The 127,126-nt window shown below is 36.6% G+C and overlaps 1 protein-coding gene across 4 annotated transcripts; it reads left to right on the top strand.

Moving 5' to 3' along the window:
- The first annotated feature begins 6,429 nt into the window (after positions 1-6,429).
- lrch2 (leucine-rich repeats and calponin homology (CH) domain containing 2) lies at positions 6,430-118,186 on the top strand. 4 transcript variants are annotated; one of them, XM_015351074.2, is made up of 22 exons: positions 6,430-6,713; positions 49,608-49,752; positions 53,077-53,203; positions 55,405-55,510; positions 55,895-56,031; positions 56,984-57,117; positions 58,861-58,948; positions 61,873-61,981; positions 64,496-64,599; positions 71,217-71,284; positions 71,859-71,963; positions 73,481-73,558; positions 76,494-76,559; positions 77,873-77,921; positions 79,473-79,511; positions 79,927-80,061; positions 93,576-93,632; positions 96,894-96,957; positions 104,179-104,291; positions 104,842-104,979; positions 110,180-110,257; positions 110,548-118,186. In XM_015351074.2, the coding sequence occupies exons 1-22, from the start codon at positions 6,461-6,463 to the stop codon at positions 110,665-110,667; spliced, it is 2,313 nt and encodes a 770-aa protein (XP_015206560.1). In that variant the 5' UTR covers positions 6,430-6,460; the 3' UTR covers positions 110,668-118,186. The 4 variants fall into 4 exon arrangements, with proteins under 4 accessions (XP_015206560.1, XP_006632703.2, XP_015206562.1 ...); XM_006632640.3 differs by lacking the exon at positions 79,473-79,511 and having other exon boundaries at positions 6,431-6,713; XM_015351076.2 differs by lacking the exon at positions 73,481-73,558 and having other exon boundaries at positions 6,432-6,713.
- The last annotated feature ends 8,940 nt before the right edge of the window (positions 118,187-127,126 follow it).

Genomic DNA, 127,126 nt, shown 5'->3' with positions numbered 1-127,126 from the left:
TTAATATTTTTTCAGACCATTATTTGACTGCTTAACAGGAGTTTAATCAATCAGGATAAACATGGGGCATTTGTTTTTCTTAGGGGTAATTATATAGTTGACAATGATATAAAATAAAAAGAAGCAAGTGTGAAAGAAAAAAAATAATTTACATTTGATCATTTCAGAATTAACCCATGACACAGGTTTCCATTAACTAAAGATATCTGAATTATCTTCCAATTCTTCTCAAAGATATATTTGTTCCTAGTAAATACAACTATTTACTGTTTATTCTGAGCATTGTTGCAACACAACTAGAAATTTGCAGAATGTTCATGCTATGACTGGACTTTCTTAATACATCTGGCCCTTCATGTTTCTATCAAGCTCAGCTTCTAAGTATCCTAAGATGCATTTTGGTCATATATTCCATGCATCTGTTTCTGGATTTTTTTTAAAAAGTGTGTTTTCCAGTTTAAGAGCAGAATTTATTTTTGTCAATTTTTAAAATGATCTCATATCTTTCAAGAATCATGCTCAGGGCGGGAAAAACTGAAGTAGCCACAGGGGAGGTATGCATGTCATATTTAAGAAAAAAAGAAAATCCATCTGTTCTTCTTTTCCTTAGATGTTTAAAACCTGCCAATCCTTCGGGCTATATTTGCTGTAAGCAAATAGCAAGAATCCAACCAAAGAAAGGCGATATTCCAGTTTGACGTCAGAAGTAAGCAATCCCATCCCCATTGTCGTTAATGCATAGAAGGATCTTGAAGTCACCACATGTGAGACTAAAAAGCAAAATGAGCTATCACACAGGCAACAAAAACATTACATACTGTAGCCCAGAGGGTTGACGATGCTCCAGATGCTAAGATTATTAACCATTCTCTAATACTAATTCCTTTTTCTCCTCTCAAGAGTAAAAAAAAGAAATATAGTTAAGCACACGGGGATACATTGCCTTTTGAAATAATTCAGACTTCAATGCTCCTAGACACATTTGCTTATTCACAGGCTGTGAAAATGTCTCTGATTTGTCTCCATTAAGAGAAGAGCTTGAATCATTAAATCTGAGTGAATTAAAACTTAAAAAGTATGAGATCAGAAAAAGAGCTCAAGGCAGAAACACTAGAAACATTGTAGTGTTCACAGTTTATAGGCTGTCTGTAAATGAAACTAATAAAGCAAATTGATTGGAATGGTGCACCTGGGACTATCAGCTCAGCACATTGTACTGTACAGAATATTATAGTGAAATGTAGGTTTCCTAGTACAAACAATTATTTTGGTCTCAGATATCAACTAACATTCTCAGAATTATTTTAAAACAGGGGTTCCAAATTGAAATTGGTCTGTGGTCCATTTCCCATTTTTAGCAGGTGCCTGTGGGTCATAGCCATAATTCCTCACTATAAAGTACTTGAATGGCTGTTCTGGATTCCTGGAGCTGTATAAGTACTACTTTATTCTTCCCCATCAATCCATCAATTTTCAGTCCATTTTCCAGGGGTGTTTAGATTTTGATTAGAATTAAAAGTTTCTCAGCTTCCTTTCTTTTGTACTTTGCTTTAGATCTTCATTGTTTTATTATTTATCATCTACGATGTACAGTATCTCTTGGGCTGCCAGTAATACATAAGAAATAATAGAGCTCATTTGGAGTAAATAAAGACTACTTAAATGATAATTAATTAAATAATGACTACTTGCTAATGAATTAATAATAAGTTATCATATCATAATAAGTTATGTAATAATAACCACTTTTATTAGTACAATATCAAAACGTTTTACAATTTAATCAAAAAAGCCACTACAACAGTATCCTTCAATTATTTCAGTCTCCTCAAATGTAGGCATGGCTAACCTAAGCTTCAATGTATAACTTTGTATTATAGTACATGTTATGTTTAGGGAGAAATGTTTAAACATACTTTAAGAAAAGGAAGTTCTGAAACTCAGTGATAGATCATTCTACAGTTATGAGCAGCACAGTTGTACACCTTTTCATTTTTTTCTATATGATATGAAAACATACAAGACCAGAAGACTCTTGCTAGTGAACAGAAATGTATGTTAATAAATATAGAAAATGAAGATAAATTGTTAATGAAAGTTAGCATTCTAAGAACATATCTGAAGGCATGGTTTTCCAAGAGATGGATCATTGTATATTGCGAGGATGAAAGCCATAGAAAAATTGTACTTTACAGACATCTTGCGGTATGTATTCCCTCCATCTGTTATCTAGTTTTTCCTGGTTAGGGTCATAGCAAACTAGAGCATATCCCAAAATGGGGCGCTCCCCCTGCAGTCCATGTGGGTCCTAATGCCTCAGTATAGTGACGGGGAGACTATACTGTAAACAGGCGCCATCCATTGGATGAGATGTAAAACCAAAGTCCTGACTCTCTGTGATCATTAAAAATCCCAGGCTGCTTCTCGAAAAGAGTAAGAGTGTAACCCCGGTGTCCTGGCCAAATTTCTCATTGGCCCCTACCAATCATGGCCTCCTAATAGTCCCCCTCTATGAATTGGCTACATTACTCTGCTCTCCTCCCCACTGATATCTGATGTGTGGTGAGCATTCTGGCGCACTATGGCTGCCGTCGCATCATCCAGGTGGATGCTGCACATTGGTGGTGGTGAAGGGGAGTCCCCAATACCTGTAAAGAGCTTTGAGTGGAGTGTCCAGAAAAGCGCTATATAAGTGTAAGCAATTATTATTATTATTATTAAAAGCACAGGATCTAAGACTATACCCTGGACAGGACACAAGTCCAGTGCACAGAAAACACACACATAAGCACACAGAGGCTGTTTAGAGACACCAACTAATCTAGCCTTTATGTCTCTGAAAGGTGAGAGTAAACCAGAGTACCCAGCAAAATCTCACACGAACACTGGGAAACACACAAACTCTACAGTACAGAATCAAGCAGAAGACTGAAAGTCAGTCACACTAACATTTTGCCTTGCTGCCCAACTCAGAATGATAAATATTAAATGATAAATACATAACATATTATATACATAATTCAATTTTATAATAGGAATCAACAATCTTCTAAGCAGAAGGTCAGAAGAACCCTTAATCAAAGCAGAACAAGCTGGAGGTCATTTAAGACCACGCTCTAATGTCCCCTGGTGGCAAAGAGGAATATTGCATGCAGTCAAGAATTAGATCCATCCATTTTCTAACGGCTCTATCCAGTACAGGGCTGCGGGAAGCCAGAGCATATCCTGGCAAACAGCAAGTGCAATGTGAGATACACCCTGAATGGAATGGAAGTCCATCACACGGCACACACAGATACAAACACAGATACAGACACACTCACACCAGGGCCAGTTTTCCATGAAATTAATTAACCTTCCAGTATGTCTCTGGACTGTGAGAGAAAACTAGAACCTGGCCTAACCCATGCAAACACAGGCAGAACATACAAACTCCATGCAGAGAAATTAGATCCTAAAGGAGCTAATCAACATTTATTACTATTTAAAAATAATTTTGGAATGCTGAGGCACTTTTTATTTATTAAAGCTATTCAGGTTTAGGAAATTTATATTTTGAATGTTACTTTTTCCTTTCTGTCATTTCCTCAGTTTTGCTTCAGATCAAGCCCAAACACACACACACACACACACACACACAACAGTATTCTAAGATAACAATGCTGCTTTTTCTTCCATGCACAGAAGATTCTTTGAACAGTTTCACACACGTCCTCATTAGAGCATTGCTGATTGATAGCATGCTTGTTTGGCACAACAGAAGCTGGTCTTAGAAATGATTAAGCTTGTCTGTCTGCTCAAGCAGACGTATGCGAACTCAGATGTATGTATTCTACCCTGTAAACCACAAGCAAGACCACAAGCCAGGGTGCAGATACTTTCATGTTGAATATATTACAAACATTATTCAGCCCTGCCCTAGTATTTCAGCAATGTCTACAGAATATAGCTACAAACTCAGTGCTACACCTCTGCCTCACAAAACTATCAGCATTTAAATCTCACCTATTTAGAAAAATGCCTATAGCACCGTGCCTTTAATAAGATCATTAATAATATTTGAATGTGAATTTATATAGCAGAATTCTTAAGGATGTTTCAATGGTAAGGTTGTAATGGATAAATATCTGTAAAAAATATTTCACTTTTATAACAGGTTTCACTTTCATGCATCTATTTTCTAACTGCTTTATCCAGTTCAGTGTCATGGGGGAACCAGAGCCTATCCCGGCAAGCAAAGGGTGCAAGACAGGATACAGCTTGGATAGGATGCCAGTCCAGAACAGGGTACACGTGCACACACCCACACCAGGACCAATTTTCCAAGATGCTAATTAACCTACCAGTATATCTTTGGACTGTAGGAGGAAACTGGAATACCTGCAAGGAACCCCACACAAACCAAGGGGAACATGCAAACTCCACACATATCGCACCAAAGATCTGGACTTGAACCCAGGCCCAGAGTGCTGCAAGGCAGCACTATAATTATAACCCCACATTGCCTCCCATTTTCCTTAGAAGTTATTATTTTTAATACAGATATCATAATAATCATAACATGCCATAGGGTCTATCTTTCTGTGGCAAATCTAATTGTTCAACTCACTGCAACATTTAATTATAACTTCTGACTAACTAATTTCTGTCTGAATTAGGTAAGAATGACCCATGTGAGTCATGGCCATGTGATGATGACATAATAAAAAACGTTAAAAACTGGAAACATGGTTCTTGTACGGTTATTGTGGAATTACTACATTGCACAGTATTGGAGTATTAGTTTTACTCCAGTAAAACTATTTCTACAACCAAAGGGGTTACACATGTGCACACACAAAAAAAACGTTTTTGCTTTTATGGGTGTTCACCAAATTCAGTGGTGCTGCAATAAACTATTTCCTAACAACATTTTAATTGAAAAATGAATCATTTACATGTTCAGTGAAACTGAAATAAGAAGCCAACATGTCTTACTGGCAAATCTCTCAATCTGATATGCTAGCAACGGACAGTACATACCATCCCCAGATTTGAAACGATAAGTGTTTTAACTTAAAAAAAATAAAGTATTTTTATGACTGTGTCATCGTCTGTATAATGGGGGCTCTCTATGTGCTCTGTTTTTTATGCTGTGAATTTTAAGATTTCTGTAAGATTTTCAGTTTACCTGCTAACCTGCTTGAACATCATTCTTGATCACTTGTACTTGACACATGACAAAAAACTGTAGAGCTGATTTTATATTTTTTAATTATATTTATAGCAGAGAGAGTTTGTATGTCTGTCACATGGAGAAATTCCTTTATTTTGCTGTCACTTTAAACTAGATTCAACTAGATCTTGGTTTTACTGAGCACCATGACAAACAACAACAAAAAAAAAACAGGAATGAGATAGGTAAGTACAGTAACCCTAAATAAAAGCCTTTGTTTATCCATTGCTGAGGAGAAACCTAGCACATTTGGAAAAGTACTGCTTCAAAAACTACCATGAGAGAATGTAGTACATATTGGGGGGGTTATTTCAGAGTGTATGATGGCTATTGTTTTGTTCAGTGGTAATTACAGTATCTTACCTTTGTAGCTTTGTAACCTCTTTACCATGGCATAGTCCTGTGATAATCACCACAATAAACCAGAAAACTATTGTACTATTAGTAAAAATTGCAGGATTTGTTTGGTACTGATGGCATACATTATTTTAACATGGTTTATTGTGTGATTGTGGTAACACCACTGCCTTCTTTGTCACGACAACATGAGGCTGTCCCAATGCCACTAAGTACTACACAAAGTCACTAAGCCTGGGCTGCTGTGTCAAAAGATCGTTATATTTCATATAACACCAGGCCTCACAATGCCAGTCGCTCTCATGAGTGTTTATGGTCCTATGGGTGCAAACGGACCACCCATAGCACATGCATGCTCGGGTGCCCAGTCCAGCATTTTGATCAGATACGGAATCGCACACTGTATGTCGCATACGTTTTGCCCCTGGGAGTTATAAACATACTGTAGTTCCAAGATTTTGAAACGGAGTTGTTCTACTCCATAGCATTACATACTTTTGTGTCACGACAGGACACGTGTCAGCAGGTGCAACGTGTGGCAAAATGATGTGTGTCACCGATTTACATTTTATTGGTTAGACCTGTGGGAATACATGCATGGTGATTCTTAAACTTCTTCGCCTGAGTTTAACATTTTGCCACAATGATAGATTTAGAATGGTTCATGAAAAGTAAAGACGTATTTCAAGGTAGTGCACGTAACATTTTAATAGTTAGGTTTAGAGGCACAAGCTCAACTAGGCGTGTTCCCGAATCCGCTAGTACTCAGGCTGAACCTCCCTCATTCAGTTCTTTAATCTCGAGGTCCATCCCCTTTTGCATGCTGCGAGTCCTGCGCATGGGCGTCGAGGCGGAGAGGCTCCCTGCCTGAATGTTATTATTGTCCGTATGATTTCTCATATGAAAATGGCGGCGAGTCAGGGAGGCGGAGGAGCAGTAACAGCTCTGCAAAGCCATCACTACCCGAATGGACCTCACTGGAATCCGGGACTACTGCATCATCAGCACCACCTGCACACGGCCAGGAGCTTGGACCGGGCTCTGGAGGATGCGGTGTGCTCGGGGATGTTAAATCTTAGCGGGAGGAAACTGAGAGATTTTCCCGGTATGAGCTATGACCTGACCGATACAACACAAGCAGGTGGGTTTCAGAAACACTGGACGTGTGGAGCTCAGGCTGCATTGTATCTACTCCTTAATCGCCAGTCATCATTATAGAAATTGTGCCTTTCATTTTCCAAGCTTCAGTCAAAATAATTCACCATGCATTGTTTTCGCTGGTGTCATTTATTTGTATCCAATGTATTAACCCAATACAATGGTCTAACACAAGAGGCATATCGTTGTGTACGTTAAACCCCTTGTGTTAGTCACCTGTTATTTTTGTAACGCGTGCTTTAACATCTGCACGTACGTGATGCAAAAACAACAGAAATGAAAAACAAACTTTGTGTACATAAGCAGGGAAAAACTAGGCGAGCTGCTGTGTTTTGAGGATTTTTCAGGTTATTATTTCTTCTCTCTTCGTTGAAAAAATCATGACTGAAAATTTAAATGTATTTGCATTTAAATGGCAGTAGATTTTGCTTAAGTTAAAACTAATGTGCTGCAAAGCTGTGTACAATACATGAATATAAGGCATATTAAAGTATTAATAAGACCTGATTAATAAGATGGAAACGTCTTGATTTCTGGTTACCGTTCATCACCATCACCACCTTTGTACGTTTCTTGACAACGTGAAAGACTGCCTGTCTCTATAACGGATTTGTTTCTCAGATATTTTTGTTTTTTTTCATTCAAGAGAAAAGGCATACACTGCTGTTAATTTGTATCCACGAATTGCTCTATGTGCGCATTTTTCTCATTTTGTGAGCAGTTTCTATTCACAAAAAAGCAGACGATTTCATTCATAGTTCCGTATTTGTCTTGTGCTCTGCAGACTACATTGCACATAACCCATTCGGAATCACAGTTTCATTGTGGACTGATCTGAATTGTGTTTTATCGGTGTGGTAAATAGATTTCCCGATTTTCATGAATTTGTCTATAGTACGTGTTACCAAAAGATTCGGTAAAAAATGTGGAGATTGTTGAGTTTATGTCTAGGGGTTGTTGCGGTATTTATCTGGACAGTTCCCTTAAATACAACAACAGTGACAAGGAGACATCATTTTATTCTCGACTGCGGGATATAATCACTGACGATTTTATACAGGCTGATTAGAAAGCGGTTGATCATTTCAGTGGGTGTTAAACCACGTCAGAAACGCAGCCCCACAATGCTCGAGTTCAAAAACAAAAAGAAAATGTTTTGACCCAATTTTTCACTGTCGTTCGAACCTATGCTAAAATACAGCAGGGCACAGCAATTCAATAATAGGTTTCATCCATGAATATTGGCTTGCGAATGTCTCAGTATCTCATGGCTGTAGGTAAGGATCCTGTTGTATAAATTCAGTCTTAAGGGTCGTTGTGGAACAGCGCCTTTAAAAAACAAAACAACAAAATGCTTCCAATTTTAAGTCATCCTGGACAATCACAATGATGAATGAATGATACATCACTTTTCATGACCTCGATTACACATGATACTGTAAGTAACTTTGTTGATTAAGAAGTGCCTTGTGACCTGCTCACGGGCGTTTTGAAGGATTCACCTCCAGCTGCTGAGTGCAACATAAAATGAAGTGGTGCATTAGGCTTAGAATAACCAATTAATAAGCTGTGTAAAACTGGTAGTATTATAAAACAGTTTTAACATAGTCATCTGAAGGTTGTCTTAAGATATGAACAATGCATTTATTCATCTACAGTGTCCTGAACTATAATTAATAACGCCTTGTATTTGTAGCTCCCACTTGGCTCATGGGCTGAAGCGTTTCTGCACATGCAGACCCCCTAAATGGCAGATCAGGTTGAGAAGTGATTTAAGAGGGAAACTAAGGTTGGCCACTTTGTGCAAGCCCAAAGTGGAATTGAGCCAGGACCACTGGGGTTTCCAACTCTTCTGAACAGCACTGGGAATACTAATGACCAATTAGTCAGTACCTTGGTTACAGCAAAGAGTTCCTTGTCACCATGCTGGAGGTTTGGTTTGGAAATTCCCTTCCAGAGGGAAGAGTGCCACCTACTGGTCTACCAGCACCACTTACAGTAGCAATCTGGTTTTCCTTAGAGGTCTCTCATCCCAATATACTGTAGATGAGGCAGATGCAACTTTGTTTACTTTCTGAGGCTTCTAGGAACAATTCAAAGATCTGATTATCATGAGTCACCTTGAATTTGGAGTATCTTAATGAGCCTCACAAAATAGTTTTGCAGGGTTTGTGAATAGAGCAGTACTCAATTTGTTTTCAATATAAGCTACAAAGAAGTATTACAATATTTCTAAAACCCTCATATTCCTGATGGCATGAAAACTGAACAACACAAGAGTCACTGGGGACATGTGATGGGAGTAGGACTAAAAGGCAAGTTGCACAATTTGTAAAATACCCCTTTTTGAGATGGTTCAAACTAATGTGCGGAATACAGCATCTGTTAGTGTTTTTTCTGTTTGTGATAGAGCCTGAGTTTAGAATGTACCCATTGCAGAGTGAACAAGAGAACAAAGGTGGTTATAGTTAAAACCACTTATATTGTTATGCATATTACTGTAGCTCTTTCATGTCAAAGGCTATTTGGGATTATTATCAGGTCCCAGGAGTAAAATCAGCCAGAGTCCTGTGACCAAGCATGGACTTATTATTAGCGAAGGGCAGATTGTGTCTGATCTGTAACAAAAAAAGGCAAATGCTGTGTGCTGCCTGGTCTGCAAGGGTTTCACGCATTGTCAGTGGTTGCATGTCTGACATAAAATTAGACTTCTGTTGTTCGCAAGGAAATGAGACATTTTTCTGTTTTATAGCAGCCAATGTAAAACAGCAGACCACATGGGGAAGTGTTTGCATGCGAATCTCACAAGGAGCTGAATCAGCTTGAGGAGCTGGGGTGGAAGAAGCCAGCCATTGAGCTAAGGGTGTCCTGTACATGAGAGAGAGAGCATTAGGCTGTCTTTGTGGGCCGAAGCTCATTGTGCTTTGTAGGTTTTTTTAGGTTTGTCTTAAGAACGGAAGAAGGCGTTTCATTCATACAGTTAGTCATTTAATTAATTAAAACACTAAACAGATCTAAAAAAATAAGAAATAAGTGTTCAACTATAAAAAAAAAACTAAATTTGGAAGCTGTGACTGTATAATCACTGTCTTTCATTACCATTTTCTTGAATGAGGTACAAGAAATTACCATATTAGAGCAGTGATAGTTGCTCCTAGTCCTGGTAGGCCCCATTCTACCATGTTTAATCAGTAATTTAGAATCAGTTTATACAAGGAAATGGTGGTAATACAGCCCAAATCTTTACTTATAATTAGTTCAAATCAAGGCAGTTAGACTGATTTGAAAACAAAGACACTACAGGCCTCCGGGACCAGAAGTAAGTATCAGTGTAATTAAATTTTATATATACTGTATACTCATGTTGGATCAAGCCTGGATGGGATACATTGTATTTTAAGTTGCAACCTGCGACATTTGGTGAGGAATGTTGGTTTACAGAGCTAAATGTAACAAGTCCACCCATAAGCATATGAAACCTGTTTAGGTTTTTCAGGTTTCTTTATTAAAGGAAAATCTTACAGTCTTAGGCACACACAATAGTTGTAGTTAAACTCTTTATAGGCTTTCTATTTGACTGGTTGGCTTCATGATAACACAAATAATTAAAGGGCTTGTGTTACCAACAGTGCAGTGAATGAGAGGTTATAAGTTTCAGTTGTAAATAATTTTAACTCTTTAATTTTCTTTGGATAATTCAGAATAGAGTAGCAGAAATTCTCTTTTTTATGGTTGTGCAGTGCCCTGTGATTTCACTGGCACTAGAATGATAACGCATTCTTTAATAACAGGTGTCGTACAGAGTCTGGATTTGGAATCTTTCCCTTTTGTTTTTTCTAGTATTCTTCTTATTTTTCTTATCTGTTTTATGGCCATCTATACACCAATGTCTATATGAGGAACATCAATGAAACTTGGTTAATGTCATTAAATTAGTATCATTTTTATATGTCCTTTACAAGCTCCCCGTGTGTTGCATTGTAGTTGCAGTTTTTCTTGTACATACTCATGAGAGAGAGCATGCCATGACAGGAAGTGTCTGTCCTATTTATAAAGTGTAGGCCCTGTTATAGTAATCAAAGCAGCGATTGTTGGGCTTTTCAGACTATTGGTTTCTCTGCACTGCCAGCAACAGCACATGATGTCATGTACTTTTAAGTGAAAATAAAATACAGCATTTATACAGGTATGTATTTCCAAACACACATCTTTTTCATTTGGAACACATCTAGAGTGCATCTAGAGAGGTTTGAAAACACTTGATAGTTGGGTTTCATACAGTCAACTTCAACTACTTTGCCAGTTAAGATTGTAGAATATTTTTTATGTTCATTGGGGACTTAATAGAATAATGAAGTGTTTGCTTTTGTCCTGTTGGTTACACTTGTCTGTAAACACTCATGTGAACTGAGACTTTTCTGAATTGTAATGGCAACCAATTACTGAATTTAAATAAGACTTAGATTCTTTTAGGGGTGAAAGTGGTGGATGGTATACTATTTGTTTGCTTACATCTCCAGTTTAATGTCTAATCTTGGCAAGACTGTTCTCCAAGAGAAATTTAAGTAGTTTGGTCAGATCCTAATGAATGCAATAGAGGGACAAATGTATTACAGGTTGTTTGGTGTAACTGATTGTAAGGATGCAGCTAAATGAACCTTTTATTTTTGCAAGAACTGAGCTAGGGAGATGCTTCAAGGGAGTAGACCGGGTGTGAGAGAAATGCTAAAAGCGAAGTCTAGAAGATGAGATACAGTATACATATATAGAAAAGTGGAAGTAGGTGAGATTAGGATCTGAACTTCTGTTATAAACCCCACAACATGTTAAGATCAATTCACATTAAGGTCTTATGTTTAAAACATGATGCATTTTACAGCACTACCTAAAAAAGGTGAAAAACCATTTTCAGACACAGACAATTGTGCACTGAAGTTATTGTGTGGCCTAAAAATAAATCCTTTAGAACGGGGGTTTCCAGCTGAGGTTACATAACTGATCCCATCATCAGTTTAAGAAAATGATTAGTTTGAGCTCTTAAATTGTTAAGCATGTTTGAGATGACCTCTTTAAATTTCTTAAGGAATTTAAAAATTACAACTTTTGAGTAGAAATTGAACTTGCAGAGGTTCCTGTAAAAAAAAACTGTTAGTTCAGTTTGGGATACAGATATGGAAAGAGCTTGACTGCAGTGATCACTGGAAGATATGTGAGTCCACAGGACCAAGGTTAGGAACCCCTACATCCTCAGATTGAATTATCCAGAATAACAGAAGTAAAAGATGTGAGCTACTTCACTAAGTGCTGCAGAGTGAATTACTGCAGTTAGACCCTTGTATTTGTGTCTAATCAATAGAGAAGCAAGCAACTTCATTCTGTTTTTCAGCTTAACTCTTTAGGCCAATAGGCAAAGCCAGGGTTCGAACCATGAACCTCCTGTCATGTCTTGTAAGAAACCTTAATTGTGTAACTACTGGATTGCATGGGCTCAATGTGGTCTTTACATTTGTTCTAGTCATGTGAACTCCTAGTTAAGTACTTGAAAAGCAAACCTGCTCTATCGTTTATTTTAGGATAACATTCAGTGCCATATCATTTTCCTGATTAATTTCCAGGTGTATGAATATAGTTTAAAGCCATTGCTTCATAGCATTGTTAAATATGTTGTGAGGCAGTGACATATTTCAGTCATTTACATGTACCTTCCCTGTTGAATTCCCTATTGATAAGTGCCCACAATTTAAACATATGAAGATATAAAGCCGTTATTTTATCATTTTAAGTTACACAATATTAATCTGAACTGTAGCTCAATAACATATGCTTTGTCAATGTAGAGTCATTAATTAAGCAAAACTGACCACAGCTAAGAGCTTTAAGAGCTTTGATTTTATACCCTCCTAGGGTTAGGAATCCTTATGGAAGGGCGTGGAAGCAATCAAAAATGAGAAATTCTACAGAACCTGTAGTTTTTAAAATGTGCAGAAAGTACCTCGTCATCTCAGAAAAAGAGTGTTTTTTGGGGGAAATTCCTCATGCTGATACTGTTGACATTCCTCAGTAAAAGGCCTTCTATAAAATGTAATTCATTGGTTCAGATTGAAGTGCAGTTTTCTCAGTTGAAATTAATTTAATGTTTGCTTTAAAAAAAAGCTTTACTGCTCTTTGTGTGGCTTTTGCCTGAAGTTTCAAGAATGTATTACACTACCTGGTTACTGTAACCATGTGCACACTTTTTTTTCTCTTTAAATAATGAAAGCAGACAGCTCTTTTCAGTATGCTTCTCACATTCAGCAATTTGCATTCTCCTGATAAGTTTTTTTTTGTTCCAGAATACCAGCAGATTGTGTACATTACTTGTTTTAGGAATAAAAACTAAAACCCCAGTCTTCAACACATTTTATTTAGTATTAAAACTGCAGTATACCTTTACCTCATGTTAAATTTCATGTGGAGGATCTTGTTGGAAGAAGCAGATCAATTATTTCTTTATTTTATTATTCAAGTTCTGTATCTGTACGGTGCTACATAGAACAGACTTTCTAAGTGGTACAGGGACAATAATGGAATGTTCATATCCTGATTAGGTTAAACACAACTCAGACAGCCCAGAATACTACATTTTCCTGTAATTCTTTTTAATGTTGTTTAAACTGTAAAAACTTTATTTTAAATAAATCTATTTTTGTCCTTCTGAAGGTATAAATGATTTTACTTTTTTCCCTCAGTGGTGACCTGGCACACCCTATTACCCTGCCAAAAAAGGAGGCCCGGACTTTCCTTTTGGGGATACTGTGGGAGAAATTGCTACTTAATTCACTTACAAAGGAGAATGGAGGTAGTTCACAGAAAAATAATATTTATGAATATGAATATTTCTGCAGTGGCTATATAAAAGCTGAACTTCATCATAAGGCAGCTGTAGGAAGCATATTGTAACGCTTACGGCCGACAAGCACTGTGTAAGAGCCGGCGTACCAGAGCAGGTGATGTCACCGCCCTTCCCTGTGATAGCAGGACTACAGCTACTGGGCTGTAGAGAGATCTCTCTTTAGCTCACGGGGCTAGGTCGCTGCAGAGAGACGCGGAAGTCCCGGGTTCGAGCCTCAGTCAGGATGGGGCCGACCAGATGCGGCAAGGGCGCCTGCCTGAGCCCCCGTTGCGTTACAATATAATAAGAGCATTTGAGTACCCCATTATTTTTGTGGACTGTTGTTTTTAAGATAAGATTTTGTATTAGGAATTCATTTTTTTCACATACCCCCACGCTCTCCATGAAACACACAGACAGCAAGAAAAGCTTGGGGTTAGAGCACAGGGTCAGCCATTGTACAGTGTTCCTGGAGCAGCTGGGGTTAAGAGCTTTGCTTAGTAGCCCAACGAATAGGATTCCTCTACCAGCCATGGGATTTGAACCAGCAACCTTCCAGCCACAGGTGCAGATCCTTAGCCACCTCTCCACCTCCCTTTTTTACATTGTGGGTTTGACTTGTGTTAGGTCTATGCAGCTTCTTTGCTTGGAGCTGTGCTTGTCTGACTGCATTGCTTCACACCTGATTGCAAACGTGCATTCCAAGGTCAGTTTATATCCCTGGGCACTGGATTCCTTAATCCAGGCAACAGGAGATTTGTGTCCTTAGGATGGCAGGCTCCAGTTGATAAAATGTTGTCTGATTTGGAACCTTCTTTCATCCATGGTCGTTTTTGTTTAGATTCATAACACTTCCAAAAATTGCAGCTCAAGTAACACATTTTTTAAAAGCGCTGAAACTTCTTAATGTTTGTTCTACGTACCTGTTTGCAATGTAGAAGTGGCTTTTTATATAGTTTGCACATTAAATGAAACAAACATTAGAAATATCATATTATTAACACAGCATCACCTGAAGTAAATCTGATGTGTAGTCTGTGGTCAATGTGGTATAAGCTATATTTCCCCAAAACCCAGTTTTGAACATGCAAAGAATTCCAACACTCAAGAGTTGTGAAGTTTCACAACAATCTGTGTTTTTTACTTATTCTTATTCTTTGTTAAATTACATGGAAATAATATACAGTATGTCCAAGTGTCTGTGGTGGAATAAAGATAAAAGTTAAAGAATAATTTATGTGCTGTCACACTTTATATAAAGGACACCTAAGACACAAATCTTGGAATGGACAAAAAACATTTTAGTTTATTGATTGTTATTTCAGATTGTGTATTTCTATCTAAGCTTGTAGTACTGCAATATGGGATTGTATTTCAATGTTGTGCACTTGTCATATTTCTAATTGTTGAGATGAGGAGATGGCTAGCAAGTTGTGAAGAGTGTGACAATCACTGTACTTCATCATTCACCATTCACCATTTATGAATAGATGAATCCTGTGAAGATTAAACAGTAGGTGCGAATGACATTCTATATCAGTACCCACAGTACCTTACAGTGCATGTGCAAACACTAGGCAGGGAGCCACAAGGAGCCAGACACAGGCACTAGCTGCACACAAGCTGCTAGTGCCAGTACAGAGGATGAGTTCTGAATGACTACTGGAGACTGTTTCTCTTTTACATTGCTTTCTCTCCCATTAATGGTGTTCCAACATCGTTCTCATGTATAAGCAAGTTATGTAAAGCATAATCATACCATTGTGAAATTCAGCAGAAAAAGCCAACTTAAAATAGGGACATTAGTAATTGTATCCCATTTATACAGCTGAGCAACTAATCAGGGTGATGTACCTTAGCTCAAGGGTACAGTAGGAGTGCTATGTCTGTGATTTGAACCCCAAACCTTTCACTTTCAAGATCAGAGCCTAAACCACCACTGCCCAGACTGTCAGTAGATGCATCTGTCATAGATCTAGGCAATGCACAGGAGCAAAAAAGAAAGAAAATAGAACAGTACTACTTTGTCTATGTCTGTAATATTGTTCAAGCTTATAGTTATGGTCTTCACATTACAAAAGAAGCCTTAAAGAAAGTCAACTTTGCCAAAGGAAATGCATTATTACGTCAGATAAGAGGAACTCCTTTATCGGGTAAAGCTTTTACGAACAAATTGACCTGCAGATCTATTTACTGTATTACTGGATATTCACTGGAGTTTGTTAAGCGTAGTCGCTTGCTCACAGCACCCATTCGGAGCCCTGGCCAAGGTTCTACCTTAATATTTTCCGTAATATTTACATGGAACAAGAAGACAATTCTTGGCAATTTTCAGAGTTTAGGAGAGGAGAAAAGCTTGACCCCAGCAGTCTCTCAGATGAGGTTCCAGTGAAAAACAAGAAAACATGACTGGAAAGTTGTTCAAACCTGTATCTTTTTCCCCAGAACTAGAAAACACATTTGTGTATATTGAATTATCAAAGCATAGAAGTTGGAAATGTTGCCAAGGCAGAAATGCTGGTCTTCTGCACAATTAGGCATCAGATCTTCAGATCTGACTCTTGAACTGCCGAAAACAAGATCAAACCTGGAAGTGTTGAGTTTGAAACAGTATACCCTAATAAGCGATGGCCCATTCTTTTACAGTTTGACCTCAAAAGCTCCAAATAGACTCATATTTCAGTTGAATCTCCCCATTTCCTAGCAAGAACTTGTGTGAAGGTTCTAAAACTCTTTCTATATGTATACTGAATGTAAGTGTATATCCAATTCTACAACCATTTTGACTGAAACAAATGGTTGTTTTTTATAGGCCATTTTTGCCAGTAAAAAAGATACTGGTTTTTCATAAGAATGGTTACACAGGAAATACCACTGAGTATGGGTTGATACCAGAGGGTCTGGTGCATTTTATAATGGCTGTTATTTCTAGTTTAAAGTGCTGTAGAACGGTTTGAAGTTTTCCGATGTGCTGATCATCAGGCTTACAATAGGTTTCCTAACTAAGTTGCTATTTGTTTGGGTTCTGCATACTATGTGGTCATGTGATGTTTCTTTGTGTTTTTTGTTTTTTTTTAATCTAGAATTTAGTTTTTTTTCAGTCCATTCTCTTCAATGACATAGCTGTGTTTAGTTTATTCTTTTTAGCCACAATACACTAATCAGGTTTTCTTCATGCATTTCTTCTTGCTTTAATAGAGTGGCTTACTCACAAATTCCAGTCATACTGTGTTACAAGAGGTATGACAGTTTGTAAGAGTTTTTTGTAGCATTTCAGCAGTTTTTTAAGCTGTTCTCCATATTACGGGGATGCACACTCTTTTAAGCCTTGGGTAAACAGAATGGGAATAATAATAATAGTATATAACACAGAATCTCCCCTCTAGGCATTTGGTCCAATGAGCACCTGTTTTTGTGTTTTAATATCTACACTGCAGTATGGTACCAAAGCAAAGATGCAACCTCAAACTACATAGCATGTTTTTTTATGTTTGTTTCTCATTGTATCTAATATGTATATACACAATAATATAGACAGATTTAACATATTTAAGCATTTTTATGCTTTATATTTCTTTAGGGTATTTGCAGTGTAGCAATTTGCAGCTCTTCCTGGGCTATCACTCGTTTCTGTAATCTGCATGAGACAAAGGCAAAGGACACCAGATAAGGTGTCAGTCACTGGAACTATGCTAGCAGTTCAAATTCAGGACCTATGCATTTACTGTATTTGTGTTGGAGGAGCAAATAGGGATTTAAACAGCCCCGAAGTTATATGTAAATCACTGAAAGTGTATTTTTACAGATTGATATTGAATGAGAATCTCAGCCCTATATAATGGTGTCACATGCCATTTTATTTTCTCCTCTTTGTTTCTTAGTTTAGATTTGCCAGTTGAATAATCTGCTCGGTTCTCAAAACAGCATTCATATCCTCCAACACCTTAATCAGCATACCCACACTACAAATGGCATGGCAGAGCTGTCTTATAGAGAAACTGGTACAGCTCTCTTATGACCACTGCAAACTGTCATGACATCTGGTTGGCAGGGGTAACTTTAAGCAAAGCCCAGCATGAGAGTGCTCATCTAGAAGTAAACTACACTTTAGCACCACACTGTGTGCTAATGATAATTTTGCGCCTTTGGTCTCTGAACTGTTATCTGTCACTTTCTGAGGCATTTGTTGGTGGAACCCCAACTACTTAATTACTTAAGTGAGTCTCTCAACAGCCCCAGTTACTTACAGTACCTTTGTAAGACATTGTTTTGACCTTGATGAGGGTTTATGAAAACGAGAAATGCAAGAAGAGATAAAGATCTGTGTGTTCCAAGTTTTTATGTTTTGACATAAACAGGGAAACATGCTGCAGGCTCCTCTGTTCAACGGTAATGAAGCAAAACTGTCTTGAGATTGTGTACTATTCTGAATTCCTCTCATTCCTTTCAGGAAAGCAATCTTGGAAAAAAAAGCATTGAAAAAGCAGTCATTTAGTGTCCATTAAAAAAACAACAACAATATATTAAAAAAGCAGTGGACAAAATATTTATGGTTGAGATTTCAGTTCTGAGGACAGTGATAAATGATTCTGAGAAATTTAATTTTTCTGTTGTTTCCGCCAGAGTTGTTTCAGAAATGTCAGTTTAAACATAGCACTGTCAATGTGCAAAATAGGGTTGATTATGAATCAACAAAGGACACTTCGTGGTGCAATGGTTCCTGCCCTGTAGCGTTGGGGGCCCCAGTTTCAATTCTGGACCTGGTTTGCTGTCTGTTTGGCGTTTGTATGTTCTCCCTGTGTTTACGTAGGCTTCCTCTGTGTGCTCCAGTTTCCTGTGTGTGTGTGTCTGTGTCTGTATGGCTGCTCCGTGATAGACTAGCATCCCCTCCAGGGTGTATCCTCCCTTCCACCCGTGCAGTGTGCCTGCAACTGTGGGGATGTAAGTGGTGATGTCACTTAGATGCACTGTCACAGGCTAGAGTGAGGGGTATGTTAAATGTGTTACTACTTTAGTAACTATCCAGTGTGTTTTACTGTTCTTTAACTATATCAGATGTTAGCTGCAAAGCAGAAATAGAACAAATAAAATAAATAGCAATATTTATCAGCTAGCATTTTCTGAAAAGGGTGAAAACAACTTTTTTAAAGTGGTACAACAACTATCCTGTCTCAGAATGAACTGGAATTATGTGGCTAGCAACCTTGTTTATCCTGCATTTGTGAAATAAAATCTAAGAACAAAGAACCATATATTTGATTGTTTTTTTCAATGGGACTCTACTCTCTGAACAAAAATGAATGCTTGTACTGTAAACAATTTCCTTCACTTCCCTGTTTCAGTGGGCTTCATTCCTTCCAAGAGCTCTCAGACTTCTTCAGTTTCAGGCAGCACACAGCTGTGATTTCAGTAAAAGTGGCAATAATTTGAGGTAAACCATACAGTTCAAGATTTGAGGAAGTTCACATACAGTACAGTCTTGATCAATAGGTCTCTTTCTTGCCTATTAAAAGTCAACAGAGTCTTAATATTGACTGTCTCACATTTTCATTCAGTTTGGCATTGTAAAGTATGCATCTCCAGTGTTTTTAATTGCTCCTTATTGCCTGTATAAGGCATCATGAAAGCTTTGGTCCTGTTGTATGTTGCCAAACTCTTAATATTTTATTGACTTAACTGCTGTGTATCAAATGTCTTTTGGGATTTGTTAATGTAAATGTCATGAATGATTAATAACACACCAGCATTATTGTTTGCTGTTTGGCTTTTTATTAGCAGATATCTGTAAAATGAATCAGTAAATAATCACCTAGTGCCCATCAGTTCCTACGTTACATAAACTGCTTTTATTTTTATGCTAAGATGAAGAATTAAAATGTTACACTTACCTCTTTTTAGAAATATTGAAGTTAAGCTAATACCTCCTGTATTCTGTGTACTGTTGGCGCACTGTAGCTGAAGTGTTGTTAAAATTGGTTATTCTTGTATTGCTGTACTGTATGTCTAGTTACCAAAGCAGAATAGATTATAGTACTGTGTGTAAAGTGCTGTTAGGCCATTTAGCTTTTGGATATTAAGCACAAGTGCTTCCAATAACAGCAAATGCTGTGCTCTGTTATCTGTTGTTCAGTCTCTACTTGATAGCCATGACAGCCCTACCATGCCATCTTAACAGTCACATATCAGTTCTCTCCAAATTTAGTCTTTGTACTGTATTTACAGCAATTTACAAGATAATGTTTCTAGACTTTTTTCAGTTTCTTTTGGTTCCTTTACAAAGAGGAGCTTATGTCATGAGAGCTGAAACTTTACCATAAAAGGCAGGGAGTCTTCCTTTTTCCAAAAACAGCACTCCTTTGTGGCGGTGAGCTGTGATAAGTTTAGATTGCCTGTGTTCTAAGCTTAAGACAAACATAGCAAGAGACCTTTAGGTTTGCTAACACTAAACATATTTCTGCACTAGCAACATTATTCTTTCTAGGCTACAAACTAAACTCTTGGCATTTAACAAAACACAATTTCCTTGTGTGCCATTTCACATTTGTTTTGCTGTGATCTGCTCTAAGCTAGTTTAGTGAAGTCAACTTCTTTTTTGTTGTGCTATTGTATTTACGTACCTAGAATGAATTTTCTCTGGCCTTTTTTGAACTGGGTGGAGCTCATACCTGCATTTTAAAAATATTTTAAAACTCCACTTTTTGAACGATACCTTTTAAAAAAGATTGGCATTGGCCTGGAGCTTTGGTTTTGAAAAAAAAAACAATTGCAATGATTGACTTCTGTAACGCTACGTCTACTTTTTGGATAGTTAAAAAGCTTAATCCTACAACTAAATTGCCAGCTTTCTGGTTAAATAGTGTCATAAAGACAATTTCATTCTCATTGAGTGCTGTTTGAAATTGCAGTATTTTGTGAGCATTATCCAACGAAAGAGGAAATTCTGAGAGTTACAGAAATTCATTTACAAATCAAGTGGTGAACAGTACACTTTCATATTCCATTATCTAATTTAATTAATTATATAATTTGAGCATGTAATTTGTGTATCATCCAGATGAGCTGGCTGCACATGTAAGATTTCAGTGTTTGTTTTTAACCATAAAGTTAGAAATGCCCTGATGTTTTATCCCACCATATTTTGACGTTTGCCAGTGACAGTACATTGCCAAAACATTAATGCTTTCCTAACTAGATTCCCAGAGCCTTTTCATGTGCAATCATATAATGTTGTTATAAAAGTCGTCCTTGACCAGTTCATGGCTTGATTGATTTATTTGTCTTTCTCTTATATACAACAACCTTAAATGCCCAAATATTACACTTCTGTCAGTGATGGACTTCTCAGATTCTCAGTGTATATCCTGTCCTCCTGCCTTATGGCATTCTTTACTCTGTATGTTACTTCCCTTCAACCAGCCTTCGAATCTCAAGTAGCACATTAGGTTCCCTGTCTGGCAGGTGTGCGTTAAAGGAGAACATCAAATATGAGGAAAAACAAAGTTCAGAGATGTATTTGCAACATATTGGCAATTTTGCCAGTTGAAATTTTGTACCAACCTTTTCATGTGATTGTCCCAAAAATGAATGCTTGTACTGTCCACGTTCTTTAAAAATAATATAAAACTGCTTCTTCCAATTCCGGGTCGCTTGTTGCCGGGGGCCTATCCTGGCAGACATACAGACATGCACACACTCGCAACTAAGTCAAGCAAGCAGCCGGCAGCCATATCACCCTGCAACTCACAACTGGCAACCCACTGAAGCTAAGCAGGTGTGAGCCTGGTCAGTACCTGGATGGGAGACCTCCTGGGGAAAAACTAAGGTTGCTGCTTGAAGAGGTGTGAGTGGGGTCAACAGAGGGTGCTTGCCCTGTGGTCTATGTGGGTCGTAATGCATAGTAGAGTGTACTGGTGCACTATGGCTGCTGTCTCATCATCCAGGTGGGTGCTGCATATTGGTGGTGGAGGGGAGTCCCCATTTCCTGTTAAGCGCTTTGAGTGGATTGTCCAGAAAAGCACTGTATGTAATAGCCAGTTAACTTACCAGTGTGTTTTTGGACTGTGGTACGAAACCAGAGCCCCCAAACAGCTGTTCTATCAACATTTGCCAAAAATAAAATACTAATAATTGCTCGAGTTTTTATTCCAATAACAAGAATTTTTTTATGTGTAGGTTGTATAATTTAATTGCTGCCTCCGAACGAGCTTTTGTGTTGGAAATGCATTTTATTCTGTTCCGGATGACATTAGTCTCAGCATTTAAGGACATTCAGACACTAAGGGCTGGTAGTGCCGGGAAAGACATTGTGAATTTTAACTTGCCTGAGAAACAATGTTATCTCAAATGTATACAGACTTTTCATTTAGAAATCCGCTAAAGCTCATTTTTCACTGATTTTATTAGAACCTACGGCCATTCTGTGGAAAAATCTTAAATATAAGAAGTGAGAGACACTCCAGGAGGCCTGTGACAATGCACAGTGGAAGTGATGTTGAGTGTTTTACTGTCAACTCGGATTTCTTCTCCATCAGCACATTCAGTCGGAGATGAACAACAGGACTCCTTTGGGAATTCCTATGGGAGCTTCCTGCAGGACTACTTCGGGAATCCCTTATTTTCGATCTTGCACAACTCCTTGAGGAATTTTGTTGGGAATATTCTCCAGGACTAATTAAAAAAAACTCATATCGACAAGAAAGTAAACAAAAACGCTTACAAAAAAAGTCTATCAATCCCTGGTGCACAGATGAATAAATTCATAGTCCCAGTAGGAGATGCTGCCTTGTAAGCGATGGTTAAATTCAAACTAGTATCTTTCTGGATTCAATCTCTTTTTCAAACATGTTATCACTGCAGTTTATAAGATAGCTGTAAGCATTAGATAGCATTTTTCCATTGTGAATGTAATTTTGTGCATAGAATTGTTCAATCTCTAAATCTCTATTTTATGTGTGAGTGCAGATATGCCAGCCTGATATGCTAATAGGTACAATAAGTTGAATACTGTCATTGTTTACTCCGGGACATACTGTAATGGATTTTGTTATTTTGCTTGTTACTGCTTGTTATATTAAACTTGGAATATTGTGATTAAAAAAAAATCCTGAATAGCACCGGTAGCAGACTGCAAGGAAGGGTCTTTTGAACTGGCGTGTTAGAGAGCTGAAATGGACTTTGGTACTGATTGTTATTTGCTGGATTGTCATTTGAAATAGTGGAACATCGCAGTCGTGAGAACGCGCCTCAATTTATGTGTTCAGTCTCTGTAGTAATGTAAATTACTTCATGCCAACTAACTACTAGCTCTTTGAAGGGAAAAAACTGGAACAGATGTTGAGAAAGTGGCAAAATTCCTAGTGATCTGTTCCAGTAATTGCTGTTTTAGAGGCTTAGGGTAACTCAGCATTTTAAAGCTGTAGACTAAGGAAGGAAAACACTTTTTAAATAAGGGTCATCTGCAAATTTTACAGAGAACTTTTGTCTGGTTTCCTTTGGTGAACCACATGGTATAGGGGGCCGATAAGTCTGTTAGTAGCCCTTTTTGGAACAGAAGGTTCGCTTGTGGAAGGCATGCAGAATTGGTGTAGTGGTTTTCGCTGGTGTCTGATGGCTTCCTCCATCCCTTTTCCAACAGTGGGACTAGCAGTTTTCTGCACAACCTGGTAGGAGGTTTTTCAATACAGGGATGGTAGCCATCTTAGCAATTTCAGGGTCCAATATGAGCCACATATGTCACATGTCCGAGCAGTGACTCAAAGGTATTGTGGACATTCATTACTAATGCATTTCTAGTCATGAATAGGGACTTAAAACGTATGCTTTTTTATTTTAAATGCACACATTTGTTGTGTGCAGTTATCATTTGTTTCTTGCATTTGCTTTTGGTGAAGGCAATAAATGTGAAAATGGATGATTGGTACTGTGAACACTATGCTCTGATTTGAAATGGCTGCTATATTTATTCTAAATGCTTAAAATGACAGCAGGGTCACAACCGCACACTGCAAGCATCCTTCTTTATAGCTTAGATTGGTAATTGACTTGTAAATTGGGGCATTTGGTGGCACAGTCTGATTAATATGTCTTTGCTTTTTTATTAAAAAAAAACAGACATAATCTAGTGCACTTAGTAAGATAGATAATCCGTTCAGTAACATCAGGAGAAATATTGAAATATTCATCTCTATATTGGCAAAATGGTACAGACACCCATTTCATTGTAGTGTGTTCTGAATTGGTTCACTGTGTGTCAGATCTCATATGTCCGCAATCTGATTATTGTCTATAAAATGAACACACATGCAAACACTCTGCCACATATTTTGAGAACATTCAAATTTGAATTAAAGATTTAAATGCAAGATTAAGGGCCAAGTAAAAATAAATGACTATACTATAAGAACAGCCAGTTTTAACATAATGGGTTAATCATATTGTAGCTCCGTTTTGCGGAAGACACATTTTACATTTACTCTTACCTATGCTTGTGGCCATGAAAGATGCATGCTGTGCACATGGTAATGTTCTAAAGTATTGTTCCTTATTGACCTCAATGATTTCTAGTGCTTTAGAAACCCCCCCTTCAATCACAGCAGGGAACTGGGATGGGGGAGGGTTGGAGATGGAGTCTTTTGTCATCAAGCAGAATGTTATTAAAGGGAACAGACTTCTTTACAAGGTGCAATGCAGGGGGCAGTAGTTATTGACTTGGTGGATTTGCAGATAGTGATTTGATATTAACCTGTCACAGTATGTAAACTGCTGTTTGACAGCAATTATTTCTGGTGGTTAAAGAATTGGTTGCAAAGAATGCATCAAACTGTTAAGCTGAGAGGAGTTTGAAGGTGCAAGTAGGACTACCTTATTGCATTTTGTTTAATACTAATGAGCTTACCTGGTTTTATCAATACTAAGTTATATTTTTTCAGTTCATGCATGTATGCATTAAAGCTGTTGCAATTCTGTCTAAACCTTTACACATTTTACATATATTTAACTGTTTATTATACCATGATAAGGACATGCACGGTTGACTTTATGGAATATGGCAAAGTCCATGAACAGTTTTACGAAACCTTGTTTACATGTAGAGGGGGTCTCACTTTGTTTACCATTCAATGTATCTTCCACCTGGTTGACACAAGGCAGCTGTTATGTGCCAACAGCCCTATTACACAGCAGTTCAGGTGGAGAAGTGATTAATTGCTTTCTTTGCCAAGAAATTGGTAAATTTCTGGGAGAAATTAAGGTAAAACAGATTGTGCAAGACCAGAGTGGGATTTATCCAAGACAGCAAGGTTAACAATCGTATTCTCCTGAATGGTACTATGGGATCTTTAATGACAGTCAGGTCCTAGGTTTAATGTCTCACCTAAAGAACAACACCTCTAAGAGCACACTATCATCATACTGTGACATCGATTTTGAAAATTGTGGTCCACAGGGAAACGTACTTCCTGCTGGTCCATGAACACAACTTATAGAAGCAGTCTTATAAAAGCAGAAAAAGGTTTTTGAAAAAACTGAACAAGTACTGTAGTGAATCACGAAACATTATCTTTACAAAGCAGGAAGGCTGCAATAGGCATAGGCATAGCGTTTGCTGTATGGACATTTTTCATCCTGTGTTTCCAGTCCCTGTCACACCAGAATAATCACGCTCCTTGCTGGCTTTGTATCTCAGCCACTCGCAGCTTTAGTTCCCAGTGGCCCAATTACAGCAAGTGTGAATGCCAAACAACAGGATGACACACTGTCATCAGAGTGGCAGTGTTAATCCAGATGGCTTTTACAGATTTGACCCCTGCTTCAAGGCTCATAGTGCAAGGGTTTGGTTGATCTACCTTGAGCATAAGTTAGAAATGAATTGACTGTGGGCAGTATAGGAGAATACCATGCTTTGTTTACTGTGAGCAACATACTGTAGCAAGAAAGATCCTATCTAGTGTTAAACAAGCCATTAGAAGAGATTCACAATCTTTTCTGTTGTGATTCACATTATGCATAATATGGTATAATACAGTATGGACCATGTTGTATAGTAGATTAGAAAATTATGCTCCGATGAAAAAGAACTATCAAAATACTGAAGAAATGCCAATTTGTTTTATTTCTAGTGGAATAGAATGTGCTTTTATTTAAGAGGATTCTTAGAACCATAATGTATTTAAGGGCTATGTATTTAAAATGTATTGGCAAGCAAGTGTGACGAACTGGCCATTGACAAAACTCACTCCTGCTGCTACTTGCTACTATATACTGTATATACAGTATGCTGGTTTATGAAGACTCCTGACTTGACTCTTAAGTACCCATATATGGCGACATTTAGAGGCTTTGTTTTTTGGCATAGTGTAGCTTACTTTATTTCTACACTTTTAATACAATTTGGCTTTCCATTTGATTGGCCACCCAGTCACTTCACCTGGCTTTTGAAAACTATGAGGACATTCTGACAAGGCAGCAGTTGTAAAGTGCAGAAAAACTTGATTATACAACATTGCAAAAATCTTAAATAGCAGAAAACCTATTAAGACTCTTCACTTTGCAGTTTGAGCTCTGAGGTTGCTTCTGTTGGTGCACATACAATTGATAGAATTCTCTCCTTGAGAGAAACATTCTGTTTTAATGTATTATGTTGAAGCTCTACAAAAGAGTACATTTACATAGCCTGCACATTCATACAGTATATCCTGCTCATAACATCCGTCTTACGCCTAGATTTTTAACATTCTGGGGGGAAGAATTGTCTAATTTTGGTTTTACATTTTAAAAGTTTATGTTTATATATTAGTATATATTAGAAATATAGCCAATATGATGGAAGATACAGAAATTTTCTATAATAAAGTACAGTCAGACACTGGGTTTCTCAAGTGAAATTCCCAGCTGTATGCTTGTTAGTTTGGATAAAATCTTTAACCGAATAGATCATCACAGGGAATCTCACTGCGAGGAAGAGTTGTCTCTATGTTAGCAAAAGGGCTGTGACCCACTTGATTTTGTTCCCTGATTTGCTCTATTCCAACACACTCCATTTGTACCCATCCTGTTCTTCAAGCTTTTAAATGCATACTTGCCAGGGTGCATTACAACTGAAATAGTGCGCTACTGAAGGAAAATACAATTCGGAAAGAGTATTTCCTCACAAAATTCATCTTGTTCCTGGTTGAGACACTACACTTGAAATCTGTGGAGAACCTTGTGAATCCACATTCCTTTTTGTGGTATTTTGAACCGTATATCTTTTTGCAGATCTAGACTGATAAAAAGGGATGGCTAGCTTTTAGATGCTTAAAATAGTAACACCAAGATAGATTATCTTTGTTTTTTTTCCAGAAAATATTAAGATTTGTTCACTCCCAGTGAATCATAATACAGGGTTTAATCATTTTTGCGGCTTTGGAATTGTACAGTTTGTATGATATGTAGATTGCCTTTTATTTTGTTCAGTAGTTTTATGGATTATTTATTACTTCAACACTGTTTGAAAGGGAGAGGCTGAGCCTGGTGGAACGAGTGTTGTAAAAGGCTAAGGCATGCTGGAAAAATTGGAGTACACATTATTTTGCAGAAGTTGTTTGTCAGGCTTTGATTGAGAGATCGACATTTGCCGAAGCCTTCTCTCAAGCAGATACACTTTAAAAATCTCTGTTTCTGTGCGTCATCTTGCAAAGCAACATTTTGAACATGGTTACAACAGAGCAGAGCTGAGCTCTGAATTCAGTAGTCTCTAGGACCAATCTTTCAAAAATGTGTTTACAATTTTATACCCTAGATTAGGAGATGTCCCGAAGTTATGTTTAGGTATTTACATTTTTCTTCCTTTGTAGATTAAAGGGGAACTGCAACACTATTTTATATTTTGGGGTTAGAAAGAATCGGCATTGATAAGTGCATCCCAAACTACAATGAAAGCAAAATGTGCACAGCAACATGTACAACCTCCCATTTACATAACAAAATAGATGGGATTTCCAGGTATGTGCAGTGCCATATTCTGTGATTTAGAATGAGGCAACCAACCTTCAGTGAGGTGAAGCAGACCTATAACATTGTAAACAGGCAGCCTTGTGAATACATCTCTTTTAATCTGATCTCAAGATGGTTTTGCCAAAAAATATTACTTACTTGTTAACTCTGTATGCAGATCATGTTGGAACATTTCTGCTGTGAAATGTCTGCTGCACAAGCTGTACATATTTGTTGGTACATTGCAGCACATTAGTTATTAGGGTGACTTGTGAGCAGGAAGGGCTGCTTCACATCGCAATTCTTGCAAACTCTCGCTCTCGCCCGTGGTGAGACCAGTGGTTTGCGACAAAATGCAGGCCATAATGTATTTCCACAATTCACAATTTTGTGCTTAATTTAGATTTGGTCAAATTTTGTGATACTATAAATTAATTTATTATGTTAAGGAGCTTTAATAACCGGTCTAAGAAATTGGGACAGCAGTTTCCCATTAACTGAATTGGAAGTCAGCTGTTTGTTGGCAAAATGAAAATTTTGGGGCCCCATTTTAATGAACATGTTTACCAAGGCACTCAAATGGTATCTGATTTTACTTTGTTGTGGAAAACAAGAATGCTCAGGTGGAATTGGACTTAAATTTACTATATTTAAAAAAAATATTACTGACCAGAATTATAATATCATATTATAATATAATAATTATAACATTATTGCAGTTGTTAAGGCCATGAAGTTACTGTTCCTTACATTTAAAAACCTGCCTTTCACATTATGTATGCCCATAATTATTTTATTTGTGACAATGATTCTGTTGAAGTGGATTGTTTTTTTGTTGTATTTATTTGCTATTGAGCTGGTAAAGGTCTGTTTGGTTTGTTCGCTGACCTCTTGGGTATGGGATATTAAAAAACGATGATGACATAATGGACTAACCACCCAAGTCCTCACAGGGACACTCATTGTAGGTATCTATATGTTCTCTCATTGCGCCCAAGAAGGTGTCCAGCTGTTTTCAATCTAAATTAGTGAACTAGTAGTTCTGTGTTTGGTATTTCCCAGGATCAGAGGATGTTTCAGAGCAGTGGGCCTGCCAGTTTGATGGACATGGCATTGCGACTGTGAGATGTTGTGCTTGATAAAGTATCCTCAGGCTCTCTTCTCCAAGCACTTTGAAGACAAGAAGACAAGCCTTCACAGTAGAGGGATAATAGGCACCCAGGGGACAGAGATTGAATTAATTATTGTCTCTTTGCCTCTTTAATACCTTGCTCTAGAAACAGAGATAACATTAATACATGCTCTGTACACTGTCAACCTTTGACATTAATGCATGCTCTGTACACTGTAAACCCAAACAAGCTGAGCTTACTCTCAATGTAAATGTGTAAAACTATTGCCATCCTTCCATTTTATAAACTGTTTTATCCAATACAGGTCACAGGAGAGGTAGAGTCTATCCCAGGAAGCAATGAGCACAGGGTGGATACACAGTGGTTGAGATGCCAGTCCATCGAAGGCTCACACAGACACAGTCACAGACAATCCAGGGCCGGTTTTCCCAGTAGCCGATTTACCTACCAGTATGTCTTTGTGCTGTGGAGGAGACCAGAACACTTGGAGGAAACCCATGTAGTACATACAAACAGCACCACCAAAGCACTGCACAATGCTAACCATTGTGCCTCCCATTATTTCAAAACCTAAGTGGTATTATTCCACTGTGTTTAGGATTTTTTAACAAGATTATTGTTCCATTATCTTCACATGCAGTTGTGGTGAGCTAAAACAAATAAATATAATTTAGCCTCCTGAAGTTAGATGAACTGTTTGAAATATTAACTTTTCTGTAATATGCTTTGACAGCCTTTTCTCCCTTAGAATGCCAGGATGGTACTCCTGCCGATTCATGATTCTACCAATTTCATTAAGCTGATCATCACAAAATTGCCAAAATCTCCCACACATTTTGTCACTTTTGGATATGTTCCGTTTTTCTGGCATGTCAAAAATCAATTAAAATGTGCCTTTAATAGTATTTTCTTTGATGGTTCTCCAGGAATTTCAATTACACTTTATTGTGATTTCATATGCACATAAAATCTACCTGTTTAAGCAAGTGGAGATAAATTGCTACAGTACACCTGTTTTCTTCCCAGGCTTACACTGTCTGAGCTAACCTTTGTACGTTTTGCAGTTCAATTACAGCTCAATTTGTTTTATTTTACCTTTTACTTACTTTACTTTACTTACTGTGGCATTCTTACACCACGGTCACAGACAGGAAAATTGGCATCTTTAGCTCCCTGGTGCTCACATATTCCTGAAGGTGTTTTACCTCACCGTGCCACAAATTTGCCTATCAGTTGTCAGCCTCTCGCTTTTCTTGATCCATAAAGGTTTAAGCAAATTATATTGTCTCACTTTTGCTTTCTGAGAAGCATTGCCATGGTAAGGAAATAGGCTTAAAATAACAATGATCCAAATTCCTGTTTTCCCCTGTGAGTTTTAAAGATGCATTTTTTGTATTGTTCATATAATGAGGTGGTTTCCCTGTTTGACTTGTTTGTAATGCAGGGAGTCTTTGGGGATCACAATCTCACAGGTGTTTATATCTCCTTGTTATAAACAGTACTTTATGTGGGAGAAAGGTTAAATGAATCCGATTTAAGCTTTAAAAGAATCAGTTCATCCGTTTTCCAGAGCCTTAGGCTGCTGTTGATTTAAAGGAATGTTCTCAGACTCAGTTCCTGAAGGGCTCAGTGTCTAAATAAATGTATCAAAGTAAAAAGCCCTGCACTATAAAATAAGGATACAATGAGTGAGATGCATTGATGCAGAAATGCTACATACCGTACCGTACCGTAAAGGCACATCAAAGCCGTTTCAATTACACAATGTTGAAGTAGAATAAAAAGTGAAGGAGTGTCAAAGTCTCCATCTACCTTGGATGTAATCTGTATAGCTCTTGTAACATTAGGTATCTTGTATCAGGTTTTTTGAGGCCTTTGATTAGTGGTGTCTGAGGCATATTGTGTGTATTTACTGCACTCAACACTTCTGAAAATATGTGCAGCAGAACCTCTCAGGTGCTAGTCACAGAGCTGATCATAACCTGAAGTCTTGTGTAACTTTGGTCATATTGTTGGAGTTGTGATCCATTCTGGTCATACTAGAACAGTGTGCACAGGTGTTGATGGTTCACCAAGGCCTAAAGGCTGTCCTGGACACACCCGTGCAAGAATGTTGGAAGATGTGCTTGTATGGGGTTTCATATTGTGGGAAAGTATGCAGTGGACATTCACGTCTTGCAGCATTTTTGGCAAAGAGCTGTGCCCTGAGGGGTATTACAAGTGAATAAATGAGTAAAATATAAAAACAATATAGAACAAACATGCTAGACAGGTAGATTCCTAAAAAGGGCAAATGCTTAACTTGGGATTTGCTTGAAAAAACATTTTCCCTGTGTTATTATCCATTTAAATCGAATTGCTTTTTAATTTGCTTGTTATGTATTTAAATCAAGCGAATGAAATAGCTGCAATGTTTAATACATACTGTAGTCTAATGTGGGATATTGTTATAAAAAATCCTGAATAGTTAAACACTAAATGTATAGAATTGTGTGCAAAAGGAGAGACTATGAGAAAAAAAAAAGTTATTTCCAATTCATTCAGTTTCAGGGCTTGATTATTACAAGATATTCAGCTGCTTAATTAATATTTGTAAGTAATTAAAGACAAAGAGCCAAGTCCTGATAATTAAGAGCATGAAAGAAGAATTGTATCCTAAAATAGAACAGCCTCACAGAACCACACGAAACACTTGAATGTTTTCATTCAGGTTCTTGTTTGTTCCAGACATCACTGTTAGTCTGTGCACTAGCGTCAGTCCCTGAGAGCAGTAAATTCCCACTGTTGAAGTGCAGTAAATGTTTCAGAAGAATGTTGCAGTAAGCTGTTCTTTTTTCACTTTCATTTACTAGTTTTCCATGCCCCTGTGCTTTACTATGACTTTGCTGTGACTTTGGCATGCAGCTACACTTTGTAGTCTTTTATACTTTCCCTTACTATTTCCATATGTTTAGCAGATTTAATACAGAGGATCCAGCAATTTTTACATTATGATGTTGATGCCCAGCTTGAATAACCTAGCTCAGGGGTAATTTGAAAGAATTAGAAATGTTATAAAACATGTTCCAAAATGTTAGAAATATTATGTTCTTAAGAACGAGGAAGTGTCTTCAACAAGATCATTTAGGTACTGTAATGTGTCCAATACTGAGAGGCACCCAGTTTCTTCTTATCCACTGGGGCTTGAGTGGTCTGTGCCTCATGTTGGGAAGAAAGTGGCAGCAAAGTTTGGTGTCTCTTCTGATTTGTGAATTGCAAATCTGAGCGTCTTTTCAGAATGCTCTGGTGGTTTTTGGCATTATTGAAGTGGGATTTCTTGACAAAAGCTTTTAAATAGAGAAGACTGTATATGCAACATATACGCGTATAGACGTATACACAAGAAACTAACCAAGTTGGAATTACACACAAACTGCAAAGCCATTATTTTGAAACTGATATCCTGGCTTCTTTTAAGAAACGGCTGGATGAGATCCTTGAATCAATTGGCTGCTACTATACTAAATGGGCTACATGAACTGAATGGCCTCTTGTCATTTGTGATTTTTTGTTCTTTTGACAAAACACATTTTTTTGTAATGTTTAGCAGGATATAAAATGTGGAGTTTGTATGGTCACGGTGTTTGTGTGGGTTTCCTCCAGGTGCACCGATTTCCTCTCATAATGCAAAGACATACTGGCATGTTAAATGGCTTCTGGGAAAATTGGCCCTAGTGTGACTGTGGGTGTATGTGTGTCTTGTAATGGAGAGGCATCCTGTCCAGGGTGTACCTTTCCTTGCGCCCATTGCTTGCCGGGATAGGCTTTGGCTCACCCATGAGCCTGTATTGGATGAAGTAGTCAGAAGATGGATGGATGTAATGTTGGAAAATAGGATGCAGAATCATAATAAAGCAGCATTGTAAGATGGGGAGTTTTTTTACTTAAGTTATCTAAATCTAAAATGAATAATTGGTTTAACCGAGTCATTAGAAACTTGAGTTCACAGTGTGTGTGGATACCTTAGGTATCTAATAATTTAGAGTGCTTTGGATATTGTCCCACCTCCTTTTGATTATTTAACAAATTGCCAACTTCGTAGCAGCAGTAAGTAGTGGTTAGGACGCTCAGCTCTGGCCTGGAGTGTTGTGGGTTCAAATCCCAGGTGGGATGCTGCTGTTGTACCCTGAAACATGGTAGTTTACTGAGATTTACTGCGCCAAATGTCGTGCTCTATAAATGGATAGTCTCAAGGTTGTCAGTGCAAATGAGAATTTGTTCTCCATTAACTTAGCCATCCATCCATTTTCTAACTGCTTCTTCTAATTCAGGGTAGCGGGGGAGCCGGAGTCAATCCCCCCAAGCTGGGAATGCAAGGGATGCAGTGTAGGTCAAACACAGACTCATACAGACACACACACTTGCAGCTTGGGTCAATTTTCCTAGAAGCCAATTATCCCAACAGAATGTCTTTGAACTGTGGGAGGAAACGGGAGCACCCGGAGGAGGCCCACGTGAACACGTGTAGAACATTCAAACATATGCTTTTGATGCAGAAATGTGTCTATATATAAATAAAAGTTCAACAGTTCCTAGTTATTTCCAGAGTATGTTTATTCATAGAACTGTTGAGTCACTGGGGACCAGCTCTTACTGTAAACAATGTTTAACATACTATAATGTCTTTATTGTAGCTCTACACCCTCAAACTCAGACAGCCATCAGTAATGTACAACATAGACTAGTACTATACTATTGTTTCAGGGTCACACTGTCATTTTTGTTTTCCTTAGTACAATCCATAGTTCTGCCTTTCATTCATAAACTTGTGTTTTTTCTCAGCCAGAGAGAAGCAGTTCCCAAATTTGTGCAATCAGCTCTGAGGACGTATTATTCATCCTTGTGTAATGTACTGCTGTTGTTAGATCTTCAGTTATGTGACCCTAGGGACTTTTTTCAAAGTAAAATTCAAATCCATTTAAAGAGGATTTTACCTTTTGCGTTTTTTAAACTCTTTATATGCCTACAATAGAAAATCTTTTAAGTTCACTGAAAGTTTCAGAATGTAGAATTACCCCAAAGCAGACAAGCATAGCAGAACTTTACGGGAGTATTTATTTTATGCACTCTCCTTTTCAGCATTATTTAAGCATATTAAGCACTAAACCCCCATATAATATAATTTATTACTTCCTGTTTGTCTTCATGATCACAATGTTTTCGTCTCGGGTTTAACCTTTGTTTCAGAGAAGGAGTGGATTTACAATATCTGAATGTTGCTTTTCCAGATCTCAGGTAACACATATTTGTTGCATTCTGTAAATACCTCAGCACACAAAGTGTTTGCTTTTCTGCATGATCTACAGTAGTTTGGATCCCCATCCTACTTGGAAGTGGGATATTATTTTTCATTCACCAAAAGTGTGCACATGGCTGAAAAATGTGCAGACTGTCACCTAGCATTTCGTTCCACCCAGGCTATTTTTAATTAATCCCCTTAATTGTCTTGACTAAACTGCCAAGTTTAAAGATGCCCCAACCATGTTTTGACTATATTTGAAGACCTAACAATCTCTTAGTTAATAAGCTAATTACACTATTGGACTATGTAGGTGTTTTCTTCAGTGAGTCTGTGGTTTCAGGAATAGCCCGTGCTAGTTGGGTTTTTTTTGTCAACAAATAGTAGTCTATTACAGTCTGTTCTCCATCCATCCATTTTGTACCACTGCATTCAATTCAGATTTGTGGGGGATTCAGAGCCTATGCCAGGAAGCAATGAGCACAAGGCAGGACACATGCTGGACAGGACACCATTCCATTGCAGGGCACACACAGACATGCACACTCACACCTGGGCCAATTTAACCCTTCACCTATTAACTACCAATATGTCTTTGCACTGTTGGAGGAAAGTGGAGCACCTGAAGGAAACCCATGCCAAAATGGGGAGAACATAGAAACTCCATGCAGATAGCACCCCAGGTCTGGAATTGAACCCAGGGCCCCAGCGCTGTATCCAGTGATAACCTAGTGCTATCTGATTTATTTCCCTAAAGCTAAGTAGCTTGTAATATTTTAACAACTAACGGTCCAGAGGAACAGGTGAAAATTGCACTGTATAATATAATCTTAACTATTCTTGGTTTTGCAAGCAATACTTAATTTACAAATGCTCTGATATTAAATGATATATCCAAGACTACAGTTTTCTGCCACCCAGCACCTAATACTGGATAAGAGTACTAAGGTCTTGCCTCATCCCACTTTTCAGGACCAGAGAATTGGTTGTGAATCCAGTGGCAGGCAAAACATGGTTGCCTTTACATAACATGAACATACTCAGATTGCAATCCTTCTGAGATCTGGTTGAATGTGCATAGTGTGTGTAGAATATATAAGTGAAAGGGATTATGGGACAGTAAATATTTCAGTACTATGACATTTTCAGTGAGGAGTTCCTAATATTTTTATCTGTGATTGTCAGGGCCTGAGTAAATAAGAGCACATTGTAATGAAACCCAAGGGGCAGTGAATTCATAGTTGTTGTGTGGCTGTCTCCATCACATTACCAAGTAATACCCTTATTTGGGATATTTGTTTGCCAAAATACACCAGGGGTGGATTAAGTAATGAATTATGTGACAGTGACAAAGTGCAACGTTTAGTATCTGATACCAGGTCTCCTTTAGTAATATCTTCTAAACAGCGGAAAGTCATCAAATATTGGGCTTGTGATTTGCCTACAGATTGATGGGTGGATCCTTAAACCTTTGATTTAATTCAGGCCTTGGACAACTTAAGATACAACAACCTCCTGTATTGGGATACCATGATCATCAGTGCTAGATGGTAATCAGGTTTTCCATGATAAAAACAAAGCAGGTGTATTTCCTCATTGCGTCATATCCTGGTTTCCATGGTGTTAAGCAGACTAGAGAGCATGTGACTGCCTCTACCTTCGATGAGATGCCAGTCCATTACAGAGATCGCCCCTCAGCAATGCTGGTCCCCATTAACACAACTGGGTGGACTAGGGCAACAGAGGTATAGTACCAGAAAGAAGTTACGTTGACAGGTTTTGACATGAGACTTCATCAATTATGAGTCCAGAGACATAACACCTGTTATGCTCTGCTGCCTAACACTGCCTTACTAAAGATCTTTTATTCCATGATGTGTGCTAAAAACATGCCAAGTCTCCCAGTATCTCCCGTACAGAGCAAAGTTACAATAGACAGAAAATGGAGTCCATGTTCTACATCTACAAAGCAGCCACACAAATGTGCCTTGTAGTCCATATTTGATGCAACACTAGCTGGATATCTGAGGTTGAGTAGTTGCACTGCTCCCTGTTTTCGCTACCACAGTTGTGCAGGGATCCTGTCTCTTCCCATCAGGATCATCCACTTCACGGCCTTTTATTTATTTTTCCAAAACTGCTGTATAATCGGCTTATTTGGAGAAGTCTTCTCATCTCTTTCCAAAACAAATCTTTTTTCCTCTTTTTCTGTAGTCGTCAGCTAACAGGATTGTCAGTGTTTGTTGAAATTTTGTGGAATTAAGTAGGTTACTTAGTGTGGGCAGAGAACGCTTAAGAATGTCAGGATTTTTTTGTAAGATGCGTCCCTACACAGCCTATTTTGGAACTTTATGATTTCTTCTTGGTGTTTCCAGCTCCTTTTTCGAGTGAATAGAAAGTAAAGCTAAAAAGGGTTTTTTATAAAACCTGGTCAGAAAAAAATGCAGATATTGGATTTATTGTAAACATAGAAAACATAGAACACTGCAAGGGTCAGCTAATCAAGTAGTTTATCTTCTGGTGGAAGGGCTTTCAAATGCATTACATGCTGTGAAACCTAGACCTGTTATATGATGGTATCTAATCACTGCTGAAGCCGATTGTGTAATTATTGGCTTATTGTTCACCATTTTTGTGCTTTTCTCTGCCATCTTAATTTTGGAAAAGGTGTGTTAGTGGATTAAACAGTTTTTCATTAATAAAGTGGAGCAGAATCTCTTCTTCCAGCAGTCCAAAAACATTGGCTCTGTTTTTAAAGATTTAACAGCATTGTCAATGAGGATATATTGATTATGAGGTTTAGAGTGAAAAAATTGGAATGGTCCTTAATTTAGCCTAGTGCTGTCCACTTTAATTAAACAAAGGAATCTATTTTGGCAACAAAGCTGTCATTTCAGAATACTACTGATTATGTTTGTGAATGGTCCCTTGTGCTGAGCTCCAATAAATATTATGCTATGGTTTATAAATGTATATGTTGAGGTATTGGATAGCACTTTTTTTTAGATTGTTAATGTATTTCCCCTGTTTTGACTCTGTAATGGTCTTATATTTAGGAGGGGTCTGAAAAATATTAAGTACACTTGTAAAACACAGACCCTGTTGCACATTTAAATTTGCTCTCCGGAATCCTTCTGACATGACTGACATGCCATTTAATGTGTGTTTACACTTGCAAAAAAAGCAGACTCTGTTCCTCCCCAGAGAAGAGTGAGCATGTGCATTTGTTAATGAAAAAAACTTGCACTACAAATTTGTATACATTGAAGTATATGATGACATCACTGTGTGTAATACTATCATACATCTGAAAGTGGAATAACATTAAGCAGTATTTCTTTAAGAGTTTACTTAAACCATTACAACTTTATTTATCTCTGTGCTACACCATAAAATGGAAAGTGTGTCCCCTCTTTGACATCAGGTTTTTGAATTAACTTTGGGAAGACAAGCAGTGTAATAACAATGCTTCTTGGCACGCAGTGCTTCCTGGGAAATTCATGTCCTACTAGACTATGTCTTGAGTAAGTTAAAACTAGCTAATCTTCTAACCATGCTATTATACACCCTGAAAATGAAACCATATTAAGATATTAACTGAATGACCTGAGAGTTTTAGGTGTGTAATTACATAAGTCATAAAGGTTTGGACAAGGCACCCAAGGCATTGAAAACTGAAACTGAGATCTTAGGAATCAATCTGAAACCTAACTAGATACCAGGATGAGGAGTCTAGTACAGGAGTGAAATGAACATAATATCAAGACATAGTGAAGGCCCTGGCTACTGTATTTTAAAGCCAAAGTGAAATTGGTAGTCATGTCATGTTAGCATGGGAGTGTGTCTTATTATTTTTTGGAAACACTCCTACTTAGTCTTAACTGTATAGCATGAAGTATATATCCATGGTTCAGACAGGCATCCTTTAGGTTTTCTTTCAAGGGCCATGTTAAAAAATAATACAAAGTTTGACAGAGATTCTTTAATCATCAAAATTTGGAAGACTTAGTACTGTAATTGTCTTGCTATCCGACACAGTATAGACAAAATCGTCTAACATTTTGATTAAAGTACAGTATGTGAATCATTGATAGACACAGTAGAACTAGATAAATAAAACTAGATAGACAGGAATGATATGTTCTTTATGGACAAAAAAAGCCATTTGGTGTTATTGACACTAGCAGTAAACTGCAAAGAGTTCTGGATAGCTTTCACATTATTGTTTCTTATTTTGTTTACATAAGAACTTGGGAAGCTACCATACTTAACAAAAGAGTGTTAATTAAATGGATAATGAACAAAGAATCTAACAGCTATACTGTTACATGCATTCTAATTGTCAGCTGTGAACCCCTGTCTTTTATACCAGACCTAATATTTGCTCATAGTTAAGATGTTAGTTTCACCATGTGGACTAATTAGAGGCTTTGCAGTTCCTGAAATGATTTAAATGAACTTATTAGAATGTTTTAAAGATCAGAAAATAAACATCAGAAAAGCATGGAATTTAAGAATGCAAAGACTTATTTAGGAATGGAGTTTGTATAACTAATGTAACTGTTATTATAGTAGTATTGAAATATGTACTGTTCAGTAACCTTTGTCTTGCCATATGAAGAAGCATTCATAACAGTTGTTTGTAGATAGATAGATTCTTTATTGATCCCCTGAGGGAAATTGCAGAAAGGAGGTTACTTAAATTCCTGTATTCCCTTTGTGGATTTGAGTTTTCCATGGGTCCATGTCACAGTCTGCAGAGTTCAATGAGTTCTGAAGAAATTGAAGTTTTTCTGAAACATTGCTGTTTTGGAGCTCAACTCAACTTTCAACTCTTATGGTTTTAAAGCATTTGTGGTGCCTCTACAGTTTTATTGATAAAATGCACTGGCAGCTTTAGAACAAAAAGCCTTTCTCTCAGCCACATATACAGACAGAGAGTTTCATTTGTTAACTTAAAGTCACAATGCCTAGTCAAAAAAAGCTAGAACATGAATGCAAAATTTAATGGCAGTTTTATATCAGCGGATGCTTTTGTGAATTATTCTTTTCTAGGTTCATATTTTTACATTTGGAAATTAAACCAACACAAATACAACAGCAGGGCTGCTCTTGACTTATCCAATTTCCAGGCACCGCTGTGGAGGGAAATCTCAGTTTTGAGTCCCCTCACGATTTATTGTCAATGATGGGCAAACTAAGCTGGAACTCAAAGCAAACAAATTGCAAATTACATTCTTAATGCATTTGCTTTAGGTCATTCTGGATGCAGTTGAGTGATACAGTATCCATTTACAACAACAATGAGGATTACATGGATTTTGATAGTGATAGTGTTTGTGAGACTGCTTTTTTTAAACACTTGGTTTCAAAGCTTCTGAAAGAGAAAATACTCTTGTAGTTTCCAATATTTTCTGTTTGCAGCTGGTACTCTGACTTTATTTCAAGAATTGGCTGGATACGATCCTTGGATCAATTAAGCAACTACCTAACAGGTCAGCTGGGCTGAATGCCCTCTTGTTTAGGAACAAGTAAAGGTTTATTCCATGCTAAAAAGAGAAGAAAGGAAACAATGTTTTGGCTGCGAAGCCATCTTTGCTTAAAGGCTCCACAGCCAAAATGTTGTGTTTCTTTTCTTTACTTTTCAGCATGAAGTAAACCTTTATTTGTTCCTTTGCAGCCTATGCATGCTGACACAGCTACCTGCTTGAGCTACTCTTGTTGTTTATAACCATTTTATGTTCTTTTGGAATTGCATGTGTTTTGGAGAATTAGTCTCGTTTTGATTAAACAATTGTTTACTTCCTTCTCTGGACCCATATTTCACAGATATCTGTTCAGTCAATTCATTTTCCATGTAAAGGTTTAGCATCAATAATATGTCATACATCCTTCTGGGTTTTGTTGAAAAGCTGTCCTCCAATTCAACATTGCCATGGTTTTGTTCTGAGGCACAGCAAACAGCTGAGAGCTCTCTTGATTAAGAATTCTCTGAGTTAGAGAAGAGTGGTAATATTCTGTGATAGCTCTTGCCCTGCTGTGTATAACTACATTCACACGGTGGTTATAAAGCAATTTTAAATATGGAATATGGAAAAATATATAATTTCTATAAACACTTTTCATTGACAAAACCAGTGGAGTAGTAATTGTTTATTTGTCGAAGGGGCTGCTGTTTTCAGTATTTCATAGTAATTTAATAATATCTAAGTACTGAGTTCATATCTTTGGCTTCATTTTTGTTTCCTCTGTTTCACCTGAGTTTAGGTGCTTAATTTAAATAACTGTATTGTTTTTATATTTTGAAGCATATACAGTATTGTAACAGTCTGGGTCTCCAGATCTCAACAGCTCTGAAAAATGACTGGATTTTCAACCAGATTCATCTTGCTAGTAATCAGCCATACCAAGCATTAAAATGGTTTTACTAATAATGATTATAAGAAGATTATAAGAGCCAATTAAAAAAGTAATATTTTATACTGCAATAAAAACCTGAAGACCTAAAGAGGCTAAACCAGATATAATCTGCAGAACTGCCCTTCTCCTTTAGTTATTAAACCTCTTTCCTTAAAAATGTTTGAAGAAAATCAAAAACCGTCTGGTTTTATACCTGGTTTTAACATGTCACTTTTGCATATTGTATTTGTAAATAGATGTCTCTGACATTTTCACATTTCAGATATATCGGATTAACTGTGTAACTATAAATAACATTCTTAGACCATGTAATGACAACCCGTGTACTGAATTAGTCAGCTTGTTGAGTTTTCACAGCAAAATACACAAATGAATTGCAGGTAGCAAATAAACTGTAAAAAGGGAACTGCTGCGTTTGGATAATCTGCTTGTGAGTCAGATGTAGGTGTCCATGCCAAATAAAAACATCTCATTTAAATTAAGGAACGTTATGTAAAAACAAGACCATTTATTAGCAGAACCTTGTTTTTGAACCTCAATTTTGGGAACTACAGTATGTTATAACACATTTCTGCTATGGAATTCTGAGTACGGTAGCAAGATACATTCCTAGATCCAAAGGAATGTTCTCTAGACTAACAGGCTAAAAGAATTTAATCTTTTTAGTCTCACACTACAGTACTGTATATATAGACTATGACAGGACCTGATACAAGTATTCAGAATCACCAAAGCGAGCTCCATAGAAAATGCATAGGGATTTTCTATAGTGTTCTATGTGAAACAAATGGAAGCTAAGGGTAATTTAAAATGAGAATAAGAGGCAAAGAAAAAAGGGAGTTATAAAACGTATAGTTTTTATGATTGGCTCAAGAACTTACAGTACATTCCTCATACATTGTTCTTTACATTGTTTCAACATGGGTTGCTTGATGATGATGGCGATATGGAAATATTATGAGTTTGACATTGTTTTATAAATAGCTAAGAATTGTACAGTAGGTATATATCCATACCTTACCATTTATTTGTCTTGTCTGTGTTCACATCTTGACAAGCTTCTAAACTAATAACCTTGTATTGCATGTTCATTACCTAGTCTTCTGGCCAGGCAGCATTCCTGTTTTTAGCCAAATTCCTTGTGTACAAAGGTGCCCTATTGCAAAGTCTGCTGACCCAAGGCAGTGTCAGATTTATCTACTTAATTAGGCAACTTGACTAACAAATGTTCTTTTCTTTCTGAGACAAATCAAGTAAATTCTTCTTGCGGTGTTTATCATTTTCACATTGTCCTCAAATAAGAAATTATTCATTGTTTTGTAAAATTGCCATCAGTTTCCACATTTTTGGAATTCAGCTGCACTTGAGGTAGAAACAAAATAAGGAAGATGAATGTCATCTTTCACAAGGCACCAACCCTTAATGTAATGTGTAAATTGTGGCATTGTTCAATCTAAAAGTAAAATCATTAAAGAATTCTCTGGAAAAGCCTCCTAAGCACAACTGATTCATTTGTACATTGTGCAATATAGGGGTATTGTCACGGATGTCGGAAGGGACGAACCCTGGAATGGCAGGAGAGCGGAAAAAGACCCTATGTGAACCGGCGGAATGGGGGGTTAGCCCGGACTCAGCGGTACATGAGTTCAGGAATTGCCGCATAGAAAACATTGCCTTCAGGCCATGGACGGAGAGGCGGCCTGGTGCTAGGCAGGTCTCAGGACATCCAAACGTCAATGCTGAGTGAAGGTGAATGAGTGACCCGGAAATATATAGCCCCAGAGAGAGAGAGACACCCGAAGGACAGCAAAGCACAGGAAAAGCACTAGGGACAGGACAGAGTAGGAGCACCCTCTGCCTGCAGAGGGAGTGACAGGTATCTGGTAGTCCATTTTACTGGTTAACACATGCATCAGAAAGATAATTTCTTTTAACAATCGTGGTCGTTTAACTTTGTATTTAGATATGAGATTGTCAATAACAGTAGGTGTGTAGATATCCCCCCCAAATAATCAGTCTATTCTAAAATAATGAAGTTCTTATTTCAGCATTACAGATATGCAACTTTAATCATGCCATTGTCTTCATGGACATTTGTATCAGGGTGCTCATACCCTCATCAGAGGTGTACACATTTCTGAGGGGTAATGGTTGTGTCAGAGAGAGGCAGCTCCCAGGCAGCACAGCTGGTTAAGCGAAAGATGCCGTAGCTTCGACATGTCACATCAAATTAAGGTTAGTGTGTTGAGCCCACCTTAATATCTTTACTCTTCCCCAAACCCTATGAATGAGAGACAGTGTTCGGAAAGAAAGGGCTTCTAGTGATGCCGGCCACAGCTGTCTCTTTTGGTTAAGCACGTCAATTAAAATGGAAAAGTGGTGTTCCAAATGTCTCCCAACTGAAGACTCTGTGAACGACATGCATTGGTGTCCTGTTATATGTTTATGCAGTGCTGTCCACACTACACTATATTCTTAGTTCAGGGGATGTGCAGTTTTGGCGGTTTTGGCAACATCCTGCAATTTAATGTCATGATAATACAGTGGTCTTATTCATAACACAGATAAAGCTATAGCCATCTTACGATGGGCCTTTTCACTAGGGCTAAAGCCCTATTCATCTATGAATAGGAAAGATTCTCCTTAGACAGAACTGGCTATTACTTTATTCTAAGTGCAGAATGTACTGTAGGTGCCTGAGAGTGTACTGCAAAACAACAAGTGCATTTTATTTATTTTTTTGTTATTCTTAAACTAACCAAAGTATTATCTCTCCCATCAAATTATTTCAATATATAAATCATTCTGGAGCTGTGTGAAGTAACAGCTGGGCTGAGAGCCATCAACAACTGTGAGTTATTTGCTGTGGTGCAGAAGGAAGTTTCTGACACAGAATAAAAATAATGGAATGTGTTTTGCTGTGTCAGATTTTTGTGAATTAATAAAGGATCTGTCTTAAGGATTATGTAAATACACTGAATAGAATGGCCCAAATGCGTATTCCTCCAAATTCTTTGGACTCTGAAGCACTTAACATTATCCTTGACAATTAAACCTGATTCATCCAGTGCCCTCTGGAGGCTGTTTTATTCATCTTGCAGTCTAAATATCTGTACCTCCATTGGAGTAAAATGATTGGCAAATGGTTTCCTCTTAGTGATCCAATTAATGTCAACCTGCTCTTGCTTTGTATTCATTTTTATTTTTTTGGCTCAGCCATCTACATTGGAGAAACAGGAAGTAGACTTGGAGACCGCTTCAGAGAACACGTCAGGGCTGTGAAGATTAAAGATCTCTCCAAGCCCATTGTTTCTCATTTCACCTATGACGGCCATGACCACTCTAATCTTTCCGTCTGTGTTCTCAAAGATGGTTTTCCGAACTCATACATCAGAAAGACTATCAAAACCAAAATTATCCTGTAGCCTAACGACAGACAACTCTAAATTTTCTCCATTCATTTAGAAGTTTCATTTCACACCTCTCTACACCTATTCTGACTTCACACCTCTTGATTGGCCTCTCTTTCTGTCCCCTGCTCCCGCCTCTCACTCCTCCTCTCTCCCAGCCTTTGTTCTCCTGCTACATTACCTTTGCTTACTGCCTTGTCTTTCTGACACCTGAAGAAGGCCCCACGGCCGAAACATTGTGTTTTCTTTCTTCTTTTTTCAGTGTTTCAGTTGGTTTTTGTTAGAAGTCAGTCTGACTTTTTCTTCCCTCTTTGCCTTTTCTTTGTAAGAAAACATTAGTAAATTTCCTATCCATCCGTCAGTGTCTTTGAAAGCAGTTTTTATCGTGATATCTAGCATTTATTTCCTTTGAAGGACATAATGTTTTACTGTTCATACTATTATTAGTAACGTGTCAAGAAAATGTACAGATTTAATATAGCACTTTTGGAGGGTAGCTCAGTGGTGTAGTGGTGTTGCTGACTCGCAGCGTTGGGGCCCTGGGTTCAATTCCAGACCTGGGGAGCTGTCTGCATGGAGTTTGTATGTTCTCCTCGTGTTCACATGTGCTTTCTCTAGGTGCTTTGGTTTATTTCCACTCTCCAAAGATATACAGGTTAATTGGCATATGGGAAAATTGGCCCTGGTGTGAGTGTGTCTGTGTGTTTCCTGCAATAGACTGGAGTCCCATCTAGAGTGTACCCTGTATTGTGCCCATTGCTTGCCAGGCTCAGCTCCCCTGTGACTCTGAATTGGATGAAGCAGTTAGAAAATGGTTGGATGGATATGGCTTCTTGAACGGTTTTGCTTAGCCTGTTTGCCAGTAGTTTCTTCCAAGGCTTTTCTTCACCGATATCCAGAATTCCTAACAATTCATTGTGTGAAGAAGTTCCTCATATCCTGCATTCTAAATTGTTTTCCACTTAATTTCTGTTAATGCCTCCTCATCCTGGTTTCTGTGCTAAACCTAAAGTTTAAAAGACAAAATCTCCTTTATATTTCGAGTTGCCCAAATAGAAGAGTGATTGTGCGTGCTTTCTGGTTTGTCACAGAGTGCCAGAGTACCAGCTCATGTCCTGTCCAAATGCCAAAAAATGCCTTTTCCCTTCACTCTCTGACTATAGTAATTAAGAAGCAGAGGACAGGATATTGTTGAGCCAGATACCTCTTGATGTATCCTACATTCATTTTAAATAAAGCAACACAAACACTTTTTGAAAGATGTGGAGCACTGAACAGTCAAAGGTTTAATTAATCCTTGTTAATGAAGGATTCAGTGCTTTGAGCTTATTGATTAGTATTTTTATTTTTTTGTCCCTAGTTCACCACTGAGAAAAGGAAGAATTCTTTCTTTTCACATGGGAACACATGACAGTTTAAATCTTAATTAAGACCTTGGCTGTGTTAATTGAGAGTAAAAAATCAAAGGTCTGTTAAATGCCTATAGTAAATACATATCATAAAGTTATAATAATGGCACAAAAATGTCTCTTTATTTAGTACAGTATTTTCTTTGTTCACGATTAACATATTTCTTTCTTTTTCTGTCTATATACAGTATGTATCCAAATTTTGAAGATGAGCATGTGCTGTCATGGGTTTTCATTGCCTGGAAACTATCATTGTTTCTTTGTATAAAGATTCTCTGGTATCACTCAAACTGGTGAATTAAGTACATCTATTTCCTCAATCAGATGGAAATATTTTTAGCCTATTACTTCTGAACTTAATTTCCATCATTTGTAGCTGTTTCCTAATCTGAGCTATTAAAATAGTTTTGCTTCTAAATTAGCCTGTGGGTTTGTTTAAAGCTTAACAAAACAAAAAGAAAAATGAAAATGGCTTAAGGTCTGGAAGAGATTCAGTTTTGTTTTTGCTGGGACTGATTTTCTTTTTAGGTCCCTCATTTATTTTTACATTCCAAGAATGTGCAGTGCTCACCTGTATAAAAAGATACACATATAAAAAATGTAAAATCACACATACATTAACCAAACAAAACAAAATAAAAACAGTAGTTAAATATATAGGTTTTTAAATAATGTTTAAAAGTATTCACAATCACAGTCTCGTAATCGGGCAAAGAATGCCAAGGTTATGGTGAGGATACTATAATTTATTGTGTACTGCCTGGTCTTAGGTATGATAAGAGGTCTCTTCCTGGCATATCTTAAATTGCATATCAGACTATACTTTGCATTACATCGGGATGTTATCCTGAGGCTAGACAATTCAGAGCTTTAACATTACCTCTATATTTCATAAGGAGCCAATACAGTTTACACAAGACAGGATTTATATGCTAGGAGAGATTTTAGTATTTAGTACCTTAGTAAATAACCCAATAAGTAATTCATTATGGTAATCTAATCTTGATTGAATAAAGGTAGTTTTTTATCATTAGTTACAGACAGCAAAGTTTTTACCTGAGCGATGGTAAGTTCATGAATGATAAAATAATATACTGATGATGATTCTAACACGACATGATCTCCAAACTACAATTTAGGGTCTAAAATAATACTGAGATTTCTGACGTCGGTGAAAGGTTGAATTTTAGCATCAGCAGCATACCACTGATATCACCAACTCTGTTTATCTGTTGCTGAGAATATTAGCATGTCTTATTAGTTTAATGTAAGAAAACTCTGTTGTCTCTATATCTTAATACCTATCAGGAACATGTATAATGCAGAATTTGCCGCAATAGTATTTGATTTAGCTCAAATGTATGTCAGGGTTTCATTAGCATAACAATTAAACTGAAGTCCATGATGATGAATACTCTGGCTAAGAGGCAACATGCTAAATAATATAATAATAATAAAGACCCTAACACAGAGCCCTGCAAAACATCTGGAGCCACAGTGATAGGTTAAAAACAGCCAACATTTGCAAGATGGCTTCTGTTACCCAGTTGAGAACTAAATGGTCAAAGAGATGAACCAGCTGTCCCTAAATAACTTTCCGTATGATCTAGGGAAAACTTTACAGTATCATGATTTACATATCATGAACATGGTTTACAGTATCAAAAGCTGCTATATTAAAAGCTGAATATAAAATGACAGATTCAGCAACCATCAGGAAGTTATTATTTTAACAAAAGCAGTTTCACTTCTGCGTCTGAACTTAAAGGCATGGACAGCTCATTAGATGAAAGGTGGCATTGCAATTAGGCTGCAGCCATCCATTCTGGAATTTTTGCAAGAAAAATACAATTATTTAACACAAGTGACACAATTGCAGACTTTAAATCAGATTTCAAGGGCTTATTAGTTAGTAGCTAACTAGAGAGTAACAAATGAACAAAGTACAGAGAAACTACTTGTAGATTTGAGTAGGAACTTAGGAATAAGATACAAGACACATGTAGTGCATCTCATTTTAGCTACCAACTCAGCCACACAGGTGGAGTCTACAACAGTAAATGAGAGAAACTCAGGGTTACTCATGGTAACTTTCATGACATTTGTATTGTAGTGTATTTCAGCCTCTTAATGTGTATCCTAGCCCATAGTGTTGTGAACCTAGTGTTAAGATTAGTTGTAAGAGAACTGATTAATAACAGGAGCTAAAATGAAAGGTGAAGGGCTTGGTTATCATAAAGATTGTAGTTAAACAATGGCTTCAAAGAATATGTTGTATGGAAAAACAATCCATTTATTTGTACTTCTGTACTTACATGTAAACCTGGAATACTGGCCAAGTAGTATAGTGATATAATGGAGATTCATAGGTATATACAGTAGTTATATAGTATACTAAAGTGGTCTTATGCATAAAGTAAAAATGCAGATCAGAAATACAGTGTATTGAAGTGTACTGAAGTGAATAAAGAAGTTTAGCATATGATGCTTATGATCTGATCAGTGCTGGGTACAATAGTTTAAAAGCTTAAAAGACCATGCTGCAAAGATAGATTAAGGCAGTAGTTGGTGCAGTCTGAACAGGCATTTGAGGAGGTACTTCCAAGATGTGAGAAATTTTGCAGTCCTGATGTTTCCCTGCAGCTAGATTCACTTCAAATGAGCAAGGAGTCATGGAAGGACTTGGTCTGTTAAAGGAGTAGTTTTTTTTATCTAAACAAACACTGAGGATATTTTTACTTCCCGAACAGTTTTATAGTATCCTTCTACAATTCACTAAAACATAGTAGATGAGTGCATAATGAAGTATTGATCTATCTAAACACTTTCTTGCTTGGTTGCATTAGTTGAAATGGTTTAGCTGCAGAGTGACCTTGATAAATCCCTCATGATTTGCAGTTTTCTAGCTAAGGATGCAAGTGACATTACACATAGGCATTACACATACACATAAGATATACAGCCTTGCTGCTTAGATCGATACTTGAATGTTTTACTTTTCTGATCTATAAATTACACTTTAAAGCAGATTAACACAAGCTGCACAAACATGTGGTACATTAATTCAGGAGTCTGTTCAGGACCTTAAAATAATCTCTGCATGAAACTTCTGGTGCTAAAAAGTCTTTTTAGTTTAAGTGAATGAAATGAACTTCTAAAGAAACCTATTAATAATAAAAAAACACCAGCAGAAACATAAAGCTATAACAAGCTGTACCAATGTTACCTAATATGGGGGATCGATTTAGAAAATGATGAAAATTTCATTTTTTTTATGTTTAAATTAAAGAAAATGAATCTTATCTTCCATTTGAAAAATGTTTCTAACAGGTTCCCCTCCAGGGACAGCAATTCCATTGTGTAAGACAGTACAGCAAAAATAAAATTAGATCTCTTTAAAAGAGACACCATCTTGTTTAAAATAATGCAATTTAAGCCAACTGCACAGAAACTGGCAAAACAGAACAGTAACCTTACTGATAATGGTGTTCTGCTGCTTTTTTTGGCCAAACATTCTCTTTCATGGGAAAAAGGGGGTAAAGCTAAGGTATGTACAGTAAGTGCTGTACTAGTAGGACAAGCCTTGTCATTTTAATATTAAGCAAGTCGCCTTTCATGTCTTAATGTGATTTTCGGCGTACGTGATTGATTTGAAACATGCACATCAAACCATTTTTTTTCCACACTGTGAGCTCACAAAGCCTGAAGCTTAACCAGAGCCCCATCCACAGGCCAGATGTGGTGCTCACAGATAGGACTGGAGTTCACTCACTCCTAGCAAGCAACTGGGGCTGCTGTTGTTTGGTAAGCCAAGCAAGTTTGTCTGGCTTAAACCAACCGCATTGTATGCCACCCTTTTTCCAGTGATGCCAATCAGCTGGCTAATAGCATTGCCCAGATTTGAGCCAGGCTTGTGATCTACTGCATATTTATCAAAGTGTAACCCTTGTGGAAACTCTCTCAAGTGTCAGGATGTTTGCTTTGAAAATGTAGTAAGACAAGCAGCTGATTTATGGTAATAGTAACTTAAGTGATTGCTTCCTATATATTTATTTAGTAGAGCAATCTTAAACAGAACGGTTTGGCTAGAGAGAGTCAATGACTTGAAACTTATTCATTTTTCAAAACTTATGGACAGCAAAATATTTGTTTGTATGAATATTACCAAAATATTATACTGCTCAATTTAGCAGCATGATCTGAAGATCTAATTCAAATCAGTGACATCAGCACCTCTTTGGAAAATGGGTAAGTTTCTACTCTTCATCAAAGGCGTTTTGTCAGAACTTTAAGCAGGAGAGAGTAGGTTGGTGCTTGAAGGAACAAGAATTGTGTCTAACACTGTACTGTGGAAGTTTACAATTTGTCTCCTCTTTCTGTTGCAGATCTTTCAAAGAACAGGTTCATGGAAATCCCACCAGAAGTGTGCCTCTTTGCCCCACTGGAATCCTTAAATTTGTACCACAACTGTATTAAGTGCATTCCGGAAGCTATCATAAACCTCCAGATGCTAACATACTTGAACATAAGGTCAGTGGTATTTTTGCAATCATTTTCTTTTTCCCTACTATTTTAGAACAATTTGAGTGCTCTATTAAGAAATCAGAACAATATTGATTCAAATCACTGTACTCAACACAATGAATAACTAAAAGTTAACTCTGTGCTGAATAATATAAGAAAAAAACAGCATTTCCTCTGTGGAGCTTTCTGCAGGTTTTCAGGTTTTAAAGTTGGGGTACTTCTGTGGTTATTGTTTTTGTCTGATGGTATCAAATTTATTACTCTGCGTCACCACCTTGTAGCTTGATCTCATCTGCCTAGTCAGGTTGTGCCTGTTCTGTACTTTGGTGAGAGAACTCCTGAAAGAATTGAAAATTCTCTAACGTCATCCATTTTCAATTTGGTTGGCATTAAACTTGCTAGTTTTTTTTACTGAGTTACACATGTGTTAATATTATTTGTGCAATGGAATGAGTGACATCAGTATTCATGGATTTTCTGTGGTGTTGTGTAGCTTTGCTTTTCAGTGGCCCATGAGATTGACATTTGAAATTAACAAAAAACATTCTTGGTTGTCAGATTGTGCTGTATCTTTCTATGAGTAAAGAGTGAACAGTAAACAAGTGAACAGAAAGTGAAAGATTCATTCATTGATATGTTTCAGGAAGGAGGTGGATTTAAAGTTTTTGGCGAGTTGTATCTTCAGGTAGGTCAAAAACAAGTGTAAGCTGGAGTTCGTCCAGCTGACTGCTGCTCACTCTTCTGTGATTAACATTGAGAGACAAGACAAGGAGCAGACAAGAAGTAGAGTTACAGTTCCGATAAGTGGAACTGAGTTCTGCTGTAGCCCAAGAGGTGTGAATTTTTCAAGTGATACTGTATGTTTATGAATTGTTCTCTTCTGAGCTGTCCCAGATTAGAAGCTCTGATACTGTTCTTAAGGGAAATGAAACCATTTGCGCCCCATAATGTCCAAGATGTGAGTTTCCTGAAAAAATGAACAAAATTGTGTAGCCGAGAACATTCCTTATTCAGATAATGAGCTGAGACTGTGGTTATAATTATGGAAGCTTTTTTTTGCGTCCAGTGTGTCTGCTTTTGTTAAGAAGGAATTGCTCATTGTGAGGATGACTAGGTACTCCAGTGGTTGAAGTGAAGAGCTTTTTCTCAGGAGCTTCATGGTTCAAGCCCTGATTTGGCTAGTGTTTTACTGTACATGCTGTTATTGAGGTACTGAGCCTCCTTGTGCTCAAAACATGGCTCACCTCCTGTCCTCTGTCTTTATCTGTTGAATACAAGAACCAAGTAAATGATAACTTGTTATTGTTTTGAGGTTCTGAATAATATTTAAATAATATAATCGAGCATTGAGCAGGTTATTTTCTAATGGCAGTATATCTGGCCATTTTTTTAATCTGCTAAAAAATGTTTTCTTTGTTCAGTTGTGAACAATGATGAGGTGCCTGTCGGTTTTTACACAGTGGACCTTAAAATTATTGGTTATTTGCTTTTGTGTATTTGAAGTGGCACAGCAACACAACAAAGCAAATATGCTGCATCTGTAGTTTCATAAAAATGTTCACAAGGCAGATGGTGGTTGCTTTTTGTGAGAAGGAGAGTCTGTTAACGTCACTGGACCACGTCTGTGGCACATACTTCAGATTGTTTTTTAACTTTGTCTGACAGATTTCATCGGGCTCTCAACACTTCTTCATGCCTTTCTGCTTTCCTGCTTGCAGACCAAAGTTATGTCTGCTGTATCTCATACAAAGCTTTTCGTATTTTTCTTTTTTTGCCATCATCACATCCAGATATAATTAGATTATCAGTGATAACTATTTCTAAATGTGGAATTTCTTTCTTTTTTCCGTTATTCAGTAAATATTTGATGGTGTATTTTGGGCAACTGACAAAGAATAATGCAGATGGAAGAAAAGCAAAGCCACAGAGTAAACCGGCTGCAGTGACAGGGTACAGCGTGTAGGAGCTTGCAAAGTGTTTGTGCTTTGCAAAAACTTTGAAATAGTGTTCTTGCTCCATATAGAATAATCCCAAAGCACTTTTGGGAATTGATGTTCTTTATCTTTAATTATTATAGAAGGCCCTGAATATAACACTTTTTTTTTTAGTTTTATTTCCATACCTGATAAAGGATTTTTGTGGGTAGCAATTCCTTGTTCTATGTCTTATTGTCTAGGTGTCTTGAAATTGATAATTTGGTACAGTATGTGTTCTATTGATCCGTCAGTATGTGTATGTGAAGAATATGATACTCATCCTAGACTTCCTATGATTTGGGAAAGTTTAGGTGTGTAAGAAGAGGGAGGTCAGGCTGATGTCCTGGAGAGCTGAAAGCCTCAGATTTTCATTCCACCGAAAAATCTTAATTGCATAATTCAACTAATTGCTTTAATTATAGTTTTACAGTTTAAAAAAAATACAGTCCTTTCCAGCTCTTTTAGAAGTGATGAATTAAACCGACGTACAAAAAAAGATGCAGGAATTGGCCTTGCATGATACGACATTGGACATCTCTGTGTCATAGCTTTGAAGACAGGTTTATGCCTGCTTTCAAAATTTCACTCAGCTAGGTGTTCCAGTACCAACGACCAACCCCTGAGAGCCCATGTGTAGCCAATATAAGTCATGTTTGTAAATCTGTAATTTTGACATCTTGCTGTTAGCAATTGGGCAGTTTTTTTAATAATGAATCATGATTTCTTCTCTTGCATTAGTCTATGTGTTGCATTTCAGGGCTAAGGTATTTTAGTGTGTCATAAAGCATTACTTAGAGCATTTATGTGTTTGGGCAGCCTTAGTAATTGCTCACAAATGATATATCCTGTTTGTTGCATTAATATATGTCTTATACAGTACATCTAATCTAAGCTTCTTTAAAGAAAGCTATTTTGCTGTCAACAGCAAATTAATCTGTTTTTGTTAGAGACACATTTTAAAACCCATTGAAAACCAATTCCTTTGTGTACAGAAGCATCATTGATGTCTTCATGAGCAAATGTTTATATCTAGTCTTTGATTTTTCAATAAAACACTTTTTGAGTATTTATTGCAAATAAGATGCACAGTAAGTGATTTGGCTCTTCTTAAACTCTTTTAATGCAATTCTGTCATAGCATGGGTCATCCTGATAACATATAACATAATATTTCTAGTGAGATATTATTGTTGTTGGTGACATAATAACAATTATTGGATACAAAACGTAGAGATTCACTTTTCAATTTAGCAGAAGAACTGCTGCCCTGTCTAAAAATATATCCTGTGCTCTGCTTCTCTTTTTTGGACTCAGACCTACATTATCTACAGTACTGTTTTTTTTTTCTTTTGCAGTCGGAACCAACTATCAACGCTGCCAAAATACCTTTTTGACCTTCCACTAAAAGTGCTAGTAGTAAGTAATAACAAGCTGGTGTCCATACCGGAGGAAATTGGAAAAGCAAAAGATCTCATGGAGTTGGTGAGTCATGTGGTTGACTCCGTATCACTTTGGTATTGTTTTCCAGTCAGCTGTTAACTTTATTCACCCCCTTATTTCTTATTTTCTAGAAATTTGTCTTTTTGATAGACTTTTAAAATCTTTCATTCTGAAAAAAATAAGTGCAGGAAGTTCTGCAAATAGCTAAAAAGTGTGGCATTTCTTTGTTGAGTGACATAATACAATTTATTCTTTGTTATTCCTTGCTATGTGGTGGGATTTCAATAATGTTATGTAAACCATAAGAAATTACTCATTGTAGCTGTTCAGAAAGTAGCCCCACTTCATTTTCACACACACTCTACTGAACATGAAAGGGCCCACTCAGATGTATATAAGCACTTGTAGGTTGAGTGACTGTTAATGACCTCATATTAATGTTTCATTCTTGTTGCAAGATCTTAACCTGGAAATCTGCTGTTTGTTTTCTTAGGTTAATACATTTCCCCCAAAATGGCGTGTATAGCACATAAGGCATAATTGTGCTTTTTATAGAAAGTCTAAACCCTGGGAGCCAGTGTTCTTATGCGACGGTGACATGGGAACAGAAATTCTCTTTGCATGACAGGAATCTCCACTGGGAAATTTCATTTCTCCATATCAGTGCAGATGATGTTAAAGTATTGTGACTGAAGTTAAATGCAGGGTGTTTTACCTTTCTAATTGGAAAATTTCTAGGCAGTTTATCCATCCTGGCAGGCTCTTTGTATTTGGCTCAAAGGGCCATGCATGGTTCTTTTTTATCAATCAACACAGTTCTGAAGTGCTACAATAGTACAACGACACAGTTAGCATAACAACTTCATGATTGTAGTATGAATGTACATATTGATTTTTCTCCCAGCAGCTAAGATAGACATGCGTCAAAGTTTGATCTATTAGCAATCTCTCTTTATGATTATTTTGCCACAAACATTTGTGGTGTGGGCTTGACCAATAGTTTTTTTTTTTAAGTTTTAAAACCTGATATAATAGTGAATTGATGTTTAGCATTTGTAGACATTTCCACAGGATTTTAGGGTTTTGTTGTATATTTCAGTAGTAATAGTGCTTGTTCAGTCTAGCCTTAGTCTCAGGCATCTCTACTTTGAGCCTAGATTATATCTCTAGCTGACTATGAACAGAATTGTCTGAGTGTCTGCGCATTGTTGGCAAGAGGTTAGCTGGGTGAATGGGTGGCTATCAGTCAGCCAGTTTCCCTCAGTACAACAGCGACTCTTGTGACTTCCCAGGCTCCTGCAGGCTTGTAGTGAGGTCAGTGATGACACTGCTTCTTCCATCAGTACTAAGTCTTCTGTCAGGTGCTATGGAGCTTGTAACACATGACTGGCTTTAACAGATAGGTGTGGCAGAGTAGCAGGATTGCTGACTCAGAGCTGAATTTAAACAACTGACAATTTCAGATTGTGGCATTGTATGGCATTATAAGGTGGATATACTGTATAATACATAATCAGTGATTTCAATGAAAAAAATGTGTAGCAAACCAAATGTGTTGCTTTGTAGTTCTGACAATAAACAGTATAAGATAGCTAATTATTCCAGTAATTGAAATCTAGGTACAATAGAACTGTCCTAGATGCTGCTACATTGCATAAAATAAAAAAGGTGTAGACCAGAAAACCTTTACACATTCATATATCTTCAACTTCCTGATTCTTCCTTTTAAAAACTGTATCCTTCCATAATCATTCTATAGTACATTACTCCTGTATTGATTTGATAACCTAAATTCACTATTCAACCACAAGAGCAAAATCAAGGCCTTGTCACAATTTATAATTATACGATAGAAAATTACATTTACTGTATTTTCTATTGCAGTCTTCATGTCTAGTCTCTTCAATGCGCTGCATGGTACAAAATAAGAAACAAGCTGACAGAGCTCATATCATAGTTAGTAATCACTTCTTTAGAAAACATTCAGCATTCTGACACCTGGAATGGAGTTCCAGAAACAAGATATCTGAGAGCTGAAGTATTTAGCTCCTGGTTGTTGAACACTATTCTTAGGAATAACCACCAAATCTGCTGTTTGCCAGAAAGAAATATAAGGAAAGTGGTTTAGAGAATGCCGGCTGCTGGGAAGGTGCCCTCCCAAGACCATCCCGTGGTCCTGGCGCTGTGGAGTATCTCATGTTTTCTTTTTGTGTTCATTTTGGTGCCTTTTGTGTCCCTCGCAGGATATAAGCTGCAATGAGATTCAGGTTCTGCCCCCGCAGATGGGAAAACTCCAGTCCCTGCGAGAGCTCAACATCCGGAGGAACTGTCTGCAGGTGCTCCCGGCAGGTGAGCTGTGCAGTTGGCTGGTAGACAGCCTGGCCGATATGAGCTGTTGGCCAATCCGGGGCTCAGCAGGCGCCAGGCACCCTCTGCTCAGGGCAGAGCCCCGTTCTCCAGAGGTAACTGGTGTGAATCTGAGTTATGACCAAGCCAGGTGTGATGAGCTCGCAGTCCTCCGAACCAAGGCTGTGTGTTGTCCATCTAATCCCACAGCTACTCTTCCCACTACTGGCTTTTTGTTGAAAAGAAAAACAAAATGGCTGGACACTGTACATCAGGGTCCACCAGCATGTCACTCTCTCCCTTCCTTGTCCAGCAGGAGGCCAAGCTCATTAACAAGGGGTGTTTCTGAAACCTGTCTCAGACAATCTTTTCTCTGAATTATTCCAGAGCTTGCTGATCTTCCTCTCATCAGGCTAGACTTTTCCTGCAACAAAATCACTGAGATTCCAGTATGCTATAGGAAATTAAGGCATGTTCAACTTATCATACTGGACAACAACCCAATGCAGTCACCACCAGCACAGGTCAGTCTGTTTGCTTTTTATTTCCCGTAATTTTTTCCAAATAATTGTCCTTTGAAATAGATTTTCAGATGCTTTATGTATACATGACTTACAACCATGCAATATTACCACACTGTTCTCTACTGTATCATAAAAGTATGAAGCATTGTAGTGTGTATTGATTGTGACATAACTGTTTCTGAACTGTCAGGCTACTAAGCACTGTTAATAAATCAATAAATCATATAAATCATAACACCAAGTGGTAGTTTTTTAATGACAATTAAGGGTCGGAATGTTCCTTATGGACTGTTTGCCACAAAAAGGAAATTAAATATGGAAGCAGTGACCATTAATAAAAGATTTCTTTCAAATAACAGTGAAATGAGCTAAGATAAATTTTATAGCAGTCTCTTATATTTGTCACTCACAACTCTCAAAGTATAACACAACTACAGTACATTGTATTAGTCCAAGTCCCATTATCTACTTTAATGAATGTTTCCCAGTTATAAATTAAAACTGTAACTCTGTTGAGGTCTGTTATTATATTTTTAAATGTCTTAAAAAGCTGATTGTCTTTCTCAAAAACGTTTTTTCTCTCAAAAGTCCATCTCTCCTGCCATCTAGAGGACAGTTGCATTTCTACAGTTTTGTTTTACAGAATAGTTCACTGCTATCCCTGTGCATTGTGTGAAGTGCTAATTTTAGTACTGCCATTTTATCTTCCAGGTTTCTTCAGCCAGCACACTTAAATGCCTTCTCTGTAAAGACTAGTCTAACAGAAAGACAGTCAGATTTCACAGGTGCATTGGCTGTCAGTCTAAAACAAGTAAGGGGTGGTAGAGGAGAAAACTGGGCTCGGGTTTGTGCCTCTTTTGTGTCCTTTCACATTATGGGAGTCACCATTAGGGCATATTGTTGACATATGGTTAACATCTCATGTTTAATGTATTTGGTGGTTTCCTTTCAGATTTGCTTAAAGGGTAAAGTGCACATTTTTAAATACCTGAACATCCAGGCCTGCAGACAAATGGACAAAAAACCAGACTCCCTAGACCTTCCTTCATTAGGAAAACGGATCCTTCAACAACCCCTTACTGACAGGTGTGCTTTAAAAAATCTCTTTTCATTCTGTTCTACTAGATCACAGTGATAAGCGTTAAATCACATCTCTTTCATTACCACATATCCAATTCAGGGTCAAGGCCGCCCAGAGTCTATCCCGGGAAGAAGTGGGCACAAGGAGAGATACATCATAGGATCTGTTACATTCAGCAAATAAATAGTAACTGTGATTTAAAATTTGCAGAAATATGTCGAGTTTAAGTTTGTTTGCTGCAGAGGTTGTGTTCATTTCTTTTCACTTAGAAAATTAACAAAACATGGACAGTAATTTGCCCAGGGGGTGCCCAAAATTGTGCATACAATTGTATATTCTAACTATGTCAGTTATTGCTGCTGATCGTTTGGCCCCTTTCCCACGTCTGTCAGTTACGAGTTTTGCGTAAAGTGTTTTCCATCTATACAAACTCTTCACACCCCTTGTTTAATGAACTCCAGTTACTCCACTCAGAATGCAGATTTCCCATCTTAAAAACAAACAGCTATAAGTTCTCATTTATACCGGTGGCTATAAGCTTGCTTAACAAATTATTCTTTTGTGAATGTATATATGTATTGTTTGTTTATGGGTTCTCTTTATATTGTCTGCTGCTGTCTATAAAATTGCCCCCTTGGGGATAACTCTCTCTAAAGGTAAGCTCTTAGTTGTGCAGTATGTTATTGGGGGAAAACAGAACCTGCATGCTGATTGGGCCTCTATCTTAAATTTTAATCTTAAATCTTGAATCTTCTCTGTTGCCCTTCCCTGATGAATATTAGACCTTTAGCTGCAAGCATACAGGATCACAAGTTGTAAAGCTGGTTTGCAAACAGCAGATATTTTCACCAAATAACCACTGGAATCATTCAAGACAACGTTTACTTTTCAGTTTTGTATGAAGTAGCATAAAGTGGGGGAAAAAAAGCAATGGCCCCTGAGATGCTCTTGTCAGAAATTTGAGTATTTTTCCTTAAGATCATTTTGAACACCAGTAGTAAATCCACTATGATCTAAATGCAGAAAGACTTGTTTAAGTAACACACACACAGAAATTTAAATAACTGTTTTTTTTTTCTTTTCACACCTCTCCCAGTGTGAAAGGAAACCTCTTCTCCACAATCATTGATTTGCTGTATGATAAATTGAAAATAATGACACTTTAGCTGCTCATCCAGTAGTGGTAAGTGCATAGCACGAATTGAATCCCATAGTCCAGACATCGCTGATTAAAGTTTGTTCTCTCATTAGATGTCTGTGACTGGCTTTCATTAAGCAGCACAGCCTAACCCACCAGGCAGCTGCAGAGTTATCTGGGTTTCCTTGGCTCAAACACTCGTTGGGTACCTGTAATCTTTCTCAGCTGTTAGTGAGAGACAGATTACTTCTCAGCACTCCCCTTTTTAAAATTAGGCCCTGTATTCCAGTTTTATGTAATCTGGTGAACCTGGTTTTGTCGTTACCTGGGATTAACTGTGATTTGGCATTTGTGAGTTTGCATCATTTTCGGGTTGAGTTTTCATTAAGCCCTGTGTTCAACACCCTGTGAAGCTTGTACTATGACAAGAAGCAAATGGCCTAGAGGATGAGTGCAAAATTTCATTTTTTCATTCCACACGATGGTTTGAGGGCTGTAGTGATTTCAATTCAAGCAGTCAGGAGTTCAGCATTCAGTTTTCAGTATAAACTCCTGCGGATTGTTCTAGAATTGTCAGACTTATTAAGGTGTAATGATTTTTTTTTTTCAGTATGGAGGATTTTTATCCCAGTAAAAGTCATGGACCTGACTCTGGCATCGGCAGTGACAATGGTGACAAGAGATTATCGACAACAGAGGTAGAGTGCTCCCCCTTCCAGGATTCTTCTGTCTTGCTTTCTTTTCTGTTGGGGTCTACAGCTGTCATGCTTCTTTACAGTGACAGAAAGCTGGAGTTGTTTTAATAAGAATTTCTGATCATAAGAGAATAGTATGCATTCATCTTTTTATCGCCTGTTGCACAGAAAAGTTGTAAAACATGAATCCCAGCAATATTGGTACTCTGATCTCTCCTCACCTACAGTATGTAGTTGTTGAGGACCTTTACTACCTCAACAACCCTTTCTAAAATCACCTTTAAACATGGTTTATGTTCCTTACACAATAAATTTGCTTTTCTTAGCCCATTTACCCACAGTTAACTCAAAACACTTACACATTCACCTAACTGGTCATTTCCTGTAGGTTTTCCAGTATACAGTAAAACATGGGCAGACCTACACTTACATGTGGTAAAGCTGACAAGAAGCAGCAGTCACATTAAGAAGGTAGAAGTCACATTAAGGAGTAATTTGAGCAAGGCCACATTATAGAAACCCAGAGTCAAATTTAGGTAGGTAACTGAGATTAACTCTCCTACTTTTACCAACAGTGTAACAAGACCTTTGACTGCCAAGTAGTTAGGATCTTAGTTTAATGTTTCATCCTAAAGGATAAGTACTCCCATAGCATATTGTCATTCTTTCTGGTTATTTTTCAGGGGCCTTAGTTTGGAAAGTCTGGTTCTGAGTTAATATTGCCACATATTGGTCTATCAACACTGACTACAATCTAGTTTTCCATAGTACTCAGCAGGCCCAGTCTTGCTGAGCTTCAGAGATCTGATGAGAGCAGGCCAGAAGGTGGTACAGTAACTCCGCTGTAGAATTTAATACACTTCAGCAGGATAAACACTTAAACAATATATTGCAAAGGAACACGTAATAGGTGTATTCAAAACACTTACACCTGAAGAAGGCTTCACATGTTGTGTTTTCTCTTTTTTCTTTTCAGTATGGAATAAACCTATTACTTGTTCCTTTGCAGACTACGTATGCTGACGCAGCTACCCACCTGAACTAAACAATGTACTGTATGCTAAAGCATGGCAGACAGTATTTAGAAACTGTACGTTTTCAAATTGGAATTCTGCAGCAGTTGTTTAAAACCCCAGCAGAATTCCTGTATCTCAGTAATGCACTGTGATGCTGTGCGTTTTGACTGCTGACACCTTGTGTTTGTGCGGCTCTGAATGAAAATGCACTCTTACCAAGTGGGAAGAGAAGAGTATCCTGTGTACCCAGGTTTTCAAATATATATAAATCTAAATATATACCACATGTGATTGGGTTATATAAAGGCAGTGTAATTTACAGTGTAATAATACACCGTAAATAATGTTCTCAAAAGTTTCCCTTTTCAGACATAAGAAACTGGTATTTGAAGTGCTTGATAGCTATACCTTTAGGGAAGGAAAATAACTCTTGGTTAGGATACATTCTGAACTGGTAAAATATTTCTAGCCTTACAATTTATATTATTTTTAATAAATAATAATAATGAGTATATGATTCATAGTTCATTATATTTAAAATTTTACACTGCTGGTTGCTGCTAATTTAAATGACTAAAAACAAATTTTATAATATGTGGTTAATTAGTTATTTTAGCAACAAAAATATATATATATTTTCTTTCCAGTAAATTTAATGCATTATGTATTATTATATTTGAACAAACATAACCTATTACATATATTGGAGATTAATGCCATAGATTAAAACAATATATGTTAAAGCATGGTAGACAGTATTTGTGTTCTTTTCCATATTGTTTTCAAACTGGAATTCTGCAGCACATACCTGTATTTCAAATTTTATCAGAATTCCTGTGCTTCAGTCAGTGCACTGCAAAATATATTAAAATATGCCATGTATTGATGACATTTCTATAGCATGAATGACTTATTTTAAATATTTGATCAGTTTAGATTTGTTTTCAAGGTGTTAACATAAATGTTTCAGATAATATCTATAGGTTTTTAGATTTTATTCAGAAGAAGCATTTTAAATGTCCTGTGCCTGCTTTCCACAGAAGATGTGTGCATTTATTTATTGTTGAACTGTTTTTGGAAAATAAAAGTATCATATTTTTTTGCTATGCATTAAAAATATTTTGAAAAGGTGGGATGCTGCTTAAAATCCTGATTTTGGCAGTGAGTGCTCCCTGTGATTATCATTGGGAATTGTGGGAATCTGTGGTTTGAAGTGTTAGGCCAAAAAGAATGATACTCCTGCCTTCTACACCAAACAATATATAGATATGGATGCTACAGAATGAATGGGAACCTATCTTGCTATTCTAAAAATATATCCACTAACCAGGATAGACCATTTTTAACCTAGGGATTCTTCTTACAGGAAATCAGAGTTTCCTAAAAACAACACAATGGCAAACTCTCTTAACAAGGTTCAAATACTTAACTCTAGTCTTTAAGGCTGATAGGAAGAACCTTCCCCCGGCAGTGTCTCTTCCCCTCTTCCCCTTCCCTTCCTCCCCTGGTGTACCTGCCAAATGAGGAGTCGAGAGAGTACAGAAAAGAATGGTCAAACATTTTTGTCACTTTTTGTCAAAAGGATCTGACAATAGACAGGTATAGGTGTTTGATGTTAGTTTGTTAGTTGCAACAAAAAGGGGGCATTATAAGAAAAACGTTCCATGTTACACAATAGGAAACTGTGCCAAGTTTTATAACAAATGCGTACAGCCATTAAGGATGTTATGATGGGATCACATTTGAAATATTCCAGTTAAGTGGGATATTGTTTATACAAGGTCTGGGTATTTTTTGCTTGTCTGTATTGCTTTTTACATCATTGTAAATGTCAGCCCTGACTGTGACCCTGATTTCCCTGATGGCAAAATGAGAAAGAGTTCAACTGAGCTTCGATTTCCTTTTTTCCAGCCATCAGATGATGACACCATCAGTCTTCACTCTCAGGTATCAGAAACACCCCGAGAACTGGTGAAAACTGACAGTCACTCAGCAGGAACAAAGCTCGACTTGAGCAAAGGTATTTGAGGGTGTTTTTGTTCCTGTATTCCCACCTATCTGTCTGAGCCTGCATCTCTGTTAATTTGCCCTGCACGTCCTAATTTTACACCCCTGCTTCTCCACACAGAAAGCAACAGAAAGAAATCAGATTCTAAAGTCTAATGTCACCATGTTGACTAAAATTTGAATGTGAGTTGTCTCAACAAGTTGAAATTGCACTTGAACAAACTGCAGTGATATTTCAGATCAAAGGATAGACTGTAACAACACATAGTGTAAAAATCAAGAATGGAATTGTTGAGAACGATAGGACAAAAGGTCAGTTTCTCCTAATGGCTTATTGGATTGAGCAATTAAAAAGCTGTTTGTAAAGGATTCCAGTGCACACTACCTTATGTGCTGAATATTATCTCAAAAGGGGTATAGTCTCTATTTCATGGAATGGACAGCAATTTTTTAGTACTGTAACACATGTTTAGTTCATTGCAGTTTAATTTAATTCAGAATAAAATGAAAGCCCCTAAAAATAATGGAACTGTCCATTATTCATACTGTCCTGTGTTTATAGGATGTAAATGGGCTTTGTAAGAATGCACCATACAACTGGCGCCTATGATTGGTTTGCTCTTATTAGAGAATGTTAAATGGGCTGCTTTGATCGTAGCCAGAGTGTGCGAATCATTCCACAGTCCCATATTAGTCTTAATCTTATTATTTCTTAATAATAATAATAATAATAATAATAATAATAATAATAATAATAATACTTACACTTGAACAGTGCACTCAAAGTGATGTACAGGTAATGGGGACTCCCTCCACCACCAACATGTGGCATCAACCTAGAACAGAGCAATGAAGCCAATTTATACATGAGATTTATGGAGGATTATGAGGAGGCCATGATTAGTAAAGGCCTGGGGAGGATTTTAATGGCATGATATTGCAGCAGTCAAGCACCACACTATGTAGTAATGCACCGAAAGGAGCACTCATAGAGTGATTTTGAATCTTGTCAGAAGCTGAAGGTGCAGATTACAGTATTAAAGACACCATTCATCTTATTCTATGCAAGCTCAGCTACCAAAGATGAAATATTCTTCACATCCTTGTAATAATATGGATTGTCCCATTTACATTCAAGATAGAATTCCTTGGGACAACATGGTGACACAGTGGTTAGCATTGCTGCTTCACAGTGTTGGGGCCCTGAGTTAGATTTCTGGGTTACTCTATGGAGTACAGATGCAGCCATTCAAAGTGCGCGGTACAGACCTGTACCGCACTCAACTGCCTACGTTATACCGCAGTACGTGATTGGTTGGCCAAAATGACCGACGGGCAGTCGTGGTACATTGGTCGGTAGTGAAAAGATTTAATCATTTAATCTCTTTACTGTGCACGTTTTAATTCTCTTAGTATTGAATATTTATATGGAATTTTACAACTAAAGGGAAATTTAGTAGCTGAGCATAAAAAGAAGAGGAGCATAACACAACTGAAGGTCATAAACGATATTAATTTAGGAACATAAACATATTATGTAAACTGTACTGTAAACTACTGTTTGTGCTACAGTACATGGATATAATTATATAGTTATTAATTTCTTTAGATACATGATTCCATATTATATTCCCTATTAATCAAATTCTAAAAGTATGCTTTTGTTTACTCTGATAACGAGCATATTCACAGAAAAGCTTAAAACTGTCACTTTTCACAGAAAGTATATAAACGTACAGTAATGTGGTCAGAAGGAGCATGTAAAAACGTTTCCGAAATAACCACATGTAAGACTTAAATGCTTAAAATGCTTAGGGAGAAATGGAATACCAATATCAGCAATATACTGTTTATATAATATGTTTATGTTCCTAAATTGATATTGTTTAAGAGCATGTGAAAAGCATGGTGAATCTGAGATTCAGTGGACCAGAGTAATACTTTGAGTTTACAGCTTGTCCAAGGTCATTCATTATTAATACTATTAGTAATATCTTCGGTAAAGACTTTGATGCATAAAATATTTCTAAAATATTTATGATAAAGGTGGTAGGTTGTGTACCTTTGTCCAACTGAGCAATATTGCTTTCATAAAATAAACCAACTTTTTAATGTATAATGATTAACATGCTGTAATACACAGTTTAAATGTAAAAGTCTAAAGCGCATACAACTTAAATTCTTAATTGAATAAAGATTGTCCCTCAGTAGTGATCGGGATTCGAAACCGGGTGTTTTCTGGTCACAACTCAAATGCTGTACAAGAGAGGTTAAGCTTTATTAGCTCCACCTGGCGGTTTTACAAGGTGATTCCGGATACTATTAACATACTATTAACATAATCTAATTTGCATGCGGTAAAGTGTAGTGGCATGATTACTTGGGTATCCCTAGCAATTGTTGGACAGTATATTTAAGTGCACTTGAGAACTCGGTGGTTGCAAATGAAGGAGCATTGTATTTACAAATGCGTCTGGCAAACTGCTGCCTGTTAAGTTTCATTTCTGTCCTTCCTGTCGTTTCTCAGATCAGGAGCCCTATGACTACATTGACCCCAATACAGAGGAGGACACACCCCTTTCTGAAGCCAGCGATGTTCACTTCAGTGGTCAATATGTATCCTGCATAAAGGTAGGAGATAAAGATTCCTTTTCCACACACGGGAAATTAAATTGGGTACAGTGATGATCTTTAAAATAAAAACGAAATTTGGAATGTTTCGTTGGCAAAAATTAAAAAACGGAAAGCAGATAAAATATATGTGAAATAACTAACATTAACAGCAGTTCTTAGCATGTACCAATCCTGCAAATTGTTTAACTTCACATATCGTCATCTGCAACATCCAATGTTGTTTACTTTAAGTGCAGCCGTGAAGTGTAAACTTCTCATTTCCTATATGTTGTCAATAGGTGTCTCTTCGTCAAAGCCACACACTTTTCAAAAGAATGTGTGATAACTAAGCATTTCAATTCTTTTGAAGCTGTTGTCTGTGTTGCATTTTGGCAGGCTAGACTATTTTTTGTTTTTCCTCTCATCACTTTACTTAAGTAATTTGTCCCTTCTCTCTGGGCAAAAGGCTACCCCATTGCTTATCTTAGGTATACAAGCAATGCTAAGGTACTGCTTGAGACAGAGCAACACACTGTGAATATTTCATGCTTCTCAGTCTAGAAATTCTTCTAGAAATCCTGTGCCTTCTTTTTTTTGTGTTAGGACAGAGCTTTTTTGAAGTTGAGGAAGGCTTTGAGGAGGCAACATGTAACTTGCAATTATTACTTGGGCAATCTTTTTAATTAAAGAGTGGTCAACTTCCACTCAGCTACAGATTTGTTTTGTGCTTCTCCATCAAGAGCCATGGCCCCTCAGCTGTGGGTGTGGTGGTTGTGAGAGCCATACAGTAGGTGTCTTGTTTGTGAGGTGCTTACGTTAGGTGAGTTAAAGGCAAACGTGACATTGAAAAATCACTGTAGCTTTATCCATCTACTTAACATAGATTTATAGAAAGCTCAAGTTTTCCCATATAGACAGGGAAGAATGGGGAATGTCAGAAGCAGAAACTGAAATGGTAGACATGGCTAATGATTCCTGTCTTGCTCAGTTTGTCAGAGCATCTACCAAAGGGAAATTCCTGTATTGAACTAAGGTTAGAAAAACACAGGTGAGAGAACCATTCGGGAACGTCTATCATAGTTGGGATATGGTTTGAAATACATTTTGAAACTTCACAGGGAGAGTTTAGAAGAAAGGTTTAAAGAAAACAGGTTAGGAAGAATTGAGAGTTACTGTATATTATATGACTTTAATATAAGTAGAATGAGAGAAGATGTATAAACTGTAGAATCAGTAAAGAATGAATTGCAGGAATTTAAAATTGTTTTTCTTGGTGTATGGAACAGATTCATCCCAAATGTAAGTTAATTTATTTCACAATTAAAAAAAATGAGTATGAGGAGATAGAAACGAATATTGCTCTGAAGGCTAACATAAGTAGAATTTGTTTTTCAGTATTACAACTGCAAAGGAACAGTAAAATATTGTCTCAGAGATATAAAAAAAACTTTTCTTTATACTTAGGAAGAAAATTATAATACAGTATGCAAGGGAAAGACAAGTTTCTGCATTATGCAATATTTGCATACAAGAATCAGATGCACAGTTGTGAGAAAACGTTTGTGAACCCTTAGTAATCATATGGAATTTTGCATAAATGGCGACAAGTCTTTTTTTACAAACAACACACACAAGATTTTACATTACCATATCTTTATTGAACAAATGGTTTAAACAATCAAGGTCATTGATGGAAAAAGTAGGTGAACCCTTATATTTAGTAACTAGTGGAACCTCCTTTATTGGCAATAACCTCAACCAAATGCTTTCTGTAGCTGCTGATCAGACCTGCACAGCAGTTAAGAGGTATTTTGGCCCATTCCTCTATACAAAACTGTTTCAGTTCATGTATATTTTTGGGATGTCTTGCCTGAATGGCCTGCTTCAGATCACTCGACAGCATTTCAATGGGATTGAGGTCAGGACTCTGACTTGGCCATTCAAAATACAGAATTTCTTCTGTTTGAGCCACTCTGTTGTTGATTTACTCCTGTCTTTTGGATCATTGTCATGTTGCAAGACCCAACTTCTTTTGGGGTTTAGATCACAGACAGACACCCTGACATTCTGCTGTAGAACTTCCTGATACAATTTGGAATTCATTGGTCCCTCAATGATTGCAAGCTGTGCAGGCCCTGAATCAGCATAACAGCCCAACACCATTATACTCCCTCCGCCATGCTTCACAGCTGGGATGAGGTTTTGGTGTTTGTATGCAGTGTTTTTTCTCCAAACATAACGCTGTGTACATTTACCAAAATGTTCAACTTTTGTCTCATATGTCCACAGAACATTGTTCCAGGAGTGCTGTGGAACATCCAGGTGGTCTTTAGCAAACTTGAGACAAGCAGCAATGTTTTTTTGGGACAGGAGTGGTTTCCTCCGTGGTAACCTTCCACGAGCACCACTCTTGTTCAGGGTTTTTCTCATGGTAGACTCATGAACACAGACATTATCAAGTGCAAGAGATGCCTGCAGATCATTAGCTGTCACTCTAGGGTTATTTTTCACCTGTTTGAGGACTGTACGGTGTGCCCTTGCAGTGATCTATGTAGAATGCCCGCTCCTAGGGAGAATAACAACGGTGCTGCATTTCTTCCATTTGTAAACTATCTGCCTGACTGTGGACTGATGGAGGCCCAAGCCTTTAGAAATCCTTTTGTAACCCTTTCCAGTCTTATGAGCTTCAACAACTCTTCTTCTGAGGTCCTCTGAAATCTCTTTTGATCGGGCCATATTGCTCTTCAATAGTTTTCTGTTGTGAAGAGCAGGTACCCAACATTGTGTGATTTTTTTATAGGGCAAATCAGGTCAAACCCACACCTGAATATATTGGAACACCTGACTCATTGATTGGAATACCTAACTCCAATTACCCTCTTTTCAAGGTGTCATTATCCTAGAGATTCACATAGTTTTTCCTTGTAAAACGTTTCCTGTAAAATGTTGTGTGTGTTGTTAAATAAGACTATTTATTATTATGACTTAGATGAAGATCAGATCACACTTTAGGAGCCAATACATGTAAAAATCCAGATTATTCTAAAGGGTTTAGAAACTTTTTCTAACAGCCGTATACCAAGTTCTGTAAGCACTAGATATATACAGATATTTATGTAGAATTTGATCAGTTGTACTAAAATGAGGAATAGCATTTAAAAGCCATCAGTAAAACTCTTTCAACAAAGACCAGAGTAATACCATTGACTGTAAAATTAACTAAAAGATCTTCTTTTAACTAATTAACCAAACCACGTAAAATACATTAAAGTCCTGTAATGGACTTTTCAGGGTGCACCCTGCCTTGCAAACGTTGCTTGCTGGGATAGTCTCCAACTCCCCTGTGACTCTGAATTGGAAGAACATTTTAGAAAATTGATTAATAATTATAACTAAGCTGGAGTGTTATGTGTTCAATAGGATTCAAGAGACCAGTTGACATAGATTTATAAAAGTAAACATTGCAACTTATTTTTATGAGATATAAAAAGTACAGTATATTTACATTTTCAGAAAACTTTTGATAAAGTATATACTCATGTGTGAGTTGATCTATTTAAAGCAATAGGCTTTCAAAATATTGCATGTTTTTGACTGAGAACTGGTTAATAGATAGGAGACGTACAGTTAAGAAATGAATGCTTAAAGTGAGGTGATGTAATTAGTGCATTACCACAGGGATTTGTATTAGGGCCACTGCTTTTTTTAATTAGTATGAATTATCTAGATTCCTATGTCGTAAGTAAGATTGTTAATCTTGCGGGTGATGCAAGTATTTAGAGTACATTGCAAAAGCAAAAAAGAGATATTTAGATGTATTTAAACAAAATTCAGAACTTGTCAAACACCTGGCAGCTGACATTTAATGTAGACAAGTGCAGGCAGCAAAAACAAACTATTAAGATGGGAAACACTGAGACAATTCCTCAAGAGAATGTGGGAACACAGAAAAGACAAATGGCATATATAAACAAAAGTTTAGGATTTAAGCCTTTTCATATAAAATTGCTCCTTAGAGTAATGTTATGTTGTACAATGCCTTAGTAAGAACTCATTTAGAATATTTTGCTCAATTGTACCACAACACAATAAGTAATAATGTTTCTCTTGAATTAGTCCTGAGAATAGCAACCAGAAACATTTTCTGGTTTACAGGAATTAAACCTTAAGTTCTTCAACAGGGGGAGTGGTTCACGACAGTCTTAGATGGGGAACCCAATTCAACCTTATTCACCAAATTATTGGAAGCCATTTATTTGGGGGTAGCTTTTACACAAAAGGTTGTGGGCATCTGGAAGAATCTACTTGGCTAAGTTGACAAAGCTCATAACGTATATTTTTGAGCAACTCAAAACTTGACGGTTGAATCTATTACCTACTAGGAATCAAACGAACTATAAGCATGTCAGATTGCTCTCCTTATTTACAGTGTTTCTTTTGTTCTTAATAGAAATTATTAATTATTAATTGCTTATGTATTAACTATTTTACAATCAGTTTATGGTTTCAGAATTATCTAGGTTTTGAGTAGTTTTGCCAATATCTACAAAGTTCTCTCTGTGCTCATCTTGCTTTATTTAGTCGTATGTCTCTACCCTGCTTCAGTTATAAACAAGGGTTAATAGGGTATGAATTAGAGCTACGCCCTCAAGTGGGACTTTTGTTATCTCTAATGCTTTCATGAGAAGCTTGGCTTTATTAGTTTCATATGGTCCTGAGTGCTTAAATTCTAGGCGCCGTGTCAACTTATTTATCTAAACGCTCCACAGCTTGTATAGGAATAATTTCCAATATGTATCTCACTTTTCAAGAGCTGAAAAGACAGTCAGTCTAACCAACAAAATATTCCATTCAAGGGTCCAGATAATCCTAGCAATGAAGCCTTTAGTTGGAATGAAACCAGTACACAAGAAGTTCCAAGGAACAGATTTGAATTCAGAATTCAGTGTTGTTAGATTGCCAACAGATGGTGATATTTTCCCGTTAATTTCTTCTTGCTTCTTCTTGCTTCTTTTCTTTATTAACCAGCTACAATGTAGGTCCTGGGTGTGGCACCTGCATTGCTGTATGACCAGCAACAAGTACAGCATGCATAGGATTATTTTTCCTTTACAAGTAAAATTTGTCAGGGCAGAAACACCTGTTATTATGGTTTGGAAATTCAGTTTCATTTGAAAATTACTCCTTATTTGTTATGGAAAGCAATAACTTGGCTGCATCAACTGTGTTGCTGTGATGGTTTTTACCATTATTTGTGTTTTATAGATGTGGTATTATTTTAGCCTTACTTCAGTTTTGAATATTTTAAACAAGGAGGAATAATATTGAGCCATTTTCATTTAAAGTTCTGCAAAGTAATGAATGCCCTAGTAGTTCTGGAGCAAAAATTTGTCAGTGCATCACAAACGTCAAATGCTATCTGACAGTTTCTTTGCACAGTCACTTCTGAATCCTAACTCAATTTGTTAAGATTTCAAAACATTTTTATTCATGCTGTTTGATGCCATTGTGAGTAGCTGTGGAAGATGTTACTGCATATTTCTTTGTTCCATTAAAATGTTCCTTTAACTCCATGCATTCAAAAAGGAATCAGCTTTTTTTATTATTGTTCAGAGTTACTATTGCTGAAAAAACAGTGCAAGGATAAAAATAGTAAAAAGAAATTTTAATCCATTGGCAGTTGACATTTGGGTGTTTCAATAAGTAAAGATATAAAGGCTTGTAGGTGGTACAGTGGTGCAGTGGTTAGCATTGCTCTCTTGCTCTCTCTGGGGCCTTGGATTCAATTCCAGACGTGGGGCACTATCTGTGTGGAGTTTATATGTTTTTCCTGTATTTCCTGGGTTTTCTCTGGGTGCTCCGGTTCCCTTCCTACAGTCAAAACCCTACTGGTAGGTTAATTGACTTCTGGGAAAATTCACCCTGGCGTGAGTGTGTTTGTATCTGTGCGTGCCCTGCAGCTCGTCTCGTCCAGGATGTATTCTGCCTTGTCCCCATTCTATACCAGGACAGGTTCCGGCTTCCCTGCGACCCTGAATTGGATGAACCTGTTAGAAAATGGATGGCTTGCAGGGCTTACATCTGCTCAAAAACAGATGTACACCATGATCATGGCTTTCATACCAAAATCACAGTGTTTGTGTAAATTCTTATTGTACATCCGTTTTTGATCATATTTTCTTCATACAGAACTACACATCAAAAAACAATTTAGACCTATGGGCCGCCAAAGTTCTGCTCTTTACCCTCGTGTCCACTTTTTAGTTGTTCCAACTATTTGTAAGCATTTCTTCAGTTCATGCAATTGCTTTCATATACTGCTTACAGCTGAAACAAATTAAATCTTTCATCCATCCCTCTGTTTTGTTTGATTTACCAGTTACTGGGTTTTGTGACTTGCTTCAGGATTTAAAATGCTAGTAGAACATTCTTATTATGCAAATGGAAACTTCTTTAGAAACCTATAGAAATGATCGATTAAGATTCCCTTAACTTATTGAAAAACGTTCTTACAATCAAGAAAACGAACGCTTTGCTTATAGTAGATAATTGTTTTAAAATGGTTTTGTGGTGAATTTGGTGCAGTTATCTTTCGAAACACAAAAATGTATTTTTGTTGCTTTTTTCTTTTGTAGGAACTCGAGAGGGTACTGGGTAAATCAAATCAGCTGGAGGAGAAGGATAGCTGGAAAGAGGAATCTGGGTAAGAAGGGCAATGAATTGCTCATCCAGGGGTTTTCAGTGCTGATCCCAGGACCCCTGTGATTTCTACTTTACTTTTAAAGTAAGCTAATCATTGTTTAGCAAAACCGAACCCATAAACTGGAGTGCTAACTTAATTACATCCAATTTTAAACCGTGCTTAAGTCTGCAGTGGTGACTGTTACTGCAGCTACAGGTCCTGGGTATGATTCTCGGCTTGGGCACCTTCACTGAGGAGTCTGGAGTGGAGATGTTCCCCTTGTAGTCACATGCAGTTCTTTCTATTGTAGACTAAACAGAACGTCTAGACCGGCTGAACTGAAACATTTGAAATTTTGGGGGGATAGTTAAACTTTCTTTAATCTGGGCTCAGGTGTCTGATATTAATAAATTCCTGCCCGTGCTCAACAGTTAGCAAACTGTAAAGATTTATTTGTTTTGCTTAAACTTAAAAGAAGGAAAAATCTCTGCCATTTTAAGATGTTAAAAACTAAGAGTGATCCTGAGGACTAGGCCTCGGAATCCAGCCTCTTAATGTTTGTAGTTTCTGACATTGCTCTTTTAATGCACTTTAGTTCTGATAAAGAACAGCAGCATGCCGAAGAGGAGGATGAGCTGAAGGAGGTTATTGATCTGCGGAAAATAGCTGTTCAGTTACTGCAGCAGGAGCAACAGAACAGGTACAGTTCAGAACTGTTCAGAGCCAGCTGAGCATCACCACCATCTCTTGGACCTCTTTCTGTTTATCTATAACAGTCAGTCATGGAAGATTCCCAACAGACAACATAGTATAATGGGGCACTTTGAGGCAGGATGCAATATTATAGCAATCTCAAAACTGAAATAAATATGTAAGATGAGTGATGCAAAATCCAATGCTGTTGCTTTAGTATCATAATCAAAATGACAATTTGATCGAACCTGAGTTAGCATCAGGCCAGGATCCCAAAAACTTTTGTAATGAAATTTTGAATCTCTGCATCCTAACCACACTGTCAAACACAAGCTATGAAATGGGTTATTATTGACACAGTGACACTATGTACTGTATATTTTTGCATCATTGCCAGTAATGGCTGTTAAGAATTCTTCCATGTTTCAGATCATGTGAGTAGCTGATCAGTATTATGTTTTCTTGGTTAACTGACAATACAAGGTATGGTGATATATTAATAAACAGCAGGCAAAATAAGGGGGAAAAGATTATTTCATTTAAATAAAACCTGGTTCAATGTTGTGCTATGGTCAACATGAAAAAGTTTAATATCCAGTGCCTCTATTGGTTTAGAGCTGGCAATGAAAGCCTACCTTTCTCAAGGTCTTTCTGAATAGTGTGGCCTGCCTAAGATTGCTATTCACAAAATCCTTACACTTGAGTTTAGTTTTTACCTATTTAATATGCTCCCAACAATGTTTACAAACTCCAAGCGTCATTTTCTTCATGTCACTTTGTTCAGTGCCTGACTAACACGCACCACACTGATTCTAGGAAGTCTTGAACAGAGAGGAGGAAGAGACTGTTTAATTGCTCAGAAGTGCACAAGTCCAGTAATGGAAGGGCACAACCCCAGCAGACTTAGACATCTAATGAAACCATCATAAAACCTGGGGATGTTAAATTACCCACAGTAATGTCAATATGATAATTTGGTGATTGGTTGAGTGGGATATATTTTTTTTTTACTTTGTAAAAATGCATTCATTTATCAATAGAATTTAAACAGTTTTTGAAAAAAGATTAGCCTGTTAAGAGCTCAGGTGGAATGAGAACAAACCGAAACTATAGCCTGTCCAGCACTGGAGCTGTGCAGCAAAAGATAAATGACTTAACAGGCCGGTTTTAATTAATGTTCGGTACTTTAATTTCTTATGAGAAATGTGTATAATATGTGTATTAGCAAAAATGGCCATTTTTAATTTCCTTGTAGCTCATCCCCCCTTTCTAACTGTGCTTTTATTTTTGAAAGTCTCTTAACACCATTAATCCCGTCGGTGATGTAAATGTAGCCAGGAGAGGTGAAGCGTTTTTACAGAGGCGCTGATTTTCCTGCCCGGGGTTTGAAGGCTCCTCTTCTTTCTCTGTACTAACCGCTTCCCTTCCTTTCCTCATCTACATTACTCTCTTCTTTCTTTTTCTCTTTCCATTCCTTCTTTACTGTTCTGCTCTTTGTGTGTGATGGGTGCACATGGCATGCAGGCGGAGGTCCTTAATTTGTAGAGCAACATTCAGTGAGAGCCTTATCCACAGACGGAGACCTACAGGACGAGCACACAGGTATAGGCCAATTGTTGGGGGTGTGCAGGGCGAAATGGGGTGTGTGCTGGTGGAGGAGTCGGGGTTACTTTATGGCTAGGTGTCGGGAGTCAGGGCCTTGTTTCAAGTCCTGGATACTTTAGTGAGGAATTAACAGAAAAATATGCTAGTGCCTTCTTCTCCAAACCCAGTCATTTAACACACATTGTGGACGGGATGCTTAGATTTTAAGGGTTTTGCTTTTTTCTATAAAACATTGTGCTCAGAACACATCCTAATGTCCGCCAACGTGCCAGCCAAAGCATTCCAAGTCCCTAACATGACGGTAGGCCTCTACTGCGGGGGATTCAGGAAGTCTGAGGTAAACAAAGAGCAGCCATGAGGGGTTAGTACTTGGCAATTAGCATATGTTTTGACATTCTTAATTTAATCCCTGCCAAGGAAGTTCCGACAGTGCGTTTACAAAGAACAGTGTTTTTATGCATACATCCAGTGCAGTATTTGTTCCAGTTAAACTCTTAAGTGAAATGATCTGTTATTATTATTTTTAGCTATTAAACACTTCATCTCCATTGATTATAAAAAAATTGTGGATTAAAAACTTGAACTTCAATATAGATGCAACTGAAAAGTGGAGATTATTATCTTTGTTGGCAGTTTTAGGTAGTTAAAAAAGTGCTCAATTTGAACATAAACAAGACAGTGGGCTGGATGAATAAACCTTTTATTACCAAAGTATGTTAATTAATTCTCAATTTATTAGCTTCGAAGTTATTTACAAAGGTATTTATAGTACTTTGCACAAGAATTCATTCGCTTCCAAAAAAACAAATATTCTTCAGTGGCACAGACCAAGCCATAACTTGAATCCAGTAGAAAATATGTGGCAAGACTTGTGAATTGTTGTCTATCAGTGATCCCCACCTAAGGTGTCAGAACCTGAGCACCTTCCAGGTGTACACAGCAGAGAACAAAAAGACTCATTGCTTACATCAAGTATTGACTCAGGGAGGTGAATATACATCAACACAAACTCGTTTGTATTTTTATTGGCTCTCAGTATATATTTTTAAAAATATTTGCACTAGCAGCACAGTACCTTTTCAGAAGTGTAAAATCATGTTCAGTGTTTGTTACAAATACTTATAGTTAAGTCGGTAAGATTTTTTTTTCTTGTAAGTGTTTTGCTGACTTATACATGGTTTCAGTCTAGCTCCAGCTTGGATTAAATTTGGTTTCTGAAGTCAACCTTAAATTCCAATACTGTAGCAATTTTGTTTTCAATGTTTCTCCAGCCTGAGTATTTTTAAATTACCCCTTAATGGCAAATGGAATTGATAAGAAGTAGCAAACACATTTTTTCTTGAATGTGATGACAAAAATACATTAAACTATGCCCCTTTTTTGTTTAAAACATGCACTACCTTTCATATGATTCCTATACTCTTGAATAAAAAAATAGCAGGCTTACTTGTGGATTTGAGGTATTGTTCAATAAGTAAACAGTAAAATAAAACTGTAAAAAATACTAGTGTAATTTTATAACTGTGCGTACATCTAGGTTAAGGCATGTTGGACTAGCCAGCAGCCATATCACTCTACAACTCACAACTGGCAACCCACTGAAGCTCAGCAGGTGTGAGCCTGGTCAGTACCTGGATGGGAGACTCCTGGGAAAAACTAAGGTGGCTGCTGGAAGATGTGTTAGTGGGGCCAGCAGGGGGCGCTCACCCTGCAGTCTGTGTGGGTCCTAATGCCCCAGAATAGTGACGGGGACACTATACTGTAAAAAGGCCCTGTCCTTTGGATGAGATGTAAAACCAACGTCCTAAGTCTCTGTGGTCATTTTAGAAATTCCAGGGGCGTTGCTCAAAAAGAGTAGAGGTGTTACCCTGTTGTCCTGGCTACATTTCCCCTTTGCCTTTACCATGGGCTCCTAATAATCCACATCTATAAATTGGCTCCATCATTCTGTTCTCCTCCCCACTGATAGCTGATGTGTGCTGAGCATTCTGGTGGACTATGGCTGCCGTCGCATTCACATGGGTGCTGCACATTGGTGGTGGAGGGGAGTCCCCATTACCTGTTAAGTGCTTGGAGTGGGGTGTCCAGATAAGCATTGTATAAGTGTAAGCAATTAATTATTAATAGTACTTGATTTCTAAGCTTAAGAAGTTAGTTTGTGGTCTCATCCACTCCACACCTCTTTATTAAATCTTTGTGTGTCTCAAAGAGTGAACCTCCGGGCTGGATGATGCAAACCTTTGAAGCAAATACTCCCTTGACTAGAATTTTTATTAAATTCTCACGTAGCCTGTAATTGTTGGCCCTGTATGACAGGACACACTTCTTAGACATGACTTAATGTTTTGAGAAAGTTTCTCCCTATTAATTATATAATGGTATAATTATAATGATATAGTAATGATAATCTGCCAGCTTTCTGTTTCTGCAAGGAAACAACAGTGATTGTGAAAGGTCTTTTTTTAGCAGTATAGACAACGAAATACGTTTTGGGTGCTGTTTCTTCAATTCAAATATGAAGCAACATTACAACAAAGTTGTCTCCAGTACCCGGTTTCTTGACTTATGCAGAGACTTTCGTGATTTACAAAAGCATCTTTTGTGTGAATATTGGTATACTAACACAACTGATATACAGCAGTGCCTGTGTTATCGCGAGATGTGTAAACTTCACAATTGTCCCTCCTTAATGATGTAGGTACCCTTTTTCTTCTTCCTATGACTAACATAGTCAGTCAGGTGGGACATATTTTTGTTCACTTGTGCTTATTCACACCTGTACAAGGCTCAGTAGTCGAAAGTCTGCATTTCTACTTTTTGTTGTGAATTTAAGCTTTATTACTGTAGTTTCTTTCTAGTTCTGTTTTATGTTTGTTGAAACTTTTAAAAATCTTTTTTTATTGACCCATATAATCTGGATATATTTTTTTAGATTTCTTAGTCATTCTGGAAGCAGCCCAAACAGCAGACAGAAGTCACCTGCAAGATCCATCCGAAGGTAAGGAAATATACATCTTGTGGCTTTAAGATGAGAAATTAATCTTCCTTTATTGATATGAATTATTCCATTACTAATATTGTATGCACTTTACCAGCAGTAAGATGGTTGTTCCTCAATCCCTTCTTTTACTGTCTAAAACTTGACAGGAGTCATTTATTTTAAATGCAAAATATTTTTATTAAAACTGTGTACACTAGTGATATTTCCCAGTCTGCATTCCCAGTTTAAACACTAGATCACTAAATCAAAAATTCAGTTCATATGATGGAAGTGTTTACTATAACATTGGAAATATGTATTATCAATTTTAATACTATTTGTTATAATTAACAGTATGAACTATATGTTCAAAATAACTTTTAATTTAAACACTGCATTTAGCAGTGTGGAGCAGAGCTTGTAACTGGAAAGTGGTGGGTTCAAATCCCAGGTGGGTCCGTGCCATTGTACCGTACTCTTGAGCAAGGTACCTCACTAAGACTGGTCCAGTAAAAGTTTCCAGCTGTATAAATACGTTCATATGTAAGTTATTTTGGATAAATTAGTCTGCCAAGTCATTTAGTAATAAAAATTACATAAACCAATATTTGAATGTAAATGTAGTAACCTGTTTTATGAAAATTCAATTATTTGTTTGGCTAAGGAACCTAAGGAAGAAAGGGCAGCCACCTGTAGTCACTTCAAGTGTGTGGTTTTAAGAATTATACTTTTTAATGAAGCTTTTCCTAGTTATTGCCTCAAGGCTTTGAATATTGGATGTAAATTCCACAGTGTAATTGAATTAATAGAATCGCATAAGCACATTGATTTTAGTGAGCAGAGTCTTTTTTTTTTTGTAGTGAGAACCCCTCTTTTGCAGTGTCCACCCACATACCAAGCCCTTCATCTTGTGAGCAACTACAAGCTCCTCAGAGTTGTGCAGGATGTTCACCATTAACTGCGCTTGTGTAATCCCAGTCACTTTCAGACAGTGGCATGAATCAGGCTTCCATTTGCATCATCTTGACACAGATGTTAGTGGCCTGTTTTCTTTACCACTGTCACCAAATTTGAGGAAAATGTTAAACTTTTGATGACTTTCCATAAGATGGCAAATGGCACTGACTGCATTGCTAAGGTGTGAAGCCTCCTTTAATGCTAATTACAATAATGATGTCCTGAAATGAGCCCATTATCCACAACAACAGGGTCTACAGGCATTGCTTAACTTCGTAGTAAATTGTTTTCACTGGCAGGAGCCTGTAAAATAAATAAACATTCTTTTGCCATACTGTATGCATATAACAATTGTCATTATTCTTTTTTTAAAGCACATCGTTGGAAGAGGGAAGCACGTCTGAGTCTCTGCTGGTAGGGCAGGTATGGCTTTTAGTCTGTTATACTATTTCTGTTTTTGATGTTCATTACATTTGCATAACAGCAGATTAAATTAGCCAGATTTTGTCTAGATGTCTTCTTTGTTAAAAAGTGAAATCTGGACATGTGCAGTAATTAAATGGTTTATGGTACTATCTGTAATGAATGATAGGATGCCTAAGTTCTCATTTATATTTTAATAGCATGTCACAAGATTAAACTTAATATACCCATACTGCTGAGAAAATTCAATTTATGTGAAAAAACTGTTGAAGCAATGTTTTTATGCCCACCCATCTTCATTTCAAATTCATGGAAATATTTTGTTTTTTAATGGATGTTGTTTTTCCATTTTACATACTCATCATGTGTAGCAAAAAGAAAATGAATTGTTACATTATCTTCACGTTAGCATTAGATACATCTTGTTTTTATTCTTTTTTTACATGTAATTCAGGAACCTTTAAAACTTTCAAATTAAAAGCACAGATTTCCTGCAAAATAGAGTCTCATGTTATGGAATTGTCTTCTATAGCAAAATCCATACTGTAGCATACCAGATGGCAATGAAAACAATGTGGAACCTGTTAAAAGTACATTAATTGTACTCATTGCTTCAGTTCCAATGACTGATGAGAAAAAAAAATCTCACAAGTCAGTCGGACAACTTGACAGAACACTTTTCAAATTAATTTCTTTGTGCACTGTTTATGTGTGCTGTTTTATTCAATGAAGGCTACAGCTGAGTTAATGCTAAAGCCTCTGGAATACACACACACAAGTAGAGTATTTTATTCTGATATAATCAACAAGTCACTATTAAAGGCTATACAGTTAACCTTTTCAAACTGGAGAACTGTGCATTTCCCCTTAAATGATTTCTACTATAGCCTCTGGAGTACTTGTGATTGAACAAGCACCTTTTCCATTTTATTTTTTGTACAGTTTCTCAGAAGTATTAAAAGATAGTTTTTCCCAGTGAACATAAACATTATTAAGTCATCCACACAAAGAATCTCATGCGTTCTGAGATGCTGAGTGCACATTGAATTCTTGATTTTTCAAAGTAAGCTATTTTGCATAGTACAAGGAGACCTTGTGCATAAGTCCTCACTACACACCAACTACAGTATAACCATTTATAGCACAACTATTCAGTCAGAGAAAAATATATACCCATTTTTTATATTTATCTCAAAATCCACAGGGAAAAAAAAACCATGATTTACAGTACAATTCCTTAAAAGGAATACTGTATGAGAAATGTTTTAGAGAAGTATTCATAAAGAATACTTACCTTCTTAAAGAGCTTATGGTATTTTTAACCTAATATTTAAAAGAAATGCAGTTGTCCTTGAAGGATTGTGTTCATAACTTAATTGCTCTTTGAAGTATTCAAAATAGTGAACCAAGTCAGCTGCCTTTTTCTTAACGTTGCTTAAAATTATTTACAGAGGTGCTAAGAAAAACTGATAGTGCTGTAATAGCTGGAACTAAGCAGGCTGAGCCACAGTTTTCCAAATGTAATTGTATCATTTCCTTTTTGTTTTTAAGGAGCCTGAATTTGCTGAGGAAGACAGTCCATTCTCTGAGGTCATTCATTCATTTTCACTTAATTTAGCTTTATTTTCTTTTGTTTTTATTTCATGTAGGCTCATGTAGTTCATACTGTGTTCCCTCGCAAGGCTTGTGTTTTCATGCCCTTTTCAGATCCAAGACATTTTCACTTTTTTTTAGATCTACAGAGAAAAATTGTCACTGGGAATGCAATGCAAATGTGTGCTGTGGTCCTGTTTTCGATTTCCCAATAATGTTGACATTTCTTTAAAAAAAAAGACATTCTCTTAAAGAATCTTAATCTTCAAAATAAATATCCTTTAAAATAATTATTAGGATCTCAGGAGGGGATATGACTCTTTGGAGATATGTTAGGTATTTCCTTAATCATTTCTTTGGAATTCCAGAAGGCTTGCTTCCTGTGAGAAAGTGTTTGTTGGTTGTTTTACAGCCCTCAGGGTCAGATGATGGTAACCCAAAGCAGGACCAAACAGATTCAGTGCAAAAGTGGCCTGATGCTCACCCACTAGTGTATCACAGTGAAGACCGAAGGCGAAATAAATACTTAAGGAAAGATTATATAAAGGTATTTTTTATGCACAGTGATTTTGATCACCCCCCTTGCATTTTCAAAATGATTGCCTCACATCAAATCTAATTTGATTTGATGCTGCAGTTGAACCCTGAAAGTCTTGTGTCTATACCCTTTTGTGTTTTGAGACAGCAGTCCACAACTTCTTCCAGCGTGTGGACCCTTTTTAATTTTTCCAAACCTTTCATGGAGCACTGCACACTAATAATTATGTTTTACACCTTGTTACATATAGAAATGTAACCTAGAATCCAAAAAATAAACTCAGTAATGTAGACACCTTAAATTATGTGAAATTTGTTTTAATTTCAAGCCTGACAGTGTATGCATATGAATGTGTGTGAATTCAAGTGATTTACAGTGCCTTGCGAAAGTATTCGGCCCCCTTGAACTTTTCAACCTTTTGCCACATTTCAGGCTTCAAACATAAAGATATACATTTTTTATTTTATGTGAAGAATCACCAACAAGTGGGACACAATTGTGAAGTGGAACGAAATCTATTGGATTTTTGAAACTTTTTTAACTAATAAACAAATGAAAAGTGGGGCGTGCAAAATTATTCGGCCCCTTTACTTTCAGTGCAGCAAACTCACTCCAGAAGTTCAGCGAGGATCTCTGAATGATCCAATGTTGTCCTAAATGACTGATGGTGATAAATAGAATCCACCTGTGTGTAATCAAGTCTCTGTATAAATGCACCTGCTCTGTGATAGTCTCAAGGTTCTGTTGAAAGTGCAGAGAGCATCATGAAGATCAAGGAACACACCAGGCAGGTCCGTAATACTGTTGTGGAGAAGTTTAAAGCCGGATTTGGATACAAAAAGATTTCCCAAGCTTCAAACATCCCAAGGAGCACTGTGCAAGCGATCATCTTGAAATGGAAGGAGTATCAGACCACTGCGAATCTACCAAGACCTGGCCGTCCCTCTAAACTTTCAGCTCAGACAAGGAGAAGACTGATCAGAGATGCAGCCAAGAGGCCCATGATCACTCTGGATGAACTGCAGAGAACTACAGCTGAGGTGGGAGAGTCTGTCCATAGGACAACAATCAGTCTTACACTGCACAAATCTGGCCTTTATGGAAGAGTGGCAAGAAGAAAGCCATTTCTCAAAGATATCCATAAAAAGTCTCGTCTAAAGTTTGCCACAAGCCACCTGGGAGACACCCCAAACATGTGGAAGAAGGTGCTCTGGTCAGATGAAACCAAAATCGAACTTTTTGGCCACAATGCAAAACGATATGTTTGGCGTAAAAGCAACACAGCTCATCACCCTCAACACACCATCCCCACTGTCAAACATGGTGGTGGCAGCATCATGGTTTGGGCCTGCTTTTCTTCAGCAGGGACAGGGAAGATGGTTAAAATTGAGGGGAAGATGGATGCAGCCAAATACAGGACCATTCTGGATGAAAACCTGTTGGAGTCTGCAAAAGACCTGAAACTGGGACGGAGATTTATCTTCCAACAAGACAATGATCCCAAACATACAGCAAAATCTACAAAGGAATGGTTCACAAATAAACGTATCCAGGTGTTTGAATGGCCAAGTCAAAGTCCAGACCTGAATCCAATCGAGAATCTGTGGAAAGAGCTGAAAACTGCTGTTCACAAACGCTCTCCATCCAACCTCACTGAGCTCGAGCTGTTTTGCAAGGAAGAATGGGCAAGAATTTCAGTCTCTCGATGTGCAAAACTGATAGAGACATACCCCAAGCGACTTGCAGCTGTAATCGCAGCAAAAGGTGGCTCTACAAAGTATTAACGCAAGGGGGCCGAATAATTTTGCACGCCCCACTTTTCATTTTTTTATTAGTTAAAAAAGTTTCAAAAATCCAATAGATTTCGTTCCACTTCACAATTGTGTCCCACTTGTTGGTGATTCTTCACATAAAATAAAAAAATTATCTTTATGTTTGAAGCCTGAAATGTGGCAAAAGGTTGAAAAGTTCAAGGGGGCCGAATACTTTCGCAAGGCACTGTACCTAACAAGACAGCTAGTGCTGGTCATATGAAAGACATTTAAAAGGAGTGATGACAGTTTTATCCTTAATTCTGATTCTGTAGCACATTTTTCTATGGACCCTCTGTACTAGGTTTGTAGATCCAGCAAATAACGGATGTTCTAAAGCATAAAACTGCCTGGTTGTTTATTCCACATTTATTCTCAAGACTTGTAAATTGTTTTTTCATCTCCCATTCCTCCAACACATAGACTCAATTCTGTACGATAGATGTCGGCAAACATATTTGACAGATGTGTAGCGCAAACATTAAAATGTGTGGTGATTGTGGATGTGATGAGGGTGCTCATTCCTCACAGTTCCCACTTTCATACGTATACTGTTCCAAACAGTGGGGTATTCCATTGCTATAGCTGAGAATGATTAAGTTATGGAATAGTCACTTTCTGTTCATTTTTTGCTTTACAGGTGAATTAATTATATATTCATTTTTAAATGGGTATTTTAATTTTTTGTTTGCGTTATGGGTTTTTTTTTAACTGCAGTCTATACTGACATTAATATGATCTACTGTACTTAATGTATTTTTATTGTCTCTGGTGTTACAGAGAATGTCAAGAATTATCTTGATACTGTACAGTACGTGGAGTTCCACCATCTTGTGTGTCTGCATTCTCATCAACATTATAACCCTGGAGTGATGCTTTTCCACTTGTTGTTTAATTAATTATATCTTGTCATCCATGGCCAAGTTCTTCTAAATATGCACTGTTGGAAAAAGATCCCTCCAATGACTTTTTAATTCCTCATTAATTTATAAAATATACTGTGTTTGTGATAGTGTTTTATGATCTTAAGAGATAAGTAATAGTTGATCATTAAGTTTTATGAAATGATCTCAATTTTGATACATGGGAACAACACTTTCCACCTGCTATTAAAAATTAGTTAAAGAGCATTTTATCACAATAAATGAAGGAAAAGTAATGGGATAGGGAAAAACTATTTGGAGCAGTTATGGTTTTTAACTTGACTTAAGCTATTTAGGACAAGAAATAACTATTGTGAGAACCATATTTTGTGCTCAAAATGTCTAGTACTGGATTGCAGTTACTTTGAGCCTTTGGTGAATGGTTTTGTGCTTTGTTTTTTATTTGCAACATCTAGGTGTTCCCTTTACCTTCGGCCATGTGTTTTCATTTCAGTTTGCTGGTTATGAATTAAGAGCAAATGATTTAACCTTTGCATCTCAAAATTGTATATTTTGTAAACTCACTTATGACAGCAACGTTTTAAATTAGACACATAACACTTATTGAACAACAAAGATGTTTTTATCCGAAACATACTGTATGACACATATGTCTGGCAATTTCTGTAAAAAAATGTTATTATAGAAACACCCACTTTGATAGAATCCACCCATACATCTTGATTCTACAGCTTTGATGAGCTGTACTTGTCCTGTATTGCTACCGTAGTTCTTCGATATTGGCAGACTGTAATGGTAGCATCACCAGTCAATACACCCCTTTTTTGTTTACCAGCCCTTTACCCCTTGGGGCCTCTGAAGAATCAAATTAAGCTATTCAGCCATGTACTATTTTGAATTTAACGTTAATTACACTACATGGGGGTAGTGAATACCCAGTAATAAAAAGTAACATTCAGTACTTTTGACTCATATTAATGTTAATGTAATAATGTTGTTTTATTAGCCCTATACAATTTCTTGCATTGGGAATTCGTCTTTTGTTCGCATATCCCAGCTTGCTCTCCATGAGACACAAAAACACAGATAGGGAGAGAAACTTGGGGTCAGAGCACAGGGTCAGCCATTGTACAGCACCCCTGGAGCAGTTGGGGTTAAGGGCCTTGCTCAGGGGCCCAACAGAGTAGGATTTCTTTGCCAGCTGCAGGATTTGAACCAGCAAGCTTCCAATCACGGGCTCAGATCCTTAGCCACAGAGCTACTGCTCCGCCCAATATGTTAATAATGTTATGTAATAATATGTAGCAATTTGTACTTTACTATCCCAATACTTACAGTGTGGAAGGCACTGTAGGTCACAAAATCATAGATGGCATTGTTAGTGATGACCTATAAACAGTGAACTCTGAGTTTAAGTCATTTTCCTTAAAGGTACAGTAGATTGTTAGAAATATGTGTAATAAAATAGTCCTATTGTAATAGTTAAAATGTCTTCCGAAGGGTTATTCTGAGTAAGCACATTTAAATGGGATTCTTCTGTGTTTCTTTTACAAATCTGATTTACATTCCTCAACATGAGGCTTCTCTGCTGGGGCTCTTGGTGGCAATTACCTTTTCATCATTTCACAATTGCTTGCTTGGCTGTATAAGTTGATTATATATTTGTTTTAAATAATGTTGATTCAAAAACAGCAATCTAAAGTATCATGTGCTTGTATTGTGAACTCTGGGATTTGTTTCATTAGAAATTTGTTATCCAAATTGAGTCACTGCTACCTCAAGACAGTAGTTCTGCAATTGGAACCTGTGATTGAGGTTACAATCATGTGATTGTTAAGAAACACTTCTTGTAAAGGGCTTACAGCTAGCAATCTACAGTATATTGTAGCAGGTAATGCCCATGAATTCATGAGTGGATTATCCATTAACACAAAACATTTGGATTTGTGATTAGTAAAATATTAAGATGTGGTAGGAAAATGTGATTTTTGTATGTACAGGGTGTATCAGAATCCTGGACCTATAGGGAGAATTGAATAATATAAACTTGTTTAATTTATGATTCTAATTGTTTTACATTAACGCACATACACATTAACTGTTGTACAAATATTTACTAGTCAATTTTTTAAGACTGATATAAGGCTAATCTGAGAGCATGCATTTCCTTTGGTGCTGCAATGCTATTTGGTTTGAGGTATATACCACAAAGTTCATGAAATCAAATTTCTCATGGACTGGAAAAATCTGTACTCTGTGGAAGTCATTCCACAGGGTATCAGTGTCTTATCCATTCAGAGGCAGTGTTCAATCCAATCAGTTTTGGACACTACAGGCGTTTTTCCTCCAAACATTTTATTCACCTTTAACATGTCAGTAGCCGTATGATTTACAACTTTTCTGTTTTAGGGAAGGTGTTCTACAGTGCTGTGCCAGGTTCCTGGAGATTTTCTGTTTGCTCTGTATTTATCAGCATTTTTAAGATGCCAGGAATAAGTAAGGTTTATGTAAGGTTTGAAGTTGTTTTTACTGAAAAGTTTAAAGCCAGAAGAACTAGAGACTAGAGAAGCCATATGAAGTGCTTTTTCAGCAATGGACATCAGAGGAAAGTGGAACCCCTAACACTAGACTCTGCCGCTTAACATAATGCTTTCCATCCAGCTCCTGTAGTCACTACTGGAGGGGATTTTTAAAAACAGCTTTCTTGTAGTGAATTTGCAACATAGCAGTACAAGTGATCAGTCCCCTCACTGAATTGTGGAGTGAACAAGTGTCTGAAAGTTAGGGAGTTGAGTCCCTAACTTAAAGAAGAATTAGTTTAATATTGCTTCTTTTGGTAGTGTTCCCAGTGTAACTGAAACCCAAGTAATTAATTAATTGAACTGTCAATGTTTTTCTTGATAATTACAGTAAGTTGAAGTAAGATTAAGGAGATCTGCTTTCTAAAAAACTCTTAGAAGCACTGCAGAAGGGTGCGTATCTGAAACCACTGACTGATTGTAGAAGAGACTTTCAAACGTTAATATGTAGCAGACCATTTGAATAAGAGGCCCACAGGACTGTTTTTTAAACTTTCTATTTGACAATGACTCGGCTATAATACAACATAGGACTGGCAAAAAATAGAGCTTGTCATCAGCTTATCAGGCAGTTAGAAATGAGTAAGCTGTTTTTTAGGGATGCCTTTAATTGAATTTGTTTTTAATGTTTAGACTTTAGCAGACTAAAATATCTATTGTAAATTAACCAGTTTAAATTATCAGATGTCTGATTATTCCTTATAAGGGTTATACAACCTAATCTAAACCTTAACTCCAGAGTTTTGAAATCTACTTGTATATTTGTTGACCAGGTTATTGAATTTTGCCAAAAATAAGTGGGTCAGACCTTGTATGCTACATATTTGTTGTATTATAAGCAAGTGCAGAAATCTATTATTGATGCTTCATAGTGTTTGGAGAAGTTTCATTAAACATCTGTTTTTTAAAAGCAACTGACCATTGAGAAAGATTAAAGAAAAAAGAATCAAATCCCAAACTCAAAAAGCCAGTTTTTGCTCATTTTGAATTTATGTAATTTATTATGGCATTTGGCAAAGTTTGGGTGATAGACGGATTTCCATTCCTGGCAAATTCCTCTATTACAGTTTAAATGTGAGCCTTTAGTTCAGTCTATCGTAGTGCTGGTGTGCACTAATATACAAGTCAATTCCTACTGATACCAGCTGGTTTCTACCAGAGGGTGAAATTTTTGCAACCTGCTGTTCTGACATTTCTCAGAATCCACTGTCATGTTTTTGGTGCTGCACTGCTCACCTTCCAGTTATGCAGCGATCCCTGTCACAGAAGTCTGACTTTACTTCTCATTTTTGCCTTCAGACAGCAAAATGTTGCACTATTCAGCGTCTGTCGCTTCTGATTTCAGAGCTTGTGTCTAGCCCTTCCACTTTCGCCAACACCCCAGGATTGCTACATGAACTCGTCATCTCATTCTTACTGCTGCTTGTTGACGTTAAGCCCCTTATTCAGGCGCTGGATTACAAACTCCAGTTTCAAGGCATTAAAGGTCTTATCGTCCATTCTTCATCTTTGCAATGTTTTTAATTATTATGGACAGTTTCTCTCAGAAAACCCATTTCATTCAAGGCACCAGTATACATAATGCATCAGTTCAGCTGTCGCCTCTTTCTCTTTCCTGCCTCAGATTGCTGTGGTTAGTCATTTTCTAGTTTGCCGAATGTAGAAACCAGAATGGCTTTTCCTTAAAATTCCACATTGCTCAATTTGACCAAAAAAATAAAAAGTAGCTGGCCCTTTGATGCTCTTTGCAAATTTCCAGGCTTTCTTTGCCCTCCCATTTATCCATTTATCCTTTCTATACCTTTTTCATTACAATTTACTGTTGTTACACTTCCAAAATGCCCTCCTCTCTTTCCTCTGTGTTTCATGCTTCTAAGGTTCTAGTCTTTTATGGTGCCCATTTGGCCCCAGCTTTTAACTTTTCAGCCTCTACTGCTTCTCCCTGTTGTTGTCCAAACAGCCACTGTCATCAATATAGTAATTCTTAAAAGGGTGTGTACTATAGGTGTCAGTATTTTTACTCTAGACTGATTAGACAATTTTCCGAATTACACCATTTTGCCAAATTCCAGGTTCAATTAAAGTTCAGATTTTGTTAGCCCAAAACACAATTTGTCATTTTTCTCCCATTTTTGCCTTTCCTTGCTCCCCACATTTTCATTTTAACACACAACAGTTCTTGAGACAGTTCAGTTTGATACAAGGAGCTAAGAGCTAATGATTATTCGTGTTCATGACTTACTCAAGCTTATTCCAATTTAAAATACTTTAATAAAACCTCGGTATTCATGAGGGTTGGGTACCTTGAAGTCTCCGGAAGTGGTGATTTTGCAAATGTGGGACTTCATACCTTATAGAGAAAATAGGGGATATTTCTGCCTTTTTGTTAAAACTGTTAATGATATAATAAATAGCGTTAATATATTAAAAGTTCTTTTAATGAAAATAAATACTGTAAACTTAAGTTCCATAAACTTATATGTACGTTTATTCCATATAATTAAAGTTTTTGCATGTGCAAGCAAATAAACATAGGTCCTTATAATTATATTATAAACAAATTTTACAGCTGCACATACTGTAAAAGTGGAGTCATCAGGGGCTGGATAATACCGTGGGTTTGCAATGGATGGAGATAGGGAGTGTGGAAGGAGAGGTCACAGTAACCTCCCTCAACGAACTTCCTCTTCTGCTCCTGTGGTTTGTCTAATTCTTTACCTTCTTCTGCTTTATTTTGTTATCCTTTTCTGTTAGATGGTGATAGGAGAAAGAGTTGGAGGTTTTTTTATCTTATTTTGCAGCACAATTTTTTATTTGTATAAAGAGCAAACTTCTATAATCTTTTCTGATTTCCTCTGAGTGTATTTCTTTCTCTTAGTCCAGGATCACATACAGGCATTGCTCTGATAACAGGTCTGCACAATTTACACCTAAATTAACTCAGTAACTCAAGCTTAACCCATGATGCACTTTGTTAAGATTACTTTATTGGTCATATACAATTTATTGTATTAGGAATTTGTCTTTTTGCATACTACCCATGCTCTCATACTCTAGAGAGGTCACTTACAAAACATTGCAAATCTGTACCATGTTTTTCTCTCACCCTTTAAAGAAAGATACATCCATCCATTTTCTAAACGCTTTGCCCAATTCAGGGTCACTTGGGAGACAGAGCCCATCATGGCAGGAAACAGGTGCAAGGCAGGATACACTATGAATAGGATGCCAGTCCATTGCAGGGCACACACAAGGACAGAAACACACATACACCTCAGTCCGATTAACCTACCTAGCACAGGAGAACAAAAGCTGGAAAAGTGGAGGAGGAGAGGCCACTCAGGAAGTGTAAAGTGGAGAGGGGTGAAGAAAGTTAAAACCTGCATGAGAATAGAGAAGGTCAGATCCAGTGCACTCTGGTGTTGGCACTGTCTTTGTGTGTGTATGCATAATTCTGTGAATGCATTTGAAAATACAGTCTTTTCTTTGACTTTAACACAGGTCAAGGAATGCTAAAGACAGGGTTTTATGAGATGTTTTGCAATATACGATGAAATATGTTCTTATCTGCCCACACACAATGACTAGGTGGGGCATTAGATTCTCATGCTTTATGCTCACATTTTGATTATGTGATAACTATCTTGGGACAGGAGGAAACTCTTATCCACAAAAATGTACTCTGTTTTGGTGTGAATTCAGTTGAATGGGTGTAAAGTATGTTGCTATACGTCAGTTTGCATTGCTGCAGTGCTGTTTTACAAATGCCTTGGCAATCAAAATAAAACAAATTGTTTTATTTTATGTATGTAGGCATCAGAAATGATGCGTAGAAGGTTAATGAACTTTATCCTGGGAAGATTTTTCACACTGATTTATAGAAAAAAACAAACTTCTCTAACCTTTTCTGATTTGTTCTGTGTGAGTATTTCTGTATTTTTCAAAGGGGAATGGATCTCACTTTTTCTCAGTCCAGGATTTTGTTTCATTTCCACAGTATATGATAAAGACCACCAAATAGAACATAACAGGTTTGCCTCATTATAAGCAAAGTCATCAATTGTCCATCTTATTAATTCTTTCCATTTAGTTAATTCATTCATCGGATTATTAAGTTTGTTCTCAGAAATATAGGAAACAATATTCTAATGCAGTTGCTTAAAAAGTTTAATTTCTAATAAGTAATAATTTTATTTCTCAAACAGATAGGTGTCGAAATTGTTGGCACACTTAAAGATCTTTAAAAATAAAATCAAAATTTAATCTGCATCAACATTCTACTTTTTATGTTTATCTCAGTCTTAAGTAATCCTTCCAATACTTCCTGATTAACCAGTGTATGAAAATGAAAGACAGTAACATACATGTATCTAAATCCTTTTGTCATTTATCACCATGGGTAACAGCAATGAATTCCCAAATGAAAAGAGAGAAAAGATTGCTTCATAACTCGGGTAATGGGTATGAAAAAGAAATACCCCCTTACCACGAATATGGTGATAATTAAAAAGATGTGCCAGCAGTCATGTCACCTTGCAACACCGAAGCTTAGCAGGTGTGAGTTTGGTCAGTACCTGGATGGGAGACCTCCTCGGAAAAACCAAGGTTGCTGCTGGGAGAGGTTTTAGTGGGGCCAGCAGGGGACACTCACTCTGCAGTCTGTGTGCAGTCTAATTTCCCAGTATTGTGACAGGGTTGCTATACTGTTAAAAGGCATTGTCCTTGAGATGTGAAACCAAGGTTCTGAGTCGCTGTGGTCACTAAAAATTCCAGAGATTTTCTAAAACAAAAGTAGGGATGATACCCTGACATCCTGGCCAAATTTCCCATAGGCTGTTACCAATCATGACCTCTGAATTGATTTCAGCACTCTGTTCTCCTCCCCACTGTTAGCTGATGTGTGGTGAGCGTATTATTATTATTATTATTATTATTATTATTATTATTATTATTATTATTATTATTATTACTTACAACTACTGGTACAGTGCTAAACTTGCCTGGCATAGTATGTGTGCATTTCCCCAGTGCTGACTGAGGAAGGTGGCTCGGGTGGCAAAGAAAAGTCCAAGAGCCACAGGTGGAGTATTTCAGAACTAGGCTGAATCTTGGAGTCATGAGTATTCAATTCTACAGTTAGACACCAACTCCATACTAACAGGCCTTTTTTGGAGCTTCCACAAAAAAAATAGCTTTATTGAGAGCAGCTAACAGGTGTTTCGCCTGCTCTTAGATAGGAACCGACACACGTAAGGCAAAAATTTGTCTTTGATCTTTGGCCAAAAACACATACAGTAGCAGTTGGTTAAAAAGCAGTTGGATATTTCAAAAGGTTTAATTTACAGGAAAAAAATATCATAATTAATTTAATTTAATTTAAAAAAGGGTGGTTAGATGTTATGGAGCCATTTTGCTTCCACTGGGCATGGGGCCCTCCTTAAGCATCATGAACTTTACCAAGTACCAGGACATTTTAGCACAAACCTGGTTTCTTCTGCCAGAAGGCTTCAACATGGCCAATAGTGAATCTTCCAGAAAGACAGTAATCACAAGCATACATCACAATCCATGGTGTACAAATGGATAATTGACCACAAAACAAACATTGAAATCCGTGATTTGTATTGAACAGGACGGTCATTAAGCTCAGAATGAAGGATATCAAAGGATCTGGCAAGCTTTTGTATATGGTATACAATCCCTCCCACTGTGTTTCCTAATCTCATTTAACATAGAAGCAGGCTCAGTTCTGTTATTCTTGCAAGGTGAGGGTGATGAAAATCTGTTATGTATGTAACCTTGGATGCAGATTCCTGAAATCCACTAGTTGTTGCAGTACATCACACAATTATTAGTGCTGGTTCATATGTCTGGTAGAACAAGTGGCATCCTGTGCACACAAACATATATATTAAGGAATTTATCCTTCCTGAGTGGTATTCTAATAGACAGTCTCAATGAAAAAACAATTCTAGTGTTTGTAAATAGTGTCCTTAATAAAATGAGAATACTCCAGACTGCAGTGTGGCCAAGTTTCAGAACTCTCATACCTAAAGTGTTCTGAATATTTTTTTCTCTAGAGCAGATTTAACAACTGTTTTCTCAAAGTACTATTCTGCTCAGTGAACCCTTTTTTCTGAGAAATTACCCTGTCTGGAAATGAGGGTTTTCTATCTTCATTTTCTGACTACCTTATTTATGCAATAATAACCAAAAAACAGTCACTTGATATATGGTGTTTATGATGGTGTGTTCTTTCTATTTCTCTTCACTCATAAAAGCTGCATTTACTTCACTGTTATATTACAAAGTTGACCATACGCACTGTAAACCTAAGAAAGGTGAATAACATTGGGCAGTCTTAAATATTTGCTTAATAAATCCAGATTACAGAGACAAATGAGTAACATGAATTACAGGGGAGGTGAATTTTTTTTTCTTCCTGTGGTTATTTCAAGTCTTGTTTTTTGATTTGCAAGGAATGCTTGAAGGAAATGACTTTTAGTGCAAACCTTTCACCCTCAGATGTTGACATAGAATCTGGTGACTGTTGAATGTTGCAAAACAAATCATTCAAGAAGCAGTGCATTTTTAGAAAGCAGAAGTGATTTTATTTCCAGTGAACCCCAAGCAACAGTAAAGCCGTTGTTTGCAAGTTTTTACACTTGTAGAACATTGTACACACTTACATTTTAGTATGGCTGGTTTAGGAAGCTGCCATCTTAGAAAAGATTCATGACCTTTCCAGTCCACATTAAATCCACACTCCAGAGGCGGGTTAGAAAGTGTCACACAGAGTCACCTTAGTGTCTCAAGCCTCTAAAGCAGAGTATAGATTGTGTGCTGTGATTCAGATGATGCTGATTCTAGTCTGATTAATGTTACTTGTTGGCTGACTATAGTCTTTTTCATGGATAAAGTGGTATTCTTCTGATTCATCTGCAATTCCTTTCCGTCACTTTGGTAAACTTTTATTTTGGTCTCATTTGTCTATAAAACTTGAGTTTCAAAATTCCCCTGGCTCAGTTTTGTACTTGAGAGCCAGTTCCAATCTGGCTTTCCTGTTTTTGGTGATGAGACGTTTACTCCTAGCAGAGCAACCTTTTTAGTTTTTTTTTATCTCAGTCTTCTGCAAACTGTGCATTTTGATACCATTACCTCTGCTCTCTGGAGGGTGTTGCTGATTTCATTGACAATTGTTTTAGGGTTTTCCGTAACAGCTATCGAAATAGCTCTGTCATCAAGTGCAGATGTTTTTCTTGGCTGACCTATTTTTGGCTGATTGGTAATCAGGTAATTCATTCTTTTTCATTATATCCCATATTGTTGCTTATGTTATGCCCAATGTCTGTGCTGTGGTTGTGGCTGAGGTTTCCTTTTCTTTCATCAGAATTAACTGCTAATTTTTAACTGAAAGTTCTTTGATTTAATTTTGACTTTTGATCACTGTCTACAAAAAGTAGAGTTAAAGTGAGTCAGACTGATAAGTTGAACAGGACAGGTTCACAGCTATTGCTGTCTAATTGCCCCACGACAGGCTGTTGTCCCAATACCTCTGCTCCTTCAAAATAAAGAGGTTCAACACTGTCAATTTGTTTAATTGATTCAAGATGGTAGAACAAAATTGATTAAATAAAACAGTTATGCTATACATATCTACCTTGTTGTATTTCCATGAGAAACTATTATTATAATTAGAAATTAAAGTGAAAATTCCAGTTTAAACATAATTTTGAAGGGCCCTATATATGCTGATGCATCTCAATGGCTTTTTGTAATGACTTCAATTGCTACATAATACTTAATATTGTTTTTTTTTTGTTATTGTGGAGTATTTAAATGCTGATACCATGCGTTAGCATCTTTCAAAAAAAATAAATGGATGAAATCCTTAAATCAATTAGTTACTAAAAATTCAATCAAGCGAGAGGGGCTAAATGGGCTCCTTACAACCAGCTGTTGGCAAAGCAAAACCAGCCTTAACTTCATTTTAAAGAGGTGTACACATATATTTGCAGATGACCTAGATAAGTGAATCTCTTCAACATGCAGAGTAGCCATAATATATGCTCTCTCATATTTCTCGTATGGATGTACTAAAGTAGTTTCCACTTTTGTTTTCTTGGGTCTGTAACAAAACTATAATTTAGTGACCTAATTTGCAGTAAAAAATGCATTTTTGGTCTGGAAAATGTGTTTTTTGTATGTGACCTTTTAAAAAAATCTGTTATGTCTACTTCTTATTGCAGTATAAGTGCCAGAGCTCTTCAAGGAAAAGCTCGAGTGGGAATGAAAATGATCATGAGGTGAGGGTGATCCTTTTATTCCCTTTTAGTAACTGGTGCCTGCAATTCTTTCAAGACTGATGCTTTGTTTCCAGTGTTATTTTTAGAGGATTCTCAGTAAAAAGAAATGGTTATTGTTCAAAAGTTATCAAAATATACAAAAATGTTATTGAATTAAAAATACACTACGTACTGCGAAATATGGATAGTAACTTGAAGATTATCTATAATATTCAAAACAATCCATAATATAAAAGGGCCTTGAATACTCCAGTCCAAAGCAGCTCATGATCTGCAAAAAGTGAGCAGAGATCATGGACTGAAGAAAATTGGGCTTAAGTTAATTTATTTCTTTGTATGTTTTCACATAGAACTGGGAGCATTGGTTTTGTTTTCCAACAAGATTTTTGTCACTTCTTCGTGTTTATTGTTACCTGTTGTTTGCCAGATGTACAGAATTATTTCTGGTATCAGAAATGGTCAGACACAGGACATTTTTAAAAGTAAAATCAATAATCGTTTCTATAGTCTTCAACGAGACTGAAGCTCAAATGTAATCATGGCTGAGGAAGTAACATTCTTGGCTATAAGGTAAAGTCTGTCCAAAATACGCTCACTTACTGTATGAGGAATGTAACAGGAAGGGAGAAGATGAGGTGGAGGGAGGACTGTAGAAAAGATGCACACAAAGGGGAATCAGCAGGCAAATATTTCAACAAAAGAGAGAGGAAGTACATAAGTAGCATTTTTGTGAAGCAGTTTTATACTTCCTGTTTCCAAACCTGGTGATAAAGGTGGCAGATGATCGTCTTGCATTGTCATTCTTTATCAAAGCGCTTGAGCCAGGATTGAAAAATATTTAGTGGTATCACCATGAGCTCTGTGTGAATATATATGCCCTGTTGAGTATATACTGTATTTTACAAAACAGCTTCAATTAAAAGATTTGAAAGGTACTCTTGCAAGAGTGTGAAATAGCCCGAATATAGTTAATGCTTTTTTGTACAAACCACAGTAAAATGTCTTTTGTATTTCATATGCTTTAAACTAGTTAGGCAACCTGCTTAGGTTTTGTGTTTGAGTTTCTTCTGTTGTATGTTATAAATTTAAGAGGTAAATATGAACAAAGTCAGTCATGTGTCAATCTATAATTGCTCATTTTATTTAGATTTTAAATTGCAGAGATCTACTTTTAGGGATTTGGAAAATCTTTGGTAAATATGCACCCCAAGCACAGTATGATGAATGCTGTCTAAAAGGTGTGGACAGAGACAATGTAATACTGGCCAAAAGCAGCTGTATTCAAATCTGAACAGAGCAGCTGCCACTGGCTTCTAGGTATATCCTTTCTTTTTTTAGTAATGAGTGACAGTATTGATGTGTTTTCTCTGATGCTGTAAATGTTTGTTTGGCAGTTTCTGTCAGTTTCTGAAGAAAAGGGAGTTGCCAGCTCATGAATGCAAGCCCGCCCAAAAACAAGCAGTTTCAGGTTCTTTTATTACATGCGAAACAAATCAGCACATTTTATCATGTACAGTAATTATAATTATTAAAAAGTTTGCACATTATGTACGTGTACATCTTAGGCCTTAAGCTCTCATTCCCCGGAAAAGAAAAGTGCATTACGTGATAGAGGCAGCGTAGTGCCAGAGCAAACCTGAAATTTGAGTCAGTGAAAATGAACTCTTAAAGTTACAGGAATGGGAGTTTGTGACAAGCCATTAGGTGTGTCCAGGCCAACAGAGACACCAAACACGCAGCTTTAAGGTTGCGCTTTATTGTACATTTCAGGGAAAAAGTGAAAAGGCACCACAATCAAATATCAGAAGAAATGCATAACCTCTTTTTGAGCTCCTGACTATACTTCTTAAAGTCCCTAACTATCCTACCCAAGCAGCTAAACTACTTATCAGCCTCCAAATAAACAATATAGATTTAACAATCTCAGACTTTTCAAAGCAAAACTTCTAAAATTCACAAGAAACAAAACAGTACTTCTCACTCTGGAATGTGGTGCACACAGGGTTTCTGCCCTTCGCCACTTCTGACAGCAGACATTCACTCCAACAGACTGCACAGAACATAGGGAGTAACAGAATCTCTTGCTCCTCTGTTCTGATCTTTTTGTTTTACCCAAAATTCATCGGTAATAATGTTTTGTGTGTTTACCTACACCTCTGTTTTCACTGTACAGATAGAATATACAGTACTATGTGTCATATTAATCTGTTCTGTATTGTGCCATCATCCAATTTGAAAAAAATGATTATTGATCAATTGTGTAATGTCAATTTGCAAATATTGTTGTCCTGTTTTACTGTTGTTAGTGACACATTTTATTCATGAAATGTGATACAAAAGGCAGGAGTACAAGCACACTGTTACAACTGTTTAACTAACAGCCCTGTAATTCATGTCTTATTGTTTTTGAAATTCTGATAAACTTGCAGTTCTCACTCATTCTCGGTACTTAGCCTACATGGATCTGTGGTTCCTCCTAGGATTTGTCTGACTGGTGTTATTGACGTTCCAGGATATATATATACTATATTTAGCAACTACCAATCGAACAAGATGGACCAAATGGCCTCCTTTCATTCGTAACCCTTCATAAATTCTTATTTCAGTTACTAGCTTCAAAATATTGACTGGTTGTTGAAAACCTAAACATACCCATGGGGATTGACCTTGTATTGTACGTAATATATCCAACCCAAGCAAGATAGCCAAGGATGTCTTCTAGCTGACCAGTTTTTGACCAGTTCTTATGACAATTACTGTATGAGGCCAACATACTGTAGCTCAGCCTTTAGCTACAGAATTAGGTATTCTCAAAGTAATTTGGGATTTTAGCAAATGTTTTTAGGTATTAGGAGATCTGTGTTTATCAAAATACTAAACTCTGCTATTTTTAATACATTTAATTACTGGAATAAGCATGACACATGACTTTTTAAGAATTCTCCAGAATGACAGTAAAGTGACTACAGTATATTATGCAAGCAACCACTTGAAAAAATTATTTATTAATAATATTCAACCTCGTTCTCCTATATAATGGTCAGAAAAATACATTTAATAGGACTGTAACTGTAAAATGTAGAAAAAAAAGTAAATGTAAAACCACTTTAGAAAATGCAGTGGTATTGTGGTGTTTTTTCTTGAGTGAAGAGGAAAAATAATTTAAGTGTAGAAACATGTAGCTACTGTAACTGTTTCAAAACTTTCTGTTCTTGGTTTAAGAATATTATATTAATTCCCATTATTTTACTTTTATTGCAGGGTGGAATCCACTCCAGTGACTGTAACACAACTCTTACAGTGTTTGGTCTGAAACCAAGATCAGGTAATTAAAACATTGCTGTTTACTAAATCTGTGCAGTAGATCTATTTAAGATAAAAGTTAATTCTATTTCAAGCCAATTGCTACAGACATACTGGAGTGTTAAGGTGTTTGAATTGAAAACTGGCTAACATCAGACGTGAGAGTAAAGCAAGCTCTTCTAACACTACCTGTCTTCATGTGGGTTCTAAGAATGCTTGGGGCACAGATATGTATGAGTGACAAAAGCTGTAGGCTGTGCCGATGTTAAAGAAAGGAGGTGTAGAAAACAAAACTGAACCTAAAACACTCAGTTCCTTATAAAAATCAGACGCACCCTTATTTATTCACCATGCCAGGGGCAGTGCCACCATGAACAGTAATAGAGTACTCCTTGGCACAGGAGACACTCCCATTCATTAAAGGTTTATAAGCTCAACAGGGGTACCTCTATCACCTCCCCTCTCTCTTCTTAACGTGTTAAGTGCCCTCAACTTCCATTCTCCCTTGCTAACAGCATATGCCATCTTAGTCCACCAGGACTCTGTTACATGATTAGCACTTCAAGAATATAGCCAGTTTCTTAGATCTTTGACCTTCATGATCAGTCCTTTTTGATACTGATCATGTTTTTACAGCTTTACAGTGATTTAAGTTACCTTATGTATTAATCCTTGATAAAATGCCCGAGTGGCATCACATCATCACAATGTTGTGACATAATTACATCTCCAATTTAAGTATCATAACATATTTAACTAAATGTATTCTGAGAATGCCAAAGTAAGTCATTTATTTATTTTGGATTTGCTGCACAATTCTAAGCAACATATTTAATAAAAAGTGATGCAAAATTAAGTTGTTATGAGGAAGGGAACGGTTATGAAGTGTGTGTACTGTGTGGTTGAAGTGTGTGTACTGTGTGGTTTAGTTGTTGGTACACAAATCTGTCACTATCAACTGACTGCACACTTTATTAGGGTAGGAAAATAAAAAAAAACAAATTTCTCAGACATTTTTCTCTTTTTTTGAGTCAGCAAGCATTTGTTGAATCATATTTCTGTTATAGATAGATCAGATTGATGTTGCACTCTCAATTTGCAAAAGAGTAATCACGGGATACAGACATATCAAAATATATCAAAAACCCTATATTTGTCAATTCTATTCAAAAAATGTATTTGAAAGCCTTGTTAATGAATAAATTACCTGTATTGGCCGTTAAACCAAAGACAAAGTATCCTACTACAATGACAAACCGTAATGAAATCCATGGAAAAAATACACAATATGCAGTGCTGCTTTAAATGAAGGGGTTTGGAAATAAGAGGACACAAACTTGCCTCTAAGCTGTGTCGCCATCACTCTACCTGAAGAAGTTGCTCTAGCACCTATACAAGCCACACCTTTAACAAACAAACTTCTCATAGTAAACAAACAGCAAACTGTGAAAGTGACGTATTTAATGTATCTGGACTCAACATTCCATCAACGATTCATATTTTATTTTTCTTCCAATCAAATGCTTTAACATTTTCTTAAGCATACCATTTAGGTTTTCAAAATATTGTTACTGTACATCACTCAACAGTCAAATTGTATCAAATGTAAACAATGTTAACATTTTTGGAATCATATCAAACCATATTTCATCATAATAACCTGCATTTGTTTGCCAAAAATAACAAAGCAGTGATCAGTGTACTTATTTGTATGATTATGTTTGAATGAAGGTAACGTAAACAGAATGTTGTTGATCCTGGGCAAAAAAAATCTAATGGGGAACGATTCCTTCACAACATAAACATTTTGAACATTTTATTGCATTTGGAATAGATTTGAATGAAATCACTGCAGTGGCTCTGACATAGTGAGGGTAATCACATACTGAACACTACTTCATTAAACACTTAACTCCCGAAGGTCAAATAAAAATGGTTTCTTTGTTCCAGGACTTTAATCTGTAGCCAGATGTTCTGTACATTAAAATTTATTCAAAAACATTTGATGGCTGTGATCATCATACAAATTGGGGTGGATTCTTATAGTCAGGTGCATGTCTGAGTTGTGACATGCACATGCTGTATCTTTCATCTTCCCTGGGAACAGAGTTAGTTTATGCTTAGCAGTTCCAAGCATTGGTCATAGATCAAAGAGTAAAGAATAAAACTTTTACACAGGACTATTGTTGAAATAAGAAAACATCTTTAATTCAGCTTTCATTTGAACAGCATGCCATTTTTCTATTCATTTTCCATCTATGAGCTTGTTTTCAGCACTGCTTTATTAATCATGCTCTGGCAGCAAAATCCTATTAATTTTCTGAGAAATCGGCTTGTAATCCTATCTATATTGTTTGTGTTTAGTTTGGGTAACAGCTACTTTTTGGCTTATTTTTTTTTACTAGTTTTTCATTACTATTTTTACAACATTTTTATAAGCTGTTAGAATCAGTCATTAAATTACCTGTCTTATATGATCAACTGTATTTGTTGCTTTTACATTGCATAGATTGAAAATGTAGCCAAAACGGCAGTCCGTACCCCCCCCTGCGCAATTAGCTTGTTATTATTAACAGATGGCTTCTCATTTTAAGAGAGGGATACGCTTTGCATGGAGTTTATTTGTTCTACCTATGTTTGCAAGGCTTTCCTCCAGGTTTTCCAGATTCTTCCCACAGTCCAAAAACAAAATGATTGGTTAAATGGCTTCTGGGAAAATTGGCCCTAATTTGAGTATATGCATGTCTGTGTTGGCCCTGTGATTAATTAGCGTCATGTCCAGGGTGTAACCCTGGCTTGCACCCTTGTATTTACCGGAATAGGCTCAATCTTCTGCCCTGACCCCGCGTTGGAAGAAAGGGTTAGAAAATGGATGGATGCTCTTCTTGTCTTATAAGTGATATGTTTAAAGCATATTTTCAAGGGAAATAGAAACAGCTTAGCCAAAGTGCAGTAAAGTTAAGTTATGGATTAAGAACTTCACAAAATATATCCGTAGTACCCCTCTATGTGCTGTTGCTGTGTGTGGTTGGCAGGCCTGGTTTCATTCCAGTCAGCTGACAAACATAGGCTGTCACTGTGCAAGACTGACTGTTTCAGAAGTGTTCCAGACAACCAGTGAGCACTTGCTGAGGCACTTACTGTGTGCAGCTCTTATACCCAGCGCCATTCCATTCTTGTTTATGATGCTCTACCTGTCAATCATAATTATAGTGTCGGTTAAATTATTTTCTCAAGATATGTGCTATTGTAGTTTTTATTTTAGAGTGGCTGTAAGGTGTATGCTTTTTGCTAGATACCTGTGTGAAGGCATTTCTCAAATACAATAGTAGTAATACAGTAACAATATTTCAGAGTATTCAGAGGTCTTCAACAGAAAACTGGGGTTGACCTTCCCCACCTCTGCTCTCATAGACCACATGCTTATAGATATCGGTGGCTGCCTGATAAGATGTTAAGCTCTGATATATGCAAATAATTTCAAGCCTTTTCCTGTAATTGTGTTTAAATTGCTGTGGCATTTCAGGATGCATCCTCATCTTCATTTTCATTTTCAGCACCTGATTAATTCTCTGAGTCATGTTATAACTGCAAGGCATTGTAATAACATGACAGATTTGTCTTTCCCTGGAGACATATCTTAAACCATTTGTTTAGCATCCTTTGCTAACTAATTCAGTGGAAAAATAAATTTTGTATTTACTGAAATGTGAGAGTTACAATTAATGTAACAAACAGTGTTTGGGGATAGGGTAGAGAGCATTTTGTGCAACATTTACTTGTAACGAAAAATCAGATGGGCCACAGTGTTCCTTTTGGAGAGCAGTGTTTTTCTCCTTGCAATGTTTTCATAAACAAATGTTTGCAGATATGTCTGGCTATCATGGTAGAAATGTGAAGTTTCTGTATTTATCTCTGGGGTTCACAAACCTTTTCTCATCTCTGTACATCCAGACAAATGAGGATATTAGTCTTCACAGAGCCACATACTTCCTTTAGAAAATACAGTATGATTGAGCTTGTTGCTCACCAGTAGCTGTTCTGCACCATGACTCAAGGCTCTTACTAGACTGTAATTTTGACAGAAAAGACAGATCATCTTCGTGTTGCACCAATACCTAATAATAATAAAATAAATGGGAGTATTTCATGATATTGTTCTTAGGATTGTCAGTTTATTTGTTGGATAATTACCTGCTTGCATTTCAATAAACAAAAATATGAATGGTGTAACCCATTAAGGATGTATATATGGTATGACAGTATGGTACAGTATGCTGCATTTGTTCAAGTCAGTTATGTCAACATAAAGACCTGTTTATAGTTATACAGTAATATGGTTTCTTGTTTAAACAGAACAGTAACTTATGTTGATTGTTCTTTCAGATTTCTTTAAGTATAAGTTGGCTGTGACATACTTCATTCTTTTTTATCTCTAGCTGTAGATGCTTTGGAAAATACTGTAAGTTTTGACCTTATTTTATACTTGGATTTTTAGTCCCACAAAGTGGCACTTTCAAATTAATTATAATACATTTCAAGGTACCTAACTGTGCAATAACTGTCAGCAAAAGAAGAAAGCTAATTAAATTAATTTATCTGTGAGTAGATAAATATTAGTCCTATACAGTATACAGAAAATAAACTTATAGACAGTGTTTTCCAGCCAGTAACTCTTAAAAAGACCAAAGTAAAGTAAATAGAAATAAACTGTATATATATTTGTACTTGGTTTTTTATTTGACTGTTTTTGTTCAACTTTGGTTTCTTTCCCAAACAGTGTTCACACTATAGTAACTGGGAACTTCTCTATTTCTGAACTTGTCAGCCCAACCACACCATTCCTCACTGCCAAAGTTTAATAAAGACTGAGTTTCCAAGAAGTTAATCTGTGTTGAATGTTGTAAATACATAGCTGAGGAGCTGAAAAGTTAATGGGTGTTTCCTTAAAAAAACTTCATACTGTCACCACATCTGGTTTCACCATCTGCAGAAAAAGATTATTGCTCATAAAGGTAGAGAGTAAAGGCATTACGATCTACTACATTTATTCAGTTATCTTTGTATTGTCTGCACATCTGTTATATTTGAGCAAATCTTAATTGCAAAGTCTACAAAAAGAGCTTTGTAGGCAAAACCTGACTGTTCAGGTGACAAAAACAGTGAAACTCTTATGTCTTGTTTAAAAGATTTTTTCAAATTACAATTCATCCTGCCCGCATTAACATTCTGCCTAAAAATAAGAACATGGCTAAAGCAGAACTGCTCAGTTTAAGTCAGACCACTTTGTAATTTATTGACTTATAACCTTAATATATGTCTCACAGTGTGTGCTATGAATGAACAATTTCTGTAGATGTGCACAAGTTTGGCCATGTAGAGCTGTTACCTAATGGGTTTTCTCAGTTCTTTAAATCACTGACACCTATTGCTGAAGTTAATTCCAGCCTTATGAATGATGTTATTGAACTGGAACACTTTATAATTCAGACTTGATTGACAGTACCAGAAAGAAAATGCAGTTTAATGTAAGAACTCATCCATTAAGCAAGCAAGGAAATGAAGGAATGTTACAAGATTCCACATTGCTTAAAAAACACAAAACTTTCTTCATATTTACGGGTCATGATTTTCCTGTCTGTTTTCTTTTTTATCCCACCAAACATGCTGAGGCAGGATTTGCTGTATGGTTCCTTTTTTTACCTGAGTACAGTACTGTAATTTTAGCTGTAAGAAATGGGAAACACCCTTAAGATGGTGCAGTTAAAAGGGTAGTTGAGAGTTCAAGAAGAATGAAAACCTGAAGATGTTGCAAACCTCCCAAGATTGGAGCTGTGCTCCATGATTTTACTGGAAAAGACAACATCACACATGGGGTTTTTAAGTGAGGAAAGGGAGTGGAATTTCATAACTTTTCTGAGCAAGAGGGTTTTTGTCAAACATGGAAGCTAAGGGATTCTCAGTTAGATTAATTGGTACTTTCTACAATTTATAATTTCTGTTATTGAAATGAAAGTAATTTCTGAGATGTGTGGATTCATGTTAAAAACTTTTGTAGTGTTATTTACTGTGATTTCAAAATGTTCAAAAGAAAATAAATGTGTTCTCCATTCCCTACTATTTTTTTTTACTGAGGTGGAACTTGCCAGACCTTATAGAATCATAAAAAACTCACATATGTAGTGGCTTGATACTAAGTAGAAAACAATGTACAAACCATTCTGATCATGGTTAACACTACAGTATATAAGGGTATTTGAAAAGCAAATACATAAACAGCACATATTTGTTCTGTTCCTCATCCTTTTAGTTCTGTTCCTTTTGACTTAAGCAATGAGATACAGTAAATGAGGTTTCTTTGATAAACTTGGCTTTACTCTACTGAGAAGCCTTTTTATTTGCCATTTCAAGTGTAAGTTGCAGACATACTATTTTATTATCACTTCAGTGGTTTCTGTTCCCTTTCGAGGCATATTCATGAAGCATTTTTTGCCACTTTGTCTGAAATAGAAAATGATGTTATTGATTGAAAAAACCAAAGGGTTTGCTTGGGTAATAGAGGAACAAGGTGCATCTTTGTGTTGTCATCTTTTTTGGAGAAACATGTGCAGCCATAGATGAGAAATCTTCTTGGTGTGACCCGCAAAGGGAATCCAATCACTTTATTAGCCATATACAATTTCTTGCATTAGGAATTCATCTTTTCACATACCCCAGCTTGCTCTCCATGAGACACACACAGGGAGAGAAGCTGGGGGTTAGAGCACAGGGTCAGCCATAGTACCCTTTAGCCATTGTAGGGGCCCAACAGAGTATGATTCCTCTGCCAGCTGTGGGATTTGAACCAGCAAACTTCCAGCCACAGGCGCAGATCCTTAACCACAGTGCCACCCGATGTACTGTACAGTTTAATAACACTTTCAACTGGTGTAAAATGATGTCTTAATTCACAACAAACAGTGCATTACAGCACATCAAAGCTAATGTAATGTAATAATTTATGTTTTCTATTTGAAAAATAAATACTTGTCTTTGTTCTGCTCAAAGATAAAAAAAAAAGGTTTAGAAGGACCTATTATTTTGTGTAATAGACACAGCATTGAGAGTTCAGGCATGCAACTGTTTTTACAGGAGACGCTTAAATGCATATGAGAGAGTTTGCATGAATGTATTACCTAATTTTTTTTGGTTTTGCGGTCTCATTTTTCATTCCTACTGTATTTTCATTCATACTGTACCACAGCATTCTCGCGAAGCAGCCGTCAAGACTATGGTGCTGTGGACCCAGGTTTCACAATGAGAAGGAAAATGGAACATTTGAGGGAAGAGATGGAACAGATAAGACAACTTCGGGATGTGAGTAAAATGCCACTAATATTTGAACGTAGTGAGTTAGTTAAGCGTTGCTTCAAAAATTCCTGCAGGGGATGCCAGCCTTGGTGCTGGGGACCACACACCAGCATTTCATTCCAGCAAAGTTTTTTCTTAGACGTTAGAGATCTCAAGTAACTTCTCCAACACAGCTCTCAGCAAACGGATTCGAAAAATCAAATTAACCCTTGTTTTTAAGTCAATTTAGGTATTGATTATGATTGAGAGCTTGGCTGAAATGAAAAATGGCTTACAGTTTCAGGTTGATTTAGGGGAATTTACACTGGATACAGCCTATGCATGTTAGCATTCAGCAGTTTATTATTAATGCTTATCTTAGAGAATGCTTTTCTGCTTCTTACTGCCAATCCAAACAACAAGAGAGTCATACTCACTGGTGTCCAGCATGCAACAGGACATATTATATTGCAGATATGGATGTACACTACATTCTGTTGTAATTACATCAAATGTATGCTCTAGAAAGTTTTTCTAAAATCTTTGTTTTATTGTTGATTTTTTTTTTTTAATGCAGAACCTTGAATCCAGGTTGAAAGTCCTGTTGCCTGATGATGTTGGGGCAGCATTGATGGATGGGGTCGTGCTCTGCCATCTAGCCAATCACATTCGACCTCGTTCTGTGGCCAGTATTCATGTCCCTTCTCCTGCAGTGGTGAGAATCATGTTTAGAAAACCCTAAGAGAAAGATAAGGCATTGAGAAAGCGCAGCAGGCACTTTGGTATGTAGCCTTACCTGTCAATATATAGTTCTTAATCCCTGAGAAGCCTGCCAGTCTTTCAGGGATTTTCATTGGCTAAGTGCTGCAACTCATAGAGCAGGGGTCTTAAACTCTAAATCTGGATGGTCTAGTGTCGTGTGTTTTTGGTCCATTCACATTCTTATTTACAAAGAAGGTCTAATTATTTAATTAGCTGCATAACTGTAATACTTCTAACCAGGCTCCAAGGTGATTCATAGCTAGCTGTGCCTATAAAAGAAAATAATGTTTAGTATAATAGGCAGTGAATATGTCTTATTAATAATAATTGTTTCATTGACTGCTCAGGTTGGAACAAAAACCCTAAGACACAAGGCTATCCAGGCCTAAGTTTGAGATACTGTTATAGAGCAAGGAGCAGGACCTTTGAAAATCTGTTCTTAGCCATCTTAGTCAGAATCAGAAGACACAATGTGTTGTAAACTTGTGTAATCTGTAAAATTTAAGTAATATGATGCAGTTTTGGCATTAGTAGAGGCATGCTGTTGCTAGAGGCGTCGCTGCCATTTGATTTATGACTAGAGTTGACGGTAAGTGGGAGTATATACACAGATTGTTGTAGCAGTGTTCATGCTTCTGACAAGGAAAATGCTGAACATGTTCAATTCGATAACTTTGAAACAACCATTAAACCAGTGACCAGTGACGAGAGCTAAGAAGTGTGGAATTTTTCCATTTGCATAACTTTTCAAAGTCTCTTTAAGTATTAACATTTTCAACTCTTACTTTATTGTTTCCAATTAGTTTCCCAGTAAAATAAAGCATTCTGGTATTTCAGTCAATCTAAGTGAAATAGAGCAGTTTCCAGAAGATAACATAATGGTCTATTTCTTAGACAACCTAAGATAAATGTTCATTTTCTAAAGTTATTTAAATAAATTTTAAACTAATTTGCTCCCATCTACTGAAAATAAACTTTGACAGCTCAGGTGCCGTTTTTAAATAGTTGCTTTATTAACTGCAGCTGGTGTAACTGGTTATTGATGAAAGATTAACGAGGACAAGACTAAACATCTTTTGCATGAAAAATAGTAATTAGATTACATATTTATGAAAAGTATTTTAAAGTACAGTACTTTACGTATTGTCAAGTTACGTAGTTCAATCTGTCATCTCATTTTGAATTATTTCGGTCCACGTCCACTAACCACTTGGTTAAAACAGGGTGAGCCAGATCGTAACCTGGCAGACAGTGGATACAGGAAAGATCTAGGTGGGATGCCAGTTCATCACAGGGCACACACACACACACATATATATATAAAGGAAAGAAAATTAAGAGACCATAGTTGATAGTCCTAGATAGCATGTCTTTCAGCTGTAGAAGGAAACTGAAGCACTCTGTGAAGTCCCTTGCAAATGTGTGGTGAGCATGCAAACTCCACGCAGAAGGTATCCAATGCTGAAATCAAACTCAGGACCCAATACATCTGAGGCGGCAAAGTTAATTGCCACCATCAATTACTTACAATTTGTATTTAAGTGTTTTAATATTTAATTTAATAATGACTTTCTTGTAATATGTATGTATTTTCAAATGAGAATTACTGTACTTTTTAAAAACATAGTTATGATGATATGTATCCAAGGTAGGCTCCCAAACTCTCCATATTGGATAAAGCAGTTACAAAATGGGTGGATTTATCCCACCGTAGGTTTGGTTAGAGCTATTAATTGTTTAATGCAACTGAAACATGTTTATTCAATCAAACCTGAGATTGATCACTTAGATTCTGTCCAGCTCATTAATCTATGTCTGCTTTAAGGTAACTAAGGTTATCACATAATGCTATCGAAGTAGGTGCCCCCTCCCCCAAATAATTTATCTGTTTAAGCAAACAATTCTGGTAAAAAAAAAAGCAAAAGGAAACAAAAGGCTCATATCTAACTTTCTGCTGAGGCTGCAGCTCAACCAGAACGACTTGTTTGGGTCAGGAAAATTGCTCTTTGCTGAAGGGTTCATTTTTGTTGCTTGGAACCAAAACAAAACTGTAATAAAACAATTTCCCAGTTATGAATAATATGTAACATAACTATAAGTAGTTGTCAGTGCCATTTTTCCTTAAGGTTTACTTAACCTTTAAGTACAAGTACAAGTGGGTATACAATGGAAAACGGGGCAGATCCGTGAGTATATAAAAAGCACACTGCCAACCTTTGCTGTGGTAGCTGTTCAGCCAGGCTAATGGAAAACAGTTGGTTGGGATCAATTCAATTCAAAATACTTTATTCATCCCCAAGGGTGGCAATTCAAGGTGCCCAAATCAATTAATGAATAAAGTACATAAAAGAAATAAGAAAGAAGTGCCAAAAGGCCTCTTACAGTAACATTTTTTATATTCGTGGTTTGGAACATGTTTGAGAATGCCCCGGAGAAATCACTGATGTCTTTAAGAACGGTGTCTTCTTACTTCTCAGTCTGCTTTGTTGTCTTGAAGTTTATCAAAGACCACCTCTTCAGATTACATTCTATCCTTTTTCGTCCTGATTTCATAAATCAGTTCAAACACCACTGGGAAGAAGAAGAGCACATAGGCTTGGCCAAATCACAGTTCTGCAGGGTAGATTCCTTTGATTTAGGGATGGTTGATACTATATACTGTAGTGCTCTTCCCAAGTGCCTCAAAAAGAAAAGAAAATGTTCCCAGTACAGTAGGGTGGGAATTTAACATTAGCAAATGTGCTTATTTGTGATTTTCATTACAGTGGCGCATGCTAATCACGGAGCACTGTTATGAAAAGGCAGAGAGAGAAAGTTCTGGTTTCCCCTGGGAGCAGAGGAAGGATTAATGTTGTTTATTTTAGCTGATTGCTATGCATTTGTGATTACTGTTGTTTGTTTTAGTAGCTCAGTGCTATTTTAATTAACTTAAAAGCAATGCATTAATACTTAAATGATGATATAAGGGAGGGTTACTTTACATGTCTTTTAACCAGACATACTGTACAGATGCAGCCATTTAAAACGAGCAGGGTACGCCGCAGTAAAACGCGGTAGGCGATTTGATTTGAACACCCGACCTCAGGCTTATAAATCAGTCACTTAAGCTGTCACGCCATCAAAGCAAGTCATGTGATATGCACTGAAACAGCAACACACATATCAATATAGAATATAGAATATAGTCAGAAGGAGCACATAAAAACGTTTCAAAATAACCACATGTAAGACTTTGATGCTTAAAATGTTTAGGCAGAAATGGAATACTGGTGTGTATATTTTCTTTAAAATACCAATACCAGCAATACACAGTTTACATAATACGTTTATGTTCCTAGATTAATATCCTTTATGACCTTCAGATGTGTTATGCTCCTATTCTTTTTATGCTCAGCTACTAAAATTTCCCTTTAGTGGTAAAATTCCATATAAATATCCAATACTAAGCGGATTAAAATGTGCACAGTAAAGAGATTAAATGATTAAATCTTTACACTACCGACCAATGTAGCTTAGGACAAAAATGATCAACTAGTGGCAGATTGATTAGGCAAAGGAAACCGTAAATAATAAAGTGGAAATTATGAAACGTCTAATTGTGACACAGAAATCACAGAAAGACAATCACTTCAATGAATTTGAAAGCAGTCTGGTTTCGTTCTTGATTCATATCTAGGTACAAGATGAAACCTTTAATTGACAAGATGATAATTAACAAGATAAGAGGATGCCAAACATTAATGTGTTTTTTTTAATGAGTTTACAGGATGGCCGGTATGTACAACCTGAATGGCACGTTGTGCAATGTTGTTTTTTTTAATCAGAACAATCTTGTTAGGCACTATGTACTGTACAGCTTGCAAGAAAAGTTAATGGTGAGAATAGATCATTTAGCCTATCAAGACTCATCAATTTCCAGTACATTAAGTGATTTGAGTACAAATCATAATTTAAAACCAATCAGGATTGGTTTTAAAATATCCCTGCATCTTTTGTTTCTGCAGCATATATTGTTAATCTAATTAAACATTGAATATCTTTCTTAATAAAAACAGGCACACTCGGAACAGTTTTCTTCCTTGTTTATGCTGTATGTCTTTTTTCTTAAAGTATATTGACAGCTAGTTCACAAGTGTCTTCAGATAGTGTTTTACTGGACAAACCACAGGATTTACAGAAGCAGTAAATTTATCTGCTTTTATCAGTAGTAATATTTAATATTTCCTACAATTCCTTATAGGATATAATTGTTTCCAGTACTCAAGCACAATTCGTTTTTCAGGAACTGTGCTGTCAGAGTTGGTATTTGTTGTTCTTTTTGAAAAGGACTTGACATTCATCTGTCTTTAGCTGTAGTAAAATAAAACTTCTGAAACAAAAGTGTATAAATATATACAGTATATCAAAGCTGGTTTACTATATAATTTGAATAATTTCTAGAAATCTGTTTTTTACTATTATATTTTAAACTCCATTCCCTTGTATGTATATATATATACACACAGTGCTTATAGAAAGTCTACACTCCCTTTCAATAGTAATGCATTTTGTGTCCTAACAGCCTGATATCAAGATAGATTAAATTCAAATTTATTTACCCTCACTTGCATGTTGTGAAACACAACCTCCAAGTGAAAAACAAATGTTCAAACATTCTGAAAAGTGATTATAAAGGAAGAATGTGTTAATAAATTCTGATTTAATGTGCCACAGCATGAAAAGAGAGTGTCTAGATTTTCTAAAGGCAGTTAGTATCAGGGAGAGGTACTACTAAATTAAGTACTAAGAATTAAGTACATTAGTATTATTAATTCAGAGTTATTTTAATATATTGAAAGTGAAACCCTTTGAAAAAAATCTCTATTTAAATATATTCCTCTTGTACTACAAGTTTCTCAGCCAAGAAAAATGATATCTTGGCTCAACAATAAAATGAAACACCTTGGATGCATGTAGCTTTGAGCACTTATAGTACAGGGACATCATTCAGTAAGTGAAGTGTGTTATACAGGACAAAATGGGATTGGCAAAGTTTCCCTTTCTTTTGGGGTGGCCGTAGAATTGTCAGAGGTGCCTAAAAGTCCTCTTCTAATTCTTTTTGCTGTGTTGGAAACATAGATAGAGAACATTATTTTATATAATTTCTTTTTCAGCCTAAATTAAGCATGGCAAAGTGCCGACGAAATGTGGAAAACTTCTTGGAAGCATGTAAAAAGCTAGGTGTGCCACAGGTAATTCCTCTGCTTTATTTGTTTTTATTTGCTTACATTTTTGTTTTTACACGAGTGCTTATAACTCATTGTTCTCTTGAAAATGTCAATATTTAAAAATGTAAGTGTTTTCCAGGATGTTGTGCTCATCTACTTTTGCCCATTCAAAAATGTAATAAGTTAGTTTTGTAATGTGTAAAATTGTGCTTTATAACCATTTCTTTATAATTTCTTTAATGCTGTAGTATTACCTTTCTTTCAGTGGGAATTACAACATTGCCAGACATTAATAGTTTTTTTCAATATTCCAGGACAAGCTGTGTTTGCCTCATCACATTTTAGAAGAAAGAGGACTGGTGAAAGTGGGCATTACAGTTCAGGCCCTCCTTGACTTACCTGCCTCAAGACCTACACAGCTTTCTGCAGTATAATGTCATACTCTTGCCTGCTGTTTTTAGTCTTGAACTGCTATGTTTGTCGCAACATTTACAGGATCAGGAAAGCGGTCATAATCTGTCTGACTTCAAAAACCGAACCTTGTTCGGTTTGTGTTTTTTTTACGTTAAAGGCTGTGAGCATGGGTGTAGCCCCTTGACTTTCAGCACTGTGCTGAGTGCGGTATGTCACGTAGGATGTCATACTATCACATTTACAAAAGAAAAACATTTTAAAAATCTGCTCGAAATGCCAGGAGCCTGAGTCACATGTGACATTTATTAAATGTCATCTCCATTATTCTTCTGTCTCTCAAAAATCTCAAGCAGGAATCAATTAAATACGAGAAAACAAGCTTTCAAAATGTCACACTGCTTATAATATAACTTTGAACTCTTGTAACCTTGCTCAGAGGTTGATATCAAAGCCATAATGTATTGCCAGCCTTCGCACATAGTAAGTACATCTGCAGGTCAAAGCCTTTATATACTGTAACATACAGCATTCTACAGTAGGTATATTTCCTTCTTAAGCATTGGGATAGTAAAGTTAAATTACTGTTTTTGCTGTATACTCGAGCAGTACAGATTTCAGATGAAAAAATAAATATCAGGCAAAAGTATAGAATGTCACCCTTTATTTCTCATTATTTCTGTGCATATTTAAGCATGCTTTAACATTTTAGAATAATACTACTTTTTGTGTTCCATCCCCCCATTTTAGGTGAGAATAAGTATTGAAAGATATTAATTTGAAGTAAATGAAAGTAGTAAGAGACTTCGAGTTTGGTTGCATATTCTCTGTACTCAGTAACTGCATCAAGTCTGCCGGCCATTGTCATCACTAAATTCTTGGTTTGATCTTTTGAGATGCTTTGTCAAGCCTTCGTCAAGCTGCCATTCTCAGTTGCTTTTTGTTTTGGAGGGTTTCTGACTTCGGTCTCCTTTTCAGAAAGGAAAATGCATGCTCAATTGCATTTAGATCAAGAGAAAGACTTGACCAGTCTAAGACTTTTTTCCTATTAATGAACTGCTTATTTGTGTTGTCAGTCATAGTTGGGTCATAGTTTTGCTGCACGATGAAGTGCCGGCCACTGAGCCATTTACAGTACTTCTACATAGATAGACAAGATGCTTCTGTACACTTTTGAAGTCAGTCTGCTGCTACAATCATTAGCTATATCATCAATAAAGATGAGTGAATCCGTTCCAGAGGCAGCCGTCATGACACCACCCCACCTTGTTTCCCAGATAAAGTGGTATGCTTTGGATCATTTGCAGTTCATTTCTTTCTCCAGTTTCACCTTGACATTACATTGGTAGAAGTCTGTCTATAAAACTTTGTTCCAGAGCTCGACTGGCTCATCTCTGTACTTTTTAGTAAATGTTAATCCGGCCGTTCTGTTTTTGGTGCTGATGAGAGGTTTGTGTCTTGTGGTGTCGCCTTTATGTTTTCTTCTGCTGACATTTCTTCTGCTGACATTGAGATATCTTCACCCCTGCTTTATGGAGGTTGTTGTTGATTTCAGCAAAAGTCGTTTTAGAGTTTTTCTTCACAGCTCTACCTTTTTCTGTCATCAACAGCAGTTGTATTCCTTGGCCGACCTGGTCGTTGCCTATTGCTAAGTACCAGTGGGTTCTTTCTTTTTCAAGATGTTCCGAATTGTTGATTTTGCTATGCCCAGTTACTGTACAATAGTTCTACTTGAATTCTTCTTTTCTTTAAGCATTTAAATGGCTTGTTTTTCTTTCATATACTGTTTTCTAGTCTTCAGAGACACCAAAGAGAAGAGCAAAGACTTAATCAAACACTACATGTTCACAGCTTTTTATGTGAGCACAATCACTGCAACACCTGGCAGTCAGTTTTCCTACAGTCATACTTATGCTCACCTTAAAGTGGGGGGGTTTAACATAAAAAGTGTCGTTATGCTGAAAATGTACAACTTATAAGCACAGAAGCACCCAGAATTAAAAGGTGCCATTCTGTATACTTCTGTCTCATACTCGTCTTTTCACCTCAAATCCAAGCTTCTTGGGTATACAGCAAAAGTAGTAATTTTGACACCTCTGGCCCTGTACTTATGAAAGAGCATTGTGTTTGTTCCAGTGTCCTTTCATTTAACATTTGTTCTATTTATATGACAAGTGCCTGTGATTATGGCATCTCGTTAGTTCCTTAATCATTCCATTCAAAGATATGGAAAAGCTGTGGAAAAAGACCATTTTTATAAGAAACAATTTACAATATAGATGGCTAGGCATGATCCAGTTCAAGTCGTTAGTTGTTTTTTTTAAAGGTTGAAATTTTAGCAGATTTTCCACAAGCGTTTTATTCAATTGTAAACTATGTGTATATAAGTATAGGCTGATTTTTTTTTTGTCTTAGGATGGTAGAAAATTGTGTACATAGATTTTTAATATTATTTGTAATTTAATATTAGTGTGATTTCTATTGTGGAATGGAAACACTGATGTTACACTTTAAAAGACAATGAGCTGTATTCATAAAACTTTGATCATCACATAGGGTACCACCTGCTTGTTTTTTAGTGAGAAAAAGATGGAAGGATGTTACAGGTTATTTAGGTTACTACAATAAGATCAAATAATTCTTTGCTCCTTTCTAACATAAGGGTTAGAAAACGTGATGTTAAACTTTTAGGAATACAGCTCAGCAAGGTGTTGTGTCCCAGATGATGTGCTTTTAAACTTCCCTGCCATATCTCTTTCAATATGTAGCATTCTCATTTTTTGTATGCATACAATATTTTATTTTTAAAAGACTACTATAAATTTTAATATAAACATATTCAACATGCAGTTGAAAATTTGTATTCCATCTACATTAAAAATACCTTTATCACTTTCTGTTAATAGCTCTTAATATTCTCCACATTTTATATAATAATTTACTGAAATGGCCCAATTAATAGCTACTCTGCATACTGTATTAAAGAAACATTTATTTTACTTCATGCTGGATAAAACAACACAACATTCTCATGATTGCCATGAGAGCGCACAATGCAGTAGACACCACAAACAGGTCTCACAGGAACATGGAAATAATACACAAATAAAAATCTGAAGTAATGAGAAGTCAATTTCATATCCGAGCCCCATGGGCTCAACAGACCAGATCTCATCCTAGTTTCTGTAGCTTTAAACAGACTAGACAGAAGAAGATTCCCCCCTCGGTCTGTGCATCATACAGATTACCCCCCCCACAACTGCCTAGCAATGCTGGTCCCTATTTATAAAACTGGGTGGACTGGAGCAAAGGGGTAACAGTAGCAATGTCTGCAATAGGCACTCAAACCCACAACCCACCAGTCCTGAGTTACAATGCCTATCTTAATTGACGGAATATTTAGAAATACATCCAAAACACAAAAGGTGGGGGAAAATGTTTTAAAATCTTGATGTGTAAGATGGGGGGAATCTAGGTCCAAGTACAGTAATCAAGCCTCATGTTGCTGTAAGTTGAATATCACTAAATTTGCCCAGTTTTCTCCAATCTGACTGGTTTGTGCAGTATACAGTAGAAGGACTGTTATGTTTAAATGATGGACTTGAAACAAAACTTGAAACAAACACTTGAGGTGGCACGAGATCCTCACCTCATTCTTAAATGATGCATTCCTTTAATCTGAAATGCATGTTTTTTGTTTCATTTTTGAGAGTTGCACTAAAATTAAAACATTTTTTTAATCCCTTTATATTATGTTTACGTTTATTTCCCATTTTATCAATAATCAGTGAAAACCTTAAAGGGAACAACTAAAGAGTTTAAAATCCTAATAACATTTTCTTCGTAATTTTCCATCAGAAATGTGAAAAATGCTGACATATTTGTTTGTTGAGTTCCATGAATAATAGAAATTGAAGAGAAAGTAAAAAAGCAAAAAAGGGTACTGAAAGATGTCCATACAAGTTTCAGGTGGGCCAAAAGTAGCTTTAGCCAGGAATTATTTGTCATAATTTGAGACAATGCACAATAAATGCACAATGTGCAGGAATGATCGTTCATGTTAGCTATTTTATTAACAATGTTTCCTACACAGATTGATCTCTGAGATCTGTTGCTGTCATCTCTGGAATACCTTCAAGAGATTCTTGTCAAGCATTAGGTTCATATACAGTTAATATATTCAGCATTAACTGTATCAAAAAACATAAATTAAACATAAATAATGTTTAGAATAGATGTACCCTGGATTTGACTGTTTTCAAAGCAAATATTACAGTAGCTCCACTTAAAAAATTAAAGGAGTAAAGGATAGGAACAGCTCTATGTATGTAACATTTGTCTTCATTTAATAAATTAAAACAATAATTTAATCAAGCTTAATCAACTTTTTTTGTTGTTTTACAAGCATTCTTTTTCAAACGTATTTAAATAACAGCAAGCAAGACATGAAAGAATGCTCTATACAGGAAGTCAGAAAACCTGCACAACACTTTCAGAACCAGCACAAACTAGAGGATATGTGGAGGGAGATATTTAAAGCAAAAATGTGTTTGTGACAGTGATACCGTCTTCAGAATAACAGAACAATTACTGTTACTGTTCCAAGTGAGCTTCATTTTGTATATATCAATTTTGTGCTGATTTAGAATGTGATTATTTCCTGTTTGAACTGGATATTCAGTCCTCCTGGTTATACAATCAGACACCTGACAAGGCAGTTAGTCTGATACAGTTAGGAAGTCTGATACAATCTCACTTGTGCTATAGGCCTCTGTATCCAGCATGGGTCTTCGTTATAAAGGTATCATTTGGAGTACTGTATATTTTGGAAGATTAAATGAATGCAGTCTACATCTCTCGAAATATTGGTTCAAAATGCTGTTGTTGAGTTGTTTATCATTGTTCAATTCCAGAATTGGGGCAGCTTAAAAAAGAAAATTGATTGCAATTACAAAAGTAAAATGAAATACATTTTGATGTATTGCTTTTCCTTCCTTATGACTTGTGAGAAACAATCTTCAGATGTCTGCAAAGATTTAATTTTCAAACTCCCTCCTCCCCCTGATTTTCTTATCTTCTGCAACTTTTCTTTTTTGCTACTTTAGATGTAAATCTTGCTTTTTAGTTGTTTAATATTGTTTTCATTGCATTCTGTGGTCCATCCTATGTGCAGATTGGAGAAAATAATTAAAGCTGACACTTTGCACTACATATCATTATGGTCATGTTGGCTCTCTGCCTGTTGATCTTTTCCTCAGCACAAGTCACTGCAAAAGGTTTAAGGATGTTTTTCTAAGAATAAACCAATTTTATTTCAATTCCAGGACCTCATATTGTAATGACAGTGGTGCCTTCTACTTAGTTTATAAGCCAAAGTCTCTTTTAGCACTACTAAATCTTAAATCATTATGTTGTGCACATATGCCTAATCATGACTGTATATAATGACAGCAGTTATTCTTTTTAATGGCGACAAGTACAATGTTACACAATTAATTGGGAGATTTTAAATAGCACTGTTGTATTGTGCCAATTTTGTGAACTGAAAAGGCAAACGTAGTTGGTTACTAAAGAACATTATGAAATACATTTTTTATTTGAGTACGCTAGTCAACAATAATAGTTTTGAATATCTCCGTTCCTTCATAAAAGAAATATGTTCATTTAAATATTAGATTGCATACAAATTAGTTGTTTTAGCAAAGGCTATAAGCTGTTTTAGTAATTTCATTGGCGAAAAAAGGTTTTATGTAATTCCTGTTTTTGCATTGCTTAAGTAATTCCTCAAGGGCAGTGCCTAAACATGTTAAACATAAAAAGGTACTTAAAACATTCCAAAAACAGAATTCTACGTTTGTTCGTCGGTGAAAACAATTGAAATCATGCCCCAGAAATGTTCTTGGATTATGTCAAAAACTAGCTTTTTTTTAAATATTTCTATTTAAATCATGAATTTGCGTTATTTTTTAAAATGCTGAAATAATGTTGTCATTGCCTTTTTTAATATAGATGTAATATTTATAGTTAATAACAGTCTCTGGTTTTCAGAACTACAAATGTGGGAAGACAAGTGTAGCTGTCAAAGTTAATTCTTCCATGGATTAAAGTCAAGTAATTAACTGTATAAACATTTTTGTCCAGTGATAGATTTCAGTTAGTTATTAGGTTGTTATGGTTACTGTGTATAGTATTGATACCTTTGTGTTCTTCTTTACCTCAACAACAAATGTTTATTTTCTACCTGTTCTTTTTTGCCATACAATGTATTGAGCATTAACTTAAGGGTAAATGATGTTCAGTTTGGGGAGCTGTGAGCCACAAAGGAGCAACTACACATTGATTCCTTGCTGAAAAGCAAGAAGAAAAATCAGTGTTTCAGCTGTGGAGCCTTATTCACAGTAAATGTTCTTGCACTCCATAATTACATTATATTTGTTACTCAGTTTTTAATTTAAAATTTCATTTTATTTTATTAATCATTATCATTCTCTTTGTAGCCAAAGAGAGAGTTGCTGTCTGGTAGCAGAGATACAGGATATTATAGATCTTAAATCAGTGCACATCAGAATGTCAAAGATTTGAATACATTCTGGGGGTGAAATGCTGACTGTTAAAGTGTCACCTTGAACACAATCATGTAACTGAGCATCAATGCCTTATGCTTATATAACAGTGTTGCTATGGCTATTGGTTCAGCAGTTCTGGAGAAGCTTCAACCATTTATAAGCTGCATTTTAACCACAGAATGACTTAAAATATTTGAAATTCTGAAACTTCAGATTAACCACAATATCCTGACTGGATATTATAAATAGCTAGTCAAGATCAGACGTGATGAGTGTTTTTGGTCATTTCATTTAAAAAATTATAATATATTTAAAGTGTGCAGTACTAGTGAAAAGCCATTAAATTGTCATTTAAAATAAATAAGAGACAATTTTCAATTTCATTCTACAATATTTCATTGAGCTTAATTCAGAGTCATTGCTTGGTTCATGCAGTGTTTACTCTCAATTTAGGGCAGCTTTATGTAAACATAATAAGCTTCAATGGAAGCTCTGCAGAGCAATTATCTCAATTTGTTTCCTAACATGTTCATACACAGTACTTTGCCCCTAAAGAATTGTGTAAATTTCTATATCACTAAGGTTGTGTTGACAGTTATTCATAGAAATGAATCAATAGGTATATAGGTTTTTTGTAATAGACATATTCCACATTCCTCTCATTCTTCTTGACTTAGAGAAACCATTTTTGTTTTGTATAATTATGCCCATTTTGTCTACATTCTCCTGTAAGATTATGTAACATTTTTGTTTCTTTATACTTCTTTTGTTATTCCGAGCTTCCAGATGTCCTTTTACAAAAAAAAGAAAGCCTTCAGATGTTTGTGTATATAGTTGTTTTGTATTAAAAAATGCATGCCAAGAGAAGATTTGACCAAACCTGAGACAATGTATATATCCTCTGTATAAATTGTAGGATGTTTCTTAAGCTGTTTCATGGTTCAGAGAAATAAATAAAAGGGTCTTTTCCAGTTAATGCCTTTTTTCTTAATCTATTCTTCTGTCTGTAAGAGGTTGTTGTACATGTCAATGTATTGTTCTTACTGGCACATGTTTTTTTATGTATCCAAAATATTCTTGTCTTTAGTATTGTTTAAGTTTAGAACAGTCATCACTAGTACTTCATCATTCTTATGACTACTGTAGGCTTTGCTGGCCCTCCCTCATATCATTTCAGACAAGGACAATGTTATTTGCAGTACAGTGAAGTGACAGTAGTGCTTGTCTGTTCCGTTTCTTGGAGACAATTAATTGTTAAAGAGAACAGGACTGATGGTCTAGAAGCCTTTTGTTTCCCAGTGGGTTAATTTCAATGTTTGTATATTTCCCTTTTTACTTTAATGTACTTAAAAGTTTTATTTTTATATAAATCCATCATATTAGGGCTTAAAAAAACACCAGAAGAGAAGAATTACATGGAATTGAGTATTGCTATTGAAAAATGTTAATAAAGGTGGAACACCTGTACAGTTTGCATTTTCTAATTTATAAATATATTATATTTACATAACTAAATTGCCACTCCCTCTGAAAAGATTAACACTACCCATTTTGTTTCGTCCGTTCTCAAAGTGAATATTTAAAAAAAAACTCCCTAAAAGTTTCTTTTTATGTTTTCGGGTGCTAGAAATCGCAGTGGCTTATCATTAGAAGAAGAAACAGAAATATATTTTTGTGTTACATAATTATATACAGTAGGACTGTTAACCTCCATGCATTCTTTTTAACTCCATTATCAATCTGTAAGGCAGAAACTGAAGATGATATGATCAGCAACCGACCCAGGTATGAAAACAGTACACATCTTTAAGAGTTAGTTACTGTATGAGGTTGCAAGCACTAATGTTTCACTTTTGATATAAATTTATTGAAGCAAAATTCCTTGTAAATCAGTTACTGTATATCTACATTTTAAATTAAGTGCAAAACCTGTAGCTGGTAGTGAGTGTGGGGTAATACTTTGTACAATACTTGCCCTAAGCTAGTTTTTGTATTTGGTATTGCCAAGCTACAGTATACTTCATGTTTTTGAAAACATTCTGAGAAAATGTCATATATGTATATATATTTGTCATGAAATCTGGTTTCCCTGAACTGGTTTTTAACATATCCCAGCATTGGGATCTTTTTACATGAGATCTTAATGAGGAAAGCTACTTTAAATATAAAATTGAAACACCCCCATCCCCTTTTATTCCTCTGAACTCTCTTTTTTTGTCAGATTATAATTATTTGTTCTGTTCTCATGTTCACTCTGTGTTTGCCAGGAAAGAAATTGCTGGTACTTCCCGTCATGAGACAAAACAGACACAAATAAGCACACTGGGTCAAGTGCCTTCTCTCATTTACAGTGGCTTTTTTTTATTTGTCTCATCTAATTTCAGTTGTTCAGTCTATTTCTAATAATAACAAACTAAGTCAATGAATATAAAATAATACCCTGCTTAATACTTAAGCTTTAACTCATCTGGTTGAGGTAATGACACTGCTTTTCTGAGATCAATGCAGTCAGTTACTCCCCAAAAAGAAACCCCAACACACAAATGCAGACTTCGAATATTAAGCTAAAAGTGAAACAAGCACCATTTAAGCTGTGTTTTCACATTTAAATAAAATTAGCCGTGATTTAGCTGGGACCAAACTTGAGGTGCTCATAGACCAGAAATAGATAAGAGAACAGAGCAGGTGAAATTAGGAAGAGATACTGTAGGGAAAGGGAAGGGGGAAAAATGTCACAGTTAGAGTTTTGGGAAGGCCTGCTTCTATCTATAGACTTAAAAGAAAAAAAACACAGAAGGTATGTTGGGAACAGAGCTCCTTATTTTCAATGGAGGATTGAGGTAAAAGAAAAGAGGTAAAGAGGTAGAGGTGAGGGGTAAGAAAGACACTACGAAGCTTAATGAACTCGAATTCACTTAATTAACTTAGTGAAGGCAAGGTCCCAGCTATGCTGAATGCAAAACACATCCATCTACAACAAAGCCCAACTCCGAGTGCTAGATAAGATGTGCGCAAGTAGTGTGGCAAGCAAAACTAATGTCACACATGGCAGTCTTTAGCTAGTTTAATTAACTGGTGTTTCACTTTCTTGGACCACAAATCAATTTTTGAAACCCAATGTAATGATAAAACCACAATAAAATGATGCTTCACATGTTTCAGTGTAAACAACCACAGATGCAGCCATTCAAGATCCACGGTAGAACCCCGTACCGCAGGAAATTACTACAGTTCACCGCGTTGTACCGCAGTATGTGATTGGCTGGCCAAAACGACCAAGAGGCGGGACTTGTTTTGAATTGGTTGTTACTGAAACGGTTGCTTCATTTAATCTCTTTACTGTGCGTGTTTTAATCTGCTTTATATTGAATATTAATATGGAATTTTGCAGCTAAAGGGAAATTTTAGTAGCTGAGCATAAAAAGAAGAGGAGCATAATGGGTCTGAAGGTCATAAACGATATTAATTTGGGAACATAAACATATTACAGTACAACATTTTCACACGTGCGTTCTTCAAGATCAGGGTTTCTCATCTTATATTTGTCGTCCGGCAACATGTAGCATGGCGGTTGCCTACATTAAATATAATCTTTCCAATGTCTTGAATTCGTATTCTTCATAGGATTTCCTTTGTTGCTTCTGCAATGTCTGCCATGCCAAAATCTTGATCATCGATAGAAATGTGCATTTCAGCATTATGAGACCTCTTAAAGATGTATCATCATGTACATGTAGGAACTTCAATATGAAACTATGAGGCATTTCCTAAGCTGCAGCTACTGTGGAATCATAGACCTTTTTTAATGTAGATAATGTGTTATTCGTTTGGATGGATGAGGAGACAGTAGATAAAGTGGTTTCTTGTTTGTACTATCAATTTAATTAAGGATGAAAGTGTAAATACACCTGAAAACATTCTGAAATGAAAAAAGTTCTCATAATACTTATATGATAGACATGCAGATAGCCCTGAGGACTTTTTTATTCCAGATTATTATGTGGAAGCCTGTGCTGACTAGTATAACAAACCATTCATCATCAGAAAGAAGGTCTTACAAAAGTATTCAGACCTTTCCACAGTTTTCATGTTTCATTGCTTTAAAGATTGTAATCATGGTTCTTTGAGGGTATAATTAATACACATTCTCACACATTCAATGCACATCACAAGGAAAGAAGAAATAGATTCTTCAGTCATGATTGATGATTCAAACTCTTTACTGTGGAAAACCTAAATTAATTTAGCTCCACTAAATCATTTAATTATTAGAGGAGAGCCCTCTATCTGTCTGCAATAATAATAATTCACATTTCAGAATTGAACATAACTTTGTAGGGCCGGTTAGTCAGGTAGTGAAATTTGAGAAAAGATTCAACCATAAAGACCGAGTTTATAAAACAACATGGAGATAAAGAGTATAGAACCTTATTATCTCTTTGGGCATGGTGAAGGTGATCATTAAGAAGACCAAGGCAGTCTTTCACTTGTAAGAAAGACATCTACTAGATCAGGCTTTCACTCCAACAAGAGAAACCAGGAAAGGACAAAGCTCGTTAAGGATATAACTGTGAGTTCAATTACTGAAAGGGTAGAATATGCTGGTCACTTCACAAAGATGGTCACCCATATTAAATCCTTGCTTGAGTTTGCAACAAAAGATTTAAGAGTTACTGCAAACATGTGGCAAAAGGATCTGTGCTCAGACAATTTAAAAAATCGAAGTTTTTGGTCTAAACGTAAACCCAACTCAGTCAACAGCATCACTACTGTCAAACATAAAGATGGCACCATTACATTGCAGTTCTCCTTCTCATCATCAGGGTCAGGGAAAGTTTTCAGGATTTGTAGCAACAGATGGAGAAAAGTATTATCAAATTTGAAAAGAAATCCTGCTTCAGACCTACAGTAAAAGATACAAAATCAGTTCACTTTTCCTGCAGGACAATGATGCGAATCATGGGGCCAAATCTACACTGCAGTACATGTTGCTTGACTAGCCCAGTCAAAGTCAGGACTTGAATTATATTGAGACTCTGCAGAAAGACTTGAAAACTGCTGACCATTAGCAATCCCCAAAGCAACCTGAGAAATCTGCCATGAAGAATGACAAAATAAAACCAAGTTGTAAGGATATTTACCAATATCCTTACACAAGTAGGTTTCAAAGTTGACTTACCCAAAAATACAAGATAATGTAATTTCAAAAATAATTGCTGCCATTGGTGCTTCTTCCAGATATTGAGTCCACAGGTCCAAAATACTTCTGAAATCAACATATTTCAGTTTTTTCACTTTCATTTTTGTTGACATTTGCTGTAACTTATTTTACCTTTAGTCTTCAGGCCGAGCATTCAGATTTTAAATAAAATATCTAGTTTTAAAATATACATATGTAGCATGATTTGGAGGGCTGCAGTTTTTTTCAACAGGAGGAATATTACGTGGAATTGAGAAGTCCTGCAATGTATTAGTATTTATAGCATGGGATTGTGTAGCCAAATGATATGTTTCAATCTGCAGTCAGCCTTAAAAGCTTTCTTGAAAGCCATCTGGTGGCCCATCATCTTTGCAAAGTATTTTAATTCTTAATAACCAATCAAAATACAATGCTACAATGTGTGTTATCTCATCTTCTTGGTCCGAGGGGAATAAAGATGGAACTCTTTATAGAATCAAGTTTTTGCTTGTGAAGTATTTAATTGATTCATGTAGTTACTTGTTTTGGTATGGGTTATTAGATTTAAAAATAGATTTTTGAAGTGTCTTCTTATTAAGATTCTTTTGTACTGGTTACATACCAGTACAGTAATTATACTTTTTTTTTGCCGTGGCTTCCTCTCACAGTCCAGAGATATTCTGGTAGGTTAATTGACGTTTGGGAAAATTTGCCCTGTTGTGAGCTTGCGTGTCTGTGAGTGTGCCCTACAATGGACTGTCCAGGATGTATTGCATCTTATGCTAGGTGCTTGGGTTCCCTGTGACACTGCATTGAGTAAAGCGGTCAGAAAATGGATGGATGAATGGATAATATTTTTTTGCTGGGTGGAAAATGCACTTTCTTGATTGTCTATTATGACACAACAAACGTCTGTTGTTTGAAAATGCAATATGTTTTTCATGTAACTGGCATGAACAGCACTTGCTTTTAACTAAGCAACTTAGCCCTGGTCCACAAGAAAAACAATATCTAAGATACACACCCTTTCTCCTGCCCACACAAAATATACCAGCTCAATCTAACAAGTCTTAACAGATTATATTTCATTTTTTTTTTCAAATGTTTTTCAGCCTTCTCACACTTTGCCAAATGAAACCTATACTACCTTTATGTTCATCTGAGAGAACAGAAGATAGATAGAGTTTATAGAAAGAACAATCATCATTATATTACAAATTCTAAATATAATGCACAAGTGTGGATTCTGTACAGAACACAAAATGGCATTTTATTCTCTATTTCAACAAAATTAAAATGATTTCCTTGTCATTTTACTTACAGTAGTGTCTCCAGGTAACAACTGAAGTATGGTTAAACAAACCTATACAGTATATGCAGGACTAAATTTAATGTAATTTAATTTGTCTATTCACTTATTTTAAATTTTATGCCCAAATAACACATGCCATTAAAACATAGTGTGCCTTATTTTAAAAAACTACATACCAAACCCAGCACACTCATCTGAAAGCCTGACTGCAGTTTTCTAAGAAGCATAACAGGAGAAGTATGTGAAATAATATGTATTTCAAAACATGTGATGTAATGCAATTCCCACTTCCTAAGACAGTAATCTTCCTGAGTAATCTATTTAGACTAATGTTACCCTTTGACAGAAAATGTTCCCTGTAGTGGAAAGACAATTTGCATTTGTCTTTACAAAACATCTGTGAAACTGTATCTTCCTTATATTGAGGAAAAGATAATGTGAGAGGATTCCTGTATTATATATAGTGTACAGTATATTATGATGCAATGCTAAACAGACAATACAACAGAACAGATTTTGGTAAATTGAAAACCAATGGATTATTTTAAGGTTTAGGATGAATGTTTGAGCAGAACTGAAATTGAGGTGTAGATTTCAATTACTCATATTTAACATTCAATATTCTGGAATACTTGTCTTCCGATGCATCATATGGCCTGCATTCTGGAGCAATAAGTACTTTTCACTAAACACGTGCAATAAACATTCTGTATTCCTAATCCTCTGTATCTTCCTATAATGTACTTGTTAAAATCCAATTCCATTTTCGTATCAAACGTATATTACTGTACATTATGAGAACCTGCCAAGAAATTAACAAATACACAAATACTAGGAAGAAGGACTCAGAGGACAAGTTCAGTGAAATCTTGTAAACAAAAACGTGTTTGACTAGTCCGACAATTTTTACAGTCGCACAATGCAATCCAGCTATAGAGTAGGTGTTTCTTCAAATAAAGCTGTTGTTCAGTCATGGTACACCCATCTCCATTAAATCAGTATTATGGATTAATCTATTATACAGTGGTGTGAAAAAGTGTTTGCCCCCTTCCTGATTTCTTAATTTTTTGCATGTTTGTTACACAGAAATGTTTCAGATCATCAAACAAATTAAAATATTAAACAAAGATAACACAAGTAAACGCAAAATGCAGTTTTTAAATGAAGGTTTTTATTATTAAGGGAAAAAAAATCCAAACCTACATGGCCCTGTGTGAAAAAGTGATTGCCCCCTAAACCTAATAACTGGTTGGGCCACCCTTAGCAGCAACAACTGCAATCAAGGGTTTGTGATAACTGGCAATGAGTCTTTTACAGCGCTGTGGAGGAATTTTGGCCCACTCATCTTTGCAGAATTGTTGTAATTCAGTCACATTGGAGGGTTTTCAAGCCTTAACTGCTTTTTTAAGGTCATGCCACAACATCTCAATCAGATTCAGGTCAGGACTTTGACTAGGCCACTCCAAAGTCTCCATTTTGTTTTTCTTAAGCCATTCAGAGGTGGACCTTCTGGTGTGTTTTGGATCATTGTCCTGCTGCAGAACCCAAGTGCACTTCAGCTTGAGGTCACAAACAGTTGGCCGGATATTCTCCTTCAGGATTTTGTGGTAGACAGCAGAATTCATGGTTTCATTTACAACAGCAAGTCTTCCAGGTCCTGAAGCAGCAAAACAGCCCCAGACCATCACACTACCACCACCATATTTTACTGTTGGTATGATGTTCCTGTTCTGAAATGCTGTGTTACTTTTACACCAGATGTTACTTTTACTTTTACACACACCTTCCAAAAAGTTCAACTTTTGTCTCGTCAGTCCACAGAGTATTTTCCAAAAGTCTTGGGGATCATCAAGATGTTTTCTGGCAAAACTGAGACGAGCCTTTATGTTCTTTTTGCTCAGCAGTGGTTTCTGTCTTGGAACTCTGCGATGCCGGCCATTTTTGCCCAGTCTCTTTCTTATGGTGGAGTCATGGAAACTGACCTTAACTGAGGCAAGTGAAGCCTGCAGTTCTTTGGATGTTGTTGTGGGGTTTTTTGTGACCTCTTGGATGAGTCGTCGCTGCGCTCCTGGGGTAATTTTGGTCGGCCAGCCACTCCTGGGAAGGTTCACCACTGTTCCATGTTTTTGCCATTTGTGGATAATGGCTCTCACTGTGGTTCGCTGGAGTCCCAAAGCTTTAGAAATGGCTTTATAACCTTTTCCAGACTGATAAATCTCAATTACTCTGTTTCTCATTTGTTCCTGAATTTCCTTGGATCACAGCATGATGTCTAACTTTTGAGGATCTTTTGGTCTACTTCACTTTGTCAGGCAGGTCCTATTTAAGTGATTTCTTGATTGAGAACAGGTGTGGCAGTAATCAGGCCTGGGTGTGGCTAGAGAAATTGAACTCAGCTTTCAAAAGATGTGATAAACCACAGTTGATTTATGTTTTAACAGGGGGAGCAATCACTTTTTCACACAGGGCCATGTAGGTTTGGATTTTTTTTTCTCCTTAATAATAAAAACCTTCATTTAAAAACTGCATTTTGTGTTTGCTTGTGTTATCTTTGTCTTATATTTCAATTTGTTTGATGATCTGAAACATTTCAGTGTGAGAAACATGCAAAAAAAAAGAAATCAGGAAGGGGGCAAACACTTTTTCACACTGCTGTAGATTGAGCAAGGATAGATTGGATAGCTGCAGTTAGACCTGCAAAGAATCACTGTGCCTGGGAATCTCTGTTGAGTCGGAGTAGCTCAGGGTCTAATGACATAGTCACATCCCAAGGCATGTTATTCACATTAGTATTAGTCAGTTACATCTGCTAAAGGTATATACACTGAATATCAAAAGCAGTGTATTGCCCTGTTAATGCATGTATGTTTTCAGAAAAAATAAATATTTTGCTGGATTCAATTCCAGACCTGTGGTGCTATCCACGTGGAGTTTTTACTGTATGTTCTCCCTACATGTACTGTATGTTCACATGGGTTTCCTCCAGGTGCTCCAGTTTTCTTCCACAATCCAAAGACATACTGGTAGGTTTATTGGCTTCTGGGAAAATTGGTCCTGGTATGAGTGTGTGCATGACTGTGTATGTGTCTGTTTCTGCCCTGGAATTAACTAGCGTCTCATCCAGGGAGTATCCTGCCTCGTGCCTGTTGCTTGCCAGGATAGGCTCTGACTCTGATTTGGATTAAGAGAAAATTAATGGTTGGATGAGAATTGTTTGTGCAATCATTTTGATTAATTAACATTGAAGTGACTCACCATGATACACACTAGAGACCTTGTCTTTGACTTTGATTACCAGGAGAAACAAGCAGTTCCTCCCTCCACCGTGGAATGAATCAATTGGGCCTTTCTGTTCCAGGATGTCTCCCTGATGAGAAAACAGGGAGCACTACAAAAATGCAGTAAACAGGATATTTGCTGTGCTC

The sequence above is a fragment of the Lepisosteus oculatus genome, chromosome 8, assembly GCF_040954835.1.
Source record: "Lepisosteus oculatus isolate fLepOcu1 chromosome 8, fLepOcu1.hap2, whole genome shotgun sequence".
Lineage (NCBI taxonomy): Eukaryota > Metazoa > Chordata > Actinopteri > Semionotiformes > Lepisosteidae > Lepisosteus > Lepisosteus oculatus.
This window is presented reverse-complemented; position numbering and strand designations above follow the sequence as displayed.

Bases quoted from the DNA above. Each gene is read 5' to 3' on its own strand.
- lrch2 (XM_015351074.2), top strand. From the start codon at position 6,461: ATGATTTCTCATATGAAAATGGCGGCGAGTCAGGGAGGCGGAGGAGCA. The intron at 71,285-71,858 runs GTAAGAAGGGCA...AATGCACTTTAG, and splicing joins AGCTGGAAAGAGGAATCTGG to TTCTGATAAAGAACAGCAGC. The intron at 104,292-104,841 runs GTGAGTAAAATG...TTTTTAATGCAG, and splicing joins AGATAAGACAACTTCGGGAT to AACCTTGAATCCAGGTTGAA.